Source organism: Urocitellus parryii, chromosome 6 (assembly GCF_045843805.1).
Source record: "Urocitellus parryii isolate mUroPar1 chromosome 6, mUroPar1.hap1, whole genome shotgun sequence".
Taxonomy (NCBI): Eukaryota; Metazoa; Chordata; class Mammalia; order Rodentia; family Sciuridae; genus Urocitellus; species Urocitellus parryii.
In genome coordinates this window covers 103,226,474-103,370,652 of record NC_135536.1, presented here as the reverse complement: position 1 = coordinate 103,370,652, position 144,179 = coordinate 103,226,474, and the positions used below count along the sequence as shown (strand labels likewise).

Here is a 144,179-nt window from a genome sequence, read left to right as displayed (position 1 = left end):
GAGAAGGAGCTGGGCTTGGAGGGTTGATCCCCTCCTGGAGTGTCTCTCAGGGATGAGTGTGGGGTGGGGCCTCTGGTCAGCTCTCAGGAGCCAAGCTCCCAGGGCAGGCAGCCTGCAGTTTGGAGCCACACCATTCAGAGGGGTGAGTAAGGACACTCGGAGGCAGGTTCGAACCACAATCTCCATTTCACCAAAATGCTAAAATTTAAACATCTCTATCTACAACACTGTGTCTGACGTCTCAATTGATTCTGAATTTGGTCTCCTAAGATCCCCAATTTCCAACTTGGGCTAGAAATCTTAAAGTGAGAGTGACTGACACTGTGGAGTCCAAAACATCACGTAGCAGCTGAGGCTTTGGGACACATCCGAGGCACTTGAGGACCTTTTGGTTTTCAGCTCACTAAATAAACCTGATTTAAAAATCTTTGACAATCTGGGGTAATGTGCATGTTCATAACCACAGAGGGCCAGTAAGGCTTCAGAAATGTATGACTATGGGGTCCTTTACAGTGGACCTTGAAGGGACCTGTCTAGGCATAATTTGAACCTACATCAATTCAGGCTACTATAGCCTCAACCTGAATGAAATGGTATTCCCACTAAATTACAGGGAATGTGTCTTAGAGCCCTAAGGACATTTCATGTCAAAGATATCGGGTAGACATGGGTTGGCAGAACAATTTTAATCTCCTTTTTACTCTATTTATCAGAGAGATTGGTGACTGTAACTTTATTCAAATTTAATTTATTTACTTATTGCTGATACTGAAGATTGAACCCAAGGGTGCTTAATCACTGAGCTAAATCCCCAGCCCTTTTAAATTTTTTTAAAAATATTTGTTCTTTTTAGTTATTTATGGTAGTAGAATGTATTTTGACATATCATACATTCATGGAGTATAATTTCCCTTTCTTGTGGTTGTACATGATGTGGAGTTACGCTGGTCATGTATTCATATATGAACAAAGGAAAGTCATGTTTGATTCATTCTACTATTTTTCCCATTCCCTTCTCCCCTCCATCCCCTCCACTCCCCATCCCCCACCCCCCTTCCAATTTGGTGAACTTCCTCTCCTCCCTCCATCATGCCTATTGTGAGTGAGCATCCACATATCAGAGAGAACACTTGGACTTTGGTTTTGGGGGGATTGGCTTATTTTACTTAGCATGAAAGTTTCCAGTTCCATCCATTTACCAGGAAAATGCCATAATTTCATTCTTCTTTATAGCTGAGTAATATTCTATTGTGTATATGAACCACATTTTCTTTATCCATTCATCTGTTGAAGGGCACCTAGGTTGGTTCCATAGCTTAGCTATTGTGAATAGAGCTGCTATGAACATTGGTGTGGCTGCGTCACTGTAGTATTATGATTTTAAGTCTTTGAGTATATGCTGAAGTATAACTGGGTCAAGTGGTGGTTCCAATCCAGGTTTTCTAAGGAATCTCCATACTGCTTTCCAGAGTGGTTGCACCAATTTGCAGTCTCACTACCAATATGAGTGTACCTTTTTCCCCACATCCTTGCCAACATATATTGTTACTTGTATTCTTGATAATTGCCATTCTGAGTGGAGTGAGAGGAAATCTCAGTGTAGTTTTATTTTGCATTTCTCTGTTTGTTAATGATGTTGAACATTTTTTTTCATATATTTGTTGACAATTCCTATTTATTCTTCTGTGAAGTGTCTGTTCAGTTCCTATGCCCATTTATTGACTAGGTGATTTTTTTTTTCTGGTGTTAAATTTTCTTAATTCTTTATATATCCTGGAGACTAATGCTCTGTCTGAGGTACAGGAAGCAAAGATTTTCTCCTATTCTGTAGACTCTCTCTTCATGTTCTTAATTGTTTCCTTTGCTGTGAAGAAGCTTTTTAGTTTGAATTCATCCCATTTATTAATTTTTTATTTTATTTTTTGCTTTAGAAGTTTTGTTGAGGAATTTGGTTCCTAAGTTGATGTGATGGAGATTTGGGCTTATTTTTTCTTCAGGTATAATGCCTATATTCTTGATCCATTTTGAGTTGAGTTGTGTGCAAGGTGAGAGATGGGGGTTTAATTTCATTTTATTACATATGGTTTTCCAAGCACCATTTGTTAAATAGGCTACCTTTCCTCCAATGTATGTTTATGGCGCCTTTGTCTAATATGAGATAACTGTATTTATGTGGGTTTGTCTGTGTGTCTTCTATTCTGTACTATTGGTTTTCATGTCTGTTCTGGTGTCAATATCCATGCTGTTTTTGTTACTATAGCTTTGTAGAATAATTGTGATGCCACTTGCTTCACTTTTCTTGCTGAAGATTGCTTTGGCTATTCTGGGCCTCTTATTTTTCTAAATGAATTTCATGACTGCTTTTTCTATTTCTATGAAGAACTTCATCAGAACCTTAATAGGAATTGCATTGGATCTGTATAGTGCTTTTGGTAGTATGGCCATTTTGACTGTATTAATTCTGCTTACCCAAGAACATGGGAGGGAGCTCTTTCCTTCTTCTAAGGTCTTCTTCAATTTCTTTCTTTAGTGTTCTGTGGTTTTCATTGCAGAGGTCTTTCACCTCTTTTGTTATATTTATCTCCAAGTATTTTCTTTTCTTTGAGGCTATTGTGAATGGGATAGTTTTCCTAATTAATCTTTAAATTGACTCATCACTGATATATAAGAATGCAATTGATTTATGGCTGTTAATTTTATAAACTTCTACTTTGCTAAATTTGTTTATGAGTTCAAGAAGTTTTCTGGTGGAATTTTGGGGGTCTTCTAAATACAGAATCATGTTGTCAGCAAATAAGGATAGTTTGAGTTCTTCTTTTGCTATTTGTATCACTTTAATTTCTTTCTTCTATCTAATTGCTCTGGCTAGAGTTTCCAGGACTGTGTTGAATAGAAGTGGCAAAAGGGGGCATCCCTATCTTGTTTCAGTTTTTAGAGGAAATGCTTTCAATTTTTCTCCATTTAGAATGATGTTGGCTTTTTATTTTGAGACAGGGTCTTGCTAATTTGTTTAGGGCTTCTCTGTATTGCTAAGGCTGGCTTAGAATTTGTGATCTTCCTGCCTCAGCCTCCTAAGCACCTGGGATTAGAGGCATGTGCCACTGTGCCTAGCTGGTGACTATAACTTTAAACTGTAAAGTTAACTAGGTCAGTTCCAGTTGGGGAACAGAGCACTAGTGTGTGAGTTGCATGCCAGGTTTAGTTAGGTAGAGTCAGATAAGCCTCTTTGTTTGCAAATTCACTTGGGTGAAGAGATGTGGCAGAATTACATAGTTCTTGGAACCATATCCTTTTTTAATAGGCTCAGATGGTCTCCAGTTAGTTCTGGTTTGTTCATTACATCATTTCTGACCATGGTTTGAGATATGAGTCCTAGGTCCTAGTTTCTTCCACAAAATGCTGTCTATTTTATTCCTGAACAAATCAAAACAAATAGAAGTCCTTGTTATAAAGATACTATGGTACCCTGCTTGGGTTGAGAAAGAAAAATATCTCCATGAAATCATTACAAATATGAAGGTTAAGATGAAAATAGAAAAGGCTTCAGAAGGAAATAGAAAATATTCTATGTCTAGAATACTGTCTTTGAGAGTCGAATTCATTGAGGGAAAAAAAAGGTATTATTTAAAAGAACTAGATATGGATCCAGGCTTTGTGGTGCTTGAAGCTGTACAATGTGAACATCTTCCTTAAGAAAAGGAATAAAAAATTTAAAATACAAAATTAATGACCCAAAGTTCTTAATTTTAATGGGGTTAAGTCTATCAATCTTTCCCTATATGGTGTTTTAGATATTGCTTAAGAAATCCTTCCCAACTCTGAGGTCAGGAAGATATTATTCTACATAATCTTCCTAGATATTTCTAATATTGCTTTTTATGTGCAGATTTTAATTGTCTAGTATTGTTTTTTATGTATGGTATTGGGTAGGAATTGAATTTTATCTTTTCCCCATATGGACAACCCCATTTGTTTTAAATCTGTTCTTTTCCTTGCTCTGCCACACTCTTCTGGCTGCTTCTGGGTTCTATATTCATCCTAGTGGTCTATTCCTTCATCCCCAAGCAAATACCATGCTAACTGGATTACTATGGCTGTGTAATAAATCTTGCTAAGTGCTAGAGCAAGTCCACCCATCTTGTTCATCTTCAAGAGTATCTGATTCTCCTGGGAACTTTGTATTTTAGAATCAGCTTGTCATATTCCACAAAAATATCGATTGAGATTTTGATTAGAATTGCATTGAATGCATTAATCATGGGAGACAAATTGGCATCTTTACAATACTGTCTTCCAGACCATGATCATAAATATCATTCCATTTATATATCTTCTTTAAAATCCTTCAGTAAAAACTTGTGTTTCCAAAGTGGTCCTGTACATTTCTTATTCAAATTATTCCTGGCTACTCTATGTTTTCAGATTATTAGGAATGATTATCACTTTAAACGTTTTTAATTTTCTTTTTGTCACTGATCATTTGAAATACAATTGGTTTTGGTACATTGATTTTGTATCCATCATTCCTACTAATTCTAATACTTTAATATTAATTCCTAAGTTCTTTTGGATTTCATGTGTCTAAACATATCATTTTTTGAGTTCTTTGTATATTCTGGTTATTAGGGCTCTATCTGAAGTGTGTGGAGTAAAGATTTGTTCCCAGGATGTAGGCTCCCTGTTTATCTCTCTTATTGTTTCTTTTGCTGAGAAAAAACTTTTTAGTTTGAGTAAGTCCCATTTGTTGATTCTATTTGTTAACTCTAGCGCTATGGGTGTCCTATTGAGGAATTTGGAGCCCGATCCCACCGCGTGTAGATCATAACCAACTTTTTCTTCTATCAGATGCCATGTCTCTGATTTAATATCAAGCTCCTTGATCCATTTTGAGTTAACTTTTGTGCACGGCGAGAGATAGGGATTCAGATTCATTTTGGTACAAATGGATTTCCAGTTTTCCCAGCACCATTTGTTGAAGATGCTATCCTTCCTCCATTGCATGCTTTTAGCCCCTTTATCAAAAATAAGATAGTTGTAGTTTTGTGGATTGGTTACTGTGTCCTCTATTCTGTACCATTGGTCCACCCGCCTGTTTTGGTACCAGTACCATGCTGTTTTTGTTACTATTGCTCTGTAGTATAGTTTGAAGTCTGGTATCGCTATACCACCTGATTCACACTTCCTGCTTAGTATTGTTTTTGCTATTCTGGGTCTTTTATTATTCCATATGAATTTCATGATTCTTTTATCGATTTCTACAAGATATGCTGTTGGGATTTTGATTGGCATTGCATTGAACTTATATAGGACTTTTGGTAATATCGCCATTTTGATGATGTTAGTTCTGCCTATCCATGAGCAGGGTATATTTTTCCATCTTCTAAGGTCTTCTTCTATGTCTTTCTTTAGGGTTCTGTAATTTTCATTGTATAAATCTTTCACCTCTTTTGTTAGGTTGATTCCCAAGTATTTTATTTTTTGGGGGGATATTGTGAATGGAGTAGTTGTCCTCAGAACTCAAAAAATTAGACAATAAGATAACAAATAACCCAATCAATAAATGGGCCAAGGACCTGAACAGACACTTCTCAGAGGAGGACATACAATCAATCAACAAGTACATGAAAAAATGCTCACCATCGCTAGTAGTCAGAGAAATGCAAATCAAAACTACCCTAAGATACCATCTCACTCCAGTAAGACTGGCAGCCATTAGGAAGTCAAACAACAATAAGTGCTGGAGAGGATGCGGGGAAAAGGGCACTCTTGTTCATTGCTGGTGGGACTGCAAATTGGTGCAGCCAATTTGGAAAGCAGTATGGAGATTTCTTGGAAAGCTGGGAATGGAACCACCATTCGACCCAGCTATTCCCCTTCTCGGTCTATTCCCTAAAGCCCTAACAAGAGCATGCTACAGGGACACTGCTACATCGATGTTCATAGCAGCTCAATTCACGATAGCAAGACTGTGGAACCAGCCTAGATGCCCTTCAATAGATGAATGGATAAAAAAAATGTGGCATTTATATACTATGGAGTATTACTCTGCATTAAAAAATGACAAAATCATAGAATTTGGAGGGAAATGGATGGCATTAGAGCAGATTATGCTAAGTGAAGCTAGTCAATCTTTAAAAAACAAATTCCAAATGACTCCTTTGATATAAGGAGAGTGAACAAGGACAGGGTAGGGACGAAGAGCTTGAGAAGAAGATTTACATTAAACAGGGATGAGAGGTGGGAGGGAAAGGGAGTGAGAAGGGAAAGTGCATGGAAATGGAAGGCGATCCTCAGGGTTATAAAAAATGTCATATAAGAGGAAAGGAGGGGTAAGACAAGATAATACAAATGGAAGAAATGATTTACAGTAGAAGGGGTAGAGAGAGAAAAGGGGAGGGGAGGGGAGGCGAGGGGAGGGGAGGGGGGTTAGTAGAGAATAGGACAGACAGCAGAATACATCAGACACTAGAAAGGCAATATGTCAATCAATGGAAGGGAAACTGATGTGATACAGCAATTTGTATACGGGGTAAAAGCGGGAGTTCATAATCCATGTGAATCAACCATGTAATATGATGTATTAAGAACTATGTAATGTTATGAACGACCAATAAAAAAAAAAAATAAAATAAAAAAAAAATAAAAAAAAAAAAAAATAAACATATCATTTATGAATAGTGACTTTCAAACCTTTATGCCTTCCCTCCCCCGTAGCTATACCTTTTTTTTTCCTATATTTTTTCTGTGTATCTTCTAGGTCCACAAGTACAAGTTAAATAGAAGTAGTGACAGAAGCCATTGTCTTCCTGCCCATGATCCTTTAACTATTTCACTATTAAGTATATATTAAGTATATATAAAAAAAAATAGATACCCTTTTTAAAACTAAAGAAGTTCCCATACATTCCTCATTTGCTAATTTTTCTCTTGATGAATGGATATTGACATTTATTAAATGTGTTTTGTGCATCTGCTGAGATGGTCTTATGATTTCTTCCTTTGTTAATAATGCTGTCTTTCATTACATGATTTTCTAATTTCCAATTAGTCCTGCATTCCTGGAAAAGTTCTACTTGGTTATGATACTTTGTATCTTCTGCTATATTAGGTTTGTTAACATTGGGTCCATGGTTTTTGCAAGTACACTCATTAGCGAAGTTGACCTATAGTTTTCCTCTTTTGTAATGTGGTTTTGGTATCAAGATTATGACAGGTTCAGAAAATGAGTTGGAGAGTTCCTTCTTTATCTATTTGGTGGAGTGTTTTGTGGAATTAGCCACAGGTCTGGAGTTTTCTTTGAGATTATTATTATTATTTTTTTTAGCCCTTATGGTTTGATCTGGAATATCCCCCGAAATTTCACATGATGAAGTTTTGTTCTCCACTGCAGCAATATTCAGAGATGGAGCCTTTGGGAAGTGATTGTATCAAGAAGGCTCTGACCTCATTGGCCTGTTAAACCATTGGTGGCTTTATAGCTAGATGGGCTACTGGGAGGTGATGGAAACTGTAGAAGGTGGGATCTAGTTGAAGGGACTTGGAGGCCTTGACCTTGGGAATTTTGTCTTGTCCATGGCCCCTTTCTCTCTGAAAGCATGAACCATAATAAATCTTTCTTCCTTTATGTTGTTTTTCTTGGGTATTTTTTCCACAGAGACAAAAAGCTGACTATCACAACTCTGATTTGGTTTCTTTAGTGTTACAGCAACATTCAGATTTCTATTCCTTGAGACAGTTTTGGTAAGGTACATTTTTTCCAGATAGTTTTTCAGTTTAACTTAATTTCCAAATGTTTTACAATAGAGTCATTTATAACACCCTATATTCTTTAAAGATGGCAATAGCTAAAGGGATGTAACTTTGTTCATTCCTGTTACTAGTTATTTTATCCTGCCTTTTTTTCCTTGATTAATCTCACCAGTATTTGTTAATTTTGTTAGTTTTTTTTAAAAAAACAACTTTTGATTTCTTGACTCTTTCTACTGTATGTTTATTTTCTATTTTATTAATTCCTGATTTTTTAATTTCTTTCCTTCTATGTTACTTCTATGTTTAATCTGGGAAGGTTCTTAAAATTTCTTAAGAAAGGTTCTCTCTAGATAGTCTTATAGTTTCTCCAACTCTTGAGAACTTTTCTAGATTGTCTCCTTATATTGTCTTCTTAGCAGGAGAATGGGACTTCTAACATGAAATCTCAGGGCTTCCAAAGTCACAACAACAGAAGTTTCTGGAATCTATTTAAATTTGGTCCCAGAACTGGCATAACATTACTTCCACATCATTTTATTGAATAAGCAGTCAAAGCTAGAGCAGATGCAAAAGGAAGAGAATAACTCTGCCTTTTAATGTTGTTTTTGATTTAGTACTTTATGATTAATACTTTTTGACTCCATTTAAATAGTGTTTCCCAACCCTAAAGTCAAATAATTCATTACCTTTGTAATGTATACATTTCTTCTACATGAATTTTCATGCCCCCATGCATTTTACCCCTTTTCTCTTGCATATATACCTATATACAGGAATTTCAGTGATACGGTATGAATTTCTTTAATGCTATTAATTAGGCTAGGTGTTGCAATGATTTATACCTGTTAGTAGAGCATCCAGTTACCATTGATCTACGCTGTTATGGACACTTGGTAGTGTCAATCTTCTTTCATATTAGCCATTCTGTGAGCATATAGTAGTTGATGATTGTAAATTTGCTTTGCATTTCCCTGATTGCTAATGGGGTTGATCCTCTTTTTATATTTTTATTAGCTATTTGGGTTTCCTGTTTTTTGAAATGTCTTTTCGAGTCTCTAATTCAAACTTGTTGGTTGGCCCAGTTTTTAAAATGTAATTGCATAAGTTCTTTATATATCTGGATATAAGCCCTTGCTAGTTGTTATATATATTTTCCTTCTATTTTTGGTTTAACAATGCATTTTCTCCATGGTGTGTCCTGATAAAAAGTTATTATTTTTTAAAAAATTATATGATGTTTATGTGTCAATTTCCCCTCAATTAAAAAAAAGTGAAAAATCACATCAATTACTAGAGTGACATTTTAAGCCAGTTGACAAGAACTTTAAAATATTGATGAAAACTTCTTTATGCCAATGTAGTATCATTTGCTGATCTGTACTTTATGATTAATACTTTTTGCTTCCATTTAAATAATGTTTCCCAACCCTAAAGTCATGAAAACATGAAAATATAATATATTTATCTTTTGAAAACTTTATTGATTTGCCTTATATATTCAAGTCTGAAAACCACCTGGAGTTAATTTAATGTGTAACATAAGATCTTTATTGTCCCATGTGGATATCCAATTGGACCCAGCACCACGTATTTTTCTTCCCTGCCTTGCAATATACAAAATATCCACACATGTATTATGTATGGATAGACTATTCTCTTTTATTAACCTATTTTTCTCTCTTTGCACTAAGACCACAATGTCTTCATTACCATGCTTTAAAATTAGTTAATAACTGATCAAATAAACAGTTAAACTTAATTACTTTATAGGTACAGTTTCAGCTTTATCCAAAAAATCTGACAATGATTTTTTAAGCAGTTTTTGTTATAGTTTAGTTTTATTGGTTTCTATTTTCCTTTTATGTTAGTTATCAGTTGTCTAGAGGTGTGTTTTAAATGTTGAAATGTAAGGTATGGTTTTCTAGTTATTTTATGTTAATCATAAAATCGATCACGCTATTGTAAAAAATTACCTTCATGATACATCTCATTTAAATTTGTTAAAGCTTAAATGTGTATTTTCCAAATAGCCTGTTTGATCTATCAATTTGAAAGATTGAGAGCTATGGGAGAATTATGTCAAAATCTTTTAAATTAATGGTGGCTTTGCCTATTTCTCTTTGTGGGTTTTGCCAATTTTTACTTTATATGAACATATATTGGCACTTTATTAGTGCATATAATTTTGGAAACATTTTCCTGGTAAAATGAATGGTTTGTTGGTTATGCTATTGTACTCTGCTCTTTTATTTTTATTTATTTATCTATTTATTTTTCGCCTTAAACAATTCTGGGAAAATTCTAGGCTATTATCTCTTCAAATATTGCCTCTTTCCAATTCTATTATGCTGGGGCTGGAGCTGAGGCTCAGTGAGTGGTAAGGCACTTGCCTAGCATGTGTGAGGCAGTGGGTTCAATTTTCAGCACCACAAATAAAGATCCAGTTCTATTATGCCCCTCTGAAGGGAAAATAAAACATTGGTTCATTTTTTAAACTCCATAATTCTTGACCTTTTTCATATATTCCCTCTTTTTGGCTTTTTGAATTGCATTCTGGACATTTTATTTGAATCTATATTTAAGTTCACTAATTCTCTCTTAAACTATATCTTATCTATTAACATGTTATTGAATTTTTACTTTCAATTATAATATTATTCTTTTCTAGAATTCTTTTTTGACTCTTTTTTCAAACCTATGTGGTTTTCTGTATATCTATGTATCAATGGATCATCTTATCCTTTGTACTTCATAAACACATTAAACACGTATGTTTTATGTTTTTTGATATTTTTAATATTTGAATGATTTCTGGTTTTAATTCTGCTGTGGATTTTTTTTCTTCTGGATCTTCCTCATGAGAATTTATTTTCTTGTGTTTTGTGATTTTTTTTAACCAGGGATTAACACATGGGAATTCTTGGAGTCCTAAAGTTGAGTTCCTTCAGAAAGGATTTGTGCTTGCATCTGCAGGTTGCTGGAAGTGTTACCTTTCCACGATTTCTTTATTTTTATTTCTCATAGATATTTCTATTTTTTGAAACAATCCCAAAATTACAGAAAAGTTGCAAGGATGTAAAAAGAAGTTTTATTCCTAAACCACTTGAGAACAAGTTGCCAAAATGATGCTTCATTTTCATTTTCTTTAGTATTGCCTTCACCCAGAACATTCTACACAATACAACCATGAAAACCAGGAAGTAACGTGGGTACATTGCTGCTATACTGTCCTCATATCCCATTCATATCTCACCAGTTTTCCCAATAGAATCTTTTATAACAAGTATGCCAGTCTAGAATTGTGAGGATTTATCTAGTTTTCCTTCCTGCCCTGTCAAGACAGATCAAGTCATGACATTTTAAACATTACAGGTCTATTATTTTCTATTTGTCTTTTATTTAATGTCTCCTCATGATGTAGTTTGGAGCCAACACAAAAAATGATGCAAGATTCTGAGGCTAAGGGTGGAAAGTGAGCCAACTCAGGTGCAGAGGCAAACACTAGTTCAAAAGACATGCTTTTATTCAGAAATAAGAACTATTCATGGGAATATTAGAAAAGCAAATGTTGAAGCTGAGTACAGGGAAGTTGAAGGAACTCTTGGCCTTTGACCTCACCTCTCATGGCTAAACTTCTTGACCTCCACTTCCTCCTCACCCACTCACTTCTGCTCCCTCCAGTTTACAGAAGAAAGTCCCTTTTTAAAGGTTACCAATGAACTTTTAATCATCAAATTCTGGAGCCCTTTCCTGGTATTCATCCTCATTGACCTTCCCCCAATAACTACATAATATTTTTCTTAGACATTTATTTGAGATGGATTTTACATATCCTAAAGTTCACCCAGGTAGAGTGTATAGTTTAGTACCTTTTAGTATATTCACAGGGGTGTGCATTCATCACCATCAGCAGTTTTAGAACAGCTCATTACCTCCCAAACAAACTCTGCTCCCCTTAGCAGTCACCCCTCAAATCTCTCATTTCCCATTCAGCTCATGTCAGCCATTAATCTGCTTTCTGTGCGTATGGATTGGTCTGTTTTGGTCATTTTACATAAATGGACCCATATAATATATGGTCTTTTTTATAAGTTTTTTTTAGTTGTAGATGAACACAATACCTTTGTTTTCTTTCTTTATTTTTATGTGGCACTGAGGATTAAATCCAGTGCCTCACATGTGCTCGACAAGCACTCTACCACTGAGCTACAACCCCAGCCCCAATATGTCTTTCATGACTGGTTTCTTTCACTTAGCATGTTTTCAAAGTCTGTACATGTGGCAGTCCTGCATCCTTTTCCATGACTGAGCAACATGCCTTTGTATGGAGGCAGGACATTTGCATCTCCCTTTATATAGTTATTTGAGTTATTTTTACTTTTTGGCTATTGTGAATCATGATGCTTCTCTTCATCTTAAAAGTTTCCCTTCTTTTGTCTTGCTTCAATGCTTATGTTATATTCTGAAAGAAAAAAAGAGAAGGAGGGAGAAAAGGATGAAAAGAAAGAGGAAAGGAAGGAAGGAAGCTGACCAGCCTGATACGCAGTAATCTCCATATTGATTCATTTTCCTGTCTCTTACCTCTTAATTATAAGCAAACCATATCCAGTGATTTAAAGCCTCTGGCTTTTCAGATATCTTTTTCTTTTTATCAGTTCCTGCACAAAACACCCTTCCTATTTTTGAAGGGCCAAAAATCCTACTAAATCTTTAAGTTTCATCTTAATTTCTATAAATACTTTCCCTATAAGCCTCGTAAAGTAAACGTTTAGTAAACTTCTTTGTATTTTGTGTTTGCTATTCCTATAACACCTGCTTTACATTATAACTATTTATGCATTCACTATCTTCCCTATCAACCTTAGTTCTTAAAGGCATGGGTTATGTCTTTCCCTTATATGTCTGCAGCACCTCTTACAGTCGACCTACACAAAACAGGGAATCAATAAATATTTAATAGTGAAACTGCTGGGGGGAATATTTCAAAAAAATAGCTGGATAATTAGGGGAAAGCTATTTGGGGATTCTGAATTGTCCAGAATCTAAAACTTCAGTTATCTTTAAGGCATGACCACAATGAAGATGATTATTATCTTCTGAATAATTCCTATTACACTCCATTTGAGGTAATGACTCATTGTTTTAGATATACTGTGACTCAACTAATTCTAAGGCAATGACTATTATGGGAAACAAATGGTAAGTGATTTTTTTAAAAAAATGTTGGTTTATGAGACTTAGGGACATCATAGTTTCCAAAATAGTACCTTTATTAAAAACAGGCATGCAAAGCAATAAGAAACTAGTACAGTCACATGCAATGAACAATGTAAGCTAAAGGAGTTTCATAGTAAACCTATTGATCAGGAGTATTGTCAAGGTCACGATGTGCCTGGGTTATGGTAGAGATTTCCAAGACTGATTTTAAAATACTTAAAATATACATCCCTATTCATCTTCAAAAGATCACAAACTCTAGCACCACCTATGAAGTATTCTTACCTGTAAAATTTGAACATTAATCTAACTAAGCATCTAATCCAACCACCAAGTTTATGGGAAATATAGAAGATAAAAGAACAAGTTAAGTAACACTACAAATACATAATCAGTTTTTATTTTTTTTAACACATCAATGGCATAAAGAAAAAAATAACGTCAAGGAAACTAGGGATTATTTTAAAGCCAAGAAAATTTAAGAGATATTACAATAAGTGCAATATGTGGACCTTGTTTAAGTTCTTATTCCAACAAATTGACTATAAAAAAGACAAACAAGAACATTTGCATATAAACTGGGTTATAGATGATATTAAGAGATCACCTCTTAACTCTGTTAGCTATAATAATGTTATGTGGTAATTCTAGGCGCATTCTGAAGCATTTACATATAGTATAACATAATATCTAGAATTTGTTTTAAAATACTACAGGGAAAAACATGGAGGTGAGAACAAAAAAGAGTTAAGCAAACTATTAACAAGTGTTAAAGCTGAGTAATGGGTACATTGGGATTCATTATAGTTCTCACCCTCCTTTTTGGGTATGTCTGAAATATTCCATGATAAAATTTCTCTTAAAAAGATTAATAATACAAAAGATTTAGATTTAAGCAAAATATGCCATGTAGTTAATATAAATAAGACCCTGTACTAAGTGTAAAACTTTTATAAGTAACAATTTTCATAATTCTCAGTATAATCCTGGGAAAGAGATATTTGTTTTCACATGTTAGATATGAGGAGGAGGAGGAGGTTTAGAGAGATAAGGAATTTATGTGCAACAGACTTAATGGCAATTATCTGTAATCCCAACTACTCAGGAGGCTGAGATAGGAAGATTCAAGTTCAAGGATAGCCTTGGCAACAAGGTAAGATACAGAACTTGTCTCAAAACAAAACAAAACAACCACCACAACAACAACAAAAAAAAAAAACACAAAAGAAAAAGAATTTATGTGTTTTGTGGACTCTCAGAATTGCAATTAGAATACAAATCCAGATTCCCATAAACCTAAGTCCAAAGTTCTTTCACAGCCTACATTACAGCTATTTTGTAATCTTATCAATAATTTTAATGGAGGCTGAGTTTGTGGCTCAGTGGTAGAGTGCTGACTTAACTCGTGTGAGACACTGGGTTCAATCCTCAGCACCATATAAAAATAAATAAATAAATAAATAAATAAATGTAAAATAATAATAATAATTTTAATGATCTTAGCCAGATTCATTTGACTCATAACTGTCTTATGACTAGGAGAAGATCAGAACAGAGAATATGAGTAAATCTAGGATTCATTTCTTTCTATAAGAGGATAAAAAAATCTTAGGGAAAAAATAAGAAATATTGAATATTATTGATCAAAAGAAACATTTACTTTAGGAGGCAGAAATGTTTTAAATAATAATAAAACGAGAATGTGTGAAGTCAGTGAATTTTGGGGAGACACAAAGGAAATCAAAAAGATCATCTTGATAATTGCCGATACTGAACTGAACAGACTGTACTACCCGTTGCCTCGATTACTTTAATGATGAGTCCGTGAGAAAAACAGCTTGCAAATGGGGTAAAATATTACTCCAAGCAACATGTTATCTGGTTATGCCCACCTTGAAGAAAGTCTAGGGAGGTATTTCAGAAGATTTATGTGTGAACAAAAATGAGGTCACAAGAAAGTGGATTCATCTGTGGATAGTTCTATGCCAGCAAACCTGAGAACAACTTGGGTTGTTCTGCAGTTCAATTAGATTTTCCACAGATGCAATCAAAATATAAACATTCTGAGTGTTTACAAATCTACCTAACCCCATCGGCTAAAACTAGGCAACCATTGCATGGGAAGAAATTCTAGCATTGATGTTCTTTCTCCTTATATATCACTTTTTGAACTAATTCAAGTTATCAACAATTATTTAAAAGTCTTTTGTGCTAGCTTTGATCATTAATAACGAATAACCAACAGTGGTTTCTCACCTTCATTGCTTACCCTGGTGTTTGCTGTTATCAAGGAAACTCAAGCCTTCCTGAGTCGAAAGAACAGGCAGAGGGCTGATTGATAGGATAATCACAGTGATTTCTTAAGAAGCCTGTGTTGTCACATAAACTTTCTTATACATTCCAGACCTAGAAGATACACAAGAGGTGACACAGGGCTCTCCTTATTCTGTGATTGCATTCTTAGCCATATCTTTCATTCTTTCTCTTCTTTCCTTTCTGGTCTTCTAATGACTGCCTAGAATAAGCCAATTACTTTCACTTACTTTCAAGTTAAGTGACTCTAGAACCCTTTAAAACCACAAAAGTTATTCTGACTTTCTTTGGCATCTTCCAACAGACCCACTTTCTGGGACTCCCTGGGCTCTATGTTGCATGTATATTTAACATCACCTGGTAGGTCAATGACCAGTTGCACAGGTGACCCACACTGGTGGCTTCACTTCTCATGAAACTTCCCTTAGAATTCAGCAATCCAGCTAAAAGCCTAAGAGGATTTACTGGCTACCATGTTTCAACCAAGTGTCTGAGAAAGTCTCCTGCTGCCTGGGACAATCTCTTTAAGTGAATGTGAGAATTCAAGGGATCATAGCTCCCACTCAGTAGACAGGTTGAGAAAAAATAATCAGTCATTATTAGACTGAATTGTATCCCTATTCCCCAAATTCGTATGTTGAAATCTTATCCCTCCTCCACCTCGAAATGTAACTGTATGTGGAAATAAGGCCTTTAAAGAGGTGGTTATTTTTAAAATTTATTTCTGTGGTACTGGAAATTGAACTCAGGGCCTCACGCAGGTTAGGCAAGCCTAGTATCATTGAACTATACCCCAAGCCAAAGTGATTAAGTTAAAATGAGGCCAGTAGGTGGGTCCTAATCCAGTCTAAATGGTATTTTTTTAAGGGGGGGAAGTAGGCACACTAAGAGACGGAGGGAATGTGTGTGCATGGGAAGAGGCAGCTAGATAGATGGTGGCCATCTGCAAGCCAACAAGAGAGGTCTCAGGAGAAAACAACCCCATCGGCAACAGAATTGTGGACTTCCAGTCTCCAGAATTATAAAAGAATAAACTTGCATTATTGAAGCTGTCCCTATTGTGGTATTTTGTCGTGAGCCTAAGCAAACTAATATAGATCATCACATATTTTGTCTAGTTAGTATGATTATTGAAGAGAGAGAGTCTTCAAAGTATAGACAATGGAAATCCTTAAATCTTGTTTTGAAAATTAGGCTGTGAAAGAAAAAAAATAACAGCTGTATTCATATCTATATCTATCTATCTATCTATATATATATATACACACACATAAATATGGGGTATTAAATTACCATACCACTTATAATTATTTACTGCCTTTAGGTTCCTGGAATTATGATGATGATGATGATGATGATGATGATAAAGCATTTAGTATATTCTAAGCAATATCCTAAGTACTTTATCAACATGAACTCATTTAATCCTAAATATAACTCCAGGCACTGTTATAATTCACATTTAAAAGGGGAATAAGCTAAGGCATAGGGAGGTTAAATAATTATTCAAGGTCACAGAACTAACAAGTAGCAGAGTTAGAGTGTGAGCACAATGATTGACTCCAGATTCTGGGTTGTTGAGCACCAGGCCAGCCTGCCAGTCCTCAAAGTCCAATAGAGTTGGAGTGATGGAGATGCTTGGACAAACATCCACAGAGGACTAGTGAAAGCTTTCACACAATCCAAGGCTTAGCAGCTAAGATCTGAACATTTGCTCTACCATTTGAATAGGATCTGGTACTTTGTCACTGTTTTAATGAAAACAAACTAGATGATTCTAATCGCAAGCGTTTTTTTTTTTTCCTGAAGTTAATGTATTGTAAAGATGTGGTCTTAGTCCACAACACTTTTCTGGCACATAGAGAAAAGAATTCTGAATTTGAAAGTCAAAATACCTAGGTTCGAGGGTCTGCTTGATCATTTACAGTCATTTAACCCTGAGCATGTCATTTAACTTAAAGTCAGAAAGTGCTTCTTAACTAAAATGGAGATTAAAAGACTACTCTGTGGGCCTGATGTGAATGAGTAAGATTATGAATATGAAAGAGCCTGGTAGAGAGAAATTTCTCAATAAATTCTGAAAAAATGAGTCAGAAATCCTACTAAGATGAACAAGAAAGTATCACAATACATTTAAGATTTTTTGCCAACTATTCTCAGTTTAATATTTGACAGGAAGAATGAAGCCTAAATGAGGTGGAAGTAAACTCTTAATTAATTATTTTGGCTTGAATCACTTTCCTAAATATCCCTCAGGCTTTTAAATTCAACCATATATACCAGACAGTTGGTAGCAATTAAAGAGTCTTGCTTTAAGTGGTGAATGCTATTATATAATTAACATTACTTTATACAACCAAATCTTTTGTGTTAATAAATACATTGTTACTTCTTTGGGATTTATAATATCTTCACTGTCAAAATAGAATGAAATAGTATGAGTCATATAAGTCTTATGATTTGATACTCATAATATTCATCTGTGTTTTCTTTTTTAAAAAAAGCCAGGATTTACCCTTTCAACAGTTGAGATCCTCTTTCTTTCACATATGTCCTCCTACATACCCTGCAAAACCCCAGAAGAAAGCTTCCCTTTAACATGGGATGCTGATGAGTTAGAGGCAATGGAAATTCAAGATCATGAGATTGTGACACCATGATCTTCATAGTTGGAGAAAAGAGAAGGAATAAGATACCAATTAGCAGTAGTGGGTCGCCAGCCACTAGACATCCCCTCATTCTGGGCATCATGAAAATAAGCCCTGCAAATCTGGGCTCTGGATTTATGTAAGGGACCAAAGGAAAAGATGGGGAGAGGAAATGGGAGAAAATGAGCTCAAGAATTTCACTATTCTTAAGCAATTCTCGCCTTTTGAGTACAAAAACATAAGTTCCAAAACAAAACCAAAGTTAAGAAAGTTTTTGACTCAACAAAATTTAAAACACTTTTCTGCACTACCATCCTGGAAAACTAGGCCATCAAAAATGACCTGGAAAACTCTAATAGTCATGGGTCCCAGCCTCTAAGCCACCTTTCCCCCACTATCTATTTCCATATGGCCACCAGAACTGCTGTTCAAATTTGCAATTCTTATTCCACTTCCCATACACCAACACCTTCACTGGCTCCCCAGTGTGTTCAAGATAAAGTGTAACTACTTGACATGAGTGTATCCCTAATCTATTGCTCTATAAAAAACTACCCCTAAGTTTAGTGACTCCAAACAACAAGCATCATTTATTATCATTCACAGTTACTTTGAGTAGACAGAAGATAGCAGGGATGGTGTGTGACTCTGAGGTGTCTGGAGCCCTACAAGAAGACCTCACCCCTAGATGGAGGAATGAAAGATCCTGAGGGATCAGATAACATGTTGATGAGGCTGTCTTTGGAAAATACACTCTGCCACATGACTTTCCTGGTCCTTTGCCTTCAACCTACCATCTTAACATCCTTTCTTTTGGCTCCTTTTTCCCTCAGTCGACACTCTTTCCACACTGATATCTGCTTTATATTGGTTTTGGTTTTTCCTTTGAACATCATGAATTTTTCTGTGTCTCTGTTCCCTGTATATGCAGCTTCTCATGAGATTGTCTTTCCTTTTCCCTCTCTTTCCTTCCTACTACCCTCCATCCTCACTGCCCAAGAGTTGCTGCTGTTGTGGACCCCATAGGACCAAAGGGAGTGGGAAGGAAGTCTCCCACTACCAAGGTTCCACATTGCCAAGAGCTTTTATTGGGCTTGATTGAATATCCTATTTCTAAATTTTCTCTGCTTTCTCTCTTTTTTACAAGGTTATACTATTAGCTTTCCAAAGTCACAGCTCTGGTCAGGTTATGCCATGTCAAGGAGCTTGGGTTTTGTCCTCTAAGCAGAGGGAGCCATTAAGGACAAGAGAAGCACAGTCATATTTGAGCTGTAGAAAGGCTACTCTATCCACAGTGCAATGGGTAGACTAGAGTTTTTCTAGACCAGAAATAGGAAGGACATAATTTTTAACAGTCCAGATATTCTCTTCTTCTCCATTAGTGACTCAGAGCATTCCCACTTTCCATATGCCATAGTAACTGATCCGGTATCATTTTATCCTTAACTGAAATTCATTTTCATTGGAATAAAACTTGGCAATGCTATATATGCTATTCAAGAGGTAAAGGGGATCTGGACCAAAGCAGTATCACTAGAAGCATAAGAAGGGCCTGGACAGCGTGGAGCAGGATAAGCATGAGATAGAAGATGCAGACCTTGGTGAGGAAAGGGTTAACACAGAGCCCAGTTTGTACCTTGCAGGGTGTTGTGGCCAGTGAAGTGAGAGCTAGTGCACTGCTAGCTCTTCCTACGTGGCACCTTTAGCCTCTCAGTCCTTTTCTTTTCATCACCTTGCCTCCTTCTCCTTTAGCTCTAGGAATTTCTCCCATGCCTAAGGATCCTTTGATTCCACGCATAGACCTTTTGGACCTTTTTCTGCTTTTGTCTAGATCTTTACAGTGTTGAATGGCAAAGACTTACACGTCACACTTCTCTAGGACTTGCTACCACCTGACCCATGTCATATGGTCGGGTGTGTGTGTAAGAAGAGTGGGTGGGGGAGAACTGATTTACTCTAGCTTCCCCTTCTGCTACCAATTTCTTAGCTTCTCAAGGCTGGCTATGTCCTGAGTTTGTCTTCACAGGTGTGTTACATTATAACCAAACCTTTCTTTCCAAAATGGGTCCCAGGCTTTCTGCCACCCAACTAGTCTTGCCTGTGTGCTCTGCTCTTTAGGTTATAGGTCCAGCTCCAATGCCATTCTTCTGATCCCCACATGGACAGAACCACTCTCTCTTTGTCTTCCACATTACTACACACCTATCAGGACCCAGTGCTAGCACTATGCTTCATGCTGGTTGGGACACAGAACTCTTCGACATGAGACAGTGATTTATATATGTTTATACGCCTCAGTTACTAACGGTGCTGTGGTTGTTTTTGTTAGATTATGAAGATGTCATGCAGTGATCATATCTCACTTATACCACAATGTCTTTAGCTCAGTTATGCCCAAGTACTTTATTCCATGGTTTTAAGAATACCGTGCAACATGGATAAAGATTATTTTCCTTTTGTAGCTAAAAATGCATAGGCTTTCAAAATATAAGCTATGACATATTCTTAAGGGGATACACTCACATTAGAACTGACATTTTCTATCAGGAGAAGTTAGGGACATTTTCAATGACTCAATTCAGTGAATGGGGGAATAGTTAGGAATATAATTTAGGTTTCTTAAATTCTTAAATAATAATTCTTAAATTATTATTCGATAATGAAAACAAGCAAAATATTGTTAAGAGAAAAAAAAACTCCAACAATGTTGACACAAATCATAAAGAGCCAATTAATGTATTACTTTAAATTCAAGCAATGTTTCTGGGTTCATTCTGCATTTTTTTTCAGTGAATTTTTAAAAATATGCAGGAGGGTTACTACAGGACAGTCAACAGAAACTTCACCTGGAATTGGAATATAAAGAATTCTATATTCCAGCAATTTTATGAACCCATGAAGGAAAACAACTCTATATATCTGGCCTACCCCTAACATTTATGATACCCAAGGGAAGAATACAAATGGAGATTCAAACACCATACACCTAAATATTTTATAATTTTAAACTAAACTTACAAATTGTTAAACATAATATTCTATTCTGCTTAGACACATAAACCTTTGTGATGACAAAATTTTTATATAGGTAAAGCTATACTTACTAAATTTAACTATAATAGTGTATGTCTAAGCATTCTGTTGATATGTCAGCAATGTTTGGGTAAGTTATGAAGTGAAAAAATACACAATGCATAAGTTATATATTCATTCCACAAATTGCAGTGTGGGCCTTAATTTCATCAAAATTACTTTGTTGAAGTATTTGAAAATTTTCACATAATTTGTACTATTCATAGTAATAATTTAAAGCTTCTTTAAAAGTGAATTTTATTTGAAGTGTATAAATTTGAATATTTTTTCATTTGAATGTGAATTAGATAAAAGCATAAATACTAAGTTATATGTCATAGATTTTTTTTTTTTGAATAGAAAGCAAATTTTATTTAAAGGATAGAACAGAGATAGACTTCTCCCAGGAGGAAAAAGGGGATCCAGAGCTGGTATCTAGGGGAGGAGGTAGGAGTGAATCTTGTCTTCTTATAGTTTCCAGGTTTCTTACTTCTCATGCCTATTCCTTCTATCCCACCCATGGTGGGGGGAGGCAGGAGGGAGCAATCCAGGGATACCTCTTCCCATTTTCCATTGTCTGCCCAGAAAAGCCCAGGAAATACTCATTAATAATTCCCTGCTGGGAGGAACAATCCCCTGGAGGCAGGTGACTTTGGACACAGGTGAGGGGACCAGACATATCTGAAGGTATTAACATTCTTTTCTCTTCAAATAAGCTTCCAATCCCCCCTAGAGGCAGGTGACTTTGGCCACCGACCAGGGGGAGGGGGACATGTCCTGAAGGTCTGACCATTCCATTCCCTTCAAATCAGCTTCCATCTTCCTGACCCAACCCTATCATCTATCTACACTAACTACTTGTCCTTTGTTCTTGCATCATCCCCCCCCCCACCTCTAATTTTAGGGAACCCTTACTGCTGTAAGGGAAAATGGATGATTACTGTTCTGGCTGCTTTGAGCTGAGAGGGACAAGCAATTGTGTTTCCCTTTTTAGGCATCATTTTGGTCAAGAGGTCCACTATAAAAGTCTAGTTTGGAAGCAACAGATTGTAAGTTCATTTGGGAGGCAGGTGATCTATGGGAGAAACAAGAAGATATGAGTACTGAAATAAGATTAACGCAACAATAAATGCTGTAGCATGTGAACATGCCAATGAGTATGATGACGATGGCAGTAACAATGTCTTCCACCAAGAGGTTACCAGAGAACCAGGAACTAAGAAGTTCTTCCCATGACAAGGCTGGGGAGGACATGGCCTCTATCTGGGAATGTAAATCTTTAAGGATGTTCTTACACTGCCAGAGTTATCAGGAATGTAAACACAGCATCTGGTTTTCATAAGAGTACAAGTGCTGCTTTGGGTTGCAGTGAGAACATCTACAGCCATCCAGTTATGTCAGATAGGCTTTCCTCATGAGTGTTACTTCTGTGTTAAGGAGAGAAATACTTTCCTCAACCTCGTGGAGGGCAGTTTGAGTATAATTGGTTAGGGTTTCCATGTGCCACTTTACATCTTCTAAGCCAATTTTTGGAATGAACAGTGAAGCTAGATGATCATACCAACAAAAAACTGATCACCCACACCTATGTCTGACATTGGGGAGATTTACTGGCTGCCTTATACTTGGTGTCCATCTTCCTTGCATCCAGGGGTACCCAACAGCACACCTTCCTATCCAGCCTGGGGGAAGCCAGGGCCATAAGTTAGTTCCACACATCCACTGGGTCCCATTGATGTTGCATCTAATTTCAGGTCTAGAGAACCAATTAGTCCCAAACCAATTATTGGCCTGTGAAATCACAATGTGTTGGCATGGTGACTCTGGGGTCCAACCTAATTCCTGAGTAGCACTAGGCCATTTGTCATAGGTGTGGTTATGTTGTTCCCAGCAGATTGGGGCTTTTTGGTTTAGATGCCCTATAGTAGGTGTAAGCCACATATATCTGTCCCAAAGCTAATAGTAACCATCCTTATACCTTTCACATATATTGGTGGTGATGTGAACACCGACAACACGTGAAAGGCGGTGATGTTGGAAAGCTAGAAGTGGATGGGCTTAAATGTGATTTAACAGTTGCAAAGTTGCAAAGTTACAAAGTTCTGAAGGTTGGTTTGTTCTAAAGTGGAAGTTTTTCCATGATCTGGTTGTGATGAAATTTCATTTATAGGTCAAAATTTAATATTGGCACAAGTAGCAGTTTATAAAGAGTGTCTCCCTTTTTTTGTTCTAACCTTAAGGATTGTAATTTTATCCAGTTTCTTCCTTGTAAGGGGATACCCCCCCGACCAAGGTAACCGAGAAGCACTGGAAAGGGATAGTCCACATAACCAAAAATTATCTTTCTGTAACCTAGTGGCATACTATTGAGCCCAATCTAGAAAAGAGTTAATTTCAGTGGACTTGTCTAAAATAATAAAGAAAGAGATGAAAAATAGTTTACACATCACCATTGTCTTTGCATGAGAGATATTTCAGGTCTTCTATTAGAGTGTAGGAGTATGGTTCCTCTGTTCCTTGGGAAGAAAAAGTTTCTCTTGAAGTTTGATTCAGGATGGCAGGATTTTACCTGAGAGTGGTGGATCCAATTCTCTGTCCAAGCACTCTACCAGCTCCATGAGACCTCCAAATATGATACCAGTAATGAGAATCAGGGCCAAGTTCCATTTCCTTATGTGAAGATTGAACACCCGAGAAATGCCATAGAAAGCAAGTTTTATTTAAAGGATTGAACAGAGATACACTTCTCCCAGCAGGAAGAAGAGGATCCAGAGCTGTTATCCCATATCTCATAGATGTTTTAAAAAGTGTTTTTCTTTCCAATATACTTAATTTTTTAATAAAAAATAATCTATAAATGAATTTATAGATGATAATCTATTAATAAATTATTATAGATTATAAAATAAAATAATATATAATAAAAATAAAATTAAGTTAATTTTTATTAAAAAGATTAAGAAAATAGAAATTAAAATTAATGACCAAGCTTTTAAATAAATGATTGAAATGACCTAACTATTCAATTTTTAAAACATGACATCTTATGAAATATCTTTATAAGAATAGAACTATTAGTAATTCTAGAGTTTTATGTCCATCTACTTACCCATTTAACAAATCAATATCAATGTAGGTTGTGTCTGGACTTATAAAGTTACAAATATAAAAGTATTAAATTGTTTAATAAAATATTCCTCAGCCATCATATAGGCTGTCAGGAACACCACATTTATGACTACTCAAAAATTGTCAATTGGAACACAAGAAGCAGCACAAAACTTGGACACTTTGTGCCTCTGAGAAATAACCTTTGTACTTTTGAGGCATCTATGGCATTCTTTCTGAGAGGATAGATGTGCAAGTTAATTCATTTGTCATTTCTCTCACTTCCATGGGTCCCCTACTCAAATGAGGAGGCTTCACACTCTTAATGATGATAGCTGCTTAACACTGATCTTTCCAGCATTCTCTACAAAAGATGCTGTCTTTCATTTTTAGAATATAAGGCAAGAGATGAGCAAGAGCATTTTATTGGGCCTGAATGATATGAGTTGTCGTGACATCGATTTAGGGTTTCAGTTGATGCAGTATCCGAAACAGCCTGAATGTCCTATCGCAAATGACATACAGGGTCCATATATTCCTCACAAAATTTGCTAGACACATCTTCTACTTGGATTATGTTTATGTATCCTTCTCCCAGTTCTGAACACATCAGGTGCTATTTTTTTTTCTCATTTTTTCAATTCCTGTGCTCCTAACTTCTACCAAGAGCAATATGGGAAATGTTTGCTCACATTGGAAGTTTCTGGATACCAAAGAAAGTAAACCATCAGTGAAACACATTTATATATTTATATATTTATAAAATCAATTATACTTTTCTTATGTTAATCAAACTGTGAATTTCTTAAACTCAGAGCAGAACTTTCAGTTTGCTTTTTCCCACCCCAGGAAATCTAGCCAGTGCTAGGCACATGAGAAGCCATCCTTACTAAACACATGAATATTTCAGTAATTCGTTTTTGGAATATTTGATGTATGTAAACTTCATACTCTAGCAAGGATATTGAGACTTCACACCTATATAATTCAAGGTAGATTTTAATAATCAAGTGTCAGCTTGAATGTAAGGAGTGTAGATTAAAAAATTTTAAAAAATTAAGAAGACTTATTTCTCAGTAGAATTGTACATGCAGGTCCTGAAATGCTCTTACTGTAATGCTACAAAATTGGTCCATTGCTTATCTCTTGCTTTGATGTAAAAGATATCTCATGCTTTAGAGATGATTTGTGATCATTTTCATCATAGTATTGCCACATCTAAAAGTAGTTTTCAAGTGAGATCTAGTCTTCACCTACCTTTTCTGGTGGCTTTTTCTTAACTATCAAAAATGATGATTTCTTCATAACCAGAAAAATACAAAGCCAGAAGTTTAACGATTGAAAATATTGTGTAATTCATTTTAGATCTCTAAATTACTAGATTCAAAAAAAAAAAAACTGACTACAGGAACATCCAATTTCCTAAGTAATGCCTGGATGTATGTTTAAAGCTATAAAATCAGACAAGTTTGAAACAATCCTAAAGGGTATTACAATAAGTTTAATATTTTGTTTACTATGTGATATTATTTTTTATCATTAATCCCCTAAGCATTTATTATGAAAAACTCAGGTTTGAAAAACTGGATAGCTTGGAACAACAATCTAGACCTTTATATTTTTATACCAAAAAAGTGTCTTCAAATATATTTCTTTTGCAATTCTGAGTTCTGAATCCCTCTGAAAAGGCAGTTATCTTTGGACAACATACTATTTTTCCTATTTTAGCAGGTCCATAAAACTCCTAATAGCTATGTAGTATGCAGAAATGTTAAAATGGAAAGTTCAAGCTATTTGTCATTTAAAGGATTATTTCCTTTTTTCATAGCAGAAAAGTTGTGTCCTCTCAATTGGCAGGCAGCTATTCCCCTAGTGCTGCCTTCATATTCATTAGTCCATAATGAACCCATTAATTGAATATGTAAGTTTGACTAATTAGATGTAAGACATTTCTTCAGATTTAAAGGGTAATAATAAAAAATTTAAACTGCAACACCAGATCAAGCATTTAAGAGTTGATAAATGTGAACTGGAAAGTGCACAATTCCAATACAAATTGGTTAATTGCCTGTGCTAATTTAGGTGAAATACATTAGCAGAAAGGTCAATCCATTTGAGGCTTGATGTGTTTTTCAAATACTAAATTAAAGATAGCAAAGCAAGAATACTACAAAGTAGGAAGGCATGAAATCCATGTTTCCAATAGAGAAGTTGCAAAGTGGAGTAAAACAATGCCACAGTGTTAACCTTCTGTGGATTAACTAGTGGTTCCCAAATCAGGCTGTGCCTTAGAGATACCAGGAGCCTTGTGAAAATTATCAACACTTTAGGTTCCTTCTAAAATTGGGTCCCTAATTCAAATCTCTGGAGGTAGGGCCTAACAATCATATTTTTTAAAGTTCCTCAATGATGATAATTGAACCCAGTGAAAGGGTTGAAAACCATTGAACTGTTCCATGACTGTCTGACCCCTGACAAAATACAAGTAAGGTAACAACATTCGTCTATAGCAGGTATGTGAGTATTTTAAAAAATGATTTAGTGTCACATGTACTGCTTTTTGCTTTTATACGGGGGAGAATAAGTTGCTCTTGGTTCCTTTATTTTCACATTAGATGTAGTCAATGAATATTTTTTTCAGTTGAACTTATTTTGATTGATAAAGGGGAGAAAAAAATCTAGATTTGTCAAGAGCAGTGAGGAAGTCACAGATACTCTGAGAGTGGGCCTACACGTGCCTAAAGCAAGACCTCCTCTAGACATGCTGGATGTCCAAATTGGATGCTTGTGTCCCAAGGCTGAATACTTTCCATTTATCCCCCTTACCTTTCACATAGGGAATAATGTGGTGAGAAGAAAAATATTACTTTTCCTCCTGTGTGGTCAAGTCATATGAAGTGTCCCTGATTATCCTTTCAGTGGCTCAACCTAACAAGTCAAAGAAAGAAACAGGAACTGCTCATTTATCCTCGTTTTCTAGTGGATCTGAATATGGGTTCCAGTTCTAAACATCACCAAAGACTTGAGGAAGAAGAGTACGGGAAAATCCTGTGGTAAATAACAACACTAAAAAGTTCTGTACAGAGTGAGGGATTTTAAAAGTAAAAAGAAAAATGTAAATTAAGGAATGTGAAAGGAAAGGTGGGAAAGCAAGCTTAAACCAAGCACTTACCTGGGGAAGAAATGAAATTATTCTGGAATCTTACTATTAGTAACTCTTACTTGCCTGCCATGATAAAAAGTAGTTGCTTTCATTCCTATACTCCAAGATATTCCTATCTTCTCTATGATACTGAATGCTCTGAGCATTACTTAAGTGGGGCTATAGGGGTCTAAGTATTATATATTCTATGGCAAATTTAACTGATAGAAATTCTTTTCCAAAAAATTAAAATGTCTTTTAATTAAAGTCCTTCTTCTGAAATAACTGCAGTCTAAAATTTGTTTATCTGAGATGGTTTCTTTAAAGTAATTAAAATTAAATCTCCTAAAGATTTCTTACCAGTACCACATAAAAATATACTGAATACAAGCGACTGTATTTGGCACTATTCACTTGTACATACACACCATTGGCTGCAGAGGGAGCTAATGTCTTTTCCTCAGACGCTTTAGAGAAAGGCTGCAGAGCTGGAATTTTAATTTTTTTCCTATCTGTTAAAGTGTCATTATTGATAAAATACTGAGCTCATCCCTGTACCCAGATTGAAACCTCTACAATACAGATGAAGTACAATCTGGCTTTAAAATAAAGGCAAATCTAGTTCCCACTTTTAAAATAGACTCTTGGGGCCCCCTAAAGTGAAGGATTTATTCTAAAAGGAAAGAATTATGTTATATATCAGAGTGTAGATTTCTGGAGCCATGACCAATTAGTAATCCGCTCCCTCTAACCAGAAATAGTCTTCTCCAAAAAAATATAATGACTAGGAACCACATTAAGAATTGAGGGTCTTAATAACCAGAGAATTTTTATGGTTAATAAATGCCACAATCTCAGCCTCTTTTCTTCTGGATGTAAGAAGGAAGAGAATAATTAAATGAGCATTTAGATCTCAAATAAAAATTTAATATTGACATCAAATATAAAAATAAGTGATTTTATTTTATAGAAGTTTGCATAATGGGTCCAAAATACTTCATTAAGCATTTCTGAATAAAAATATGTAAAGGTTTTTAATAAGGTTTTGTTAGTAAATTAAATACCATTTCTCTATAAATATACTTCGCATTAAGCTTTCCTGTTAGAGTTTTCAGGAAACATTTCAAATAAAGTGACCAGGCATATCCCATTTGAGATGAATGAGATCATTAGGAAACACTTATATCTGAAATAAGCACTGAGATCATTCTGCATACGACCCAAGGGCTCTAATTTTTTAAATATTTCAAACAATGTGCCTCTTTCAAATCATTAGACTTAGAGACATTTAAGGAACTGATTCAATTAACCCAGAAGAAGGAAATGCTATAATATGTGATTTATTTTTAAAGATAAATTAAAATGCAAGTGTATCTGGTTAGAAAGGTGGGCTGTCATCGTAGTTAGTAATGGAAGCAGGAAGGCCATTAAGCAAGCCACCTGAGGCTGAAAGAGTCCCTGAACATTGAAGCTTGATGTTCAAGGTGGACATGCAATTATTGTCAAAACACAAAGTGTGTCTTCTTTGAGAGGAATCTTTAGAAATCCTTGATTTCTAAAGCATAGTTCTTGGATTAACAAATACTTTACTTTCCTTAACTGCATCTAAAAATAAGTCTAGATTATTTTGATATCACACCTTAAAGTCAAACTTCATATAAAGCTGATGCCTTAAAATTACAACTTTGCATTCTATTATTTAGGTGAGGAAATATGAGGCAAGAATTTATTTTTCTCCTCTGCAACTCCAGGATATTGGTTCCACCAGGCCTAATAAATTGTTTTCACAAGGAAATAAATACAGTATGCTGTAGCTTAGGTTTCCTTGTTCATGGGGGTTTCAAACAAGATGTATCCTAAACAATAAATAATTACAGATGGAGGAGTGCAGGAGGAGAAACATTGTAAGGATGGGGAAAATGTTTCTTCATCAAACTGGGGGAAAGACTGATACTTAAAACCTTAGAATTGTGAAGGTAGTTCTGGCAAAAATTGTACCTTTAATTGTTGTCAGATCTATAGGGAAAGACAATAAAAGAAGATAATAAAGAAAGAGTATAAGGAAGGAAAAATGAAATGTGAGAAAAGAAGGCAGCTTTAAAAGTAATATAAGTCCTAAGAGCAGAAATCAAGCAGATGTAGACTAAAGAAGGATGATAGAATAAATACACTGCTCTCTTGTAAACTTTTTCCCCACCTGGAATTAAAGAGCTTGGATAAAAAAATGGTTGCAAGGGCCGGGATGTGGCTCAAGTGGTATCGCGCTGGCCTGGCATGCATGCAGCCTGGGTTCGATCCTCAGCACCACATACAAACAAAGATGCTGTGTCTGCTGAAAACTAAAAAAATAAATATTAAAATTCTCTCTCTCTTTAAAAAAAAAATGGTTGCAATCCTGCCTGAGCTGAATATGGCGGGGGGAGGTTTCCCCATCCCAGATGAATATTATATAAAGAAAAAAAAACCTTAGAAATCTTGAAATAGAAAAGTGCATGGTAAAAGATGGGGGATGGCAAAACGAAGTTTAAGATCAGAAAGATGATCTTAATCAGAATGTAGGGAAGTTTCCTCCTCTTATGGTAGAAGTAGTTAACAATGCTTTGTCTTTTGTTCAAATCACTCAACAAAATTCTTATTAAATAATCACAATGAACTCCACACTATTTTAGGAACTGAGGAAGGTGTAAAGGGAATAGAAGACAGTCCCTGTGTGGATCTCTTCACTGTCTAGTGGGAGAGTAAGTGTCACACAAAAGAAGTCATGAGGGAACCATTTAAACGAGCCTGCTGCTGTCTCTGAACTAGAACTTTGAAGTTATTTGTGAAGGGAAATCAAGAAGTACTTCCTTTCCTGCCAGAGTGAAGGAAATCTATTTGCTGTATGACTCTGTATAATTCCATCATTTTGGATCCTGTTCCTTCCTCTGTGAGAGAGTTTCTAGCCACAGTGTTAGAACAGGAGTTAGCAAACAAGAGGTGGATCAAGAGTAAGCAACTCTTGTCTTACTCTCTGAGAATATAAACCAATTTATTCTAGTTTGTGACTCTTTCCTGACCTTATTCATCTATTGAGTCAAACCATGAAAGTTTCCTTTTCCTCAGAAGCTCTTAATAGCCTATCAGTACCTCCAGCATTAAGGTCCTTACAATCTGAAGTTAACTGCCTTGCCAGCCTCATTTACCACATTTCCAACCACATTTGATGTCTCTCCAAAAATGTTTTCACATCTCTCAGCCTGTGCTCTTGCAGACTCTTCTGTTTACTGTGTCCTTCCCTTTCCTGGTGAGGACTCACTTCTCTTTTCAAGCCATGTTCAAAGGTCAACTTCCCCTGAGAGTAGATCTCTTCCTTGGTGGAGCCACAAGATCTTGCCATTGATGCACTCTGTAAATTTTCCTCACAGGTTCTCATGGTAGTAGGTCATCTACCTATCAGTAGTGAAGGCTGTGAGCTCACTGGGGCAAGGGCTCTTGCTCTAGTTTGTAATGCAGACTCAAGCACTGTACCTTGCATGGAAGTGCTCAAAACACTTCCATGTTTGTTCCCCAGGGATTATTCCACAGAGATCCTTGCTCTCCCTTGTCAGGAACTTCTCTCTCTCCCTAACAAACCCCAAGATCTTACTTTCTTATTCCTCAATGCTATCTCCAGTCTTCTAAGTCTTTAATAAAAATGTATCTCATGAACATATGCCATAATTAAGGCATAATTTTGGAGCAGAGAAATCCTCTGAATCAATACCCCTCAACTGCCTAAGTGAAGGTCTGCAGTAAATTAAGTCACTTTGGATTGAGACTTTGGATCCTGAGAGGCTGAAACTATGTCTACATGTTTATTACCAGAATTGAATATTTTGTCTACACCCACTATTGCTTAGCGTGAAAGAACCAAGCATTAGGCAGTTTTAGTTACTGGAAGTATCTAACACAAAGGTTTTCTGATAATACCCAAAGAAATTGGATTCTAATGTTCTGAAAATGGCATGTAAAATGTAAATCAAGGAGTTGCTTAGTAGTTCAGACACTCACAATAATATGCCCTTCCATTGAAAAAAAAATATGATTGAAAGTTTTTCACAGTAGGATTTTGCTTTACATTCAGGTCTACATTGGGCATGAGGAAGGGAAAGGATTCTATTAAAGGTCTTTCATGTGGGACCCAGATTCAGTCCAATGACCCCAAAGCCCAACTTGGAATGGCTCTCTATTTTTCTTTCTTTCCTTTCCTTTTCTTCTTCTTTCCCCGCCCCTGGAGGTACAGGGATTGAGCCCACAGGCACATCCCCAGTCCTATTTTGTATTTTATTTAGAGACAGGATTTCACTGAATTCCTTAGCGCCACGCATCTGCTGAGGCTGGCTTTCAATTCATGATCCTCCTGCCTCAGCCTCCTGAGCCTCTGGGATTATAGGCTTCCGCCACAGCAGCCGGCTCTCTTGAGTTCTTGATTTACACATATATGCTGACCCACAAACCAGAAGGAAGCTTGTTGGACTACAGAAAAAAATGAGGAGTTATGGAGATGGACGCTCAACCCCGAAGAGCAGTGCAGGGACAGATCCAAGGCATGAGAGGCCGAAGTTGTTATCGGGAGAACAAGGGACCCCCCCACACACCAGGTGTTTTGGGGGAGAGGAGAGGAAAGGGGTAGAGGAGGATATGGAGAGATAAAGTAGCCCATGGCACAACGCAACAACTCAAGAGCTGACCAGGACCCAAGCCCACTCCTCCAGCCACAGCCCAGGCGCCCGGACCGGTCCCTGCCGGCAGAGGGCAGCAATCAGGCGGGAGAAGCAGCGTGAGGAGGGCCACGAAGCGCCCACTGGCTCGAAAAGGTTCTCATTCCGAATGTGGGGCGCACCCATCACTACCCCTCCCTAGCCCTCTGCCCACCGCGCACTTCGGGCCACCCTGACAAGTGTAGGAGAGGGGGTCGCTGCCGAGAGTGCCGCTCCCCTTCCCCTGGGAGGAGGACCCAGGGCGTTCCCCCATCCCAACCGCTGGGGAGCTGGTGTTCGGCCGGCCCGGGAGGGAGTGGGAGGGATCTGGCCCTCGGGTGTCACCCTCCACTCCCTGGCTCTCTCGCTGACACCGCTTCCGGGGGCCACGACCCCCAGCCTGACTCGGGCCAAGGTACGGCTCCTTCGGACGCTGAGGGGACGGTAGGGAGACGGTCCAGTGACAGAGCCCCAAGCAAATTCGCAGTCTGGCCGTCGACGACGGCGGCCGTGTGGACGTGGAGCGAGCCCCGCCGACCCGGGCGAGGGCGCCCTGGATGGTGGGCGCGGGCCGCGCGGCCCGGGCTTTATGTAAATCGGGGCTGCGCCAGGGCTCCTAGGTAGGATGGCCCAGCCCCCCGCGCCTCGGCCCTCACGTCCAATAAGAAGAGTCCCAGCTTGACACCTGCCTATATACAGGCGAGCGCGCCCCCGGCCCGCGGACCGCGCGCACAGCCCGCACAGCCCACGCCGCGGGCGAGCGACACTTCGGCCCGCCACCATGACTTCCAGTAAGATCGAGATGCCCGGCGAGGTGAAGGCCGACCCCGCCGCGCTCATGGCGTCCCTGCACCTCCTGCCGTCGCCCACGCCCAACCTCGAAATCAAGTACACCAAGGTAAGCGCCCACGGCCCACGGAGGATTTCTAGAAACTTCCTTCCTCATCAGGCTCTCTAGGGGGCGAGGGCCGGGGTCTCTGGGGCCAGCTTGCCGTCCTGAGCTGCAGCGGACGCCCTGTCTATCTCCGCGGTGGTGGCTTTTGAAGTCCCGCCGTGTCTTGGGACGCGTCGGGGACTAGCCTAAAGGCAGCGCTCGCTGAAGGGTCTCCTTCAACGGCTCTGCCCCAGACCGCGGGGAAGGCGTCGGGAACCTCCCGGTTTCCGCAGAGGAGACCCAAGCTCCCGCCGGATCGCCGCGAAGTCAGGCCATCGCTCCGCGGTCCTCGCTCCCAGCCGCCCGGCAGGTCCTCGGAGCCCGGACCGAGCGGAGCGCTTTTCCAGTAGGAAATGGTCAGAACTCTGGCGCTCTGGCCGGTGTGTGACAAATTTCACGGGAACCTGGCTGATAAAAAGCACAGCGAGAGTCAGTGTCAGGATTTCATTTGAATTTTGTAGGCAGTGTGACTTTTTCCTGGGAAACTTGAAGAAGCTTTGTATTTGTGCAAGTTTTCGGGGTCACGTTTCTACTGAAAACTTTTTTTAAAACGAACTTTGACTTTTTTTTTTTTTTTTTGGTTTTGATTAACAGGAATTTTATTGTTGCCTTGCATTTTAAAAACACACACACGTGTATAAATGTGCCTCTGCTACCTAATGTAAGTTGACTTTACTTTCCACAAATTCGTCATAGAAAAAAAAAGAATCAGATTTATATATATATATATATATATATATATATATATATATATATATATATATATAGCGGAGAATTGTAAGGTTATAGCTTGGTGGGGTTCTGATAGATGTGATTTAGACCCACATTTCTTGGAGTTCACTTTACAGTTCTTATTTGATTTTCTATTACCGTCGCACATTTCTTGCAATTAACTTAAACCTATGTGTGTACTCACAATATCGCTAAAGTTGTATTCCATCATGCTTATTACAAGATCCACTACGTTTTGTAGAGAAGTTAAATTGTTTGATTCTTGGCTTAATGGCTGAAAAGAGAAATACCCCAAACCATCACAATATTGAAATTTTACATGGATTGAGTTTAGGATGCTATCTGGGATGATTCGTGTTTTGAATGTCGATTTAGATGGATTTAATGTACCTGCTAGCTCTTTTAGAGGGTGTGACAAATTTTTGAAGGCCATTTTAATGAGAGGTCGTTAATGGTTATAGCCCTTAGGCATTGTTTGCATAACAATAGTGCCAATGTGCGGCACCTTTTCGGTCTTAGGAACAAGCAGGGAAAGCATGCAGCATAAAAGTTTTGTTTTATGAGGGTCTCTAACCTCTCCAGCGGCTCTTCAGAGGACTTAAAATGCAAGACCTACACATTTGAGAAAGGACTCAACCCTCAGATTTGGGAGGGTAGTTTAGTCTTAACTTTTAAACAGAATAGCAGCCTCTGAAAGTGGTTTTAGGTCTGCAGTAGGTATCTTTTTCAGAATTTAATTTGGAAACTCTTCCAGTTCTCTTTTCTCTAACTACCCCCTCTCTTTTCTCTCTTGTTCTCCCCAGTAGGAAAGACAACTGATTTATAGCTAATTGGAGCCTTTAATGTGGAGTCTTTTAGTTGGGGGAAGACTTTTAGCCAGTATCCACTTTCCCACTTATTACAAAGAAAAACAATCAGAAATGAAATAATGGATTGTAACTTGATTCTTTAATTTGAGGGGAGGAGGCACCTTATTTTTGCCTTGACAAACAACCCTCATAAACATTGAGTAACACTAATCTAAAGGGGAGCTCTTTCCACAAAAACTTGTAAACTGAACATTCCCAGCAGCTTTCCTCCTCAGCTCTTTAGTGAGAATTCTAAATTTTCTAAGACAAGCAGTTTTATGTTTTATTTTTAACATGAAGAGCAGAGGTTGATCCTTAGGTAAGCCCAAGGTGATTGCCCCCCCACACACACTTAAAAAGAAAACAACGTTAATGAAGAGAGAGTTTCTTTTTAAAATCACTTAGGATCATAAATGAGGAAAATTATCTTTTTAGTTTCAAACAGAAGAATAAAGAAGGTAGAATGCATAGTTATGTCCTTTAGCAGTGATACAATATTCATTAGAAAATTTGAAACACGTAATGGGTTAAAATATGCTTTAGGGACTGTTGAAAGGCATATATAAAACAAACACAATATTCACATAAGTTAATAGTTCTCTAAGACAAGCAGATATATCATTAATTAATCATTTTTATCTTATTGAACGAATATAGTTTTACTGAAGGCTATTACAATATTATTTTTCTGTATGATTTTGCAATGTCATTTGAGGATCAACATAGAGATAATACTTAGATATAGTCAGATTATGAAAATTTCAAGTAGCATGTACTTAGAATATTTTGCACTTGTGATATTTCTGCTTTTTTAAAGCTATTTTCTTTCTTCTGAAAGAATTTGTACCTTTTGAAAAGTTTTTATTTTAAAGTTACTGCCTTTGCCTGTCACAGGTCCAGTAGAAATGCTATAGAATTAAAGTTCAGTCCTCAAGCATGCCCCAAAAGCTAAACTCCTAGCTCTGTGTTGACTTTCAGGCAATTATATTCTGTTTTAAAAATAAGCTTACTGCTCTGAAGTTCCAGTATCCGTACTAGATTAATTATCGATAGCAATGTCTCTTTTGGAAAATGCTTGTTTCTGTTTCCCTAATACAGCAAGCTAGACCCCACATTTTAAAAATGATTTCTTATTAATGAATGTCTTTTCATTAAAACTCCCAGCCAAGAAAAAGTGGTAACTGGCATGAAGTGTCAAGGGCAACAATTTGGAGCCACTTTCTTGCTTGTATCTCAAAAGACTGCTAAACAGCTAGCATAGGATTCTGATTGCTTTTAGCTAAGCTGTTATGAATTAAAGTTTTTCTGAGTTGTTTCTGTTTTATCAGTCTGGTTTTGTATGGCTGATCATATTATAGGAATACACAACGCTGTAGAATCAAAGCTCAGAGCTTTACAGACTGCCCCTGACTGCAGGGAGTACCTTTTCCAGATTCCCAGGTTTTTGAAATATTCCTCTACTTTTCCACTTGTATGTTGACTCCATCTTCTCTTCTTGGCTCTAGGAGAATCCTCCCTACTCCTGCCCCCACATATAAGTGTGCTTACTTTCTGTTGGTTGCGTTTTCAGTGAGAATTTATGCCCATAAATAACAGTGATAAAAAGAGTTACGTGTTCTTCCAGTGTCTGATGCTGTGGGCATCTAGAACAGAGGCAGGAAGGGGAATATTTTTGATTACTGACCTGCTACACTAGAAGAGAAAACATGCAATCAACTGGAAAAATCAGAACTAATATGTGTTGTGTGCCTACTATTTATTCAGTTAGTAATTTTTTATTAAACACATACTGTTTTCTGAGGTCAATCTCAATTCAATTCAAAGGGTATTTGAATGCGATGCTCCTAAAAATGATACTTTTAACTGTTCTAGTTGGATCATGGAAACATCTGACTTTCTAGGAGCTTAGGATCTTATGAGAAAGATTGAGGGCCAAATATTGGTTGCCAGTATGGCAGTAGTTCAGTTGATCAATGTAATAATAAAATAGTAATAATACTTATAATGTAACATTTTTATAGGAACTTGTAAGACTTAATGATTTATCTAGTACTTTCATTTAAATCTTATTTAATTCTTGTAAAACCTTTCAAGGGAAAGAAATAAATAGGAAAAAAGGTAAGAGAGATTTGCCCTTGACTTTTAAAAATTGATAAAGTATTCCTTATCATACACTTTGCTTTTCTTAAGTATGTGACACATTTTTTGAGAGTTTAAGTCTTTATTGTGTGTGTGTGTGTGTGTGTGTGTGTGTGTGTTGCTTCTAATGCAGTCCTGGAATATGAAGTTGGTCTGTTCTTCTTAAAGAGTCACCTTTTGTGACTTTTAAGCTCTTGACTTTAAATTACTAGTTTTTTTAAAAAAATTTCTATGAAGTGTTTTGGTTCTGGGAAAAATTCTTACCTATTTCAGGAATGATTTCTTTTAAATAGGTGTGTATCTAGTTCAATGTAAACCTTTACTTGAGATTGTTTGTTTTGATCATAAATTGTCAATCAAACTGCATGTTTATAGAGGATTTGGGCTTTTTAAAAAACACTTTTTTTGATAACTATATAGCTTTTTACTATATATTATCACCATTTAACCCAGGGAAGCTAAAACAACTTCATCATAGGACTTGGATTTAGATAACTTAATCTAAATATCTAAGTTAACCTTAGATAACTTAGGTCCTCCTGCCCTCATGCCTATTACTACATGGCTTTGTGTAACCACATGTAATTATGGTTTCTGGAGATTTTCTTTGTCCTTTATTTCTATAAAGAAAAAAGGGGAGAGAGGATGATAGCTTTTCTATTTCAGAGTAAAAGATTCTCCACTACCTGTTCTGTGAGGTTTGACTTTCTCATAGCCAGAATTAAGAAAAGTTGGACATGAAGAATCTCTCTGACCTCAGTGAAGGATAATGATCATGATCAAACCAGTAAGCATTTCAGAACTCACACACAATCCCCAATTGTGAGTTTCTTAATTTAATAATGAAATACAAATACTAATGTGTGTTTTGTCTTTTTAGTTATCTTACTGATAGTTTGCAAGGGCCAGAAAACCACAGACTGTTTGTCTGGTTTTGCCACATCTATTCAATTACATATCGACTATAGCTGCTTTGAGACTACAATGGCAGAGTCAAGTAGTTTCAGCAGAGACCATACAGCCCACATTTTAGAAAAAAAAAATTATGAGCCCTTGACTTGGAAAAGAAAGACTCCACAGACCTTTGATCAAATCCTGGTAAAAAATGTACTTGCCATTATGTGGACAGGTAACATTTATTCAACTTATGGTGCCAGGTATGGTTCTAGGCTCTGGGGTTGTGGTAGTCAAAAGTATGTATAGCATCTTAAGTTTCTTCACTGAGTTTCAATTTTTACATGTGTCAAAATTTAGATTAATAGCACCTACCTTATGAAGTTATTATCAGGACTAAATGAGAAAGTTGTGTGAAAGTAAGTGGCATACAGTGATAATCACCCAATGCTAGTTCTGTTGCATTTTATAAAGTGATGATTATATTTGGATTAGTATAATATTTGAGGTTCCAAATTGATGGAATTCCATTTTTAAGAGACCAGAAATGTGTGATTAATAAAGTTTTATAAAACAAGCCATTGTTTACTATTTTGATTACTCATAAGAGTTTAATATTCTGGGTAACCATGGAATCCTAATGTGTTTATAATACATTTTTACCAAGTGGGACACCCTGCATATTTCTTCATTAAGGTCTTGTTTTCACTAAAAAGTCATTAAACAAGACAAATGTTCATCCAGTATTTTAATAACAAATTAGATATCTGATGTACCAAAATTTAGCATTAATATATCTCAGTATGCCAAATTAACTGAACATAAACACCAGGTTGGAAATAGATACTTCCAGTATTTTAAGTAGTTTGAACAACAAAGATATTGCTAAGTTACTAGTACTTAAACCTGAGATGTGTAGCAACATATGAGGACATTTTCATATGGTGGATACCTTCTGGCAGTGGGAATGTGTCTTGGTTTATATAATTTAAAAGTGAAGAAACTTGTCAGGCTTGATGGTGCATGCCTGTAATCCCAGCAGCTTGTGAGGCTGAGACATGAGGATATCAAGTTCAAAGCCAGCCTCAGCAACTTAGTCAGGCCCTATGCAACTTAGTGAGACCCGTCTCTAAATAACATACAAAATAGGGCTGGGGATGTGGCTCAGTGATTATGTGTTCCTTGGTTCAATCCCTAGTACAAAAAAAAAAAAAAAAAAGGGCTGTGGGGAGAAGCTTTCCCTTGTTCTGACTCCCCAAGATAATGCATGGAATTTGGGGGACAGTCACCTTCCAGAAAGTAAAAGCACCAGGCAGAAACTATTTTAAAAATCGTCCTAGCATTTGCTTCCTTCCTTTATTTGCTGTGACAGGTCATTTCAAAGACATTCATTTCCTCTCAAGACACCAAATCGAATGTACATAAAGTTGATCGCCATAATGTCATCTTGGTTAATTTTTAATTGCCTTTCAGACATATTCTCGAGTTCTAGTCTATTTAACTTTTCAAATATATGACATTATCCAAATTGGAAATTTCCCATCTGTGGCATGTCTTTATTACTTGTTTGGCTTACTTAATATTGAGTTATGTTTAAACTATTTCCCTTCTAAATCTTAACTCTTATGACTTTATTTACAGCAAACCTCTGTTGCATCACTTAATTTGAAAACACTTCCAGGCTTTGAAAATTCCAATTGGAATAATAATTGGGTAATTTTAACACCCTGGCTTCTGCTAGGCTTTCAACACTTTCCTGGGGCTAAACTTAACAGGGGTTAATTGAGCTCTGTACAATGTGGTTAAAAATTATAATGTCTGGGAGTGAACATTCTGAATTTTATTCTAGAAGGAAGCCTTCCTTTAACTTCAGTTCAGCCCTGTTACCTGCAGAAGAAGGTACTGTTCTACTTTCTTTTCTCCTCACTGTCTGATTTTTGGAGAGCCAAAGTAGCAATTTCTTTATCCCTAGATCTCTGGAAAGATAAAACTTATTGTCCAGGTGAAACTGGGAATTGAGAGACAGAGAAACAGTTCTCTCATTTGTAAGAATTCAGTATATCATGGGTATGGAAATTCCTTCTAATCTTGATTATAAAAGATAGGGAAAATTTTAAAAATAATTAAAAATTACATTTTTATATTTTCTCATTCATCTTGCCTAAGCCTACTGATTTCAAGGCCAGTGGTTCAAGTTTTTTTCACTCCATGTCATTTCTAGGGATTTCCTAAAATTTAAACTTAGAAAGTGGTATAGGTTGTGTGGCTGTTCATATAAGTAGAATGGAACTACTTTCAGGCAAATGAATTGGCCAAATACTATGAAGTTAGCAAACCTGCTAATAGGCAAAAATAACCTGTTTCCTCTTCCTCCCAGCCTCACTACTATACCTATATCGAATCTATAGACTGGATATGATTATGGAAAGTTTAGTGTATGGAGGAAGAGAGGAAATAGGACAACTTTGGAAAGATGAAATATGAAGAATTATTTAAAGTATTATTTTCAATTAGACGATTATTTTCAATTAGGGCAATTTAAAATATTATTTTCATAGATGTGAAAATTGGTCTTCTTCCTTGGATTCAATGTGTGAAACTTACTCTTTGGTTAAATTCCCTAGAAGACCTGAAACCTGGGATTCTGTCTCATCTATATTTTAGAATCTGATATCCAGTGTACCATATAACTTGATTTTCTTAGAGAAGATTATCTAATTGTATTATCTCAGGGCCAATTTTATTTTTAGCAGCCACTGTTTTGCTTACCTAAATTTATTTGCTTATTAACATTCATTAAGACCTCGTAGAAAGCATTGGTACTCACTGTCTAGCACCAAAAGATACATAGAGACGGTTCCTTCTGGGAGGAGACTGAAGAGAATTCCCACTTGGGCATGAGGTGAAGATAGGTCCCCAAGAAACTGTTGTGAATGATTGAAGGTGCTAGATACTTGACATAAATCAGTTAAACTGGGAGGATTCAGAAGATAAGGAGACATTTCATACTTGGCATGTGAACAGTGCACTGTATTGTAACACATTTGTTAGGAAATGAATTATTTTTATGTAAATTTTTAAAATTTATATATGACAGCAGAATGCATTACAATTCTTACTACATATATAGAGCACAATTTCTTCATATCTCTGGATGTATACATAGTATATTCACACCAATTCATGCCTTCATAGATGTACTTTGGATAGTAATGATCATCACATTCCCCCATCATTTTAATCACACAGAAAAGTTTGGACAATGATACAACAAATGTATGTAACTATACCCAGATTTGTTAGTTCTTAACATTTTACACAACAGATGGGATTACCCCAGTGTAAGGTAAACTATCAGAAGTCAAAAATTCATTTAATCCAACCTACCCAACATCCTACCTTAAGCAACACAGTGCACTGTGGAGTATGGGTTGTTTACCATTATCACGGGGCTGACTGGAAACTGCTGCTGCTGCCCAGTATCACCTGTGAGTATCATACCACACATCGCCAACCTGGAAAAAGATAAAAATTTGAAGTGTAGTTTCTGTTTTTTTTTTTTTTTCTTAGACTGGGGATTGAACCCATAGGCGCTCTATCACTGAACCAGATCCCCAGCCCTGTTTTGTATTTTATTTAGAGACAGGGTATTGCTGAGTTGCTTAGGGCCTGACTAAGTTGCTGAGTCTGGATTTGAATTCGATATCCTCATGTCTCAGCCTCACAAACCCCTGGGATTACAGGCGTGCACCACCACACCTGGCTTGAAGTGTAGTTTCTACTGCATATTTATTGAAAAAGCATAGGTCAAACCAACATAAGTTGGGAACCATCTGCATTACTTTTAATTTTTTAAAAGAATTACAATGAAACCCTCCTACGAGCTCTTCCTATTCCTTCTTCCTTCTCACTATTCTTAGAGGCATTTATGTTTCTCATAGGTGTATGTATCTGTACATGTATAAGTATCCATAAATAATAAATGCTGTTGTTATTCACACTAAAATATACACTATGCTGTATATATCTTTCTGCAATGTGCTTTGTTTTGCTTAGCATCAAATTTCCAGGATTCATTCATGTAGTTGGATATACCCCCAACTATTTATTGCATTGTTGCATATTATTTTATTCCTTGACAGTTTCCCAATTTTTTTATTCATTCTATTATTGACATTTAAGATACTCAGTATTTTGCTGTTAGAATCATGTGTAAGAGCATTTACATTTAACATTTCCAAATGTGTCTCCTTACATGCCTGGTGAGAGAGCTTCTAGAATATATACTTATAAGTGATATTGCTGGCTCATAGAGGATGTGTATCTACAACTTAATTAGGACTTGCCAGATTTCTGTGCAAGATGATTATACTAGTTTCTATCCACCCTACCCGTCTACCACATTCCCCATTACTCTGTATCTCACTTATACTTGGAATTTCATAATTTTGCCAATTTGATGTGTTAAATGGTGTCTCTCTGCTGCTTTAATTTGCATTTCCTTGATTTCTTGTGAGAATGAGCATCTTTTCATGTTTACCAGTCATTTGGCTTTCCTCCTTTGTGAACTGGCTAGTTTATCCTTTGCTTATTTTTCTGTGTATATGTGCTTGCTGATTTGTAGTAATGTATTTGGAATTGTAATTCTTTGTTAGATATGTACTACACAAACATTTTCTTCCCTATTGTACTTTTTTCTCCTTCCTTCCTTCCTTCCTTCCTTCCTTCCTCCCAAGCCCCCGCCCCTTCTCTCTTTGGTGTAATTGTCATACAGTTTTATTTTTTTTCCTTTAATTTTTATTGTTGGTTGTTCAAAACATTACATAGTTCTTGACATATCATATTTCACACTTTGATTCAAGTGAGTTATGAACTCCCATTTTTACCCCGTATACAGATTGCAGCATCACATCGGTTACACATCCACTGTTTTACATATTGCTATACTAGTATCTGTTGTATTCTTCTGCCTTTCCTATCCTCTACTACTATCCCCCCTCCCCTCCCCTCCCATCTTCTCTCTCTACCCCATCTACTGTAATTCATTTCTCCCCCTTGTTTTTTCCCCCCTTTCCCCTCACTTCCTCTTGGCATTTATACACAATGGAGTACTACGCTGCATTAAAAAATGACAAAATCATAGAATTTGCAGGGAAATGGATGGCATTAGAACAGATTATGCTAAGTGAAGCTAGCCAATCCCTAAAAAACAAATGCCAAATATTTTCTTTGATATAAGGAGGGTAACTAAGAACAGAGTTGGGAGGAAGAGCATGAGAAGAAGATTAACATTAAACAGGGGTGAGAGGTGGGAGGGAAAAGGAAAGAGAAGGGAAATTGCATGGAAATGGAAGGAGACCCTCATGGTTATACAAAATGTCATACAGTTTTAAATTCGAATGAAGAGAAACTTTTCTTTGTTTACTGTTTAAGAAAATTCTAAGTTCTTACATTGTTCTGAAAGTTTTATTTCATTATTATTATTTAAAATTTGGCTTTTTGCATTTGTGTCTTAACTTTTCTGGAATTGGTATTTGCTTATATATATAAGGGTAGACAAATCTGAAGGACAAATGATTTAACGTAGAGGAAAGGCAAATGATATTAATGTGTAAGGAATTGTTTTAAATTGTATTCTGTGCTATCTTAGGGTAAGACTAAGAGGTCAAGAATGTGTGGTCTTCTTTCTCTAAGTCTGATCTTCTCCTTAATGGGAAAATATAAGAAATTAATTCTACTCTGATGTCCAATTTTAATACATGTTGGTTTCCCTATACTAAGGACACAAGTGCGTTTCATAAGCCTACCTATTAGGGGCCATTGTACAAATCTGTCATTATTATTATTATTAAATTCATATCAAGATTTTATTTCTCTACTTTTCTTATAACACTTAAAACTGTGTTTGAATGTTAACTACTGTTGCACTAAGACCCGCTGTCTCTTGCATGCATGCGTGCACACATGAGTGAACACACACACACACACACACACACACACACACACACACCCCACTGCCATTTATGGAAAGGCCAAGGTAAATAAATGAGTTCTTCAATATGTGTTGTTTGTTTATAGGAGAAAACATGTATAGATAACAATTTGAAAAATAATTGCTAATAGGAAAACCTTTTTCTTGAATAACTAATTCAATACTGTGATTTATCCTGTTAGTGTAAAGAATTTTAATTATTCCTCAGTACCAACTTGAAAATAACATTTTAGCACTTCACATTTTGTTAATACTTGAGCTTATGTTTTAAAGTTAAAGCTGGTGTTACACATTTACCTTTGTATTTGGGTTTTATAAGTGATTTGATTCATGTGTGTATGCCTTAGATTCTAAAGAAGCTGTTGTAGAAGCTGTTGCGTGTATGCCTTGACACTGAATTCAGCCCTTCTGTTTGTGTTCCTATATATGTAATACCTAACAAAATTGTCTGCATAACTTACTTTTGATAATGAACTTGAATTCTTTGAGAAACAGTATTATTTGTTTGCCCTTTTAAATGATACAATTTTTGCTTCTACATTATATTTTTCTTTCACTAGATAATAAACTTTAATGCATCTTGGCTTTTCTGAAGCATCTGGCTCAGTCTATAGTATAGATATTTCAGAAATGTTTGTTGAACCCTTCCTGTATTTAAAAAAAATTTTTTAGTTGTAGATGGACACAATATCTTCATTTTATTTATTTATTTTTTTTATGTGGTGCTGAGGATCGAACTCAGTGCCTCATGCATTTGAGGCAGGCGCTCAACTACTGAGCTACAACCCCAGCCCACTTCCTGTATTTTACTATTATAGATAGCTATAAATAGGTACAGCTTTTTAAAAATGTAGTATTGAAAGTGCTTTTCACATATGACTAGTACTTAATTCTTTGGCAACCCTATGATGTGAACATAGTATTATTTTTTTCTTTTGTAAGTAAGAAAATCAAGAATATTAAAATTAAATAAAATTTCCAGTCTCAGTAACAATAGTGGGTGGAAATTCCAGGACTCAGTTCTCTTCCATTTCTGCTTGTAACATCAAGAACAAACACAAGAACCACAAAAAGCCAATTAATCTGAACTATCAGTTCTACTGAGTGTTTTAATATGATGCACCAAACTCAGTTCTTTGACCACAAATCCCAAATTTAAATTTAGTTAATATTTGTCATAGCTCCCATTAGCAATAATTTGAACCATAAAAAATGGTGGAGGAAATGGATTGAGACAATTTGACATTTTAGATATGAATCACCTGGGTAAATGTAATTCTTTATACTTTGGTAAGAGGCTGTTTGTGGAGTGTCATTAGTTGAATACACAGGCCCCTTAATAACACGTTTGCTTGTTTTTCATTTGAAAAGTGGTTTTTACTTTTATTATGGTTATTAAGATTCATTTGGGAGGGAGAATGTTTGATTAACATTGAATGTTACTATATAGTTCATCTTTTGTCTAATCCCCCCATATGCCATCATTTTGGGTATTTGTCTCTAATCTATAACAGAGAGACACTTCTTGCAGGAAGACTTGGTTGGATATATTGCATTTTACTTGTTATGAACAATCATCTCTCACAATCATTTCAGATCTATTCACTACATATAGCCTCAGTAGGAATGCAGAATACAGAAATTCATATAGTATCCAAACTTTTAAAATAGAGTCAGTGATAAAGGGAGGAGGTAGCTGGGGTACAAGATTAAGGTTTCATTATAAATGACTCAAAATCCTAGACTCAAAATCCTACCCTCAAACTGCTGACAGGTTGTCTTTTTTAGTTAGATCTTACAGTCTTCAGATTTCTCTGTCTTCACTTTTAGAAAACACACTTCTCTTTCTCCTTTATTTCCCAAGCAGACTTGCCATTTCTTTTTACCTTTTTCATATCCCTTTTATTCTGAGCCACTTGTGTTTCTTTTTTGCTTCCATAAGTGTTTCTCTCAGAACAGGCCCTTGATGACTTTCATCCTCTGGATAGACTCATTTACCTGTTTTCATAAAATTGTTTGTTATGCCTGGGAATCTTTGTGGTCTTCTCCAGCTGTTGGCCTAACCAGTCCTTAGGGAGCCCAGAAGCAGTGAACCTGGAATAACCACATTTGACTTCTGTTAGCCCTCTTGAGAATTTAGTAATTACTTAATGGATTGAATTGGTGACATATACTATTCCAGATAACAGCCTGGGTTGCATTAAATTAACCTTCACAAATGGGTATTTATTGGTATACTCTTAAAAGACTACATGTGTTGGCTATAATTGCTCTTCCATATTTCTCCATGCAGATAAGTATTTGTACTGAGTGAAAAATTTCTCAGATTAAAGCTTGGGTGGTAGTTTAGTCACTTAGTGATGTGTGTCATTGTAGTCAGTACATTGAGCATAAATCCTGTCTTGTAAACAGCAGGGAGAAGACTGATGAGGTTTGCTCACATTCTGGTATCATTACCAGGATTTCCAACAGAGAAAAAGAAGGCTTAGAAAAGAAATGTACAAAATTTTTGGAACTCTTGATGATCTTAATTAAGGAGACTATTGCTCACTCTTTACATAGACATGGATAAATAAATATGGGTATATTAACTGCATTAAACAACAAAAATCAAACATTTTGCTTTTAATCAATACATAGTTTTATGGAGAGATAATGTGGATCTTTTTTTATGCTTCTGAGTGGCATGAAGGGGAAGACTTTTGAGATAGTGCAGCTATTAAAATGAGACCAAGCATACTTATTGCTTTCATGGAACTCCTTATCATTTCATCCAACTAAAATTTTACACCAACTTTAGTCTTACAATTTTTGATATTTCTGCTGTCATTTTTATTGTGACAAACACATGATTTGCAAATACCAAATCTATCATGAGAAATCTTTTAAATGTAATATTTTAGATTTATTTCAAATACTTATTTTTATTATTTCTATTAAATATTGTGTGTGTTTGAAAGTCACATTAAGGAGTAAAATTATAGCTAGTTTTCTTCCTGTACCTGAATTTGTATGAGAGCCAGTCTCGTAGCTGCTTTGACATGTGTGGTCCATACATCTTTTGTGTTTGAATGAAAGAGAATATGAATACATACTAGAAAATAATACTTTGATTCCATTTGTGTACTAATTAGATAAAATTCCAGAATTAGAAAGTGAATCCCAGGGTGAAATGTTTTGGAATAACTTGCTTCCTTTTATGAACCTACTTTAAAGAAAGTGTGCACACAGTATAGTATAGAAAACTCTCCTCCACTTTCACTCACTTGCTTTTCCTTTGGAAAAAAAAAAACCCCTTGGGGTGCATTGTAGAGTAGAATAAGACAGTAGAGTGGGCATTAGAAGACAAGTGTTCTGACCCCATCTCTGCTGCTCCTGTCTGCTCATTTAGCAGTTCCTTATATAATAAGTATTTATTGAATTAATGAATGAGAAAAATCACTTGATTGCTCAATTGATTGTGTCTTCTATATGAGGCCCTGGGGATATGAAAATGCTTTGTAATACTGAAAAGGCACTTAAGTTCCCTGGACAGAAGTTTTATTACTTACAAAATGAGATGATGGAATTAGATGCATATTTATTCATGCACCCTACTTATAAAAGGGATTGGATTAGAAAAGCTGTAAGATTTCTCTACCTCACCCCCACTCTTTAGAACTTTTAATTCTCTGGATTCCACGTCTGTTTTTATGAAGACAGTGTTGAACTTGTTTGAATATTTAGCTGCAGTCCTTCTGGGATCCAAAATTTGTACTCACAACAATTTTGTTAAAAATATTTTCTCAGGGATGTGCTGGTAATTAGCAAAGGGTGGTCTATGGAATTCTCTGTTAATGACTGTCCTTGTATACATGAATGGTTAGCAGTGTTGAAAAGATCCACAGGAAATCAAAATCAAAATGTTTCATGTTTTGCTAAACTTCTAGTACTAGAAATTAGAACAATGACTCCCAAAAGAATTCCTTCTTTAAGTGTTAGGAAAAACTGATTGTAATATTTGGTGATAGTGGTGGAAAGAAAAGGCTTGTTGACATTTCTCCTCCAAGCCATTGCAACAGCCTTTTTGCCAGGCTAAGCTCATGAAGACCACAGAGGCTTGGAAAATTCTGAGGCAAGGGAACTTGTCAGAAGCTTAAGGCTTTTCACTCAGGTCTAATAGAGACTTAGCACTTGGCAGGTCAGTGCCACTGCTATTTGTCTCTGACCTAAGAGATCTGGAGTTCTTCACATCAAAACCACATCTTGCTGAGCAGAGATCAAACGTAGGAAGGTAAGGATTCTGCCAGTGATTTATCATGCCAGGGAGAGTGATCAGGCCATATGGGGCCACTGCAAATGAAGTTGACATTCCGGCAGTTTCTCATATAGGCCTCTCATGTAGTTATGGCTAGTTTTTCTTGTAGAGGAATTCCGGGTCAAGTGGCAGCTTTCAGTGGTATTTCTTAGCAGGTCTTAGTTCCAGCATGAGGGGTATTTCAAAATGAAGTGCTAGAAAGTTTTCTGATGTTTTATTTAAATGGCAAATAGGAATTTCTTGACCAAATACTATATATTAATTTAAGCTTTTCATTTGCTGTCTCTTTTTTCCTTTCCTTAGAAGATTCATATTTTAAAAAAAAGGAAGAAGAAGAAAAGAAAAGCAAGAAAGAGATTAAGGTTTCTTGATGTCTACAAAAAAAATTAACAACTAATAGATCTGATTTTAAGATAATGAAATGGAGCCCATATGTACAATTAGGCCTTTTAGTTCATTTCCACATTTTATTAATTCAGGGGCTTTGTAAATGAATTACTGTAAAATAACAATCCAGTTCCTTTCTGCATTTTTGTAAAAGCCAAAAACAAAGAAAGAATTGAATCATTTACATACATACAGGTATAATTATGTTTGAAATTATTACTAAGACCTATGGCAAGGGCAAAAGTTTTTATTTCATCAAAATAAAAAATCCCTCTCTTTACTTCATTGTTCTATCAACAACTACATTAAATTAGTATGCTACCTAAAATTCAGCTTGCTTTTTGTTTACTGTCAAACAAATGTTTGGTCTCCTGTGGAGAAATCACTCATTTATGGTTCAAAGGCCACTTCATCATTAAGATACAAACTGGGGTGTTATGCTTCTCCTTGCATAAGATGTTAGTTTTGCACCACAAATGAGAGATGAAATTCACCTTTAAACATAGTAGTTCAAGACATTAACTTCTAATTCAAATGAAGATGGCAGTTACCCTTTTGGCTTTACTTTTTTTGATGAGAAAATTTTCCTTAAATGGAATGAGCTTTAGGTGGTTAGAAACAGGTCTTATCCTGTAAATCAAAATTCACTTGATTTCCCAAGGTATCACTTTTTGTGTTCATAAATTGGGAATTATTGTTCTGGTAAAGCACTTTGTAGAAAGTAAATTTAAGTGCAGTAATGAAAATAAATTTGTATTGTTTTTCACTTGGCCTTCTCGGAACATTTGTAACATCTATGGAAACCTGATTGGATTGCCAGATAAAACCCAGGGTGTTTATTTAAATTTGAATTTTAAATAAATAAGTAATTTTTTATTGTAAGCATACCTCATGAGCTGTCAGTGATTTCACACATACTTAGACTGAATTTTTAATCCTTGTTTTTTTGAAATTCATATTTTAACTAGCATCCTGTATTTTTATTTACTAAAACTGGCAACACTAAATCATTGAACATCAAGGTGGTGAACTTTATCTGTGGCTAGCAAATAAACATCATTTTTATGTAAAAATAATTGGCATTGAAATCCAAGGAAGACCCAAGGAAAGAATTCTTTAAAATCATTGCACTGGAATAATAACTAAGAGTGCAGCAGTAGAAAGACTGAAAGACTCCTTTTTTTTTTTTTTTTAACCCTACCAATACTATTGAATAAATAGGGCAACTAGGCCCATTATAAAGACAGCTTAATCTCCTAAATGAATTGCTCCAACCTTCTAATTCAAAATCATACAAACAAAAACATTGAGATAAACTGGGTGCTTTTTCAAATGGGGACCCCTGTGGCTTTGAAAATAAACACTTCAACCTCCTTCCACCCCAACACCCACACCACACCCACTAGCCTTTCTGATGTCCTCTATTTGCAAATGAACAGACTGAATTCTGAGAAAGACAGAAGACTAATTAAACAGAGGGAAGATAGGCTAAGGAACATTTGTTTTCAAGCAGAAGACAAAAAGAAATCATGTTACATTCTGCTTTCTCAAGACTGACAGGAGGGCATTAAAGCCCTTTCCCTGAGCTTTCTCCTCTCAAAGTACATTTCCCAGGCTACTGCTCAGACCCTCTTTGGGCTAGGCAGCCCTAACATGTTCAAACCAGCTTGTGTTAGCCAGTCTTCTTGACTTTGTTAGAACAGCGGTGGTCAGACATTCTGGGAGAACAGTTGATGTCTTAGATGACCTTCAGCTCCACCTTCTTTCTTTTGTTCTTTTGCCCAGTGTGTCTTATAGTTTGGCAAAGGGACCTTGGTAGCAATAGAGAATAATGAATGAATAAATAACCCCCTCCTCCCAGTACTGGCTATTGAACTCAGTGCCTCCTCTATGCTAGGTAAGTACTCCACTACTGAGCTATATCCCTAGCCCTGTGATGACTTTTTAAAGATTATACATTGCTTTAAACTGATTGTTTACATTCAGAATCAGAATCAATGAAAAGTCTGAGTATACACTATGCCATGCTTCTCAATTACCTAATACCTTATTTAATCCTTACAATCACTTGGTATTTTGCAACCACATCCTATTTTACAGATGACAAAATTAGGCCACAGAGTTTAAATGACACACCTCAGTCACACTAGTACTCTTTATACATGTAAGAAGTTGATCCATTAAAAAATTATATGAGAGGAATAGAGACAGAACTGAATCTTAGGATCCTTCATCAATTTTTGTGATTAATGAAGACCAAAAAGACCTCTATGAGATCCCATCCAGGTGTTGATAAAACATGGCATGTGACAAAGGGAGGCTTGGAAAATTGGACAGTTTAGATCTGTTGTAAGAATACCTTGTCATAACTCTTGGAATTATGAATCAAGTGGAACACTAGTTTTGCCTTAAATCTGGATCACAGGTCCCTGGAATTCTCCAGAGCCCTTTACTCTGCATGATCCAAGATAGTGCTGGGTATCTCAAGAAGCCTCAATCTGGGGAAGGGACCAGGCTCCCCTACCTCCCTCTCAGTTTTGAATCCAGCCTTGTTCCCCTAAGGCTGGCCAAACTGTCCTCTGGAGAACATGACTAATGACCTTTTGTCTCTGTATTCTCATTAGTGTCCTTTCACTTTCAGAAACAGAACTTGAGGTTAGAGGGATATGTAAGAAGCTCGGTGAATCTTTACTATCTAACTGCTAATATCCTTAGTTATTTCTCTTTACAACACGAACACAATTTGTTTTGTTATTGCATATTTGTGTAATGTTTTGGGCATACAGCACTTTTAAAATACCCAGCTCCTTATTCTGCTGCAGTCACCTTAGATTAATAATTTAAAGTTATTTTAAGATGTTGCCTCCAGTTTTTGTTTGTTTGTTTGATCTTGTGCTGAATACATGGGGAGTCCATCTTTTCTAGTGACAGCTTTTCCTGCCTTTTGATTTAGGACACAGCGTAAGTGGGATTCAGGAATATAATATTGGTTCCTTTATTTAAAACTGTTAATTGAGAATTTGAATTGAAAAATTAGTCCTTGGCAAAGCTGTCTTTGTAAAACCATGCTTTTTTTTTTTTTTTTTGCCAGTGAAAGATTGCATCTATTGAACAAAGGCCGCATCTCTATAATATCAAAACATTGACTTTAAAGTGAAAAATGCAATCAATCATCTAGGTGTTTTTCCTATACAATGCCATTTGGGTGTTTTTTCACTTTTTAGCCAGATGTTTTGGCGTGAAGCAAAGCACAGAGTGGAAGTCTATAGAACTGCTTCTGCTTTAACTATGTGGATATTTCAAGAGGAAGTTTGTTTCCCTTCCCCATAAATGATCGGAACATTTGCTTTATTATTTTACTTTATATAGGTAGACTCTTAACTAATATAAAATAAGGGGGAGATATTTTTCCTCAGGTAAAAATACCTTTATTGCCCTTGATTACAGGGCACTAATCTTGTAAAGGGAGATAACTACCATATGACAAGTCTTCAAACTATTATTTTATACATTGAATTAAAAATAATTGAACTTTTTCCTATAAATAGGAAATCAATCTGGCTATTGATTTACCACATGGTATTCACCTATGATGAACCAAAAGCCGTTTAGTGAGAAGCTGAGCATATTTAACTCTCCAAGGCACAATCTACTGCAGGGTTTAATACAAATCATTTGAAGCATTTACTATTAAAAAAACAAAACTTTTTATTACTGAAATAAAACATGGCAGCTTTATGTCAAAGATTCTTTGAGGATAGGAAATTATTTACGCCTAACTCCTATTAATGCCTGCTGCTTTGAGAATTTCCTCGGGTTTAGATTTCCCAATTAGAAAATTCATGGCATCCTCTTTCTGTACTGTGGTCACGGACACTTTGCTGTGGGATGAAGTGTGCTAAGCCTGATTTGTCCTCAATTAACTGCCTGTTGCAAAAGTGGCCAAGTGATACAGCTTGCATTTCTAAACATCTCTGCTCTCTATTTAACTAACCGCTGAGATGTATAAAGCAACCTTCAGTGTATCTGATCCTGTTGACAGTCAATCTAAATTCCTTTTTCTGCCCAACCTTTTTCCCTTGGGATTTAGTTTATTATATCTTTTTAGCATTTACTGCATATTACAAAATTACATAATATTCCTTACTATGTTAGGAAGAAGGAGAAACCAGTTGAAGTCAGAAGACCTTTCTGACTTAATTTAGAAAAGAGAGAAGCTTCTATGTTAGCCAGCTAAACCTTAGGCACATTTACATTCTATTTCACCAGTTGTACAACAGCTATATAAAGTAGATCAAATTTCTGGTGTGTGTTTGTTTGTTTTGTTTTTGCAAAGAAGGAAACAAAACTCAGAGAGTTTTAGTAGTTCCAACTTGCCCAGGATTTGTACTAGTGAAAGACTGACGGATTTAAATGGAGATCTTTGAGTCTTCTCCCTCAGCTCTAAGGTGTTACATAAGGATGATGAAGGAATACGTTCAAGGTTAATCATCTTTGTCCTTAGTGATAATTCCCATTTCTTTGCTTTGTTTTAGATAAAGACACAATCCTCATAACATTTAACTATCACATTTGAGCAAGTTAAGCAACTCTACACTTCTCTTGGCTGGGAAAAGACTTGCATATTACCCTGTTATCCTGATAGTCTCTTTTGAAAAATAAATTTATGTAGACCAGCCCAATTACCTTGAATTTGCTTAAAAAATACTTTCATGATCTTTCTTGGTTTAACTCAGTGACACAACCTTATTCTCCATTCACCAATCTGACCATTTCCCTTGGAGATTATGAGATACCTATTCCTTTGTGATTTGGGAAGGGACATTTCTGATTGGCAGAACGTCTCTGTTGTAGTGGAGCATTGTCCTTGTTAGAATTCTTAAAAGCATTCCATTGAGAAGATGTAATTTCTGAGATAGGAAAATACTATATATGACATTTCCTGCCATATACGGAATCTAGAATGCTATAAAATTTTCTATAAATTCTTACATGAATTATCTCTAATAAAGTGCCATTAATGACTTTTCATTTTGTTTCCCTTAGCTGAAAGAAGAAACTGTGAGCCAAATAGTTGTGTTCATGTTTTAAAGGCTTCAGCATTTGATGTCCTTCTCTTATTCAACCTTGGACACCCAGGTTCTACAGGGAAAGGAATATATGAAAAAACCCTCAGTTTGATGCAGCCAGTTTCTAAATCAGTTAAGGTTGGCCATTCCCTTATTGCTGTGTTCATCTAAAAAAAAAAAAACAGCCTTTCTGTGGGAAGTCATTAGGATAAATAAGGATTGTTTTTGAAGTGCCCCTCCCTGAACTCTCAGAGTCCTGTAGTTGTAAGAGCACAAAGTATTATTTAAGATGCTTAGAAAAAATAATTTCCTACTTGAAAATAATAGTTTAGCTGCAGTTATTCTCTGTCAGAGGTTTTTGCTTGTGCACCAAGAGACACTGCAGAACATGTCACAGGACTTCATCTCTAAGTAGTGTTGTGTTAGGAATATAAATCAACACTATTTTCCTAACATACTTTGCCCTCAAGAAAGAAAATGAAAAATTTATTCTACTTACCTGTGTTGATTTTACTGAAGAAAAAAGAGACACAGTCAAATTCCTTGTGCTACATAATTTCTAAGAGACCTTGTGAAGATGCAGTGAGGATTGCTCATATTCCTGGCCAACTCTCAAGCCTGCTGTCCAAGTAAACATCAGCAAAAATTAGATTTAGAAAGAGCATTGGAACGGGGATTTGAAAAGGAACAGGAGGCTCATGGAAACCTTAATTGCTGCAAAAAGTTAGGAAGAGAAATATGACAGAAGTGATGGGTCTATATGTGTGTCATGTGTGATCTGTCATTTTTCAAGACAGGGCATGGGAGTTCTAGTTACTATTCTGTCACTAAATGGGAGTGTGTGGCCTTGAGCAAGTGGTCAGACTTCCTTTGACAAGTTTGTGTGTATTCCATAGATTATTTCTAAGGCCCCTTTCAGCTTCATAACTCTCTCTCTTCCTAACTAAAATAGCCTCTATTACAGTTAAACCAAGAAAAATACTCATCCATTAATGTATTTTAACACAGTGCTTGATTGTTGTACTATGATCTTAGCATACTGAATAGTTTACAACAAGAAAATAAAACCACTTTTTTGAGTGGTATGGGGATAAGTTTCCAGTTCTCCTTGGTGATGATTTTGCATAGATTATTTGAACGTTTATTGTAAGACTCTTCCACCTCAATTTTGCTTTGTATTCACAGACATATTGTTATTCAAATGGATATGAAACAAACAGAGAAGGAGTAAGACAAATCTACAGCATCAAAAAAAAAAAAAAAAACTAAAAAACCTTCAGATAAACTTTCTTACTGAGCGCCCACTGGTGGCCACATACATCCCTTATTCAGGATCTCAGATGTACAGGAATTGACTTAATAGTAAATGGTATTTTCCTTTCAATGAATAGTAGAAAAGCATTAAAAGTTTAGCTGAAAAGTGTCATAATCAATTATCAATGTCTGCCAATTATCAATGTATCACAAATGCCGTAGATTAGCCTTCCTTCTAAGAGACTTTGTGAAGATGCAGTGAGGATTGCTCATATTCCTGGCCAAGTCTGGTAGTCTCATAGACAAAGAAACTGAAGACTGGGGAAGCTGAGTGACTTGCATTCAGCATGAAACCAGGACTAGAACACAAGCCACCCCACCTTCCTTCTACTATAAAAGAAAGTAACACTTCCAAAGTGATTAAATAACAAACTATTGAAATAACTTTACTCCATACTTGGTAGTTATAAGATGAGATAGAAATTTCAGTTTGACCATCCGGGTTGCAAATCACTCAAAAGAACTTCAATGCATGGTCTAGTGCCCCAGAGAAAAAGCAGGGCCTTGTGAACAATCTTCATTCCCAAAGACTTTAGCAGGGGTGTTGCATTCTTTTTCCGGAAATTAATTCTGTTGTTTTGGTGGTCACAATGTCTATCTAAAACTGTGTTCTGGGTGAAAACTGTCTTAACCTAAATTCAGACAAGAAAATATAGGAAGCATACAATGTATGTGAGATGTTACTCAGTGTAGATTGAAGGACAGCTTCTCTGGGATGTAAAATAAAATGGTTCTAGGATTTCAAGAACCTTGATTCCTGGAATTTAAAACACATGTTTTATCTATCTACTATCTATTTATTTATTTTTGTTGAAAGAAAGTACTTTCTTATGCAATACCAATACCTACAAAAATAAAAATGATACAATGACTTAGTATTTGTCCTTAAGGGGTAAACAGGTAATGGGGGATGTAGGTGAAGGATTATGGAACAATATGATAGGTAGGTAAGTGTCAGAGGATCAGCAGTTAGCACTGCCTGAAGAATTTGGGAAGTCTTACCAAGAGGTTGTATTTGAACTGAGTTTTGAAATATAAGTAATATTTTAATGTTTTGACAGATAAAGAAAGGAGGGAATAAATAACATTTTCAAATATACTGACTCATAAAAGTTCATGTTATATTTAGAAAATGATATAGCTTTAGTATAGAATTTAGGAGAGGATAGGGAGTTCTATGGTTAGATTGTTTATGTCTCCCCCAAATTCATATCTTAAAATCCTAATGCCCAGTTGATGGTATTAGAGGCGGGGACTTTGGGAGGTAATTAGCAAGACAGAGGCCTCGTGAATGGGATTGGTTCCCTTATAAAAAAGGCATAAGACAGCTAGTACATTCCTTTGAGCCATACATATGAGGACAGAGGGAGAAGGTACCTTTTACTGAACCAGAAAGTGGGCCCTCACCAGACACTGAATCTTCTGGTATCTTGACTTAAGACTTTCTAACCTCCAGAACTTTTCCTCAGTGAGAAAAAATTCTGTTGTTTATAAAAATTTATCAAATTTCTATTGTTTATAGAAATTTAAAAATTTCTATTATTGTTATTTTTTGTGTGATGTTTTGTTATAGCAGTTGAATGAACTAAGTCAAGGAGGAATTTACACCCACAGATTTTAAGTTATCAGGCTCCTCATTTTATGGCACACTATAAGCCACTGGTCTGTTTAAGAATTCTCTAGTTCTCCCCAGGCATCTCCTCCCCTTGAAATTTATATATGAACATATTCTTGATGGAAAATATAGTGTTATTTTGTCTCTTTGAATTTTTACATACATAAACAATGTTTTATAGATGTTATTCTGGCTTAGATACTTGGTGAGGAGTGTCAGAAGAGTAAGAAGAGAGTTTTTGGGGCCAGATTATACAGAAAGAAACACATTTAATCAATGTGTTTCAGAACAGTACAAATGGCCACATAGAGGTTATACAGTATGAAGGAAGTTACACTAGGGCATTACCCTATTATAAATTATCTAGAACTGAAGGTGAAATGCTAGAGTCTTGAAGTTTTGAATCCAAGATACACTGTATTCCTAGCAAGTTCTTTTAAGTCTCTGAAGCTCACCTTTCTCATCCACAAAACAGGGATCAGGAGAGTGTGTACTTGAATTGGTAGTTGTGAGGATTAAAAGATTCAATATGTGTGAAGTGTTCAAATGTTAACTTTTATTATTGTCTCTTAATTGATTTGGTTTTTAATTCTGACTTTCCAGTAAATGTCTGATTACTGATTGTATTTTTCTACTGCCTTTAGCCAAACAGAACATAGATTTTTAAGGTTCTAACTTTGCAGAAAAGAGGGGGAATCCAGAGATGCTCAGGGGGAATGGAAAGAGCTTTGATAACATCAGTTTTTTGCCCTGTGAATTATTTGCAACATGTAGTCTTGGACTTGGAACACAAATTCTAGTTTATTCCTCTAGAAAGGAAAATAATATCTATGTCACAGATTTGTTTTATGAATTAAATGAAATGGTGAAGGTTCTTAGTACATGGTAAGCACATACTGATGCTAGTTGTGTCTGAATTACCTACTGAATGTGTATTATGGTTTGGAAATGAGCTGTCTCCCCCACCCAAAGCTCCTGTGTTAATGCAAGACCGTTGAGTAGCTCCTATGCATCTATGCATATGCTCTAAGATAACGTATTTTATATTCTAATTTTATATAACTCCAGAGAGGCAATTGTGTGCCTCAGACAAAGCCAATACCAAAGCAACCACATCTACCAGACAGAAGCCAAATGAACATTTCTCCAGAGAAAGTATGTGGGTTCATCAAAGAAAGCACTAGCTTTCTGACCCCATGGTTGAAGAGACAGCATAGTTAATACCCATGTATCAACCATTGGGTTGGATTATGGAAATTGTAATCTAACCAGTTGTAATCTAATCAGTACATATTAGCTAGAATGGATTAATGGCAGGTAGAACATGGCTAGAGGAGGTGGGTCACTGAGAGTGTACCCTGGAAGGATTCATCTTCTCTCTGAGCCCCACCCCCCATCTGCTTTCTGGCTACCATAATCAGAGTAGTTTTTTTTCTGTGACACCCTTCTTTCATGCCCTTTTGCCATGATATTCTGCCTCACCTTGGGCCCAGAGCTGTGGTGTCAGCCAACAAGAACTAAATCTCTGAAACCATGAGCCAAAATAAACTTTTCTCCTTTGAGTTTTTTCTTTTTCTTTTCTTTTTTTATTTTTTTGAGAGGAGGTACTAGAGTTTTAATATAGAACGACTTTACCACTAGCTATATCTCCATCCTATTTTATTTTATTTTTATTTTAAGACAGGGTCTCACTAAGTTGCACCTCATTGAGGCTGACTTTGAACTTAGTCTCCTCCTACCTCAGCCTCTTGAATCACTGGATTACAGGCATGCACCACCATGCCTAAGTTGTTCTTGTCATGTATTTGGTCACAGTGATGAAAAGCTGACCAATATATTATGTGTTATCCATGTACTTTGAGCTAAAATAAACCCCTTTTCCTAAATTATCTGTCTGCGGGTGGTTTTTCTATGCAAGCAGTAACTGAACTATGTAGGTGTACCCTGTTAGCACAGCTGTTGAAGAACATGGGTATTAACTATGCTGTCTCTTCAACCATGGGGTCAGAAAGCTAGTGCTTTCTTTGATGAACCCACATACTTTCTCTGGAGAAATGTTCATTTGGCTTCTGTCTGGCAGATGTGGTTGCTTTGGTATTGGCTTTGTCTGAGGCACACAATTGCCTCTCTGGAGTTATGCAAAATTAGAATATAAAATATGTTATTTTGGAGCATATGCATAGATGCATAGGAGCTACTCAATAAATATTTTTGAGTATTGTTATACATCATATTATTGTGTTATGGTTAACAATGCTGAACACATATTTCAAGGGCAAAGACTGGTTCTTATTTATTCTTTATCCCCTATTGCCTAGCACAGTGTGTAACCTATACTAGGTTTATAATAAATGATTGTTCATAAAGGAAGAGTTAATGACTTCAAGGGAAATAGAGCAAAGATGCCAATTGCCTCCCCTTTTATACGTAACCCCTTGTGTTTTTGCCCTCTCCTTTCCCCTCTTTCTTTTCACCTTCTCCCTTCCTTCTAATAAGGTGTTTTGAGGCATTTAACTGACCTTAATTCACCTTTTTAGAAGATATATCTTTCATTTCTTCTCTTCACAAAAATGAAAAGTGGCATTTCTATTATAAAGAAATGGCCTAGGCAACTTCTGGAAAAACTCTAGTGGTTAATCAGTTACTTTTTATTTAAATACATATGCTTAATGCTGAGTTACATTGTAAAACTCCCAGGCTGATTTATGGTCTCAGTCTGCCTTAATTAACATCGATTCCAGGGGAATAGTAAATGGGAATGGCCTTCACAATTGAGGCTGAACAATGAACTCTCTGGGTGTTGTCCAATTTGTAACATGATTTACATGGAAGCAAGCCCTTCCTTTCCCGGGGTTATCCCTTTTTCATCTGGTGTTTAGGACGGGTTATATATAATCCATAGATAGGAACATTTGCTGTCAAATACTTTTGCTGATTTAGAGCTAGGCCACAAAATGGTCACTATTAATAAAGAAGGAGAAAAAAACCTAACCTGAGACTTTGCAGGGATTCCAGGTTCTTGCTATGTGTCATCGCTTGTCCAGTCTGTGGCGGTTTTACGAAGTGACCATAATGAAAGTCAGATTAAATGCACAGAATATATACATTTAATCAACAGCCATTGGAATCCGTGGTGCTGGAAGAGTTATAAGAGCCCTGTGAATGCAAATTTATTGCAAAAGAATCCAACGGGTGGGGGAATGAATGTCTGCTGAATGGTACTACCTGACACGGGACACCAAAAAACTTTCCAGAGTGAGTGATTTAAGTGTAAGGTTTGGCTTGTAAAGCTGCCAGCTGCTTGGTTTCAAAACTTGAAACATTTCCAAAACATTGGATGAGGCACTTTATATGTTCACTAGAGTAAATACTCTGGTTTTACTGCCAATTTAAATGTGCTCAGTTTACAGTAATGAGCTTGTATAGGCATTACCTTGTTTATAGAAAGTGGAACAGGAAGAAATGAACATTAACCATTACCAGTAGCAATTCCCATTGCCTTCTGCCACAACACTGATGGCAAGTTTAGTTTCTTCCAATTTGGGAATATGTCACAACTGACATTGGTGTGTACTTGGCTCCAATGCCATGTTGCTTCAACAGAGCAACAGATGCTGTAATTCACTGTGCCTCTGTCAAGGCTGCTCATTCAAGTTGACTGCTTCTTACTATTTTTCCTAAAACAGATGTCAGTACACAGATGTGGGAATTGAGGGACAGTAGAATAGGTAGGTCCCAGATTATACATGATTGGTTATGTTTTAGCTAAATCTGTTTTCTACAAGTGAATGAAGCACAGAGTCATTTATTTTCTCTTCACAGTTATTTATTTTTTAGTATAAATCTTTGTTTCTTGGGATGACTAGTACAGGAACCTCTTTGGCCCTCTTAACCACTGGGAGCATACACTAGAGATAGACAGATATGTTTAGGATGAAAGACATAATTTACTGGCTAAGAAAGAAAATACAAAAATTTAAGGAGACCCTAGTAAGCACAACTTCTAGAAGATAGTAAACACTCAGAAGATACTATTGACAGATATTAAAAACAAAAGAAAGGAGGGAGGGAAAGGAGTGTTAATAAGAAGAAATCCATATCTTTATTTATTTATTTACTTTTGCAGTACCAGGGATTGAACCCAGGGGTGTTCCCACTGAGTTACCTTCCCAGCTCATTTAATTTTTCAAATTTTGAGAGAGGGTCTCACTAAGTTGCTACAGCTGGCCTTGAATTCTCCATTCTTCTGTCTCAGACTCCCTAGTAACTGAGCTTATAGGCATGTGTACCTGCCCGGTGAAGCCCATGTCTCAGAACCTTTTCCCTTAGGTATATATACTTAGGAACATCAGGATACTACTTCCCAAGGAATACTGCACTCTCCTATAGTACAGTTCCCTCTCCATTGTGTAAGATAGTGGCAAAACACAGAAATTGATCAAAACCAAGAGCATGATCTTAGGTATCTGCAAATAAAGGATTCTGATAGCCCAAGGATGTGACTGTCAAGTTTTTTTTTTTTTTTTTCATGCACTGATTACCTTATTTTGTGGCTGGCTTTGCTTTACTGCTTTTCTAACAGTATTTCTATGGTGAAAAAAAAGAAGAAAAAGAAAATATAGCTAATTATTCAGCATTGTGTATTTCAAAATACCAAATGTCTCCATTTTTAGCTTTCATGAAAGGTGAAAATTTCTCTTTGCCCTGTCATGTTCTCTTTTCCCTCTGACCTCCCCCACCTCCATTATTCTTGGTTCCCTTCTCACTTTATTGTTTCTCAATATGAACTCTATTAGTCATTTTAAATCTTCTGTTCTAACAGAATTGTGTATTTTTATCAAAATTGTTGTTCTCTTTTTTAGTATTTTCCTTATCTTTTAAGTCTTTTCTTCCTGCTTTCTCCATAGTATTTTCACTCCTTTTTACCACTACTCTTCATGATGTTGACTGCTTTATGTTAAACTTTCTTTTTTTCCCCCTGTTTTCTAGTGTGTTCCCATTGTCTATGACTTTGCTTGACCATCTTTATGCGTTAGATTCTGATTATTTCTCTCTCTTAAGGATTTTCATGATTTCTGGGCCTTGCTTGCCTGAAGATTTTATGCTTACTTTCAGGACAGTGTTGTGGTAGAGGCTGGTGTTGAGAAGCCAGGGGCAGCTCAATCTTTTGAGCTTTTTGTAAGGTCAAGGGACTTGTAGAAGGGAAGAAGAGAAGCTCAACTTCGTTTCTTTCTTCTCTGTCACACTTTTTAAACAGGGTATCAGATGATCCTCAGAGAAGAGCCAAAGTCAAGGAAGAGAGGCTGATAGGGCAGCTGAAGCATTTTATTAAGGATAGAGTTTCTTTCTTCTACCCTTCCTGTTCCCTACCCCAGACTGGACTCCCTCATTGTTTGTTTCCCTGAAGTGTTCGTCTAACATATCAGCCACACCACGCCAATCCCTCCCTTCTCTGAAGTGATCTCCTGTGATGCTTATCTCTACCATCCATCTTGGCACTAAATCAGAGTATACAACATTATTTAACTTTCTTGAAAGTAATGTTATCTTTGAAACTTTATTATAAGTTCCAGAGTACACATCTTCTGTGGATTTTTCAGTAGTACCTACAAGCATTTCCATGCTTGGAATAGCCCTTTAATAAACATTTCATAGTTGTTGTTTTCTGTGGAGGTAAATTTCTACTCAGGGATATTCCTTTCTTTCTCAGTTCTAATTTATGCTATTTGTATTCTATCAACCTGCTTCACAGGGGAGTATGTGGAAAGTAAGTTTTTCAGGTCCCTTATTCTTACGAATTTGTTGCATTGTGACTAGAGTCTAAAACTCCTTTGGACTACCACTTCTGAACCTTTATATTTTAAAATGTTAATAGTTGCTGCCAAAGGTGCTGGACAAGATTCTTCATTTTGGAAGTAAACTAAACAATATAGTCTAAAGGTTCCCTCTGTCACAATGCTACTGTCTTGAATGAGTGTATATGAGTATGTATGTATGTATGTGTATGTGTGTTTATGTATTTAAACTTGGTTTTCCATTGATTTGCTGATAGTGTGCTGACTGTATATTGATCTTGTATTCTAAAACTTTGCTAAATTTACACATCCAGCATTTGGTTGATTTCTTAGGAATTTCTACATGGACAATCATGTCATCTTAAAGACAGTATTCTTTTATTTCTAACCTTTTTGCCTTTTATTTATTTTTCTTATCTATATTGATAATATTAAATATTAAAATATTAAATATAAATAATGAGGTCAGTTCTTTATATTATATATATATATATATATATATATATATATATATATTACTTTTATTGTGTTTGTTAATTAAGACAGTGAACTGAAAATGAATAGGGGGATGAAAGAAAATATGAAAGTTAGATCTTCTCTAAAGGGAAATGCCAATCACCAGTTGTAGGAATTGTAAATATCCATCCAGCATCAGCACAGTATACATTATTCTCAAGCTAACATAGAACATCACTAAGGTAGACCACATTCTGGGCTATGAGACACACATTAACAAATTTAAAACAGTAGAAATAACTCAAAATACACTCTCATACCACAATGGGATTAAATTAGATCAGAAAATAGCTGAAAAATACCACAACATTTGGAGATTAAATAACATACTTCTAAAGAATAAGTCTCAAGAGATATAAAAAATATTTTTAACAAAATAAAAATGAAATATCAAAATTCATGGAATTCAACTAACAAATCATTTAGAGAGAATTTTATAGCATTGAATGCATATATTAGAAGAGAAGAAATGTTCTAAGTTGCACTCTTAAGAAACTAGGAGAAAAGTACAAGAGAGCAAACAGAAGAAAATAATAATTATAGCAGGAATTATTTAATTGAAAACAGGAAAACAAGGAAAATCAATAAAACCATAGACTGGGTAAATTTGAAAAGAATCAATAAAATGGCTGAATATTTCAAAATACACTGTACTGTCATGTATGTCTAAAGACCACAAAGAAAAAATATGAATGGCAAATAAAATAAAATTGCTAAACATCTAGCCTGACCAACCAAAAGGGAAAGAGAAAACTACAAATTACTAACATCAGAAATGAAGAGAAGCCATCACTGCTACTGCCATGGACAGTAGAATAATAATAAAGGAATATTATGAACAACTCTATGCCATTTTTTATAATTTAGAAGACATGGGTAAATTCCTTTGAAGACACAGTTTACCAAAATCTAAACAAAGAGAAATAGATCATCTCAATAAATCTACATCTCTTCAAGAAATTCAATCAATAATTAATGACCTTCCAATAATGAAAGCATCACATAAAGATGGTTTCACTGGTAACTTCTACTAAGCATATAAATTTTCTACAGCATCTATCAGAAAATAGAACCAGAAGGAACACTAATTCATTTAATAAGACCATTATACCCTAATGCCAAAACCAGACAAAGACATTATAAGAAAGGAAAACTGCAAATTAATATCTCTCATGAACATAGATGTGGATATCTCCAGCTATAATCCCGGAGACTCCAGAAGCTGAAGCAGGGAGGATTGCAAGTTCGAGGTCAGTCTTTGCAACTTAGGGAGACCCTGTCTCAAAAACAAAAACAAAAACAAAAGGCTGGAGTTGTGGTTGGTGGCAAAGGGCCCCTGGGTTCAATCTCCAGTACCAGAAACAAATAAAAAAAGATGCAAAAATCTTGAACAAAATAGCAAATTGAATCTAACAGTGTATAAAAAGAATGATACAACATAAGTGAGTGAGATTTATTCCAGGTACACCAGACTGATTGGACATTCAAATTTCAATTAATGTATTTCATCAATATTGCTAACAATGGAAAAATCATGTGATCATATCTCTACATGCAAAAAAACCTCAGCATTTGACAAAATACAACACTTTTTTGTGATAAAACAAAATAAAACCTCTTAGCAAACTAGAAATTGTGGGTGATTTCTTCAACTTGATAAAGAATATCTACATAAAGATCACCTACATCTAACATCTTACTTAATAATGAGAACTAAATGCTTTCCCTTTAATATTACAACAAGATATCCCCTCTTGTCACTCCTATTTTCCCCTCTTGTCATTCCTTTTTAACATTATCATGGAAGTCCTCGTTAATGCAGTAAGTCAAGAAAAAGAAATAACAGGGTATACAGACTAGGAAGGAAAAAATAAAATCATCTTTGCCTATGACACAATTGTGTATGTAGAAATCCCTAGGGATTAGCAAAAAACAAACAAAAACAACTCCTTGGTACAATGAACCAAAATGCATTCTGCTGTCACTTATAACTAATTAGAACAAATAAAAAAAAAACTTCTAGGATAATAAAAGATTGTAGCAAAGTTTCAGAATACAAAGGTAATATACAAAAGTCATTTACTTTCCTATATAACAGAAATGAATGATTGGAATTTGAAATAAAAAACATAGTAGCTTTTACATTCTCCCAGAGAGAGCAAGAGCAAAATCGAGAGAGAGAGAGAGAGAGAGAGAGAGAGAGAGAGAGAGAGAGAGAGAGAGAAATAGGGATAAATCCATTAAAATATGTACAAGATATTAATGAGGAAATCCATAAAATTTAGATGAAGGAACTCAAAGGAGATCTAAATAAGTGGAGAGAGAATTCATGGAGGAAGATTCAATATTATTAAGGTGTAACTTCTTCTCAACTTGAGCTGTAGTTTAATGCAATCACTATAAAAATCCTGGTAAGTTGTATTTTGGATGTCAGCAAACTTACTCTAAGTTTTGTGTGGAAAGGCAAAACTCCCAGAATAACTAACACAATATTGATGGATGAGAACAAAGTTGGAGGACAGACATTATCCAACTTCAGAACTTACTAGAAAGCTACAGTAATCTAGACAGTGTGGTAGTGACAACAAAGCAAAATGAAACAAACAAACCAGTTGAATAGGGAGAAAACAGCCAAACAAATAGAGTTAACTGATCTTTGACTCACAAAGCAGCATTAACATTAATGGAGGCAATAATTTTGAACACACAGTACTGATACAACTAGACTTCCATAGACCAGTGAGTCAAAACACTGACCTTACACCTTTCACAAAAACATTAACTCAAATTAATCATAGACCTAAATGTAAAATGCAAAACTATAATATTTCTTAATGATAACATAGGAGAAGAATCTAGATGACCTTGTGATTGGCAACGTAGTTTTACAGTGCCAAAAGCCTGACCCAGGGAAAGAAACTGATAAGTTGGACTTCTTAAAATTAAGAATTTTTGATCTGTAGAAGATAATGTTAAGAGATTAAGACAAATTACAATTGTGAAAAAATATTTGCAAAAATACACCTGATGAAGGACTTTTATCTTAAGTATACTTCTGAGTTTTTAAAAACTCATCAGTAAGGAAGGAAACAACCCAATTAAACAATGGACAAAAAAGTATAAATAGACACCTCACCAAAGAAGTTATGCAGACAAAAAATAAGCATATGAAAAGATGGCATAAGAGAATTGCAAACTAAAGCAACAAAGATACTTCTAAATACCTATTAAAATGACTAAAATCCAAAGGGCTGACAACACCTAATACTGATGAGGATGTGGAGCAAAAGGAGCTCTCCTTTATTGCTGGCAAGAATGCAAAGAAAGTCTAACAGTCTCTTTGGAAGACAATTGGGCAGTTTTGTACAGAGTTAAGAATAGTATTAATGTATGATCCAGCAGTTACTCTCCCAGGCATTTACCCAAATAAGTTGAAAACTTATGTCCATACAAAAACTTGCAAATCAGTATTAAATAGCAGCTTTATTCATATTTACTCCAGACTGAAAGCAAACTAGATTAATCAAGGTTGTCCTTTAAAAGGTGAATAAACAAACTGTGTTACATCCAGATAATAGAATTTTATGCAGTATTTTAAAAATGAGCTATCAAGCCATAGGAAGTCATGGATGAAATTTAAGTGTATGGCTAAATGAAAGAAGCCAGTCTGAAGAGGCATTAATGGAGGCAATAATCTACTCCATGATTACAACTAATTGACACTCTGGAAAAGGCAAGACTGAGTGTTTGTCAGGAGTTTAGAAGGGTGGAGGGTTGAGTAGGTGGAGGACAGGATTTTTAAGGCAGCAAAGCGACTCTATATTATGCTGCAACACAAAGAGTGAAGCCTGGTATAACTGTACCACTCTGATGTAAGATATTAATCATAGAGAATAATGATGGAGAGAAAGAACGAGATACGTGGGAACTCTCTATACTATCTGTTCAGTTTCCTATAAATTTAAAACTGTTCTAAAAATTAAAGTGTATTAATTTTAAATGCCAAAAGAAATGGCTTGGCAGTTTTGAAAAGGAACAAGGCATAAGTTTTAGAAATAAGAATATAAACATTTTAGATCCAGGTGTGAGAATTAGCGAACTGGAAGAAATTATTTGACTGCAGCGCAGAGAGAAAAGGAAATAGAAAATATGAGTGGTAAAAAGACATTAAGCATTGACTTAAGTGTAATGATTGGAGTTCTTGAGGAAGAGAATAGAATTTTATTTAAAAAAATAAAGATTAAGAATATTCCAGAATTTAAACAAAAATTCATATATACTGTAAGCATAGTGAATAGATATCAAGATAAATAGAAACAGAATTATTAGACATACTGTGATGAAATTTAAGAATACCAAAGAAAAAGGCAAAACCTGAAAGGCAAAAGATAGAAAAGCAAATCACTAAGTCATCAACAAATAAATGATTAGAAGCTTCTGGCAGATTTATTATAAGCATCACTGCAAGATAGATAATATTGGAATCATAGCTATAAAGTGTTGTGAAAAAATTACTGACTACCTAAAACTATGTAACTTATCTGGAATATCTTTTGAGAATGAGGGTGCAATTAAATACATGGTCAGAAAAACAAGAATTGATACATTACCCCAAATTATCAAATGAGATTCTAAGGATTAATCTGAATAAAAATTTAAAAACCTTTTTTAAAATAAGAAGTCATTTTATATATAAAATAAAACTTTAGTACAAACAGATTTCTCAGAGAAGAGTGATTGGATTTAGCGTTCTGAGGCCATTGTGTTGTTTGGGATCAGAGTTAAGTTATTGATTACCTTTAGACTTCAGGTTGTTAAACATGTATGATAAAATACTATGGAAAAACACTTAAAGAATGTTAACAGTATACAACTTCCAAGGGAATAATTAAATTACAAAATAAACACCAACAACCTACCTTAACAAAAAGAAGCAAGAAAGGAGAAAATAGAAAGTAAAATGAGGCAGGGCACATAGCATCATTTCCAAAAATAACACATATCATAATCATAATAAATGCAAATGTGTTATACTCACTAGTTAACAGACATTTTTTTGTTATTAATAAAATACAATCTAAGGCTGCATTATTTACATCAAAATAGTAAAGACACAGTTGAGAGCAAAAGGATGGGGAATGATACATAAGGCTTAGGAAAAACTTAGATAGCTAAAGCTAATACAGGTTAATAGCTAATGCAGGTATTCCTTATTGCAGATTTCAGAGTTTTTGAGATTTTGAAATATTTTATAAACTTTACTAGTTGATTTTTCTAATCCAAAAATCTGAAATCTGAAATGCTCTAGAATCTGAAACTTTTTGAGCATTCATGTCAGCATTCAGTAAGTTTTAGATTTCCAAACATTTTAGACTTTGAATTTTCAGATTAAGAATGTTCAGTCTATATTAAACAAAATAGGCTGTAATAAAGAGGGTAATATTATATGGATAAATAGTTTACCAGAAAAATCTAATAGTTACAAACATATTCCTTAATAAAATTGCTTGACTTTTATAAAGATAAAACATTGGAGCTAAGGTTTATGCTGACAAATCCACCAAATCAAAATGAGAAATTCCAATATAGCTTTCAATTATCATAGAACAAAACAGATAAAATATTTAAAAATCAAGATGACTGAACAGTATATTTTACAAGATTGATAAAAATAGGTACCTGTGAAAACTGCTCCTAATAATTAGTACATTTGGGCAAGAAAAAGGAAATATTGAAGAATAAATAAATGAAGAATCCAGTCTAGTGGGTACCTCAAGTAACAGTGTAGATCAAGCTGGAAGAAAGTATCAGGAGGAATACACAAGTAACTACAGTTATGCTACTAACTTGAATGGTGTGCTCATGGGGTTTTAATATGATGAATCTTAACATTTATGTTACATACATCCTTTTGTATATATTAAATACAACATAATTTAAGAAATATTTGTTACCCAAATGTAGTCTTTATTCTTCAGTGTTTCAGATTTTATCTTGGCCCAGGAGGTATTGAATTTCTAATCTTATCAGGAAAGATGTTAGACAGTGATTCATGTCCTCTCCCAGCAGACATTCCATTGCAGTTAACATTAAGTGCCTACCACATCCATTATGTCTTTTAATACCGACAACAACCCATAAAATGTCAATGGACAGTTCTTCACAACCATGGAAAGAAAGTTAGGTTTATGGGCTAATTTGTTCTATCCTCTCAGAAATCTAGAGTAGACAGGTTCCTTCTTTCATGAGCCATGTGTTTCTTTTGCTCTGAATTATAGCATTACAAAATCATACAATATTATAAGTGAATACTTATATATTTTACAAATGAAGAAACTGACCAACAGTCCGACCTAGGGTCACAAGTCTTATGTACTTTCAAAGAGCTCTAGAGTAGAAAAGTCCATGTTTTTCCTTATGCCTTTTCTGAAGTTCGACAAGCTGAAAAGCAGATTTTTCATTTTTCATACTGATTTTACTAAGCCTTTAAGTTGAAATAATAGGTAAATTTTTAAATGAATGATTTGATAGCATTGGGCCATATTTTAAGGTAGATCTTGAACTGTTTATTTCATTTTACACAAATCCGTGTAAAAGAATTTTTGTACAGAAAAAAAGTATTGATCCTCATTTTTTCATTTAACAAATTTGTTTGGGGCCTTTATTGTGTGAAAGACATAAAAAGATGACACTAGTTTTTATAAATTCTTATTTTTACTTTCATTTTTGAAATAATTTAAGATTCACAAAAAATTTGCAAAAAATAGAACAAAGAAATCTCAAATACCTTTCACCCCAGTACCCTTATATAACTATAGTATGACATAAAAATCAGGAAGTAACATTGGTACAATATTATTCTCTAACCTAAAGACCTTATTCAAATTTTACCAATTGTCTCAATAATATCTTTTATTTTTTTCTGGTCCAGGAGCTAATACAAGGCTACATGGTTTATGTCTCACAAACATCCTTTAATTTGGAACAGTTTTAAAAGGTTATCTTTCATGACCTTGGCACTTTTAGAATATGGGCCAGTTATTTTGTAGGATATACTTCAATTTGGATTTGACTGATGTTTCCTCTTGATTAAAATGAGTTATGCCTTTTGTGTAAGAATACCACAGAAGTGATGGATGTCTTTCTTGGTGTATCATATCAGGAGCACATGATGTCAATTTTTCTTATTATTAATGATGTCAACTTTGATCACTTGATTAAGGTGATGTCAGCCAAATTTTTCTAATGTAAAGTTACTATGTTTTTTCATTTGTGATTAGTGAATATCTTGAGGGAAATTATTTAAGATATTACATGAACATCCAGTTTTTCATTATACTTTTTCCCACTAATTTTGCCATCCACTGATGATTTTTGCCTATAGCAATTATTATTGTGGTGTTTGACAAACGGTGAACATCAAAGTCCATTATTCTTTCGTATCTGTTAAGTGGAGTTTTGCTATGAAGAGCTATTTCTTATCCCTATTTGTTTCGTTATACATTTAAAAATTATATCATTATGAACTCAGACACCTTGTTATTCTATGGGTAAGCATCCATTGCTATAATTATTTATTTTGGTTTAAATTATCTTAGTATTAGCCATTGAGGAACCTCTTCATATTGATTCCTGTTTCCTTTTATTATGTCCCCATACACTTTTGGTCATTAACTCAATTTCCTGGATCATAGTGTTCCAGGCCTAATTTTGTACTTTTCCCTGCTAACTTCCTTGAAATAAACCTTTCTCCATGGAGGCCTGGTCAGAGAAAAATGACAGAACTAAAAATTTTTTAAATTGCCCAGAGAAGTTGAAAATGTTCAAGTGGACATATTTATTATCTATACTAACAATGTTGTCAGCACAGTTTTTTTTTTAGTATGATGTGGTTGGATCTACCAAAAATAATAACAGTGAAGAAATCTTAACATTTTGCATACTAGGAAAATTAACCATTATATCCTGAGATACACAGAACTCTATTTAATGAAATAGTAAAGAATGTAAGACCTGGGAAGACTGAAACTATCTTAATTATCTTTGCCTTTCCTTTGTCTAGAAATACCTGAGTATCTATTGAGTAAATGAAGGTGTCATATTAAGCATGTTTATAATCTGTATAAACTATAAAATGTTACACAATGACAAGGCTATTGTATTTGTGCTCAATATGTTTGTATTAAGTACTATGCAAATTTAAGTTATTTTATTTCCCTTTATCTTAAAAAACCTTTAGAAAAAGAAAACTTTAGTGCCTCCTTCCACATTGGCTCATTGTTGTATCAAATTGAGGGGAAAATGTGAAAAGAAAACCTTGGGATGTTTTCTAATTTGGTATTTAGAAGTGTAGATTTATGCTTATTAAGCCTCATTTGTGATTAGTAAAATCAAAAAGAAAATTGGCAGTCAATAATAATTCAAATTGTCATTTTGTTTGTCCTAAATTAGTTGGCTGACTGGTTCATAAGTTTAGAAATTTTCATTTTGGTGGTATAACTTTTATTAAGTAAAATGTCTTTAGATGTTGTGTTTTCATAGTCCAAAAATATTAGTTTAGATTTCTCTCAGAATCAATAAAAATCTTCAAAAATTTCTTTGCCCAACTTTTCCCTTGTACTTTAATGCATTTGTTAAATTTTTATGAGAAATTGGCTCAAGTAAATTCCTAAATCATTAACCTCTTCACCATTGAATATTTATGAATGTGAATCTCCATTTCATAAATAAGAAAATCACTCTTCTTGAGAAATCTGAGAAAGACCTATTTGAAAGTTTTCCTTTGCTAACCCATGTAGCCTACACTTGAAGAGAAAGAAATCCCACTTGGGTTTATATGTGTAATTTGTTTAACTCACTAGTTAGTTTGGCCAGAGTCACTGCTCACTTCAAGATCCAAGCATTAGGTGCATTCTTATTACAGCACCATTCAGGTTTCCTTAAAAGTCACTGCCTTCTGACAGAGAAACTGGGATCTAAGGCACGATGACTGTTGCTTTGATCTACAGAGCTTGGACTATCAATGACTATTTTCTTAACCTCTTAATGTGTGGTTTATGTGTACATGGGACTCTTGCCTTCCTTAAGCTTATTTGTCTCTCATTAGTGGACATGTTCTCTAAAGGTAAGAAATGTATTTAGTCTTTGGATGACATTGAAGCAAAAATATCATAGAAGAAATTTCTGAATTAGGGGTGGGGCTAGATTGGATACTGTTTAGGGTGTCTTGTAGCACTTCAAATTCCACACTTCTACTATACACCAACAAGAATATAGAACTAGTATTATTGCCATGGTATTTCCATACTTCTTGGTCATTACCTGATTTCTGATCACCCATGTCACAAATCCCATTCTGTGTCTCCTCTTTTAGATCTTTATTAACAATGAGTGGCAGAACTCAGAGAGTGGAAGAGTGTTTCCTGTCTATAATCCAGCCACAGGAGAACAAATATGTGAAGTTCAAGAAGCAGATAAGGTATGTCTTTCTTAAAAAAAGATTCCCTATGCAGTAGCCACTGTCAAAAGACAGAGTAGTAAGCATATCCTGTCCAGATGCCATCAGGAATCACTTTTTCCATGAACGATGATGGTTTATCTTTTATTTGCAATGTTTTTCTCTTCAGCTGTGCCCCTTCCTCTCTAACAGGCAGATATAGACAAAGCAGTGCAGGCAGCCCGCCTGGCATTCTCTCTTGGTTCTGTGTGGAGAAGGATGGATGCTTCAGAAAGAGGACGTCTGTTGGACAAGCTTGCAGACTTGGTGGAACGGGACAGGGCATTTCTTGCAGTAAGTAACCTAAGAAAACAGGAAGTCTTTACCCCATATTTACCATCCCACTGGAATTTGTGTTCCTTAGTTTTTCTGAAATTATGCTGTAAAGCAGACATCGGGGGAAACCCAGGGAGTGCTTAGACATATTCAAGTTTGGGGATCAGGTGGGGAGGTGGAGGATCAGCTGAGTGTCTCTTCTCACTCCATTTTCAAGAAAAACAGCATTCTATGACTAGTAAGGATCTTCCTTTTCCACATATCCCAATCCCTGATAAACAAAGCAAAAAGCATAAAGCAGTAGGAGAGTCACCAGGCTGTTTGCAGAAGACCAATACCAAATGATTCTTTGGAAAATCAGAACTAGTTTTTACCCGTTTAGCAGTAACCCCCCTTGACTAGAGAATCCTTCAAAAGCAGAGGACCTCTCATACTTTCTGCTCCATTTTCCATTCCATTTTTCTAGAGCCAAGAGAAAGGAAAGACAGTAGGGCACAGCAGCTTTTGTTCACTAGAATAATCACTTTCCTCACATAAGAAGCTGCTTTTTCCCTGGTGGGTTTTGTTGCTGCTATTTTCTTAAAAATAAAAGTTAACTTAGAAAACGCAAACCTTTTGGAATCTGGAAACACTAAGGAATGTGTACACAAAATGCCAGGGATCTCCCCCTGAATGGCCCACAGTTGATCAATTAATATTTAGGGACTCCTTGTCCAGGGCCTTCAAGCCATAGTACCATATCCTTCCCTTGGCTTGGGAAAACAGATTGCTGTTGGGACTTGGGTCTTGTGAGGGAAGCTTTAATACCCTTCCTATGTGTCCCTCCTACAATGGCCCTTTCCTTTACTCTCAGGGATCTCTTCAGAGTATCGAAACAAAAATTATTCCTTTTTGGAGATGGTTTTGGACTATGGCTATGTAACATTTATTTGTCTATTAAAATATTCAACATTGTTTATTCATTTTATGAGAAAGATGATCCATGGTGAAGAAGCTGTTTCCTGGATATTCACAAGATACTGAGCATGTTAAATGCTCTGAAAAGGCCCACTAAGTACTTCTGAAATTTGAGTCTCAACACACATTTTCTGGCTAACTTACCAATGCTGTGTAAAACTGAGTTCTTTGGAACCCTCGGAAAATACTGATGTATATATTTGTCTTTTCACTGGATTTTGAGTTCCTTAAGAATCAAAATTATAATTTATTTCTTTGTATTCCTTGCAGAGTTCCTGGTGTATAAATGGTAAATGAGGGTACATAAATGGCCAATAAATGTTTGTCTGAATTGCATATATGTAATATTTACAACACTGGATTGACAGCATGTGCTAAAGATGATATAGTTTATTTCTACAGTTACTTTTTCATATTCTGAAACTCCCTTTTCCTGCCACTTCTCTCACTGAGACCAGATCTCTTTTCCCACCACACTTAAATGAGATTTCTGCTTATAAATCCTCCCAAGCTGTGGGAGAAGTAATTTTTGTGAGAGATAGCCTCTGAAGCAAAAGGGAGCTCCTAACGGGAGAAATAGAAGTTAACACTGCATCTGAAGTAAACACAATTGAGGGTAACATAGGGCTGGCAATTCTTAGATGACTCTCGAGTCAGCAGCTCACAGGGACCATTTAGGTGGCTCACATTCTGATTATTGACTCTGCCTCACTCTAAACTGTGTAGATCGTGACTCTGTGTTAACTAGATGGAGAATGTAATACACACTATAAGAACATATAAATGTTCTAAAAGTGCTGGGAAATAATTTGGTTCTCTTTAATAAAGGTGAGCTGGAACATAGTGATAAATAAAATGATATTTTTAAATTAGTTTCATCTTGTACACATAGTAAATAGATAAATTGCACTAAATAGTATTTTCATTTTATTGAATGAAGAGTATTTCACTTTTAGTTTTGTCAGTAATCAGATAATTTTATACCAGTATGTGTTATAAAATGTCCTTATGGAGAAAAGCATGAAATTGTAAATGTATATTTTTGTTTACTTCATTTTTTAAACTTATAATACCTTTAGTATATCTCAACTCAAAATAACTTTATTCCATTGTGTTAATTTGTTGTTGTTTTTGTTACGGACTTAATCAGTTTAAGAATATGTTATTAAAATAATAATGTTTATAATGTAAAGCTGTTTAATATTGCTATTTTTATTAAATGGACCAGAGACTTTACTCTTAATAGATAATAGTTGTTAACACAAATGTTTACAAAAAAACCAGCCTTTAAGTTGTTAAAGTCTGAGTTTCCCTAGAGGAGATCTTGTTTATTTGGTGGTAATAAATAAACTTGCTGTGCTCTGTGAATATTCCATTTCTCAGCAGGGGTCTTGGCAACTGTGGAGAACGTTTTATATTCTCATCAATTGCATGAAAACCCCATGACCCCATTTCTCTTTATGGACTCAGATTACTACTGTAGACTCCAAAAAATCCCCATTCAACTCTGATCATTAATATAACAGAAGCTAGTTAAATAAGCAGAACATTTCATTATCATCATAGATATTTGCATTTATGTATTTGAATAGGGGTTACTGAAAACACAAAGATATAAGAACATACATACATGTACTCTTTGTGGTGTTTACTAGAAATTCAACCAACAAGACTTGTAATACTAGAAATTTCTGTATTAGAAAGCCCAGAGTTGAACAGGTATACATTGACATTTATATTCATTAGCATCCTTTCTCTTTTATTTCCTTTTGTTCCAGAAACAGTTTAGTATGTTGTTGGAAAGTTCTAGGGACTTAATTTCTCTTCATTTGTTTTCCTACAGACTATGGAATCTCTAAATGGTGGCAAACCATTCCTGCAAGCTTTTTATGTGGATTTGCAGGGTGTCATCAAAACCCTTCGGTATTATGCAGGCTGGGCAGATAAAATTCACGGAATGACCATTCCTGTAGGTATGTGAAAATCTGAGTATGTTGAAAATGAAAATGTGAGGCTCCAACAAAAACAACTTTCATCATCAGACACAAACAGCAGCCACATATAATACAGATATGAGTCACTTCTAGTAGCTAGAACTAAGCAGAGAGCCAAATAATTCTGTCAATAATTTTGACAGTGTCCCTCTTTCTTTATATGGATAGTTTACACATAAGTGTAGGGAAAATCCACAACAATTGTAAGAGCAAACCACAATCATCAGCATCCTTAGTTTACATAGGAGGAAACAGAAGCTTAAAGATGTTCAACAGCTTTCCTACTTCATGAGCAAATGAATTTTACAGCTGAAATTTTGACATTAGAGCCCTAGCTCTTACTTCACCAGAGAATTCATTTTCACTACTGGATGGAAGAAGAAAAAGGGTGTACTGAAAGAGATATGAGGACTCACCAGTGCTTTGTGAGTCTAACTGAACTAAAGCAGGAGGGTCATCACATGGGAAGGTTAAGTTAGAGGACCTCATAATTATTCACATGCTTATTTTGATATTTGTTCAGTGGGTCCATAATTTAGCATGAGCTTGATTTTGTCTTTTGGTCACTTTTTCCCCAGTGAAATCTGGTATATAGGAAGGCTATTAACTTTAACCATGATGCCTTTATTGCCTTACATATGTTTCTCTGCAAAACATAATAATTTTATATTTGGAATTATAACAGAGTAATAAAGTACTTTATTTGCATGGCACTTGAAAGTATAAAGTATTCTTTTACATATAGGACCTAATGACTCTGTGATCCTTTGAAACAGGCTGGATTTAGAAAGATATTATGCCCATTTTACAGGTGAGAAAATGAGACAGTAAGGGTTTAGTTTTTTAAACAAGTTTACCTGACCAATAAGCAGCAAGTCTGAAATTCAAACCCAAGTCTCTTTCTGCCTAATCTATTGTAAGCCTAATGGAGATTAATTTAGTAGGGTAGGAGGGTGAAGAGATGATTTGTAAGGTCTTTAAACCTTTGCCAACTTTTAGATTAACATAGTTTTTTCTCATTTTCATTCTGTCATTCATTTTAGTTTGTTTTATGAAGTTGCCATGGACACTGAAATAGCAGATATTGAACTACTGTTCTTAGGGGAAATACAGGAGTAGGTTCTAGTCAGAACATTTTGTCAATCATTCAGAATATGACCTTATTTTATGTGTTTCTGTTGAAAGGCCCTTTATTTAATATATATTATTGATTTATGAATTTTGAATTCAAGGCCAACCAGCCAGCAGCTCTGTAACCCAAGCCTGAATGAAGCTGTTCTAATACATGTATTTTCTCCTTAAGATACATTACAGCCTTCTTGCACTTAGGAAAGAAGAAGAAGTAAAAAATATGAGAAGTTGGCACAAAATAGATCACAAAAAGACACCATTTTCATAGTATGAGAGCTAAAGCAATAATACAGTGTCACTTCGTTAACTTCAACTGAGAGTGTGCCTTTGGCCTTGCATTTTTTTGTTTGTTTTGCATGTACATACCTGTAAACAACTGAAAGTGCTGCAAGTGCTGATTTGTGGGTTGTAGATGAATTTTAACAAGTAAGCAAGTTCTCAAATATGGAATCCCCACACACACAAAAAAATGGTAATCAACTGTATCTAGAGCCTAGTTTTCTCAAGATAGCCCTTCTGAATTTCAGATATTCTGGAACATTAAATAAAGGTTGTGGATCTCCCTGCCTGTCAGATGCACGAAAGAGGCTTTCATAAAGTGTCAGTGATGATAACACATTTTTTTTCACCCATAAAAATAACCTGAAAAAATTTTTTAAAAAATTAAATCTAAGACTACTTTACTTTGCTACATGGATACATTGACTCACACTCCACAGTTCATCCATCTCAGCACCTCTGATACTAAAGGAGTCAAACAGTGGCAAGAATTGTTATTGTCTATTTCACTCCTTATTTAGGGAGGCTGGAGTCTTGTACCATGTAATAGGAAGATTGTTTCTTTTACCTCCTCTACTACCCATCAACTTCAGCCTCTCATTAATTCACTAATTTGTTCATATATTCCTTTATTCAACAAAATTTTGAGCACCTGCTGTGTTTCAAGTCCTGTGCAAGGCAGTGAAGGTGCAAAGATGAGTAAGATGTTCATAGAATAGTAAGGAAAATAAACAAGCAGACAAGCAATTATAGTTCAGTGTGGCCTATTCAGATATAGAAGCACAAAGTTCAAAGAGACTCCATAGGGGAGATATATCACCTATTATTAAGGCTTCCTGGAGAAGTTGCTGTATACAAGATGATACCTGGAGGGCAAGTTAAAAAGAAGCTGGAAGTAGAAGCATCAGGCAGCAGTAATGGCCTGTGCAAAGCATGAAAGGAGGAGAGTACTGTGTGCTGGTGGGTCTAAAAGTATAGTCAGATATAGAAGACGTAAGGTTCTGGACCTGAGTCAACTGGGCTACAGGTTTTATTCTGTAGACAATGGTCAGACACTGAATTATTTAAATAGGTAAGTGCTTGGATCAGAATTACATTTTAGAAAGAACACTTTGACTGCAAGTGGGTAATCTTGTAGAGAATAGGTATCTGCTTGCTTTGTCCCCCTGAAGGGTAGCCTGCTACTAGAATATCTGGCAAGAGGAGAAAAGGATTATCACTTCTGAGCCATTAACCAGACAGCTGTTTCCTTATTTGAACTGGAAGCTTCTCCCACCACTCTCTGTTTTACCCCACCCACAGCTCACAATTAAGAAGCTATTGCAGAATTATGCAATATCAGTTTGATTCACAAGAGTCTTGATGTTGTTCCCTTTATAATGTGATCTATTGTTTCCTACAATAGTACCCAACAGAGCCATTCTCTCTGTCCATAAAGCTATGCTTTACTAAGACCTTCTACTATGACAACTCCTAATTATAATGAGAAATAATAATCATTGCTATGATTTATTAAGCACTTTTTTGTGCTCATTTATTATATCTAATCTTGTAGCAGCCTTGATGAAGACTTATTATTTTTCCCATTTTGATTATTTTCAACCCATATCATAATCTTGTGCTCTTCTGTTCACAATCTCCTTGTGATGGAGGAAGAATCAAAGCTTGTTTTCAGTTTACTGAGGGAGAAATAAAAGTTAATGGACTTATATTATCTTAGATTTTTCTGAGTAATGAGTGCCATTAATTTTATTGATTTTATGGTATGTAAGAAAATGTAACCCATACTTTAAGCTGAATTCTGACATTAAAATGGCCTTATGATATATTTGCACATATAAAAGGTTAAAATCTACCATGTCAAATATAATAGTCTTTTTCCAGTTTTACCTGATAGAATGGGCTAAGAATGGGCTAAAATTTCACACAGATAGTGACTTAGATTCTTGGTCTGATTTAGTCCTGTTAACAATGAATGCATCTGTTGAACTCTTGTTCAGTTAGACTGAGAGTGAGGGACTGTCTTCTCTGCCCACCGAAGAAGAACCAAATTGGTGAATTGGTGATGACAGGAAATCATGAAATCAGCTTCAGTTTCTTTGAAAGACTAAGGCTGTGAAGGGCTTCAGGGATTCCTAAAGCCACTCTTCTCATTTTATAGACAGAGAAGCCAAGTCCAGAGAAGTAAACTGACTTTTTTCCTAAGACCATATTGGTGGAGCTAAGATACCTTCATGACAGGCTCAGGAACCTAACTTCTTCGACTCTTCCAGCAAACAGCTGAGAACAGTGTTTAGTACCACTTTATGCTAATGTAAATTTTCACTGTCTGTATAGGCATAAGTTTGTCACTGTAGCTGTAAAATGTTCAGAAAGATCTGTGCCACCTTAACATGCATAGAAGTATGCTAAGGTAAATGTTGGGATAATTTTGTGTAATTGGTCTAATTTTTTAATACTTGAATCACCAAAAGGCTTACTAGCTCCTCAAAAGGTAATTCTGTATGAAGTTTAGAGATGGGAATATTACCTTCCATTTACTAAATTATGTTACAGATTTTTGTGCTATTGAATAAACTCATTTTTATTGTTACTAGTTATATGTAATTTACTACAATTCTGAAATGCTTTTACTATTATGATTGGGAACTAATGTATTAGTTCATGACTAATACATTTCTCCTCAATTTCTGGAACATTCTGTATTTTTCTAACTTTATGGACTATACAGACTGATTAATCATTCGTACTCTTCTGTAGTTTATATATAGAATGTACCATTGATAGATATTATGAGAATAAAATTGTGTTGAAATTATTTTTCAAGCAGCTACAAAATCTGCCTTAAGGAGTAATGTTTGCCTTAAAGGAATTATCCAAATAATTAAACTGTTCTGTTTAACTAAATATTACTCACTCCTGTGTAATTTAATCAAGTCCCGTCAAAAAACATAAGATCGGTGTCTTAATATTTCATAAATACAGAATTATTATTATATTACCCATCTTTAGGGTCAGAGACTTTTCTTAATAGAATTATACCATTATAAGCTTGGTGCACATATGCTCAGTAGAAGTTAATCCACGCAGTTCAATCAAATTTGTAATATAATGAAGCATTTAATTTTAAGATTTTTATGTTCTTCATTAACTATAAACTAATCTTTGATTATTGAAACACCCAGAAGTTGTCTTTGCTGGCTATGTCTTAATATAAATGCTTAAGACCTGGCAAGAACAATTTTAGAGGAGGAAAAATTTGTTTGGGCATCAGAGTTTTAGAGGTTTAGTCCATAGATGGCCCACTCCATTGCTCTGTGCCTGACAGGTGGAAGAGTGTGGTGGAGGAAAGCAGCTGGAAACATGGCACCAGGAAGCAGAGGGAAACCTCCGCTCAACAGAGCAAAACATACACCGCAAAGGAATACTGTGAGCAGCCCACTTCCTCTAGTCAAACCCTGCCTGCTCACAGTTACCACCCAGTTAATCCATGCAAGTGAATTTTTTAGGTTCAGGCTCTCATAACCCAGTCAGTTCACCTCTGAAATTTCTTGCATTGTCCCACACATGAATTTTTTGAGGCCACCTCATATATAAACCATAATGATCTATGGTGGTGGGGAGAATTGACCCTGTGTCCCCTTTGAACTGACTCAGCCTAGATAGAAGGAAGAAAGGCTGTCAGTCCTGGACCCACTCAGTCATCCAAGGGGAAGTGGCTCTGTAGTGTTGTTCCCTTTATAACTTAATATACCAGAGTCTGTGTGAGTTCCTTATGTTCATATTCTAAAAGAATCATCTCACCCTTCTTTACAAAAGAGTGTCACTGGTTTCTTTTGTTTTATATCCCATTTGTATTTATTTTTTCTATTATACTCTAAGTCTCTGGTTATCCACACAACTTTCCTCATAAATGAGTCATTAATATGTTTTGCAGATAAAGAACTTTGAAGTCCAAAGACCCTGATCCAAGTTTAGGAGCCACAACTTAACCAGTTATATTACTTTGAATTTAACTTCCCTGTCATATCTTCACCACATAAAAAATATTTATAATGATAGATGCATTATTTTTTCATAGTTATTTTTGAGTATGAAATGAAATAAAGTTGTGAATGTATTTTATAAGGTTCTATACAAATATGTAGCCTTGTTCTTATTTGAACATTTTGAAAGTATTAAAAACAGTGTTTATATTCTCCTATACTTTAAACTCCTTTCAGATAGAGTAATAGAGTTATCAGAGAGGCCAAAAGTACGTGAATGAAAATGAGCTCAGATAACTCTGAAGCCACTGCAGGTCATTGTGACACCTATGGACTGCCCTTTCCCTCTCGATTCCTCTGAGTCTCCTACATGGAGTGTGGTCTGTAGTTGGCAGCACTGGCATCACTTGGTTACATGGAGTGAAGCAGACTCTCATATCTCACCCCAATGCTGTTGATTCAGAATCATATGTAACAAGATCAACACAGGTGCTTTGTGTGCATGTTTAAGTTTCAAAGGCATTATGAAGCTTACCATATAGCATTAGTATCATGCCAGGCAATTCTATACAGTAAATTAGTCAAGGTTTTTAGTTTTCATTATTGGGATTTAAGAATATATGAATATTAGAAAAAATATTGCTATCCCTTAAAAACTGTTATTTCATAGTTTTTCATAGGTGAGGCTAACAAGTAGTCATGTACATATTTTTTAAAGTTGTATTGATTTAATAGAAATTATTAAGCAAGTGGTAGAGCAGTTAATACTTGGATGTGGCAAAATTGTCAAGGTGGCTTTTGAGGAACTGGCCTAGCCACAGGTAACCCTGATCTCAAGGTTCAGTGGAATTCACAGCAAGGTCATGGTAGCTATGAATGACTTCTGTATGCCACAGCCCCTGCTGGGACTATCCTGAAAGCATAGTTTGCAAGTTTGGCAGGAACTACAAGTAGGATGAGAGGTGTCATCTTTCGTTGTCCAGATGAGGATACAGACTGAATTCAGAAGTTCTAGAGCCCTTCCTTTATTCTTTCTACTCAGTACTCTTTAGGGAAGAGTTCAAGCATCTTTAGCCTATTTTTCCTCAGAAAACCCTTTCCAGAGATTCATAAGTTGAAAGAAGGTAATAAATAACCTGTACTGTTGTAAAAAATGGAATCTTTTCAGAGGATCCATGAGTTCTCTGCATACAGAGCAGATATAGTTAATTAGATTTTAAAAATATTACTCAGACTTCTTATTATCATCCTATGGATAGTTTCCACATATTGGCTACTTTTTGTTGAAATGGTGACACATTTTTAAAAAATTCTCTACAGTTGCTGAACCTGCCAACTTCCTCATTTCTTCAATTTAAAGTAATATCCATAAAACAAAGTCAAAAGATGAGCAGAAAAGCTTTGCCCTAATATGAGAGAGAACTAATTTCCTTAATATCAGTAGAGCTCTTAAAATGACTAAAAAGATGAAAACCTCGATAGAAAAATGGCAAATGAAGATTAAGCTGAAGGAACAATTGAAAATGGCCAGTAAACATGAAAGGTGCTCACACTCATACATCATTATACACAAATAAAAACAATTTGTCATTTCCCCAGGTACCAGATTGTCTGACATCAAAGTGTTTTAAAAAGTCTGGTGTTAAAAAGTAGAAAGTATAGCATGTTATTAAAATTGCAAATTGTTTTAACTTTTTTGAAGGGGAATTTGGCAAATATTTATGAAAATATATAAAATGCACGTACACTTTGATTTTAAAAGTTTCACAGATACACAAAGATATATAAAACAATAGGCTTTGCAGCATTATATAACAGCTTGAACTCTCTCTGTCCCTCAGGAGAATTCTTAGTAATATTATTATTTATTCAGACAATAAAATAGCATTTAGCTATTAAAAAGATGTGTTAGCTTTATAGGAAAAATAAAATATAAAATACGGTGAATAACATAATCCCATTAGTATTTTAGAAAAAGGAAGAGAGAAGTGACAAAAGGATAAGATACACACTTGTAAGTGAAAAAGGCTCTTTGAAAAGATGCACCAGTAACAACAGTTAATCTGGGAAAGGATAGAGATCAAAGGTCCAGAAGAAAAGAGGGGTGGGGAGAAACACTTTAATGTAAATACTTAAAATGCATAATTTTGAATTTAGTTAAAACAAGTCTGTGTGATAAATATTAGTGATTAAAATGTATTGTGAGACAATGATAAACAGTCTCCTTCACGATTTTTCTTGTCCCCCAATCCACACACTCCGGTCCCCACCTGCATCTGCATTCCTAACAGTTGTGTCTTGAATATTAGCTGAGTGTCTTCACTTTCCCTGAGGGACTGTTTTGAGAGAGAGAACAACTCTAATGAAGTGACCAAAGGGCTGGCAGTAGGGGAAAAACAAAGACTTTACCCAGTTCTGGTAAGGAAAGCCATGTGCTAAAAATGACCCATTCTTTGGTTAGTTTAAGAAGGCTTTTAATATTACTTAGATAAAATCCATGACATTTCCTTAAAGAATAATTTGGTTTGGTCTTTCTGGCTAATTATCCAAATTGTTTATTGCTTCTGTAAGGAAAACAAGATTATTAAATTTCTCTCAAGCTTTTAACCCGTATGGTTCATTTTCACATCTAGTTCAAGGATGGAAGCTTTAAGTTATTGATGGAGTTCTTCTTTGCATATATCTTACTTTATTCCTTACTTTGTCCCATTGCCCAACATTTTAAATATGCCCAATAGTATTTTCTTTAATATTTTTAATACTTAGAAATTACTTAAACATTTGTGTTATTCTAGTTTTTCAAATAAGGTTCCTATGTCTTATTTTAATACTTACTATAAAATTTAGTTTTTAATAATTGACAACTTTCCCAGCCCCATCCAAGACTTCTAGTTTCATAAGTTTGTCCTTCATTTACCTTAGAGGTCCTCTCATCAACTCTGTGTGTCTGGGAGCCTTAGCCATAGGTAACCCAGGCCAAGTGATCGCTCTTCTGCCAGCTTTTGTGTATGGTCAAGTTGGAAATTTATCCAGTTTCATTTTATTTATTTATTTTTACTACCACCAATGTTTTCCCTGTGCATTATTTTTCCTAACCTAAATTTGCTGGGAGTGACCATGGTCATGCTTATTTCTTTCAGATGGAGACTATTTTACCTTTACAAGACATGAACCCATTGGAGTGTGTGGACAGATCATCCCAGTGAGTGTATCTCCTCGCACCTTGTATTTATTTTCATTTGACCCAGTTCTTTTAAAGACACATAAAACATGGTCCTCAGCGATGTGTGTTTTCCATTACTGGGAAGAAGAAACTGAGCTCATGTTGTTGACATATCTTCAACAGCCTCCCTGCAAATGCTTATTTGAACAGGTTAATAGAGTTTCAGCTCTGTTACCAGGAGTTGAGTTCTCAAGTCATAGAATTCTCATGATTAAAATAAGCAAAGCAAAGCACAGTGTATTAATAACTTGCCCTTGGTTGTGGATGTCCATTCTGCTTATGGAAAAGTAATGCTTTGTTATATTTGCTTGTTTATTTTTTAGAACTGTGACTCCCCATGTTTCCAGGCATAGTATTTATATAGTTTTTTAATCCCATTCTTTCCCACTGTCTCTTTTCACAAGAATCTAGATAGGAGACGCTACAGAAGACACAGCAGTACAGTTAACGTCATGATTATAATTGAAACCATGCCGGGCTGTTGTCTGTCTTGTAAAGGGATATAGATGTAGTGCTTAGTGTTTGGATTGGAACATTAAACACTGTCCTTTGCTCTCTCTCTCTTTCTCATACACACCCTTGGCACAATAAAAAACATCAGTGAATCTTTTAACAATACTAGCTAATAGTTCTGGCCAAGATTTCAAGGGAAGAATCAATTAAACTCTTACAAGATAGACAAGTTTTCTCTTCTCCAAATTTAAGACATAATAAAATAATCTTGATTTTGGGAGTCAGAGATTTGGGAGAGTGATTGCTATTTGTTCAAATGACCAATAAGTTTTGGGTAACTATGAGATTTATTAGAGATTGAGAAGGGAAAATGAGAAGTTTGGTGGAAGTTCTTTGACTCCTACCCCAGGGGACTCCTGCTTAGATAGCTCAGGGGTGGTTCTGTCACCTTCACTGCAGGATTCAAACCTGCTCCCCTTGCCCTTCCCCAGGCTCTCAGAGCTACAGCTTCTCTGACAGGACAAGAGTTGTTTGTCAGCCAGCTCCAGCTCAATTACTGCTCTCCAAGATTTATATACTGTAGATGGAATTAAAACATCACGGAGGACTCCCAAGTTTATAAACAACTAAGGGGAAAAGAAATTGGGTGTTTGGTGAAGGCAAGACACTTGTATATTTTTGCAGGCTTGCCAGAGCCAGTGAGAATTCTTCAAGGATGGCAGCTGAGAGGCTTCAGGCAGAAACACAGTGTGGTCAGACGCTGCAGCCAGGGGACTCGGAATTCTGCTTTCTTTCTTAATGAAATTATCAATGACACCTGATAGTAATGAATCTCATGCCTGAACTTATGTTGAAACAAACTAGATGTCCTATTAAAATCAGTTTCAACCATTTTAGGCCCCAAATTCATATACTCCCATGAATATATTTTTTATCATTGGATTATTTTGCTGTGGAAAGGAGATAGATGAAAATTTTTGCATACTCATCAGGAGATATACTTTATTTTTTTGTAGTCATATGTGTTTTATGATAATGGGTTTAAGAAAAACTGCTATCTTGAAGTACCATTGACTTAAAAATTTAATTTATCGCTAGAATTTTTTTTTTTTCGGTGCAGGGGGGCAGGTAGTACCAGAGATTGAACCCAGAGACACTTAACCACTGAGCCACATCCCCAGCCCATTTTTATTTTTTATTTTGAGACAGGATCTCACTAAGTAGCCTAAGGCCTTGCTAAATTGCTGAGGCTGGTTTTGAACTTGGAATTCTCCTGCCTCAGCCTCCCAAGCTGTTGGGATTACAGGTGTGCACCACCCTATCTGGCTAGAAATTTTCTTTTTTAGTGCTTCTATATTGAATAGATTTCACATTAATGTGCAAATTCTGCTGTAAAAATCCTATATTCAAGAGAAAGTCTCAAACACAAGAACTTATTGGAAACAAAGCTATTGCTGTTGTTGTTGTTATTGTGCTGGGTATCAAACCCAGGGCCTCATGCATGCTAAGCATATATTCTACCATTGATAGCATTCCCTACCGCAAGGCCTAATTTTAAGAACATATGAAACAACAGCAGTAAAAAAAACAAAAACTTCCTTTCAATCATGAGGTTTCTTTTGGTGGGTAGTTGAGTAAAGTAATTTGTTGTATAGAGAGAAAAAAAGAGATTTTCAAGGTCATTGCTATTCTATTCTTAATGAAGTCTTTTAAAATCCAAACATCTATGCTTTGTGGAGACAAGATTTATGATGAGGACTAGTTTAAGAAAAATCCAAGAAGTCACAGCTTAGAAACGAAGTGGTAGAGAAATATTTTTCCATTTATCAACCTTGAGTTTTCCCTTTCAGTGGAACTTCCCCCTGCTAATGTTTGCCTGGAAAATTGCCCCAGCTCTGTGCTGTGGCAATACAGTAGTGATTAAGCCAGCAGAGCAAACGCCTCTCAGCGCACTCTACATGGGAGCACTCATCAAAGAGGTAGGGGAAGCTGACTTCAGGAGTGGTTCTGACTCCCTTTACAGAGTCTGTAGAGCATGCTCCATCTAATGTGGTTGTGTGGACCTTCACAAAACACATTTCCTCCACTTCTGTTTTCTTAGGCCGGCTTTCCACCTGGAGTCATCAATATTGTGCCAGGATATGGGCCAACAGCTGGGGCAGCAATAGCTTCTCACATTGGCATAGACAAGATTGCATTCACAGGCTCTACTGAGGTAGGTCCCTGAGAACCATGGACTGAGGAACATGACACTGAAGATGGTACCTGTAAGCTGGATACCCACCGGGCACTCAGTACCCAAGCCCTTTAGAAGTAATATTGATCTCAGAGATAGAACATGGGTGACTATGAAAGCAAAGATTGACATTTTTAACTATTGGATGCACAATTCTCTGAGCTTTTTTGTGTACTGTCTGTGTAAAAATTGTCCCAGAAGTTGTGGTTCTGGACACTTTTTTGATTCAAGAACATATGGCAGAAGCAAGTTAAGAAGCTGAAAAGCTAAACTAGTCTCTAGTAAAGATGAGAATTGAGACATAGCATTTCCTTCTCTTGATTTCCTGTAGTTGCAACTGGCAAATAACTATGCCCTAAGAGCTGTAAGGGATGATATAGAGCAGTGGTCAGCAAACTTTTCCAGTGAAGGTCTGATAGTAAGTGCTGTACACTTTTCAGGCAATGTGGTCTCTGTTGCAGCCACTCAGTTATGCATTACTAGCACCAAGCAGTCATGGATAATACATTAACAAATGAGTGTGACTGTGTGCCAGGAAAACTTTACGGGAACTGAAGTTTAAATTTCATATAATTTTTACAAATCAAAAAATACTTATAGTTTTTTTTACAAACATTTAAAAATGTGAAAACTGTTCTTACTTTATAGCTCACACCAAAAGAGGTAGCAGATCAAGTTTATAAATCCCTTATGTTAGAATCACATGTGTAATTAGGGAGATGTATAAATTGTTACTCCAGTATGTCTTTGATTCAGGTAACAAATGCCCAAAGAGAGACTCTGATTCATTGTCTCAAGTTGAACTTCACAGATACTGCTATCATCATTGCAAAGGATGTCTACAAGTCCAGAACAGTGTTCCCCAAAAGAAAGAGAACAAGGGAAGCATTTGTCACTTAAGTCTAGTAACCTAAAAAATTATAAGAAACAAGTGAAACTAATATTCACAACATATTTAATTTAATCCAGTATTTCCAAAATATTATTTCAACAAATAATCGGTATGAAAATTATTAACACAATATTTTGCATTCTATTTTTCTTATGAAGTTTTTGAAATCTGGTATGTGTTTTACATTGCAACACACCTCAATTCAGACTAGCCACATTTCCATGGCCACATATGGCTAGTGGCTAGCATGTTGGAGAGTACAGGTCTAGAAAGTTGATAATATCAGTTAATAGAGAATTGATATGTGGTTTAATTGACTCTTGTTAAATTCATGAAAAATTTCATAAAAGATGAATTAATTGACCTAAATGTTAATTTACATTTAGAGATTATTTAGTTTTATGTTTGTCAAGAGTAAATCTTGCTTGTTTCTCCAAAATTTTTGTTATACTTGTTTTGTTACACTTTTTCAGTTTAATGAAATATGTAAACCAAAATGAGAGTATGAAAGGGAATTATTGTTTCTGATGAACTGAGTCTAATGCTTTGAAAAATATTTATTAAGGAGAGATGACAAAAACAAACTGCAACCAATTAGAAGTAGGCAAGAAAGACAATAATAAAAGATTAGGGGAAAATATAAATCTGGATAAGAGTGTGAGCCTGATGGCTTGGCAAATGTTTTTATCTCCCTACTCCACTTAAAGAAACTGAAACCAGAAATCTTCAAAGTATTTTAAGGATGTGGTTTAATCAGAAAGGACAAGAGGAACTGTAATTAAAATCTGTCTCTTTTTTTAATGTTTATACTTGCCAATTTTATTGGTAAATTTATTGTTTTAATTTGCATTTAAAATTAATAATGAACTGGGGCCTTCTTTACTATCTTTATTGGCTAATTGTATTCTTAAATTAAATTATTTATTTATTATAATTTGTTATACATAATGGTAGAATACAGTTCATTTCATATTACACATGTAGAACACAATTTTTAAGTCACCGATTGTACACAAAGTATTTTCACACCATTTGTGTCTTCATGCATGTCCTTAGGGTAATAATGTCTATCTCATTCCCCATCATTTCCTAGGTTTTATATTGAAAGACTGGAGAATTAGATATACATATTTTTAAAATGTACATGACATACTTAAGGTATCTTTCCTTGCTTTAATCTTTTTTTCTGTTAATTGAACAGTGGTCATGATAGAGTCAGGTAAGACACTTTGGTGTAATTTTTAATAAAACTTTATAATAAAAATAAGAGTGTGATATACAGATACCATGTTGTACCAGTACCAAAAGATATTCTTTCTTTTTAATAGCTACATGGCATACTCTTACATCAATATTATTTAGTATTTAATCCTCTGTTAATGTGCACACCAACAACTTTTTTTTTTCACTTTTGTTCTTATTATACAAACTATTGAATAAAAGCCTTTGGAGATACAAAAGAGATTGTGTGTGTGTGTGTGTGTGTGTGTGTGTGTGTGTGTGTGTGAGAGAGAGAGAGAGAGAGAGAGAGAGAGAGAGAGAGAGAGAGAGATAGTACATTGGATGTTTCTGGAAATGTAATTGCAAAATAAAAGGATATTTCTATTTTAATTTGCTTACCAAGAAGGCATTAAAGTTTTGGTTTCATTTATAGGATCTCTTTATATGTCAAGTATGTTAATCTTAAGTTTGTTGTATAATTTGTAAATATTATTAACAGTTTGCTCTTGGATTTTAACATTTTAAAGAGTTATTTGCCATGTACAGTTTTAAATTTGTGTATAGTTATGTCTTATTCTTTTCCATAACAGCCTCTGAGTTTTCTGTCCCTTTGGAGAAACCCCTTCAAGTTTATACACATTGGTTCTTCCCATTTTCTTTCAGTATTTTTATGGTTTTGTTTTGTTTAAATCTTTTTTCTTGCTGGAATTTATTTTCCTGTATAATGACAGGTAGGGGCCTAATTTAGTTTTGTAACAACAACAACAAAAAAACTAGTGTTCAATTATTTAAGTATAATTTATTAAAGAATGTATCATTCTGCAACTCATTTTAATACAATATAACATTATATGATAAATTTACATGTCTACATGTTTCTGTTTTATGATTCATAGTTTTATTTATCTATTGTTCCAATTACTAAGTCTCAGAAGTTGTGATATGATAGACAAGATACCCCCTTATTACGCCTTTTTTTTTTTTTTTTTTTGGTTTTTCAAAACCTTTTGACCATTCTTTCCCTTTTAATCTTTCAGATGAAATTTCAAATTGATTTTATAAGCATCTTACCTTTCTCCCCAGAACTCTCATTGGAATTTTGATTGGTATTATATGTTCATATTAAATTGAGGAAAGGACAATCTTTACCATATTGACTTCCTACGTAGGAATCTCTTTAGTTATTTGTCATTAAATAGGTCTTAGGCTTTTATTGATAATTTCTAAGCACTTAATATTTTATTCCAAGATATTTAAATCTAAAAACTGAGCATCTTAAAAAAATGTTACAACACCATGTAGTAGAAAGTTAGATGGAATAGATAGATGGAATCTCATCTTTCAGGCCTTACAAGAAGTTGTATGACAAGTCAGTAAAAATGTAAGTACTTGTGGTCAGATCTCTTGGGTTCAGATCTGTTTTGTCACTGTAGATTTTTTAACATTTTAAAGAAATTTACTGAAGTATAAGTTACATACATTAAAACACACCATTTAAATACCAAATATATATATCCATGTAACCACCACAGATTACTCAGGCCTTTTTCCAGCTAACACTCTTGGCTCCAGGCAATCATTAATCCTTTTTATTAATTTTACTATTCCAGAACTTCATATAAATATAACAATATGATATGTACTCTCTTTTTTTTTATTGGTCGTTCATAACATTACATAGTTCTTATTACATCATATTACACGGTTTAATTCAAGTGGATTATGAACTCCCGCTTTTACCCCGTATACAAATTGCTGTATCACATCAGTTTCCCTTCCATTGATTGACATATTGCCTTTCTAGTGTCTGATGTATTCTGCTGTCTGTCCTATTGTCTACTATCCCCCCTCCCCTCCCCTCCCCTCCCCTCCCCTCCCCTTTTCTCTCTCTACCCCTTCTACTGTAAATCATGTCTTCCATTTGTATTCTCTTGACTTACCCCTCCTTACCTCTTATATGACATTTTGTATAACCCTGAGGATGATATGTACTCTCTTATGTCCTCTGTTGTAGTTGTTATTCAACATTTAATGTATTATTGATAAGGTTGTGTTTAAATCTCCCATCTTGTTTTGGGTTTTCATCGGTCCATCTAGGTCTTCCCCCCTCACCTTTTTCTACCCTCTTTTGAATTAATTGACTAATTTAGTTTTCTGATTCACATTATTAGCTATACCTGTTTTATAAGTGATTGCTTTAGTGTTTACAATATGCTTCTTAATCACAGTCTGTCATTAATTGTATTGTTTCTTCTATATGATATAATAATCACATAACAGTATTCTTTCATTCATCATATCCTTTGTTCTGTTTTTGTCCCTAATTTATTTTCACGTTATGTGACTCTGAATACATTTTTACTGTTACTGTTTTAAAAATTTAATTATCTTTAACAACTTTTTTAAAATGAGAGAACAAAATTATTTTGCAGGTATCAATATATTAGCCATTCCGACCCTCTTTTGTTTTGGGGTAGGCCCTCCTTCCCTTCTTGTAACATTATTATTATTATTATTATTATTATTATTTTGGTTAGAATTGTTTATATTTTTCTTATTTATTTATTTATCTAAAAACGCCTCTAATGTTTCTTGTAGGGCAGGTATACTAGTGAAGAGTTCCCTTAGTTTTTGTTTGTCTGACAATGTCTCAATTTGTCTTTTGTTCTTTAATAACTTTTTTTCTGGATATGGAATTCTATTTGGACAGTTTTGCTTCACTTTACTTTCAAGACACTGAAGATGTCATTCTGTTTTTTTCTGACTTGCCGTGTTCTGATGAGTCTCCACAGTCGTCTTGTGTGATGTTTCCTTTTCCTCCAACTGCATGTAAGAATATCTCGTTTTAATGGTTGTCAGCAATTTGATTGTGATGTGTTTCTATGTATTTGTTCTTTCCTAAATTGTTTGGGGTTCATTAACATTTTTGGTCCTTCAAGTTTATAGTTTTCATCAAATTCAGAAACATTTAGACTTTTATTTCTTCAGATGTATTTTTTCCTTCTACTGCCCTCTACTTATTACCTATGTATTACATCACTTGACATTATCCTATCAGTCACTGAGGCTCTTTTCGTTGATTCTCATCTTTTCTCCTCTTTGTGCTTCAGTCTAGATAGCTTGTCATCATAAAGCTCATTTATCTTCTGTAATGCTTGATGTGCTTCAGATGTTGCATTTTTAAGCTCTGGAAACTGTGAGTTCATATATGTATATATAGCTTAGCTTTCCTTCCTCACTGTATCCTTGTTTTCCTTTAAATTTGTGAACATATTTCTAATGCCTCTTTTAAAGTCCTTCTCTGTTAATATTATTATCTCTCTCATCTCTGCATCTATTTCTGTTGACTGATAGTTTTCCAGGGTATACTTCTTTTCACTTCTGTTAGTTTTGGCAGGATACTGGACATTGTGAAACATGTAGATTTTGTTGTCTTTCTTTAAAGAGTGGGCTCCCTGCCCTCGCCCCCCCACACACACACAGTTAAGTTACTTAAGATCCAGCTTACCTCTTCCAAGACTTATTTTCAAGCTTTGTTATGACTGGTTTATTTTTATTAGTAAATTGAGATCCTTCTAGTGTTTATATTGAATATCTCCAGCATTCAACAAGGTCTTTCTACTCTGTCATCTCTGAACTTAATGTCTCCTATCCCTCAATGAGTACTCTCAGTTATTAAGCAAATTACCTGACATTTTTCTTTGCTCAGTCTCATGGAGCTTCTCCCTCTGCACTACCAGCTTAGCATTCAGCCAAAGACACAGATGGACCCCCATGCAGACTTGTGGGCTTCACTTCCTCTGGTACTCATCTGGTCACATTTTAGTCACTTCAGTCTCTGTGGGCTTAAGTCTCTAATAATCAACTGAGTGAGACCATCATGTTCTGCTTTGGTCCCCTTACCAGAAATTCACTTACTGCTTTCAGTTTCCCGAACTCATACTGTGTTCTCACTGTGATCTAGAATTTTTTTTTGTTCGTTTTTTGTTTTTGTTCTTGTTTTTAGCAAAAATGACTTTCCTTATTTGTTTCCCTTGGCTCTAGAATGACAGTCCCATATTGCCTTTGGCTTTCTTTCTCTAGGTTTCATGTAGATCAGATCACCCTATGCTCATAATCTCACATTAGATATATTATAGTCAGTGGGATTACACCTTTGTTTACTTCAGTTGATATAACTAGAGTCTTAAGAGTACAATTTTAGGGACATTTGGATACAGAAAAGCCCTTGATTTATCTAGTACAAAATATTTAAGAAGTGCTCTAATTTCATAAATAACTTCTTTTAATCTTTGAGCTGATTTGCATTATCAGTTTAGTGTTGATTTTATAAGTTTTAGAAGATAGCAGTTTCTAGTCATACATGCAATTTTGGATGAGGACGTTTCCTCTGGGGTCTGTCCTTTTGGCATTCTCCTCAGTACCTAAAATAGTATCTGATGCACAATAAAATGCATTTTAGATATTTGTTAGCTACACGAGGGAGAAAAGATTGAATCAGGATATAAAAGTTTGTACAGAAATATTCATAGCAGCATTAATCCTGATTGCTGAAGGTAGAAACAGCCCAAATGTCTATCCAATGATGAGTTGACAAACAAGATGTAATATGCCCATACAATGGAATATTATTCAGTCGAAAGGAATAAAGTATAAATACATGCTAAAACCTGAAGAAACCTTGAAAACATTATTGTAAGTGAAAAAAGGTGGTAACAAAAGGCTACATATTTTATGATTCTATTTATCTGAAATATCTAGAATAGCAAATGTATAGACAGAAAATAGATTAGTGGTTGTCAGGATCAGAGAGGAAGGGAGAATGAGAGTGATTGCTAATGGATATGAAGTTTCTTTGGGAGATGTAAAATATCCTATAATCAACACAACTGAATTGTACACAACAAAATGGCAGGTTTTATGGCATATGAGTTGCACCTCAGTAAAGTTGTTAAAAATGAATGATTCTGTTTAAGCTTTTAAATTTGGGGTATCAGTAGCCAACATTGGTGGAACACTTACTTTGTGCTGGGTACTTGCTAAGTGCTTTGTACACAGCATCTCACCATGTCTCCACATCAACCCTAGGAGGTACACAGATGAGCAGAGTGTGGCAGGGAAGGGCTAAATACCTACTCCTGGTCACATGCTAGTAAACGACAGGGCCAAGAGTCATATTCAGAGCCTGTACACATCACAGTGCTATGCTGCCTCCCTAGCTAAGGGGCTGGCTGCATACTATCTCACATGTAGGAGACAGTATCCATGAAAATCAAGAATGACCTATCAAAGGGTATAATTGGAAAAGATGGTTTCTCAATGGAACATGTTTTGTTGAAAGAATAGTCAGAAGTGTTTAATTCTGCAAGGATATAGACACTATTCTCAGTCCCCCCTTCCCCTAAAATTAACTTTTAAAATTGCATCTTTTTAAAACTATCATTTGATCCATTAGATGATTTTTATCTGACAATCTCTGGTACAAGACTTAAAGATTTGAAACTAAGTTATCTCAAGCCAATTCCACAAACATTTATTGAGCACCAATCTTCCAGGCACTATACTAGACCTTGGAGAAATACACATGGTTTTCAAATGTGTGTGCACATCTAGGAGAAATGTCATCAGTTTGAGATGTTTACATTTGAATGAAAAGTTACTTTATTCAAAGATAACTATTTCAAGGAGAAAATAATTTTACATCTTAAATTCCAGTTTTTAACATTCACAGCTATGAAGAATTTATGACAATTTCTTTCCTCTTATTATTGATATCTTTGGATAAAATGAAATTATAGTGGAATGAGAACCAAAGTATAAATAGAACTTGGAGGAAAGGTATTCTGGTTGTGGGGACCCTTGTGAGTAATCTTTTGCTTGATATTGGCTGATAATCAACAAATACTTGTATCATTCAATTCTTAAAATTATTATTAACACACATTTTTTGGCTGAAATGTAGGATGAAAGATTAGGTTTCAGTGTTCTCTCTTAAGAACAAAGAATTACTTTTTAATATTATTCCAGTAGTTCTACTTTTAATGGGCATTTAAACTCCAGAGATGCTGTTTTTATACTAATTCAGTGTGTTTATCCTTTAAAGTCTCTTTCATAGGATGCAAAATGCTGTATAGAGGTGGACGATGGGGAAACCCCACCCCTAAAAGTCATACCGGAGGGGACAAGTTGAGGAGTCAGTTGTGTAACTGATTTCCTATAGTCCTCCACACTTGGTGGTAGGACCAGCCAACACTCAACCCCACATGCTCAGTCACTGATATGTGACTTCAGCAGTTAATATTTCAGAAACACAAAAGTTCATGAAAAAAATTAGAAAAAAATATCATGTTTTCCCCTATAGCTATTTCCCATAACCACATTTCTGTTTCTGAGGTTATATTACTCTCAATCACATTCAGGCAAGTTAATTTCCATCTCCAAAGCTATGCCAGTGGCTTATCATAAGCAAAGATAATTTTTGAGGTGAACAGTTAATGATCAGTGTGATCAACCTAATGATCACCAAATAACACCTCACAAAATTAGTTTTGTAAATTTAGAAGTTTAATGTAGTTCAGCTGGAGTTCATTTCTCTCCATCCTTTACTTAGAATCTCTTAAAGGAAAACAAAGTACTCATCAGTCCTTTGCTAAAATGAAACTTGGAAAAACACTATCACAACACTGTACTTTGCCTTTCTCTCAAAAAGGTAGAGGAAAACACACTTTTCCAACAAGAAATTCCAAACCCAGTTTTTAACTTACCCTAAGAGCAATTAAAATTATGTCAGAGTGATATCAGAAAATGAGACTTAATTTAAATATCTATTATGGTTGTATGGATTTGTTCACAGTACATGTTGTTAATCTTTACAGGCCTCAGATTTCCTGTCTGTAGATTAAGAATTATATATACTAAATGGATTGTGAGGGTGGAATGAACTAATATATTTAAAGTGTTTAACACGGAGTCTGGTTCTCAGTAAGGTGTCAGTAAATATTAGTTGTCATTGTTTTGTATTTATTTTTAAGTGAAGTTAATAGAACAACTTATGTTTGGGGAAGTGTGGTATAATAGGAGAGGTTCTAGATTCAAACAACTGTGGATCAGATCCCAGATTTCCTATTGTATGATTTTTGGCAAATTATTTAGTCTCTTCTTTCATTTTTTCATCCGCTAAGAGTTAAGAATAACTCCCTACAGACTTATTTGTGGATTAAGATAATTGTATTTGAAAGTTCCAATCATGTTGCTTAGCACATTGTAAGATTTCAGTAAATATTAGTTGAATCTGAACTTTCCATTTGCAAATAATATATCTGTCGAAAACTAATTCCTGCTCTCTTCTGACAGCTTTTACTCTTTATTTGTTTTGTGGCTTTTGTAAGTACTTTACAAATATTTTTGAGTTCTAGTAAGTGTGTGTGTGTGTATGTGTGTGTGTGTGTGTGTGTGTGTGTTTGCTCTTCTATTTCATTTTTTGGAAGATTGCCTCAGTGCTTGCTTAGATAAATTGCTTTTGAATTATTTTTCTTTTTAGGTGAAATAGTGTACTATTTAGAATGCAATGCTGGAAGAGAGTTTTTTTTATTTCACTGTGTTTTCTATTTTTTAATCTTACATGACAGTAGACTGTATTTTGACATATCATATATACATGGATTATAACTTCCCATTCTTGTGGTTGTACATGATATGAAGTTACAATGGTTGAATATTGGAAGAGAGTTTTGATACCTATTAAGGAACTCACTTAAGATTATTTGCAATGGTCTAAAGTGGGGGTCATTACTTCAACCTGAATTGACTACATTCAAATTCTGTCATAAGATAAAATTTCATTGCTGAAAAAATGTAATGTAGTAATCATTTTTCAGTAGTTGTTCAAGGTGGTGGTGGTAGTGGAGGCTGTGTACCCTTTAAAAATACAGGTTTATGCACACCATCCACAAGCCTATAAGTAAGAGATTTTGGAAATGGGTCTAAGAAGTCTCACTTTAATCAGTTTTTCTAGTGATTTGTAAATCTGTTGATGTTCAAGAATTTTTGGTTTACACATAAATCAATTAATTGGGTCATACTTCACAACATGTTCCCAGGCTATTTTAAGAAAAAAACTTACAGTTCTAAGTTTGTTAGTCTATGCTAAAATATAACATTTGTGAAAACTGAAAAGTATTACTTGCATTATCTTGTAAGTTTATAGTTTTATTCCAGCTATTCTCTCTCTCTGAGCATCTTAAGAAAAAATATCACTGTCTGTTTAGCAAAGTAAAAACATGGTCCAAAGCATTCCCTGTACTCATGAGTTAACAAAGAAACAGACAAAAAAATGTCCAAAATGAATTCCTAAGCAATTATTGTATTAAGAACTTGCAAACATATGAAAGTTCATAACACTCAAAACAATATAGGGTTGACAATATGGTAAAATGGCTGATGAGTACAGGGGAATAATTGGCATGTGAACAGAGTCCCCCTTCAATTATATTTCTCAGAAAGTAACTGTGATGTATACAGCACAACTGTAAACTAGTAAGACTTATTTTCACAAGCTGCACCTCAAAAATGAGTAACATAACCTTTCCTGTGCCACTTCTCAGTCTGTAGTAAATTTCATTTTCCTTCATTCCTCCTCCTCATATACAGGAGTAGCCTTTGAGCCCAGAAAGGTACTAATGAGCTTTCTCGGAGATGACTTTGACAGTCTTAAAACTAAGATTGATCTTTCAGATAGAAAGCATTTTGGTTCACTATTGTATGTCAGGCATCGGCATATGAAGATGCCCTTCCATCACCCCATATTTTACAAATGGATGAACTGGACTTATCCTAGCATTAAGAGCATAAAGTCAATATTTGGTAAAAAATCACCTGAGATCTTCATGAACTTCTCCCTCCTGTTTTCTCTGTTTCTTCTGTGCTCTAGGCCTTTGCCCCAGAGGATTTTGCAGGTTCAGCACAGCTCTAATACCATCTCATTGCATCATTATGCCCCTAGGACCACTAGTTCCCTCTGCATAGGATGTTCAACGGAGCCCTGATAATCACCAATGAATTCCTAAGCAATTTGACTCTTCGGGCTCAACTGGATAGATCTTCTTCTTAAGCAATTTTTGTTGATTTTGCCCTTATCTGCTTAAAGCAATATTCCTTAGGAAAGTTTCAGGGTTCATTTTAGTCATATCTATAGGTTTCTGAACATGGAAATTAATCACTATTTTCCACCCCAACTATTTTCCCTTTTCATAAAACCAACAGTTTTTTTCCTAACTCATCTATTTTCATCTAACACATTTATTTAAATTTTTATTTAACAATATGAAAGTAATCAATTAAGTTAATCAACACAGTATTCATTTTGGAAATTTCCCTAAAATAGCTCACTTGTAATTATTAATCTCTCTTTTGAGCCCTAGACTTCTAACCACAAAGTGGAAATGTCTACCTAGATGTCATTATTATCATATAATAATGTATTGTCATTATTTTTCCTTTTCGGGTTCTAATTGTATTAGATGTCATCAATGTATTCCTAATGTATTTTTTACTTTAAAACCATTAAACTGTATTTTAAATAGTCACATAGACTTAAAGATCTAAATCTTTATTAGATCTTTATTAACAGCTTTATTAAGATATAATTTATGCACAGTAAATTTCACATATTTAAAATGTACAACTTGATAGTCTAGACATATGTAGCCATCCACCTGAGAAACCACCAGCACAGTTGAGATAGTGGCTATGTTCACTGCCCTCAAAAGTTCCTTAATGCCCCTCTGCAATCTCTCTCTTGCATCTCTCCCTTCATCCACCCCCCACCATATTCCCAGATACCAATCTGCTTTCTGGTTAGGTTACTTGCATTTTCTAGAATTTTATATGAATGGAGACATGGTATAAACTTTGCTATCTGGCTATTTTTTACTCAGCAGAATTATTCTGAGATCCATCCATGCTGTGTATATCAGTGTTTTATTCTTTTTTATTGCTGAATAGTAGTTAACCTTTTGGATAAATCACAATTTGTTTATCTATTCAGCAGTTTGGAGCTGCTACAAAGAAAAGCCTCTACAAACGTTTGTGTACAAATTTTCATCTGGATATATACATCCTAAGAGTGGAATGCCTAAGAATGTAATGGCAGATTAAGAAATGTAAAGTATTTTCCAAGTAAATTTCCTACCAGCAATGTAAAATATTTTCAACTCCTCTGCATCCTCATCAACATTCAGTATGGACAGTCTTTTTAAATTTTAGTTATTTGAATTAGGTGTATGATGTTCTCTTGATGTGGTTTTAATTTCCAGTTCTCTACTATTGAGCATCTTTTACTTTGTGCATTTGCCACTGAATGTCTTCTTAATGTTTAATGTTTGCCAATTTGTGTGGGGGAGAGCATCGTTTGTCTTCTTATTGTTGAATTTTGAAAGATCTTTGTATATTCTGGTTACAAGAACTTTATATGTTGCAAATATTTCTTCCCAGTTTGTGACTTGTCTTTTCATTTCTTAACAATATTTTCTAAGAGCAGATCTTCTTGATTTTGATAATATTTAGTTCATTAGTATTTTATTTTATGAATCAGGTTTTTGACGTTATAAGAGAGCTTTAAGCTTAAGAGCACAAAGATTTTCTCCTCTGATTCATTCTAGGAATTTCAGAGTTTTTGTTTTACATTTAGGCATACAATCTGCTTTGAGTTAATTTTTGTATATGTTATGAGGTAGAGATTGAAGTTCTCCCTTTTTTTAAAACATAGAATACTTGTTAAGCACCATTTATTTTCTATTCTTCTTTGTGCATGTGTGTTTATGCACTCGAACATACTCAGAATCAAACTCAGGGACATCACACATGCTCAGCAAGCACTTAACTACTGAGCTAAAAACCCAAGCTGCTCACACTTATTTCTCGAAAAGCCTGTCCTGTCTCCACTGAATTGCCTTTGCATCTTTCTCAAGCATGAGTTCTCCAAATTTGTGTGAGTCTTTTTCTAGACTCTGTGTTCTGTTTCACTAGGCTACGTGTCTGTCCATTCAACATTACCATATTGTTTTGATTACTGTAGCTTTATAATAACAGGAAATTTTTATCTCTACAGGAAGAACATTAACAGCTAAATATGTAAAATATGTACTTTTCAAAACTGGAAATATGCAATGAGGAAGTGGGGGGGGGAGGAAAAGGGAGGAAGAAAAACAGAGAGAAGAGGAAATTGGGAAAAGAACGGTGCAGAAGGTGGCCCTGTGAAGTGTTTTGTCATTAGAAACACAATGGCGAGGTAGCCTAATTACAGTGTACACAGAACAAGTTTTAGCTGAAGTTTTCCACTGGAGTCTACATTTGATATTTCTCTAGAGATGCTTACATTCATTTGAAGGGAAACCAATTCTGTGGTTTTTGAGGTATCTCCTAGTTTCTTCTTTGGAATGACATCATTGGCAGATGCTAAAGGACCCGATGGAGAATCATTTGTCTAGAATATGAAAACCAACTTGTAATTATCTGTTAATAGTGGCACATGGACAGTTTTCACAGACAAATCAAGTGGTCACATAATCCTGGAGCCCCTTTTTAGTTTGTAGTTATTTATTTCTTCATCTATGTATTCTTTTCTAATTCTGTAGGCTACTTAGGATATTATATACATTCTTCCATACTGAACATGTCACTTAAACATGGATTTAAGTGTGGCTTCTGTTATGATTACCCTAGGGAATTAGGACCTTTCGTTACACAAAATGTCTGGAATAGTCAGCAACAAGAAGCTTATTTGAGGTGGCTGATTTCCATTTTATTTTAGCAAAAGGCATTTAAAAGGCAAACAAAGTTACACAGATTAAAGGTAGGATTAATTTCTTCTTTTGCAGCTAAATACATAAGCAATAAATGTAAATATTTAATAAGAGAATATGAAAGGGCTCTTATAAACAGAATCAATAAACACTTCAGTAAAGTGCAAGAAAACAGTTTGCATTTTGCTTGATATAGTGTTTTCTTTATTCAGTTAGATTAACAAACCATGATTTCATCATTAGTCAACAAGATAGTAGAGAGACCATCAAAGCAAACTACAGGAGAGTCCAGATTGATTCGTGCCAAACAAATGTTTGTAGCTAACAGCTGTATTATCACTGATTCTAATTTACGCAGCTGGTGTTCTCCTTTCATTTCCTAAGTGAGATGAATGTCATATTGCATGATACAAACTCATCTCTGCTGCTTAAGTAATGAATTGGGTCAGCTCTCCCCTGTTTGGTCTCACCCCTCTTTGTAGGTGGAGGAAGTTCCCTGCTACAGTGTAACCTAGTTTTTATAAAAGAGCTAATAGACCTTTTTCTAAAGTTGTGTGTAAATCTGCTAGGGAATCATCTAGCATTTTAATAAAAAGTCCAAGTTTGATGTAACAGAACTTTTGGATGTTCAGGTTTTAAATTATTAGCTTTCTTCCCCTTTTTAAAATACTAATGAAAATATGAGTATAGAAAAATAAGAAAAAGCATGCTAATGTCTCTGTCTGCTAGCTGAGATTCTGTGGTTTACTCTTTATGCTAAATCAAGGATTCTGCAATACGTTTCTTCTCTTGTCCAAACTCAGCCTGAGTATGAACAGGTTCTAAGATGCCCACCTGCTTTAGCTTGCCTAATTGGTTGGACATTAGTATCTTTGACTCGAGTACTCCATACTTCTTCCTGTCAAAGCAGAGCAAGAAATCAGAATATTTATTTTCAAATTAATCTGAAATAGTCTTATACAACAAAAAGTTGACTAAGTGTACAGTACAGTTGATCTAGAATAAGTTAGTCATAGATAGTGTGCTAAATTGTCAGAATCCCACTCATAGAAGAGGGGATCTAATCTCAGAAGATCTAGAGAAGAGAAGTGACCACAGAGAGAAGTTGTGGTGGAGGTAAAAGAGCCAGAGGCTCCATATGGGCATTCTAGGGTCCAGTCCTGGCCCTGCTACTCCATGGGTGCCTGTCCCCAACTCATTTCTTGACTTCTCTGCATCTTGTGTTTTTCCAAATATAAAATGCAGTAATAATTCTTGCCTCCCAGCATTGTTTTAAACATTAAATAAAATAATGTTTTTGAAAACAAGTAGCATGGAATATGTGCCCATTCACCAATCATATTAAATATTTGGAGAATGCACCCAATGATAAAAGGTGAAAAAGAAAAGTGTGAGAGAAATGCCCTTAAAGATTTTATTGACCCCTTGGTTTGGAATACTAGCAGCACATTTGAATTGGGAACTTTTGAAAAATAACTATGACTGTATGTTCCACTCCTAAGATGATCAGAGTCTCTGGAGGTAAATCCCAGACAGAAAAGAGCATAAGTGCCCTGGGAATTCCAGTGTGCAGCCAGTGTTCTAACGCATGGCTCCATCTCTTGTATCTCTCACCTCTCTGTCCCTATTTCCAGAGACCTCGAGAGTTACCATCATGCTCTCTCTGGCTCATTGACTCAACAAATGTTATTTAAGATCTTTGTATTCATACATATAGGAAAAAAATGATCCAGACAGAGTCTCCCCTGATGCATTCAATCTAGTGAGAAAGATAGCTCACTCACAAATACAGGGCAAGAGTTATGTACAAAGCACTGTGGGTTTGAGAAGGAGGAACTAACCTCTGTGGGAGAATGGAGAGAATAGTTAGCTTCTCAGAGGAGGTACAGAGTTAGGTCTGTACAGAGTTAGGTCTGGAAGAATTAGTTTATCAAACAACCCAGGAAAGGAAAGGCTTTTTAGGCAGAGGAAGCAACTTATTCAAAGACACAGAAGTGTGTTCCAGGAAAGGCAAGTGGCTTTGTGTGGCTGGAGTGACGGGTGTGTGGTGACGGGAATGATAGGAAAGAAGGCTAGAACCATAGCTACTGGTGGTTATACTGATTTTCATGATCCACATTTCACAGATAAAGTTTTAAAATTGCTGTTATCACTTAAAGGATGCCTTGGCCCTATTACTTGCTAGTGAAAATCTGAACAGATGAATTTGGCTTATTTGGGGGTATTTCACAAAGACAAGAAATGCCCAATTCACATATTTTTGGCTTTTGTTTTCATCATGGTTGAAACCAGGAAGCATAACAATGAAATTTTAGAAAGAAGAAGAGGGAAGAAGCAGAGAGTCAGTCTGTTTGAGGTTTTTAAGAAATGAAAATATATGCAGAAAACAGGCATCTTTAACCAGTTTACTGATGTCTCTATAGACATTTGGTTTACAAACCATAAAAAGATATCATATCTTGGAGGAGGAACCCACCCTAATTTGGGTAATTTATTAATAAAAAGAAAAATTTTCTCTAACTTTAGAAACTTTGTTCAGGGAGCAACTGTCTTGAATAAAGAAGGCATGAAGAGCCTTTTGTACTTTATTTATTTTTCCAATTTAACAAATTATTTTCCCTGTTAAGAGCCAGATTTCATTCCCCTGCACTGCTGCATCGCCATGAACAGGATTCCTGTACATTGTGGCTCTTCCGGGATGCCCCTGATATCAATCTTGAAGCCTATTCACATGAAGGTGGGAGTCTGAGTTTGGTCTGTGCCAGTATTCCTGCTGAGAATTAGCCCAGTTTCATTATGTGCGTGGGAGCCCCCAGTTCACTACCCTTGCCTGTCTGGGGTACCCAGATTAAGCTGAGAGGCTCTGCAGGGAGTGCAGAGTCAAGAAACCACATGATAGGAACACTATCACTTACTCTTTCATAATGAGCTCTGTGCAGGGAAACTAAAAACAGACTAGGTTCTCTACCATTCCCAGCAGCTGTGGTATCTTGTGAAAAGCTACTTCTGCTCCTTAAGGCAAGAAAAACACAGAATAATTGCAGACGGACTCTGAGAGTGAGCAAGGGTCCCAGGAGTCCTATTCATCTTCTTTAATTCCTCCAATTAACCGGAGTAAAAGGGACAAATTCGCTGCTTTGCCTGTGCTTCTATTTTGCAGATAAAGAAGCTGAGACCCAGAGGAGATGAAGTGACTTTCCTAAATTGAAGTTTCCTTAGGAGCCAAGCCAGAATTTGTAGCATAGGTCTTCTGACCCCTATGGGCCAAAATGTAGTCCATAAACCTACATATGGTTATAATCAGGCAGGTTGTCATAGATAGAATGGAAGGAATAATAGTACATTGTGAAACCTTTTCTGATAGGAAAAAAGATGAGGAATTCAAAACTGAGTGTCTATGCCTTTATCTTAAAAATCTATATTCATGTTATATACAGGATTTGGTTTCTCAAACTGACTGCCCATCTGTTTTATCTTGCAAATTGTCTGTTTTATCTGAATAGGCATCAGTTTCATGAAGCTTGTCCCTATCAACTTGATCAATTTAAGTCTCCTTCATGTCACCATGCGCTCCTATATTCTGGTCAGGTGGGAATGGTCTAAATATGAGTAGTGTAGCACAAATCCCAAACAATCACACTTAAACTTTTGCATATAAGTGTTGGTCAATGCTTTTGACAAATATCTTGCCCCTAGCTTATATAAAAAAAAAGTGCCTTATTGTTGAAAGCACTAAAGTTAAAAGTGATTATTTTGACTGATCTTTCATCTTTTACAATCTGAATAAGGAAAATAAGACATAATGATAATTCCTGATTTTTAATATCAAGTTGCAAAATAAAGCAAAAAATGCCAAAAAAAAAATAAGTGTTGGTCAATCCCAGACCTTATTTTATGTCTATAATATATTTTTCTTAGATTTTGTAATCCCATAGATTTTGACTTTGGAAACCTTTGAATGGGATTTGTATAAATAACGTTTTAGTCTGTTAGAACCAGTTCTCACGGAACTCTTTGTTTTTAAATGTGTTACCTTTGGTAAGAATCACCTCTTTTGTGTTGAATCTATTTACTTTGTACCCTTCATGGTAATAATAATGAGAAATGCTTCCTGTTTGGGGTCATTTACCCTCCTTCCACTCTCAGGGAGAATTCATGAAAAGTAATATATTTTCTAAAGAAGGTTTTGACCTGAAAACTGAGAATCATGGGAAGGGATGTAATGCCTGACCTTGTAATTAATGAAGCTTGTTGCATCCTAGCTCATTTCTATAGATCAGGATCAGAATGGTCTGACTCCAGGTAACAGCAAAGTGTTACAGAACTATAATTTAATCAGTTCAGATCTAATGTTAAGTGAGACCCAGATAAATCTTTCAAAGTGGACTGCAAAGCCAGCTACATTTGTTGAGCACCTGCCAGGGTTACCTGGGAGCCCTTGTAGCTGTGAGTTCTTTGTTGGTAAGGAACTAAGCCCAACATTGCAACTGGCACATAGTAGAACCACGAATATATGTTTACTGGAGAAAATTGGGGTTAATGTTTAATGAAGGAAATTCTGAAAACTGGAGTTTTCAGAAATGTTCTATCCTGAGGCCACTTCAGATGGAAGTGGTTCTCCAGTGGCCTAACATTTCCAGTTCTTTCTTGAGGCTGAGCTGCAAATTGACCTTTGTCCAGAGATGAAGAGGAAAGACACTATTCATCTAAGATTTGCCTTGCAGTGTTTAGCATAAATTTGGTTTCTAAGGAAAGACTGGCAAAGCATTGCCACAGGAAAAATTATTCTTAGGTTTTCTTCTCTAATGACCATGAACTGAATGAGATCTTCAAGTAGTTACTGTAGTCATGAAAATAATCACTGGGCGACATTCCTGGTGGCAAAATATATTAACCTGGCGAATGGCCTCATGAATTTCTTGGAGTAGGGCTAAGAGAAAAGTATGCCGGGGTGTGGGGGGGGGGCGCAGCACTCTTCACCTACCCCACACATTTATGCAGCATCTCACTATGTGTAAACCCATGGTTTCTGCCTGCTCTTGCTTGTTTCTTAAATGTAAATTTGAAGACATAGTATAAGTTTTATAACTTGACTATTTGTGAATGGCACTTGTGTCTCTAAGAGGCTGTATATCTGTTTCCTTTCAAATCACTCTTGAGTGTAAGGGGAAGATGTCAGTGATACGTGGCAAAAATTAGGTGCACAGTAGACAAAGAAATGGAGGCAGAAAGAGGATGGAAGAAAGGGAAGGAGAGGGAGTGACCCCAGGCTCAAACCCTAGAGTCAGTCTACAGAGTCCAACCAGTTTTGCTGTTGGCCAGATGAGTTATCTGATAATGTTCATTTACTTTTAACTCAATGATCATCTCTAAAATGAGATAATACCTACTTCATAGGGGTTTTGAGAGGCATAAATGAATTTCGAACTTAAGGAACTGTCGTAGACTGACTCTTGTAGTGAACAGTATGCTCATGAATTCCAGTCACTTGTCTTCTAAGAAAACACTTAACCTGCTTTCCTTCTAGGACTTTAAAATGTGTCCACATCAGTTAATGTGGAGCAGAAAGAAACTCCTGAAATTCCTCACAGGAGCAGGCAGTCACAGATGGTAGCATTTTTCAGGTGCTCCCCTTGGCTGCTGGCATGAGTTGAGGGGTTGCTGATTCTCAAGTTGTCCTTAGGTATGAGTTTCCCCCTTTACTAAGTGTCTCAAGCTCTAGTAATAATTTCCACTTACCACTGTTTTCTTATGAGAGCAGAGGGCCACCATATTCTTTTTTTCTTTGTGTATACACATTTTCTTAAGAGAATGTGTTTGAAAACAGTGCATTGACTGAGCCCATCTCCTATGGAGTTTGCCTGGAGACAGAAGAGATCCAAGAGAAGGGGAAATTTAGCTGGTGGGACAGAGTGCCCATTAATCTTTAAGATCTGTTAGCATTTCCTAACATCTCAGTAAGTAACTCTGCAAAACAAGAAACTAATTCCACTTCCTTTAGAGACATCATTCTCCTCTCCTTTTCCATAGTTAGGATCTCTCAGAATGAGGTTATATTTTCTAGAAAACTTTTACAGTGAGGCAGAATTACAGTGAGAACACAAAAGCATTTAACCCATCTAATGAGTAACAGTGAAGACTGGTGTGGGTGTGGAGAAAGGAGGCCAGAGAGTAACCTGGTGTTTTCTTGAAGCAGTTAATATGCATGTATGGTTTTGGAGATCTGGAGACCTACTTTGGAAGTCTAGTAGTATCTGTCCTTACAGACACCTTGATATCTTTCCACATAACTTGGGAGAAGAGAGTCCCCTAGCTTCTCACACTTGTGCATGATTAGCATGTATGTACACTTACTGTGTGCCAGGCTGGGATCTAAAGGCCATCTTTGTTAAATCACTGAATCCTCAGAACATCTCTAAATCTGATGTACACACTGTTGTTTTTGTAAATTTTTATTGATTCTTTTTAGTTATACATGACAGAAGAATTCATTTTTATATAATTATTCAAGCACGGAATATACCTTGTTCTAATTAGGACCCCATTCTTGTGGATGTACACAGTGGTGGTGGGATTCACTGTGATATAATCATATAAGTACATAGGAAAATTATTTCAGGTTCATTCTACAGTCTTTCCTTTTCCTACCCATCTTTCCTTTCCTTCATTCCACTTTGTCTAATCTATTGAATATCTATCCTTCCTCTCTCTTCCCTTATTGTGGGTTAGCTTCCACATACAGCAAAAACATTGTACATTTGGCTTTTTGGGGACTGGCTTATTTCACTTAGCACAGTAGTCTCCATATCCACCTATTTACTTGCAAGTGCCATAATTTCATTCTCTTTTATGACTGAGTAATACTCCATTGTGTATATATACCACATTTTCTTTATCCATTCATCTGTTGAAGGGCATCTAGGAATGTTCCATGGCTTAGCTGATGTGAATTGAGCTGCCATAAACATTGATGTGACTATGTCAGTGTAGTATGCTGATTTTAAATCCTTTGGATATATACCAAGGAGTGGGATAGTTCAGTTAAATGATGGTTTCATTCCTATTTTTTGAGGAATCTCCATACTGCTTTCCAGAGTGAATTTACCAGTTTGCAGTCCCACTAGCAGTGTATGAGTAGTCCCCATTTACAGAGAAGGAAACCAAGGCTTAAAAAAGTTAAATAATTTCCCAAGGCCAAACAGTTGGTAAGTGGTGAGCCAATAACAATCCCAGGCATTCAGGCTCTAGGGTCTTTTGACCTTACATTATATAACCCTCCACTGCCTGAAGACATATTAGCCCTCCTGAATCTCAGCAAGAGGCTGAGTGAGCCAAACATGAATGTGGCATTTCTCTTCTCCAAGCTTTTTAAATATTTAATTTTCAGTAGATCTCCAGGCACAAGTAGCATTTTTTTTATCTCAATAAGACCAAATTGTCTGTATGGGTGGCTCCGCATTTTCCATAAAGTACCTCGGTTGTCCAGTAGAGTAGCACCCTGTTATAGGGTGGTTCTCCCAGAGTAGTTACTGAGGTGGAGTTTGGGATGCAGGATATTTACTAGGGATCTCTGGTGAAGAGGAATGGACACAAGGGAAGTTGAATTGTAGTGCAGGTCTGAGATAACCTTGACCAGCCATCTGGAACATGGTGGAACACATGAGTTCCCTCAGAGGGGTCATATGATGGGCTAAATGGGCAAGGCCTGCCACTATTAGTGAGTGGATGTGAGCCACTCCGGGGTGGCATCCCCTTAAACAGGGAGCTCTGTTCAGCTGAGGCAGACCCTAATGGAGTTAGCAGCTGCTGGCTGACTCCTGACAGCACTGCCTGCCACTGCATTCTTCTTTGAGCAGGGCTATGGGTGGTACATCCTTATTTCCAATTTGAAACTTTATATTTCATCATAAATGTGAGTCAATGGCAAATGCATTCTCCAAACTCAGCCTCTTGTTTACTTGGATTCTAGTTAAATAGGCATCTACAGTATTGCACAAGTAGAGACAGATTCTCTCCCACTATATGGAAACCCTTTACCATAGCCCTAAGTAGAGGCAAAGGTGTAATATCAATAGTGTCTTTGGACCATGGGATAAAGCATACCTGGCATTTTTAGAGATGCACACACAATTTTATCTTCATTATGTCTTTCAAGTGGAGCCAGTTGGCTTTTTTTCTGGCAGCCAGAGTCTCAAGCTAAAGGCCACAATGCAGTGATGGAAATCTCTAGTCTCATTTTGCATGCCATTTATCTTTAGAGAAATCTTTTAGTGATTAAGATTCCAGGTTTAACTCCCTTTGCCTTGTGTCTTCCATCATGAAACTGAAGCATGGACATTCAACTGTATCTAAACTGCCTTGCATATCTTATCCACCCAAATTGTCTTTCAGTGGATTCTTTTGCCTTTTAGCATTGGCTACTGCCACATTTTTTTTTTGTTGCCCAGAGCTGGCTTTGGCCAGAGCTGACTGGAATGTGGTGGAACATGCCTCAAGAGCAAGGTGTGCAAAAATCCCTCTGTGTTTCTTTTATTTCAGGTTGGAAAGCTTATTCAAGAAGCAGCTGGAAGAAGTAATTTGAAGAGAGTAACTCTGGAACTTGGAGGGAAAAGTCCCAATATTATCTTTGCAGATGCCGATTGTAAGTCAACCACAGATCTCACACATGTTCCAGCACATCACCCTTTGGGGCTCTTTTGTATTTCCACTCTTGCTATGACACACACACAAAAAGATCTTTGAAGCTAAGGGTAATCAAGATATCCTGGGGAGAAAAATAGCTTAATATTGGGGAAGAGTTCTTATCAACTGAGTGCTGAGCAGAGTTCATTTTCTTAGCTGTTTTGATTCTGTGACATTATAGAATAGAGTAGAAGAGTTGAGGGCCTGATTAGCAGAATATGGTGGAAGAAGCAATATTTTGAGTCTCTAAACACCCAAAGTACAGGTCTCTCTGTCTAGATTCAAGTATTCTGAAACTTCTCAACTGAGCCTGATGGCTGGAAGGTGATTAAAAATAAATCCTAGGGCTGGGACTGTAGCTCAGTGGTAGCATACTCGCTTAGTTTGTGTGAGGCCCTGAGTTTGATCCCCAGCACCTCAAAAAGAAATTCTTCACTGCCTCTACCAGTGTTTTCCATGCCTTCTCTGGTCAGTTATCCCAGTACCTTTCTGCTGCTCCCAGGATTTTCAGCTAGTGGTGACAGCACACTCAGGTGAATTCAGTGAATAGACTTTGTTTGGAGGAATTTATAGAGGCTTCAAGCAGTAACCTAGGAAGCCTGTATTTCTAGGAAGAAGGCCATCTAGTCCATTCTGTACAGGTGTGGTCTCTCTATTTTGAAAAGCTCTCCAGGGAATAAAAGTGCATAATTTCATTCAGTCATTTTTTTTCTTCTTCACATCCTCAAGACAGAACAGCTTCCCAATTCTACCACTGAAAAGATCAGAAAATGAAGCAGATTGTTTGAAGTGTAGCCCCAGCTTGAAATTTGTGGAGTTCAGCTTTAGTCACTATTTATCAAGATCAGAATTATTATACCTATTCCTTTTGGGACTGTAGGCATTCCACTGTCATGCCATCAGTTGTTTTCAGTCAGTCATTTAGCAACTTGCAAACACTATATTTATCAACACTATTTTGACATCTTAAGTCATTTCATTGGAGATGGAATGAAAGAACTACATGCTATTCTACAATTCAGGGTCGACATAGATGAAACTTAGTGTCTTTGGAAGATCCATTGGTGTTACAGATTAATCATCAAAATGCTAATTAGATATACAAGACCTTGTAGATTATGGGTTGTGAATTGGCATTCCACAAGCCAAATGCAAAATATACAAATATACAGAATATACAAATTTCCATGCTTAGAAAACAAAAACTGAATATTAAAATATTGATTTCTTGGGTTTTTTTGGCTTATATTCATACATAGCAACATCCAGCCACACTGGCTTCCTTTAGTCTTTTCATTACAGTGCTTGACCACCTGGCAGATTCACACCTTTACATTATCTGCCTAACCTCTTTGCATAGTGGGATCAAGACTGTTGTTATAAATGATGTGGTCCAGTCTTTGTTTTAACAAGAAAGAGACTCAGAGAAGTGAATTTGCCCAAATTCACAGAGCAAGTAATGTCAGGGTCTAGTGAGAACTAGAACTAAGTTGGCTTCTCAGTCCTGAGCTATCACTGTTACGCTCCATGGTGATCAGGATGTTATACCTGAGACCTTGGAGAGGAGAAGGAGTTATCTCCATGAACAGGCCCCTCTGTAGGCAAAGTGGTGTTGAAAACACAGCTGTTTTTCTTGCAGTGGACTATGCTGTGGAGCAGGCTCACCAGGGTGTATTCTTCAATCAAGGCCAGTGCTGTACTGCAGGATCTCGCATCTTTGTGGAGGAGTCCATCTATGAAGAATTTGTGAGAAGAAGTGTGGAGCGGGCCAAGAGGCGCATAGTGGGGAGTCCCTTTGACCCCACCACTGAGCAGGGTCCTCAGGTAGAGAAATCATAAACGTTTCCTTGTTTACTTAATCTCTGGCTAGCACCACAACAGTGGACAGGGTGGGACCCACCAAGGCAACATCTTCATCTTCCTGCTGCTTTTTTACTCTTCCACCTTGTCTTCATGGCTGGAAGTATAGCCATTGAGAGATTATTTATTATGCTTCTCCTTCCCTTCGTAAATTTTATCTCTGAAAAACTATGAGATTAGTGTTGTCTTAAGGATGTTTTGAACTATGGGGTTGATTTGGAGTCTCTCAGCTTTAAAGAAATTCCTAAGCATGACAAGGTGAATCTTGACCCTAGAACTGAGTCGCAGTCCTCCTAACTGCTATGCTTCATGACTTCCTACAGATGCCATACTCAGGGAGGGTGGCTCTCCTTCCCAGAGCCATTTATCCTTTACCAGATGCCAAGGATTCTCTCCATCACCCTGTGCTAGTCTGCAGAGATCACTTGAAGCTTGCAAATGTGTAGGAATGAAGGACTGGCTTACTTTCCTCCTGACTGTTCGGTTATCTCTTACTCTGATTGCATCACACATTGTGGTAGAGTGGGGAAGGCCATGAATGTCCCTCCTGAACAGGCTAACTATAACCATCATGATCTATTTGGAAATGGAACTGTGATTTTAATCTGTATACAGGGTCTGAGAATTCATAGAAGGGTATCTGAACCAGTTCTCATCTGGGCCACCAGACCATGAATTTTCCTGGTTAAGGACAATGTCATCTCAATTTGGTGACCACTGGAGAAAGTTGATGTTATAGCTGAGCAGTTCAAACTCAGATGAATATAGGTTTTTATATTATTTACCATAATAACTGAATGATAACTATCAATGTTGGTGGGGGGTAAAACTGACCATTTTTCTGGACTAAGAAGTTTGCTCAAACTCTTTAATTTTAATCCTCTCCTCTAAAGGCACAATAGGAATTTCTTTAAAAATAAACCCCAGTAAAATTTGGTATGTGACAATATCAAAAGAGGCTGTGTATTAACTTATCTATTTATTTGGTGTTTTTTTGTCATTTTAGTATCAATTCAACTTGCTTAATCATTCATTTGGTGATAGAAGTTGATCTTTCCTTAATAATAATGAGTAATAATTATCCAGTGTCTCTGTTGTTTTGAACCATTTACTAAATCTTCACCTGGTATTTCAGATTAGGCCAAATCATCAGGGCAGTGCCTTATTGGAATCCTCCATATATTGGATTGAACCATACCAACTCTGTAGTTTGTCAAAAGTTGGTAAATAATACCAGTTTCATATGATTTGATTAGATATGATGACATTTTGAAAACAAAAATCATAAATGAGAGGCTCTTAAAAACATGCTTGTTTCCATTTTCATGGATGGCTTTACTGAGTCATGAGGTGATTTCTCCTGTAGATTGATAAGAAACAATACAACAAGATCCTGGAACTCATCCAGAGTGGTGTGGCTGAGGGCGCCAAGCTGGAATGTGGAGGCAAAGGACTGGGCCGAAAGGGGTTTTTTATTGAGCCAACGGTGTTTTCTAACGTCACTGATGACATGCGGATTGCCAAGGAGGAGGTATAGTGTACTTACAAAAGCCACATCTCTTTCTTGGGATGGTTTCTAGGGCATTCCTGGTAGATAGTTTTAGAATTTTAGTCCTTTGTATTTTATACTCAGACATTTCACAATGGCAATAAACATGGCTATGAAAATCCCACTTTCAAGGAAAAAGTTAAACCAAAAGGCAGGCAAGCAACATGGAGGCCAGGTGATGTGCTATGTGAGTGTAACTGTTATCAGCCAGAAAAATAATTATAATAGCCTGTCTCTCACCTCAGTAATACACTGGAAGAAGTTCAGTTCCCCTGAGAATGAGGGACTAGGCTGTTAACTAGCAAAGAAAACTTCCAAGTATCCTCATGTCTATGAGGTGAGAGACCTGGTCCAGGTCAGCTAGTAGTGCAGAGCAGTAGTTCTCAGTTCTGGAGGAGTGTTCTCCAGACACTGTTTGGGGATCAGGGAGAATGTCACTTTCTCTTCTGCATCTAAAGAACACACCCCAAGAACATAAGAGTGGAATTGAGTGATGCAAGGAGGTTGGGAGAGGGGATATGAAAGTCTGAGGTTAGAATCTTATTCTGGGGAAGTTTGGGATAGTGTACACTTTCATGGGGCTAAACTAAAGTCATTTTAAAAATAGAAGCAGAGTAAAGTTGCTTTAAAATGGGGAAAACAGGTAAATGAAAGGCAGCCTCATTGAGTCAAACTATTTTGTTATAGATCTTTGGCCCTGTGCAGGAAATTCTGAGGTTTAAAACTATGGATGAAGTTATTGAAAGAGCCAATAACTCAGACTTTGGACTTGTAGCTGCTGTCTTCACTAATGACATCAACAAGGCCCTCACAGTGTCTTCTGCAATGCAAGCTGGGACTGTTTGGTAAGATCAGAAGCAATCTCATTGTACTGGCTCTAACAAAATTCCACTGGTGGTATAGAGGCCTATGTTACTTCATTTTTCTATGATGAGTAACCTGAGACAGGCTAACTTTATTTTTAAAAAAGTTCTTTAGCTCAGTTCTTGAGGCTGAAAGTTAAAATGGCATGGAAGGGACACTTGATTATATCACTTCATGGCAGAGGAAGCTCATGTGGGAGAAAGAGATTACATTGCCAGACAGGAAACAAGAGAGAAAAATTCAGGTGTTTGGCCCTATCTTAGAACAACCTAAGGGCTATACACTTGTAAGAGCTCTCGGGGAGCACAGAACTACTACCTTAAACCCCTCTGAGGTAGCTCAACAGTGACCCAAGGACTTCCCACTAGGCTGCACCTCTTTAAGGTTCCACACTGTCTTCCAGAATGGCCACCCTGGGGACCAGGCTTTCGACACTTGAACCCTTAGGGGAAACTACTTTCAGGTTAGAGCAGGGCCTTATGCTACCAGGAGCCTTGGTAAAACAGATATCCTCTGGAAGGATGGAGAATATCAAGGACATCCGAACTTTAGCTTGAGAATGGATACACTTCTTACTGGCAAGATAAGAAAATCAAAGTAAATTTTAAACTATAAATAAAGTTTTTGTCTGGAGAATAGAAACAAAAAATAAAACTTCTGAAAGAAATGTCATGCTAATAGTATTATTTCTCTGCAGGTAAAATTCATACTAACAGTACTATGTTTTCTTCTTTCAGGATCAATTGTTACAATGCCTTAAATGCCCAGAGCCCTTTTGGAGGGTTCAAAATGTCTGGAAATGGGAGAGAAATGTAAGTGTCACAGTTGCTAATGCCTGCAGAGATGCAGGGGTTTTGAATGTTGGCCTAGAACAGCACTCAAAACATAGCTGAATTTTCTGACACTCCTCTGTTCACTAAATTAACACTTTGTTGAGCACAAACTACTATAATCTAAGTATTACATGCATGGTACAAGAGTGAGTAAGACACAACTCCCTTATGCTAAGTGGGGACAAAGAAAAATTAATGTACCAATAATTCTATTTAATAAGGGCTATTATAGAAGTATGTCAGACATCTTGTAAATATGGAGCAAAAATCAGTCTTGTCTAGTAGAGTCAGAGAAGACATCCAGAGGAAACAACATTTCAACTTTTAGGAGTAGGCTTTCACCAACTGGCAGCCCAAGGGCCAAATCTGGCCCAGAAAAATGTATGTTTTGCTTTCATGGTGTTTTAAAATCTTCAACTAACACTCCAACATGAGAAGGCTTCACATGAAATGTAGATTTCTTTCTTGTTTCAGTTCCCTCACAAAAGAATCACCAGAGCTGTGAGCTCTGCGGCTTGCCATGTTCCCACCATTCCTCTTGCTTCCTGGGGTGAATGTTGGCCACCATACCTGTTGCCCCTACCCAGTCCCCTCACTTATATCACCTGCTCAGTCCTGATAGGTTCTTTGAGATTGGGATTGCAGGGTTAGGGCATAGGATCAACAGGGGGGACCTACTGAAGGTACAAGTGGAAAGGTTGGTTTAAATCACATCTCAAAGGAAATTCCATGGTAATCAGAAGCTACCAGAGATTTTAGAGCCAAGATACCTGGAGTATAGAGGGTGTGGTGTCTTGGCAGACACTAGAGAAGAAGACCAGTTCGAAGGATTTTACTGTAACAATAATAGGTATCTTAGTTCATTCAAGCGGCTAAAACTAAATGCCTTAGACTATATAATTTATAAGCATTAGAAATGTATTGCTCAAGGTTCTAGAGGCAAAGTGTGGCTGAATGGGCAAGGGAGCTCATTCAGAACCGCTCTACTCCTATTCTTGATGGATCCCTCATGATTTAATCACTTCCAAAAGGTTCCAACGTATGAACTCTCGGGTGACAGATGGACATTCACCAAAGCAGATGTTATTAATTAAATGCCTGCTGTTTATCTGGCTCGATGCTGACTTCTTTTCTAACATTGTCTCATCCAACTTTCACATTGTTTCTGTGGGATAAATACATCACATATATTACGGAGGAGCTAAGGGGAAGAGTAGTTAAGTAGCTTGACCAAGTCACATAGTAAATGGCATATCTGATATTCCAGCCTAGGTCTCAGTGACTCTGAATGCCCTTAACTCCTGTGGATCCAGCCAAGGAAGCATGAGGGCCAGACACAGGGACTCTTTAGGGATAGGATAAGAGCCTGACAATCCTTCTGAGATGCTAATGCCCTGAAAAATAGCACTGTAGCAGAAGTAAACTAGACTCCAGGGGGATTTCAGTACAGAAGCATTTAGATATGATCTTTATTATAGATATTTGAGTTGCCTTTCTAGGAGAGGAACACTTGAGTTGATGGAGAGAGAGGAATATATTTTCAAGGTTGGAAGGTAGTTAGCCATAGTGGTGCACCCCAGTAACTGGAGAGGCTGAGGCAGGAGGATGGGAAGTTTGAGACCAGTCTGAGCAACTTAGCAAGACTCTCATCAACTTAGCAAGATCATGTCTCAAAATAAAAATGACTGGAATGTAGCTTAGTGGTAAAGCACCCCTGGTTCTGTCCTCAGTACCGAGAGAGAGAGAGAGAGAGAGAGAGAGAAGGAAAAACAAAAAACAGTAAAGCAAGGTTAGCAGTGGAGGAAGAGTAAAAGACCTTATGAAAAGTAAGTGTGGCACTTCAGGATTATGTACCAAACCCTTTAGACTAGAACAGAGGTTTACATGCTTCAGATACTTGAGCTTATACTTCTAGCAACTAATGATTACACCTATAAATAGAGATACCTTTGAGGCCAAGAGCAGTTCAAGAATCATACTGTTCAGATGTGAATCCTGGCTCTACTGCTTACCACCTGTGCAACCTTGCACAAATTACTCAATCTCCTCAACTTCCAGTGTCCTCATCTATAAGGATTAGACTCGCTGCTTTGAGGTTTGTCATGAGGGTTAAGTGTTGGCATTAAGTACGCTGGACACCAGCAGTGTCTGGCAAGCCTTTAGAAGGCGTCAGCTGCTGCCATTAGTGCTCAAGCAGGTGAGAGGTAGGTGCTCCTTCTTTTTCTTTACTAACCTGTTGCTTTGGAAGTGCTGCAAAAGTTTTCCTGAATCCCGGGAAATGCCACCTGTCTCTCGTAGGGCCAGGGGGAACTTTCCTCCTTGGATTCTTTGCTTCTGGCTTTAGTGTTCCCACACTGACTTTCCAGCCAGAACCATTAATGATCTAGATCCTGTTCACACTGGTACTCCTTCAGCTTGTATACTCTAGGTATCTCCTCTTCACTCTCATGTGGCCTTAACTTTCCACTTTTATGCTTCAAAATGTATTCTGCTTGTTATTTCATTTCCTGCCTCTGTAGCTGTCTTCATCCAGTCTCTGTAATGTTGGGGCCGTCACTGGCTCTGGGAATGCTGCTTGCACTGACTGTTTTGTTACAGATCATTAACAGGGTGAATCACTGGCATAAAATATACTTGTAAAAAATGGTTGCTGGCTGATGGAGCCTTCCAGGGTAACTCTTGTCCTTCATCATGAGCAAGCCTCCTGCTAGAATCCAGGCTTGTGACATTATCCTAGTCCAGCATATTCCCATCGGAAATGTCCCCTTGCTAAAAGATTGTTTGGCTGTGTCAGAACATGTAACAGTAGCCCAAGAAGTAGAAGAGCAGCTTCTCTCTACTTGTCTTTTAGGTATGGGAGTGATGTGTCCTTCCCACAGCAGTGAGAAAAAATAAGAAAAGATGCTGTTTGATGAGACCCATTTCATCTTATATAAATGGCCTAGCTCTTTGTCTCTACTTACCCCCAAATGCATTCTCTCTTTTTTAAATGATCTAGAGTGGTAGGAAATACTTCAATTAAAAGAACCTGCACGTTTACATCTCATTTGATATATCCCCAGAAATTCCACTGAGCCTTCCATCTGGAAAAATTGCGTTGTTCATGACCTGTAGACTCCATACCCATCCCCAAACCCATCCCCAAGAGGAGCCGGGAAGGGAAGTGACACGGCTAGAAACAAGCTTCAGGGAGGGTTGGGGAGCACAGAGTTCTCCCACAGAGAGCTGTGGGGAGGGCTGCCCTCTGCAGGTTGTCTGATGGGCTGGCCTTTTCTTCCCTGGGGTCAGAGACTTGAGCCATGTGTCTCTTCGTTCTGCCTGCCCAACTAATTTTGTCTGTTTCTCCCTTCCCATCCTTTTCTTTCCTTTCTCATTTAAGCTCCCCCTGAAAGATGGTAAAACATAAGCTATAAAGTATGTGTCACAAACTGAAAGAAAGCTATGAACCTTAGCATTTTAGTAACTATAAACACAGGCTTTGAAAATGAAAAGCATGGTAGGGAAACTTGATCAAGTTGTGCGCACACGTGTGTGTGTGTGTGTGTGTGTGTGTGTGTGTGTGTGTGTACATGCACACCAGAAGTCACCTGCAATCTGGTGAGGTTGTTAAGCATCCTTATCTGGAAGCCAGTCTCAGAGATTCTGATTCAGTAGGTCTGGGCTGGGGCCTGGGATATGCATTTTTAACAAGTTTCTGGAATGATTCTGATGCAGGTAGTCTGGGACCTCATTTTGAAAAATGCTGCTGCAAGCCAGATAAAAGTGCAGGAATATATATATATATCCCAAGTAAATTCTTACTTGTATTATGGGTGAATTTGAGTGATTCCTAAAATGGCTTGCTGGGAGCCACCAAAATCTGACATTTTTTTCTCACCACTGGGTATGCCACATTTGGTTATCTTACGGACTGTAACCTAGTCTGTTGAGAAGCAGGCAAGTGGGCTTCTAGATGTTTGTGTGCCCTGTGCTCTACAGCTGTTAAAGTGACCTCACAGAGATTGAGGCTTTTTAGCAGTGAGATGCCTGTCTTGTGCAGCTGTGAGGATCTTCCTTTTGAGCTATGGAACTGTTTGTGCCAGGGAATTTAAGTGCAGCAAAGAGATTCTAGAGATGGTGAAACAATGGAAGAATCCAAACTTCAGGACTTTGTGAGTGCTTCCCAAAGTGTGGGTCAAATGACCACCTGGGTTCCCCTCCAGACCTACTGGAAACAGAATTTTTGGTGCCCAGAAGGTCAAGAACTACAGTTTCAACAAGCTTCTCAGGTGCTGCTTATACATTCTGACTTTCAGGAAGATGCCTGGGCACCAAGAGAATGGGGTGGCTTGATTGGGTCCTTCCGCCAGTTAATGGCAGAGGCATTAGTATTTCTGTCCACTGACTCCAGCTGCAGGGAGGGTTCTTTGCTCTATGAGGCCTCCATTGTCTGCTCTATGATGGCTCCCTTGGTGCCCTGAGCACCTGGGAAGTCCTTCTTTTGACAACAGATCTATTGTTCTTGGAGTGGGTTGAAATCCATCCCTGCCCAGGAACCAGGAAAAAACACTCCCAGACTAGCAGGGTTTCCACTGCTTCATGCACCCAAACACTGTGGGATCCAACATTCATGTGCAAAAGCAACTGTGAGTTTCTGACTTCATAGACTTCCTTACATTTGTCACAACCTAGTTAGAGATCTAAGTGGGAGGAAAGAGTGGTTCAGGGTCTGCCGCAAGTGCGTGCACGCACAAGCCAGGAAATGAGAAGGGAGTAACCTCACTTCAAACAGGAGACACATGATGTCCTTGATGAAGAGACAATTCAGAATTGCCTAAGGGCAGGGAAAACTACAGAGAGAGCCAAAGCTGAGCTGGTAATATAGAGACCCAAGGCCTGCATGGAGTTAATGAGTGAACCTTGTAATGAGTAGGGCAGTCCCAGTTTGCTCGCCTCATTCCTCTAAATGGAATGACCCTGTAGGCGAGGCTAGAGAACAGGATGCTTACCAGGCTCTCCTGGACTGCTCTCTGATGTCCCAGGGTGGGGGCCTTGTAAACTGAGGTGCCCTCAGGGTTCAGAGGAGTCAGCAGCAGTGATTGGACCCTGTATAAGGCTATCAGATCCCTGAAAGGAACCAGGAGGAACTATTTACTGCCAATCTCGCTTGTAAAACCCAGTTGCAATAACTGACCATTTTGAAAGAGAGCTTTTCTTAATCCTTTCATACTCAAACACGTCTGAGTGTTCTTTTATTTTCTCCTGGTGGAGACCATATGTCCAGAAGACAGAACTGGGAAAAAGGGCGATAGGATGAGACCTCCCCACTTACTTTCTCCCTTTCACAGACATTGAGTGCCTTCTCCCTGCCAGGCATTGTAGGCTGACCATGATGTATGGTGGGGGCAGAAAGCAAGTTAGTGAGCTCTTGCTCAGGGGGACACAGAGGTGCTCCCAAAGCTCTTCCAGTGTGGTGACATCATGGTGGAGATAGGGCAAAGCGCTCTGGGGAACAGAAGAGGAGGGGAGTGCCTTTTCCTGGGCTGTCAGGAGAAACCTCACTAAGGAGGACTTCAAAAAGAAGAGAGGAAAAAAACTTCCTATATTTTAAAGAAAAGTTTAAAACATCGATTTTATAATAAAATTCTTAAAAGGCAACTTTTAAGTGAAAATGAGGGGAAACAGCAAGGTGGAAGAAAAGGGGCATTACAGTAAGCAGGCTTCACCATATGCCTGCCCTCTGGTTTCTGGCAAGTGTCCAGAGGCCTGGGAATGGCTGTGTCCCCTGTCTCCACTTAGAGAGTGACCATACTCATATCTTCTCCTTACTCCCAATCACCTGCAAGTTCTTCAGAGGCTGGGACTAGTTATTTAGTTTTGCTTGTCCTGAGCCCAGCACAGGGCTACCTATAGTAATATCTCAATAAATGAAAAATGATTGGCAATCTTTGATTCTGACCCAGATCCCACAGAGGAAGAGGGCAAAAAAAAATCTTAAAGAGGAAGCTTACTAATGGTTCCCAATGTCTTTTTTAATTGGTTATTTTTATTCCCTGAATCCTTCCTCAGATTCCGTGAGGCTACGGACAGTACTTACTGATTTTTTTTTAAGATATTGCAAATGATTTCTGCATTTCCATGGTGGGCTCTTAGGTCTTCATCCCTGTTTATTGAATCTAAGGAATAATGAAAAGGAATTTAGAATAGCAGAGAGGATCCTCCTCTGAGAATCTCAGCCTTTTCTTTCAGTTGCCATGACTAGCTCTCTAGGCACAGCATCCAAACATCCAGGGGTATGCAGAGGCAGGAGCAGGGCTTTAGGGAAAAATAGCACACCACCCACATCCTGAGGAACCAGTGTGCCTGAGGGAGGAACAGGACCAAGGCATTGGAAGACTAGGGACTTGGTTCTGCCACTGCCCCTGGTGCTCAGCCAGGAAGGAGCATGCCCTCTGGCAACAGCTAACCCTGGGTCTGGCTCTCTGAGTAGCTGGAGTCATTGCGTTTCTGTGTAGTATTATGGAGGCAAATTATCTTTTGAGAAATGATGATTGCATGTGAGATGAGGGCTCTCTCTGCTCCTCAGAGGAAGGCCTGGAAGTCCCATCCATTAGGAATTTTTATTTAAAATCTCTAGGTGTTCACAAGTGACAAACTGAATCTTTTCTAGAACTACCATCACCACCCTGCCATGACTGCCTGGGTTCTGGCATCTGATTTTGCTTATTTCTGTTTTTCAGGGGAGAATTTGGCTTGCGCGAGTACTCAGAAGTTAAGACTGTGACCGTAAAGATCCCCCAGAAGAACTCCTAAGAAGGCTAAGAAGAAAGGCGATGGCCGGCCTACACCACTCTCCCTCTGCTTTCTCTGTAGGGCCCAGCTGTCAGGAATAGAATCGAGCCAAGGTCCTTCTTTAAAGGTTGAGATGATGACATGTAGCAGGCAGGTCACTGCACCACTGAAACAAAGCAGCTGGGCAGATTTCTAGGCATTCTGCAAGGGATCACCTTAATGATACCAAGCATGGGGGAAGGCAAGCATGGGGGAAGTCGGGGCAGAGGTAAGGGGACAAGCTGTGGGACACATCCAATAGAATAGGGAAGCTGCTTACTGTCGCAAAGAACATGATGCTGTCACAAAGAACTTCCCTCTCCAGAGAGATGGCCTTTGTGCCAGCTTCATTTTCTTCCTTCCAGTTCTCCCTGCTCTTCCACCCCTCCCTCTCCTCCAAGGAGATCTCAGCTGAGCTCATTTGGGGCAGATGTTTGGGCCGGGAACAATTTTCCAAGGTTTTGCAGCCAAATTACCATTTCATGTCATCCATTTCTTCAAAGCAAAACACGAAATGGTTTTAGTTAAGAGTCAGACCAGCCTGGAAAGGCCAGGAGCTGGTGCACTTCAGACACTCTCATGGTCAGAACTTGGGATCTTCCTGACCCAATTTGTTTTTTTATGCCCATAAATAACACATGTGAAATAAGATCAGGACAGTGCAGATGAGAGGTCATTGTGTGTAGCTCATGGCTTCTGAGCTTGCTGTAGATTGTGTGTGTGTGTGTGTGTGTGTGTGTGTAATTCTTTTATTGGTTGATCTGGAATAAGGAGTGTTTTTTTTGTTTGTGTGTTTGTTTTTGGTGAGTAATATCTTTTCCAAAGCTTATCTTAAAACCAACCCAAAAAACAATTCAAGTAGGCTTGGGAAGTTGCTCAGGTTGGATTCCTTGCAGAAATAATTTGATTTCCAAGACTAGCTGAGAATTCTTATCACGTGAACTATTTCTGTAATCACAACCCATAGCCTCTTCTGCACCCCAGATCCCAGTGCACCAGCACCTGTACCTCCTGTTGCTGCAGGTGTCTCTCAGGCCTGTCATGCCCAAATTACATGCCCTAATTCCATTGGCAGCAACCTTGGAAAACCTGGCCAAGCCTGAGGGTGTTCTCTATTTGTAGAATGCCAGCATGCCACAGTGTCCACGCTCTGCCAGAGCTCCTCTCACACCCAGTGGCTCATCCACACACCATTCTTGCCTCTCAATAAGTGAGCTTCAGCCTACAGAGGGGGAGGCATGAAGCAGGCCAGCCCCCTTCTCCTAGCTTGGCTCCTCTGCTTTCCCGTAATCCCCCAGTTTGGTGTGTTAACTTCCTCTCCTTCTCCTTCCAGCTTCCACCTCCAAGCCAGTCTCTAACCTAGATGAAGATCATTTATTTAAAAGTACCAAACATAACCTAGAGTATATGGAGTATGGGCAACGTATATATAGCCTTCTATACTGAGCGTGTTTTTCTGCTTTCTACCTGCACCAGTTTTCTATTTATAACCCTCGTGTATTCATGATGTTTTAAAGAAATCTCTCCTTGCTGTTATTTACAAACGGAAGTGCGTTCAGCTGCCTGATGCCTTGACAGTTGCCGGCTTTCTGAGTTCTTCCATTGAATGCCCTGCTCTTCTCCTGTAGCGCGTCCAAGTGAACATACATTAACCAACTAGTTACCTTTGAACTGCAATATAGAATGTGAAATGAAGATTTATTTCTTTTAATTTACTTAAAAAGAAACCTCTGTGCTGGCAATAAAGCATTTATATTGTGTACTCCTTGGGATGATCTGGCCGTGTTGTAAGTCTGTGTCGCACTGGGTACCTTTGAGTCCTTCCCTTGGCTGCTGGGGTTTTTAGCTGTGTTCTCTCTAAGGTCACTAAGCATAACTCTGGGAGGGTATTTTTGTAAACAAAAACTTGTTTTCTGACCCTTTAAAATCCATTTGTGCTTATAGTTTTGTGTGGCAAGGAAATGACTGATTAAATGATAGTTTTCATTCAGACACCTCCATGGAAGCTGAAATGTGGAGGAGTTTTTAAGCCCTAATGTGGGCTACACAAGCAGAGTTCACATTGTTGATGGCACTTGACAGTAGCTTTATTTGTATTTACTAAAGTGAAATGGAGTCCAAGGCTGACAACCTGATGAGATAGTTTAGCATCTGTAAAAAGAAAGCTGTCTTCTATATACTCCAAATGGACCCATATTTTCTACCCTTTGGACCTCCACATTCCCCACTTCCAACCCGTAGACTCTCCATCTAAATTCTGGTGAGACAAACTTGTGAGACAAAAACTAAATTGACGATTGAGCCCCAGAGTAAATCCAACTTTGAGAGAGAGAGAGGCCTTGCCCTGGACTGGAAGTCATTGCTCTGTCTGAGGATATCTGGTCCTTTAAAGGAACTAATGAAGCATGGGAAAATGCAGCCTTGGAGCACCGGGTCAGACTCAGATATAAGATGGGGGTTCCCTGTGACTCTACCTTATTATCAGTACATTGACCCATCAGGCAGAAAATGAGGAAGAGATGGGCCTGAAGTGATAAAATAGACCAGTTCTTTGGAACAGTGCCATTACAGCATGTGCACAGCAGGAATTTGAATAAGGTAAATGAAAGAAAGCATTCTTGGCAAAGGAGCAACCTTTTAGATTGGGGTGGGGCTGAGCTTGGCATACTCCCTTGATAATGAGGAGATGCAGTGCAGTGCGTGCCAGCAGTTGGTCTGCAGGAGGTGCTCCATGGAGCTGTAGTAGGAAATCAGGAGTCAGGGTGGGCTCGAACTGGAGAGGAATGGCAGCAGTGGTCAGAGCACACTGGACTGGAGCCAAGGGGGTGGGAGGAGAGAGACTGATGGAGGTCACTTTGACATTACACTTGTTTAGCCCATAGGGATGGAGAGGAAACAACAGATCAATGGACAAGTCACGAGCACTTGACTGAATGTGAAAGAAGGAAAAAATAAATGAATTTTCAAACTCAGGAGAGTTGGGAAACAGCAGTGCCACTGCCCGAGAAGCTGAAAGATGGGACAAAGTTTTAAGGAGAGATCTGGACTTCAGGCTTTGGACATGCAACTTGTGGGGTGACAAAGAGACAACTAGAGCAGGTGATTGAGAGAGGATTAGAACTTTGTTCAGGTGACTTGACTATGGCATGACTCCATGAAGGGATGACTCCAGAAGTCCAGATACAGAGTCAGCAAGGGGAATTTATAAAAAGATAAGACCAGGGCCAGGAAGCAAGAGCCCAGCGAAAGAAGTGGAGGCTGTGGTCAGAGAAATATGTGCAAGGAAAGCCACACCAACTCCCTCCCTCCCTCTCCCTTCTCTCCCTCCACAAATAGCTGTTACACCAGGCACTGGCACAGGTTCCAGGGACACAAAGCAAGCCAGACATGGCTACTCCCCTCGTAAATCTCACAACATGAAGTATCTCACAACCAATAGTGGCTGGCTTCACTATCTCACTGTAGCTCCTTCACAGATGTTTAACTTACAGAGGATAATGTAGTCCTTTCCCTGGTCTGCTCAGTGGATAATCCAGAGTGACAGTTTTGCCCATGGTGCCAGCTATCAGTGTGGCAGAGTGAAAAGCACAGTACACCAAAGGATCAGAAGGGGGATTGGAAGTCCTCACTGGAGTTCCCTATCTACCATTTATAAGGATGGTCTTTGGGCAAGTCACATCACCTCCGTGAATCTCCACCTCCTACCCTCTTAGGATCACAATGGCCATTTTGTTCTGCCTGCTTCACAGAGCTGTGTGCAGATAAAGCCACACCACGGATGACACCGTTCTTTCCTTGGCCTGAGACATCAGCTATACACACACAACTCTAAGCTAACTATAAAAAATAAAAGCCAAATGCTCTCTCTTGCTTTGCTGGCCAGTATGTAAGACATCAGAATTCTTCACCTTTCTCCCAGTTTTGAGGCCATCAAAGAGACCCTGACACTCTTAGGTGGTTTTCTCTGAGAAACCCTGGAGAAGGGCTCCTTCACTTGGAGGCCAGATTTCCTGAATATCTCACCAGCAAGGGTCTGGTGTGTATACAAGTCTGACTTTCCCCCAGGTTTGGCCCTGTTTGTTTCATGCATTGTTCAGACATTCTGTAGGGTGATTGTAAGATGTGCAGGCTCCAGCAGGCTGTACCACCCCGAATGTCTTCTATAACCACTGCTCACCAGTGGAGACCAGCAGGGAGAAAGAGCAGGGGGATATCCCCTCTGGAGCCCCATGAGGCCCTCTTCCTAGCTGTGTCACCTATCTGATTGTCACTTGTTTATTGGCCAGATTGAAAGGAAGATCAACCTGCCTTTTAGCCTTTGGTGTGAAACTGCTTGGATAAGATTTCTGAAACTGCCTGGATAAGGTTTCCTTTGGCTATTTATCTATGCAGCCAGGAGGAGGTTTTCAGGCTGAGCCTCGCTCCTGCAGGAGCAGAAGCACTGTGTGGCCTCAGGATCTTTGGGCCTGGCTGTTTGGTCTGTTTCTCAAAAGCAGTACCTTGTCCTCCTCATGAAATGGATGTTATTTGTCTAGTGGGCTTGAGATGCCTAACTTCTTTATGATATTGTTTCCTCAGTCTGTCTTCAGCAGTGTGCATCTAGTTTCATATTTTACATTCTGGGCATCATAAACATTATACCAACTCAAGTACACCTGAGCTGGGAAGAAGAGGAACCCTCTGTCCCTACCCCACCTGCAACTGATTGCAGGGATTTGGGGTCCCTGTGAAGACCTCTGTCTGATTCTGGAAAGATATCAGACAAATACTGTGCTTCCCCCAGTTCCTCCTGGTTGGTATCTCTGACAGCTCTCAGCTCTCCCCCCGGGGATAGCTGAGAAGCAAGGAACAAGAACCCATAGTGCTTAGCTTGACAGAGTTTAGAAAACCCAAAGGGAATGGTCTGTTTGCTGAATAGCCCAAGTCCCAGTCTCCATGTCCCAAGTTAAGTTCACGCATGAACAATGAAGATTTGTGTAAAATGGAATAAAATCCAGATGCCATTTGATAATACATTTCCCTCATGCTCCCTGGTAGCCCTGAGGAGGTGTGATGCTCACAAACATTCACAGCCTGAAGCATGGTCCGATCCCAGACTCAAAACTGCTATTTGAGAAGACTTGATGTGTCTGTCCAGGGGCTTATCAGACAAAGGCTGGGGAGCAGGTGTGTGTAAAGGAGTCATCCACATGTCACGTGGGTTAGTTTTTTAGTTCAGGTCTGAAATGTCTAATTTGAGAAAGGGGAGATTGTCAGTAAGGTAAAGAGCTTCTTGGCTGGGCACAGTGCTACAGGCCTGTAATCCTAGCACTGGGGTGCTGAGGTGGGAGGATCACTTGAGCTGAGGGGTTTGAGGAAACATAGTGATACCCTGTCTCAAAAACCAAAAGGCTCCTCAATAGGCAAAGAAATCCCAAAGTGTTCCACCACTCTCTGTGTGTTCTTGAAAAATTAGCCATTCAAACCCTCAGTTTCCCTACTTATAAAAGGGGCAGTAAAATTATGCAGCTGTCAAGAGGTGGAACAAGACCAAGCCTGTAAAGTGCTTGGCCCCCATTCTCAGCTCAAACAAATGATAGCAATGAATAAATCCAAATAAGCAAGTCAGTATTCACTAGAGCTGAGGTTCCAGGACATAAATCTCAGGTTTCCTGGAGGTGGTCCTTGTGTAGAAACCAGGCAGGAGCACCCCTGCATTAAGGAAGACAGAATGTGAGACTGCAGCCAGTCTCTTGGCAACTGTTGGGAAGTTGGAAGGTGAATGACCATTTAAAAATCATATGTCACTGTCCAGTCAGTTCTGCCCCATTGCTGAGTCACTGAGATCCAGAGGCTTCTTAACACACAAGATGTTGCTGCAGCTTCTGTTCTATTTAAAAGAACAGGTAGCGGGAAGGGACCAGAGTTCAACTGGTGAAGTGGGTAAATGTTGATTTAGAGGAGGGTTTTGCCACCTTGTGCTGAATTAAGTGTTAGCTGAGATGATTATTATTAGATTATTGTTGTTATGGTCCCCAAACTTGAGAAGCATCCTGGTTTCTTTCTGGGGTGGAAATGCCTTGTCCAGATCTGATATTCACATTGAACCATGGCAATCCTCAGGAAGGTGATGGTGGCTCCCTTGAAAGAGGAATGTTATGGAAAACATCTCTCCTCCCCATAGCCACAAAGTGTGACTGTGAGAAGAGCCGGGGCAGGTTTGCCAGGAGTTGAAAATGGGACCTTCTTCCAAGCAGCGTTTGAGGTAACGTCAGCAGAGAGCAAAACAAAATGCCCAGGACAATTCTGGGCATTTGCTTATTTGTTTCATTCTCACAAGAAACTGTTATTCTTGCAAATAAGAAACAAGGCTTGCCCTCAGAATTAATTGATAACCTTGAAAAACCCAGGAAAAAAATGAACTGGAAATCCACTCAATCCTAAGGACTCAGCTTGGGACATGATGACCCAGGATTCTGATTTGGCTTTTTCCCCTTCTTTTTCCTCTCAAAGATAACAAATAAATTAGTGCCAAAGCCACATATATATGGGAAACACTTGTCTTTTTTTTTTTTCCACTTGCCCTCAGCGATATCAAGGGCTTTGTAATAAATAAGCCTGTCAGGAATTCTTTTCAGGAAACTAAACCACAGTTTCAGTCTTGTCTATTCAACACATTGTTCAGAAATGTTTTGGTAACCTTTAAAATCCAACTCCAGTAGATGTTCCCATACCCTCCAATTAAATTCTTTCCAATTTTGAAGGTCATTAAAAAGACTTTGGGAGATGTGCTTATTTACATGGGTTTGAGTCACGCATAACTGTCCTCAGCTGGGGGGGCAGGAAGGTGCAGCAATGTGAGGAGAAAATATTCCACAGAGCTACCAAGCTGTGCTGGGAAGAAAGGAGAATCTGTGTGTGTGGGGGGGCAGGGGTGGGGAGTTGGAGGGGGAGAGTTGGAAGGGGTGGTCCACCTGCTATTGGAAGGGTCAGGGAATGACCAGGTCCACAGCAATGAGGATCCCCTCAATGGAAGATTGTGTGAAACCCTGAACTTGAGGAATTTGTCCTCAATGACCCAACCTGCCAAATACAGTCTTCCTACTCCTGTCAATACATGCATGTGACAGGAACACCAGCAGATATGTATACACCCAAGTTCATAGCAGGACTATTCACAACAGCCAAAGACAGAAGCAGCCTAAGTGCCCATCCATGGATGAATGAATGAATGGATGAGCAATATGTGCTATGTGTATGTATATTTTTTCTATATATATATGGAAATATACATAATATATATATATTATATTTCCTTTCATTTTCCTTTTCTTTGGAAGAAATCTGAAACTACTCTTCTTCTGATCAAAACTGAACTTACACTGAATGGTCTCTTTTACCACTCACCTAATCCTGAAGTGACTAGAGTCATGTTCCTGGTGCTCAAAGCTATATGGATATTATAATTATATACATGAATATATAATATTAATATAATAAGATAATATTAATGCAAATCATCTACATATTATTCAGCCTTTTTGAGGAAGAAAATTCTGACATATGCTAAAGCATGAATGAACCTGAAAACACAATGTGAAGTGAAATATGCCAATTATAAAAAGATAAATAGGGGCCTGGGGATATAGCTCAGTTGGTAGAGTGCTCATTTTGCATGCACAAGGCCCTGGGTTCAATGCCTAGCACCACAAAAAAAAAAAAAAGATACATGGATAAATGCTGATTCTACTTATGTGAGAGTCATCAAATTCCTAAAGACAGAAAGTAGAATGGTTATTTTCAGGGGTGAGTGGGAAGAGGAATGAGGGGTAGTGTTCATGGGGTATGGAGTTGCATACAGGGAAGATGAGAAAGCTGTGGAGATGAATAGTGGTGAAGGTTATACAATAATGTGAACCTACTAAATGCCACAGCACTATGCACTTAAAGTGATTAAGATGATAAATTTTATGTTCTGTTTATATTATCACATTTTTAAAAATCTGCTCATGAAAAGATTTGATAGCTTCATACACACTCAGGGGTATATGGCTGATAAGAATTAAAAGTATTGCTCCCTCAGGAACACCTGCATGTTAGCAGGAGAGAAGTCTTAAATCAAGACTCCTCTCCAGTTGGTGCAGTGGAACCTGCAAAGAATGAAAAACAGAACCTCTTCTCCACCACTCCTTTCTCCAACTGATATCTTACTTTCCTCCCTTAGCAGGAGCAGTAATCACTAGAGGTCAGGTATATCTGTGTTAAAGTGCAGCTTGGCTGCTTGGTCCTCTGCAATTCTAATAGGCTATTTTCTCATCTTTATTTCTGCTTGGTTGCTATTACTCTTTCTTCAAAACAAAATTGAAATTTTGAATTTTTCTTCAATCAAAATTGAAATTGCCCTGAATTGTACCCTTTGCTGTCCTGAAATGTTTTAAATCATCCCCTCAGCACTCAGAGCCAAAAAAAAATTCCAGTGATACCAGGAACTGTTTTCCAAAAGCACAATGATATCATCCAGTGACCAAGTTTAAAACATAGATCTAAACAAAAAAGAACAATATAGGAAGGGATCAGATAATAGGATTTTAAGAAACAAAGAGGACCTTTGAATCTCTTCAATCTAATGCTCCCATTTCTCAGATGTAGGAAACGTTTCAATGAGAAAGAGAGAGTGGGTGGGCTGGGGAATGATTTCAACAGGGTAAACCTTCGAACCCAGGCTTAGGGACTTCAGTCCAGTGCTTTTATTCCTCAGCCTTCCAGGATAGAATTTTGGGAAAGCGGGTATCCTGTTGACTATCACTTCACAGAAGGAAAGCACAGTAGTTTATTGCAGATGTTTCCAGATAGATACCTTCGTGAGGTGACTCATTAACACATTAGTGGCCACTTCAATATAGTATCACTTTGTACCAGGTTGGGCTGAAGAAAGGAGAGGTTTTGATGTTCAAAGGGCCTGGGACAAGAAAAGTCTTCCTCATACAGAGAAGAGAAAAAGATGTGGGAGCTGCGGTGAGCTGAGGGTGATGGTGCTCGTGTTATTGAAATCTGGGCATTTGGAAACCTGGATTCTACTTGTTCTGTTTTTAAGCACCTGTGTGATTTGGCCCAGTCTGAACCCCACTTGGAGCTCAGTTTTCTTACCAACAGAACAGGGGTCCTGAGTGGGGAGGCAAGAGTTGTCCTTAAGGGCAGTGGTTCTTGAACCTGGAATCAGAACTACCTTTAGAGAACTGGTTAAAAATAACTGCCTCATTTCTTCTCTAGATATTCTGATTCAATCAGACTGGGGTAGGCCCCTTAAATCTCTACTTTCTCTTCATCTTACATTAAATGTGAATTATTTTAGTTATGATTGAAGAGTTAACTACACGCATTAAACCCAGAATTCAAAAGGAAGAAAAAAATCAATGTGCATTGGAAGATTTCCTTCCAATGCCTTTTGCCATCCCTCGGTCCTCTTTCCAGAGCAAACCTGATATCGTTTCTTGGTATCTTTCCAAAGCATCCTCTATTGTTGTAACAAATAGCCCGAGGGCTAATACTACAGCTGGTCTCAAGACAGGCCTGGGGCCTGATCCAGTGTCTCCTGATCTTACAGATGAGGGCAATGCAGCTTGGTGTGTTTGGGAAACAACAGCAGATGTTGCAGGGGGTGCTCTTGGTTCTGTGCTGATGAGCCCCAAGGGCCAGCCAGCCTTGCTTGTTGTCTGCCAAAGGCCAGCGCTCTTCTGGGCTTGAAGGGCCACAGCTATTTGCACTCTGAGGCTGTCTCTTTCCTCAGGGAAAAGCTGCCTTTGCCTTCGCCTTCTGGTGTTAGGAAGGGCTTCTCCCAAGTTCAGATCCTGCTGGCAAGGTTTTCAGGGTTGCTGGATGAGCGACTGTGTGGTCCTCCATGTGCTGCCTCCAAAGGAAACCGATCAAGGTAGAAAGCACCTCTCCCTAGTCCCCTGTGGGAGAGGCTGCCATGTGCCTCTTTCCTTCCTTCTGTCCTTCCTGAGAAATTTGAATGCAAAGATTATTTCCCAAAGTTGGCTGATTTCATATAAGAAAAACCCACCCCAGAAAAAGGACTGGAAGTTCTAGAGAATAAAAGCCCTTCACTCTTGATATTTGAGTCAGTAATGACCTTAGCAATCCTCTGTTAATGGCCCCAGCACCACTGTGTTTCCACATACTCCTGCTCTTAGCTAATAAATAACACAATGAAGCTTCACCAGGGGTCTGGTTTTGGACAAATTATCTTTTCAGCACTTGGATCAGTTTACTTCATAGCTTGGTTGTTTCCTGTGTCTCAGCATCCAACTGGCTTGCCTCAGAGCTGGACGTGAGTGTGGGCTTTGTGTGCAAGTGTAGGAAGAATTCCTTCGCGTTGCTGAAACTCCAGTATTCTTCACTCCCCCTGGGGACAGCTGATGTGATGGGAGGGAGCCTTGACTAGGACCAGCACCTGGGTTCTGGTCCCAGCTGTGTGCTGACTCCCCATCCCTGGGCAAGCAGTTGAAGACTCAGAGCCGGCTTCCTCTTCTGGAGATGCAGCCCTCTTGCTCACCACGGTTTTTCATGTTACATTGCTGCATTTAACTCTCACCAGGAGTGTCCCTGGGTGAGAGCTATGAATGAGTAACCCCATTTTATGGATAACAAACAAGATTTGAGAGGATGTCAGAAGTGGCTGTGCAAGAGCTGAAATCCAGTATTCCTTTGGATAGAGCATCAGTAAAAGTGTTGGAACCCCAAAACTTCAGCCTCTGCCAGACCACTCCCCATTTAGTCTCCTCCTACAACCTAGCTTTACTCATTTAGCATCCATCCTTCTCTCCACCCACTGCCAACTACTTTCGCCCCCAGAACCCATGCCCATTTCCCATGACTTTCTTTCTTCCGCTCCACCTGCACCCCAGCCCTACTGGCTGAGGCCCTCTCTCACTGCCACATCTTCTTTGTCCCCAGCTCCAGGCTATTCCCACAACCTTTGGGCCCAACCAGCTTCCCTGGTACCTTCAGTCCAGCAGGCTTGGTGGAGGGTTCCCCCATGCACAGTGTGTGAAGGAGCCAGGCAGCCCCAGCTGCCTCCATGCTTTCAGCAAGAACCAGTTGCCCATGCTCGAAGTTGGGCATACTGGGCATCGGGACATGAAGTATTGGTCCTCAGGAACTCCTGGCTTAACCTGGTAGACAGAGAAATAAGCAAATCGTTACAATATTATATGAAAAGTGCTGTATCAGGAAGAAGAAATCCTGCAGTGGGGAGGCAAAGGAAGAAAGTGATAAATTGTGATAAGGAAACAGGAACTGGGGGGAGTCTGAAGGGAAGTTTTATAGAGAAGGTGACAATTGAGTTATGTAATACATACTTGCTTCCAAAAAGGATTTTAGAAGGAGGAATGGAGGTCAGAGACCAGAGAGTGAAAACATTATGATTTACTAGAAAGCCTATATGCATCAGGCATTTTTATTTGTCCAGTGGCTTGTAGCTAGAAGATTCAAGGGCATGTCCAAAGTCAAGAATTCATGCTGACTCCCTCTAGGACAGTAACTTAAAGGAAAAAGAAAGTAAAAAGTTACAAAAAACAAAGTACACAGTAGCAACTTCAAGGGAGAAATAACTATCCATCTGCCAAAAGTAGATTCATAAGTGTGCATCAGAAAAGCAGTGAGATGCTGGTAGCACCCTGAAGACTGACTCTGAAAGTGAGAGGAAGGTGACCAGGAATCTCTCATGGCAGCAATGGAACTGATGATTGTCATGCTCCCCTCTGAAATTCTGAATGGAGTTTGCAAAGAGGTGGATGGGGCATGACCTGGAAGAGGGGCTCTTGAGAATAAACTCAATGCCAAACTCTAGAAAACTTCTTTGCTCCATGAACATGATATCCTGATTTCCATCAAGGCTTCTCTAGTGGACCAGAGTGGCCAGCACACTGAAAGCTGCTCTGCTAGATTCCAAGAGGAACAGTGAATGGTGACCAAGAGGGAACCCAGTACAGGGCAGAGTAGGCAACAGGATCTAGGGATCTAGGTAAACAGCACTTAGCCCATGGGCCAGGTTGGGCACAGTTGTGGAGCAGTGGTGGAAAGACATTCCCAAAGACACGAAAGAACACAGATCCTCTCATGGACACCAGTACCAGACAAGTAGGACTCTGCCTGCCAGGGACAGACCCCCTGTCTCACTGATTCCTAGCACCTCCTTGGCTCAGCACTGCAGCAGGCTTAGTACAGCACTGTGAACAGGTCTGGTGCCTGCCAGCAGGCGCTTACAGTTTAACTTATATTTCCTAGGCCTGCTGCCCATGGTCACGCCAAATGACATTAATGGAAACTAGATGCGAATTTACTGGTTGGATTAAAGAGCTTATTTTTATAGTCTATTATAAAATGACTGAAATTTAAAAAAATAATAATAATCCCTGCATTTATCCAAGTGGAGCCATTAGACTAGAAAGGGGTCAAGAATGGTGGGAGAGCACTTGCCTCGAACATGTGAGGTGCTGGATTCGATTCTTATAAAAATAAATAAATAAAAATAAAGGTATTGTGTCCATCTACAACTACAAATAAATAAATAAATAAATAGATTAGATAGATAGATAAATATCGAATCTGCACTCAGGCAGACAGGCTTCAAACTCAGACTGAAATTTGAGGAAAGTTCTTATCTTTTGCATGTTGCGTTTCTCTTCTATAAAGCCAGAGAAGGGAATAATGCACACTGTACAGTGCCACAGGAATGGTCAAGAATGTGAACTAAGGCCCAAAATTTACTAAGCATTCAGTAAAAGATATTTTTAAAGTCTACACAAAACAGACTAGGAAAAAATATTTGCAAAATGTGCATCAGACAAGTTAGCAGTATCTAGAAAAAAGAGCTCCTAGCAATCAATAAGAAAAAGGCAAACAATAGAAAACTGAACAAAGACTACAAAGAGAGAGTTCACAGAAGAATGAACATGCAAGGTCATTTGGTCTTGTGAGAAGATTTTCATCCTTACCAGTAAGCACAGTGGAGATTCATAATGATGAGATACCCTTGATACTTATTAAATGCACTTTCATGCAGCTCAACCATAGAATGAACTACATTTACTCCTTTCCCTGTGCCAAGAAGAGATAGAATTATATGTCTTAAGTGAAGCTTCTTGCAAAAAAAACATAGAAAACAAGATACAAAATAGGCTAAAAATGCTCCCAAATATACTGTATATTGCCGCAGTCTGGCTGGGCACAATTCAGGAGCCACTTGTCAAAAGAAACTAACTTTATTTTTAGAACCACACAGGCCAAACAAAACAGCTCCTCAGGAAAAACCCTCAGAGCCCAACTGCCACCAACAGCTTCCCACAAGCCTCTCCCTCAACCACAAGCCTCACCACCTCCCACAATCCTCCTGCTCTTGAGGCCGATTGGCTGGGTCACGTGGGTGGAGCCAAAAAAGTCCCCCAATGAGCATCTCCGTGGTCTGAAAGGGCAGGGAAACAGCCCAATGAACATCACCGCAGAGGAGCCAATCAGCTAGATGTTGCTGGGGCCGCTGTGAGCCAATCATCAGCTGGCAGTCTGAAAGGGCGGGGAAACAGCTCAATAAGCATCTCCAATGAGCATCACCACAGAGGAGCCAATCAGCTAGATGTTGCTGGGGCCACTGTGAGCCAATCATCAGCTGGCAGCTGGAAGTTTGTTGGGGCCCCTTCGGCTGTGGCTCTCAACAGTATATGATTAGAATATATAGCATTACCATCCATGTGTAGAAAAAGACTTGGAAAGATTCACACCAGATGCATATCATTGGTTACCACTGGGGAATAATTTGGCATGGGCAAGAGAGGGTCAAAAGGCACTTTAGCTTTATCAGGAAAGTTTCAGTGTCTTATAAGAACATGTCTGTAGACTAGTTTAAATAGGTAAGTTAAATAAACAAAAATGTAAAGTATATATAATAATTTTCTCAGCATGGGGTGTAGTTCAAAGTTCTGGATCTAAAGTCAGACTGCCTGGGTGCATTCTTCTGCTCTTCCACTCACTCTGTGAGCATAGTCCAGCCACCCAGCCTCCTGTTGTCTTAGTTTCCCTATCCTTTACAGGAACATAATAGTAGTAGCCAAGGGGAGTTGGTGTGAGGATAGAAGAGCCAAAACACTTTAACAGCTTAGGGCTCAAAGTGTGGAAGGTCCTATTGTTGTGGCTTGTGTAGCTATCACCCTCCTTCCTTCTACAGGTCAGAAAAAATCACCTCATTCTGGAGTTGGAAAGGTCCACATTGAGACCACTGTCATCCAGCTGATAAGGAAACTGAGGTCAGAGTTCAATGGCTTGCCCAAAGGACACAGTTCACCAACTTTGGATCCCAAGCCCAGATTCTGATTCTGACATCTTAGTACTTTAATGACTCAAAGTCAAGTTCTCCAAGGCATAAAAATACCCAGACTGTGCTTCATTTCTGTAAAATGTTAACATCTCTTTCTTTGCACACATCTCAGCAGACTGCTGTTGGAGAACAGCAGCTCCAACAAAAGCCTTACTCATGGCATGAATATTTTGCTTTGGGGCAGAAAGAAAATCAGTCCTGGGTATGGTGATTCTCTTGCTTCCAGTTGATGCTCCAAAGACATAAATCAATAACAACTGACATTTGTGTTTGAAAGCACTTTCACATAGTATCTCATTGGTCCCCAAGATCCAGTGAGGCAGGCAGGTCTCACTCGTTATCTCCAAGTCACAGAAGAAGAAATTGACACTCAGAGTTTGAGTTTGCCTAAGAGTTTTGAAGCAGTTTTAAATTAAATGGCAACTTTAAAATTAATGTTTAAAAATAAGCCATTTAAAAAGTTTATTGTTTGTTGTTTTTGCAGAATTGGAATAAGGGCAGATCCAAATATATTTTATGAGAACATATATTTCAAATATATGAATATGAAAGAATAAGAATAGCTTTCATACATTTTGTATTATTGACAGTTTGTATGCATCACCATGTTTCAAAAAATCTATCTTATAAAAATTTTTCCACTTTTATACTAGTTTTATACAATTTGGGGTGGCAGATAAATAGAACTTGATAAATGAAACTAAACTACCTTTTAAGAAACATCTTCAAAACTTAACCAAACATCTCACGAACTATCTGAGGGGCCCCCCACTTCATGGGGTGTCCATATGTAGATATGTTCAGAAGTAGCTGGAGATGACAGAAATATTAAAGAAAAATATTCCTCTCCATGGGAGTCAGTACTGATTCCCTCAAGAAAGAGGCCTTTGGGAACAAAAAATTCTCTGCTGTCAAGTGCTGAGCATGCATCGGCATGGATGTGTTGGTTTACCACACTGGGTCCACTCAGACCACCATCCAGCTGCGAGCTGGTGTGAATAGTCAAGAATTAACTCTCTCTCACCCACAAAGTCCAATCAAGAGAGACTTCTTAGAGTGGCACAGGTGTGCCCAAGGAGGCTTAACTGATGGGATGTAAAGGAGAAGAGGGAGGGGCTCTGAAGACATGGAAGCATCTCAGACTGGAAACAAAGGTTCTGCCTGGAGCTTGCCTCTAAGAAGGTCTCAGCCTGGAAGAAAGTCCTGTGGGCCAAGGAAGCCCTCTCCAGAGGCCAGAGGACTCCCCAGCCTCACAGAATATTTTAATGAACTTCTACCTTGGGGTTCACCAGGTGGTGACTTGCAAAATGCAAACAGTGCAACAAAGAAATGCAAATGGCAGCCTGTTTGGCCAATGCGGCCCACCCTGGGAGAGGCTGCTCAGGGCCTGCTTTGAAGGTGATAGATGAAGCCAGGCCTCTAGCTCAGCCAGCTCTCAGACTCCCAACCACCTCCCAGAGGACTTAGGGTGACTAAATTTTCACAACTGCACCTGAGTATTTTTGTTATTCTTCTACAGATCTATCATCTTTTAAAGACAGCTGGGAGAGTGTCAGTAGCATGTCTCCCTTCTTGAGTATCGGAGGGCTTGTCCCAGTGATTGAGCACACTCATTACTACTCAGGTTTTACTTTCAACATCTCTCTGTTAACTTCAGAGCACTTTGTTGATGAGACCAGTGGGTGTCAGGGAATATGTCTATATATCAAAAGACTAAAACAAAAATTTCACTATAAGAAATAACCCAGAAACACTTATAATAGTAACCAGTGAGTGCTATCAACAGGAAAAAATACTTTAGAAACTTGTTCATAAAATGAATTCTTTGGGGGGTTGATGGAGACCCCAATACCACAATAATGTTTGCCCATCAGCATACCCAACACAAGATAAATTACTAAGAAAGAAATATGATGAAAATGGTCTAGAGGAAAGACTTATGTAGGCAGCTAGGAAAGGAATCTGAATTCCTTCAGGAAAAAGGAATACAGTTAGCAGAATGCCAATCAATCCAGCAGTGAAAGCTACAACTTCACCAGAAGAGAAACTGAGATGGCAGGATCTCCTGTACAGGGTATACTATGCTCCATGTGCCTGACAGGGGGTAGAAAGGAGCGAGACCGAGGGAATCCTGCAGCTGCACACCTTGGCTTGAGGTGAGGGTTTATGACTCCTCTGAACACACAGGATTGGAGGTTGGACTCGATAATGGTCTTTTTTCCTTGAAGAACCAATGATTCTAGGATTTGTCTCTATGTAATTCCAGGTACAGTCAATGTCTGGATCGAGGGTAGAACTGCAGATTTGTTGAAGTTTTGAAATGATCTTCACCCCTAGTGCAAATCTCTTAACATAGTATTCCTTCTCTCGATGGCAACGGTTTTATCTTATGGCACGTAGTTCATCATTTTGCCTTTGGAGCAATTCATTTTATAACAAGAAATCAAAGAACAGCAAGAAAGCAAAAATATACATCTCTATCTCTACATATTCTACCTTACAACTAAAAGAAAGATGAAAGTGAAGATTCGGGTACTTTTTCTAAACATAAATTATTTCCGTTACCTAGATGGAAATCATACATTCAGTTTGAGTGATTAAAAATGTTCTATAAATTAAGGTGAAATAATTTAAATATTTAAAATATCTTAAAATCTCTCTCTATATATATATATATCCAAAGGCAAAGAAAGAAGCCCCAAATGTTTATGATTCATGTTAAAGGAAAAAATTTGCTCTCCAACAGTTACCTGCTGCAGGAGACACAAGCCATCTCCCAGTCCCTTGATATGTTCCTGCTTGGTCCACCACTTGAAGTAAAGGTCAAATCAGCTAGGGTACTCGAACCTGCGTGTCCCTGTGACTTCATCCCTCAGTCAAGTCTTTGACCTATAGCTTGGAGAATAGGTTGAAGTGTCTAGTTTCTGTTTACCTTGTGGAAAAGGACTTTCCATTGAGGCACAGATCCAAGGCCGAACCAGATAAAGAAGAAAGTCTAGCCTGAAAGACTCAGTTCTGCCAGGAGTGGTGGCGCACGTCTGTAATCCCAGCGGCTCCGGAGACTGAGACAGGAGAATCACAAGTTCAAAGCCAGCACTCAGTGAGCCCCTTTCTTAAATAAAATATAAAAAAGGGCTGGAGATGTGGCTCAGTGGTCGAGTGCCCCTGAGTTTAGTCCCTGGTACCAAAAATATATATACTTTTTTGACTCAATCCTTTCCACCTGGGTCTAAGAAAATCTTTGGGATTCTTGGGAGCAGAGCCTGTTGGGGTGTGGTTTCACTTAGCCCATTCCACTTCTCTTGCACAATAGAATGACTCCAGAGTAATCTGAGACAAATCACTTACATATGAAAAGGCTGTTGACTGCCCACAAATGCCAAACTTCAGCTCTAAGTGGCCAATACATTTTCATTTAGCTTGTGGCTCTTGCCACAGAATACCAGCAAACAGGGAATTGCCACCTGCATTTTGGGTCCCCAGATGCAGCTGCTGTGTACAGAATCACAAAAGAGCTGCCCTAAGTCTCATCAGCAAAGTGAGGGAGAGGATGTGGTTGGACCTCAAACCCATCTGTGCATCACAGTCCCTGGAAGGTTTGCAGGAGCACAGGTCTTCAGGCTCCTGCCAAATTCATCAAATCAGAGGATCTATCTGGGCCGGGTTCTTGTGAGATTCATATGTCATCTGCCATATACTGATCCCTAATGTAGTCCTTGGAAACCACTGACCAGGTAATTGTTCCCAGTATAGTAACTTCTCAGAAAATAAATTGGTTTCACCTAGATTTCTTGTTAAACCCACGAAATATTTCTTAGGAGAGGCTTTCTGTGGAAGTTATTCATATTGTAGTAACTCTTAACCACACACTATTCAATCCCTATTTGGCATTAGGCTAGCAAAATTAAATCTTTTCCTATTTTTAGGTTAATATATATGCTAGTTGATAGGGAAAAATCAGAAGAGAATATATAAATCAATGAAGATTAGTCAACTGGAACAATTAAAATGTCTATGACATTTTGGTTTTAGGGCTTGTATATCTAATACAGTGTGTCTCCAAAATAGCTGTGGTTATCCCACTAAACTGGAGTAGGTTTTCATGAAAAAAAAAGTAACAATAAAATAATAAGAGAAACAAACGTGTCTGTGCCTGCTGAGTTTACATTGTTTCTTCTTGATGGAAAGGATAGTTCTAAATCTTGCTTTTTTGGATAACATGGTGTAGTCAACAACATTCCAGTCTTTTTTCTTAGACCAATGAGAACAGTGGAATTAGGGAGGTGTGGAGGTCCACTCCTCTGGATTAATTTGTTGGCAGAGATCTTGTTCAAACCTCGTGCTGAACCAAAAACCTTTCCAAGGTTTTTAAGGTTCAATAAAAGTGGTCATTTGAATAAAAACTTCAACTAAAAAAAAAAAGTGTTTTTGGTTTGTTTTAAGCTATTTCATACCACCCAGTTGCCTGACTCAGAATAAGAAGTAGCTGTACAACACATGAGGCAGAAAATGCAAACTTTGCAGTTGTTGAAAACAAAAATTTATAGAACCCAGCCAGTGAGTTGAGAACAGAAAAGAGGAAGAGCCATGTTGCACGAGAGCCCAATTCCAAACACAGAGATTCATTCATCCTTTGAGATAACCTCTACATAGAATTCATTCATCCTTTGAGATAACCTCTATCAAGTGTCTTCTATGCACCAGACACTAGGAGTAGGAATTTATAGATGACTAACAAGCATCTAAGAAACTCTGAAGGAGAATGACAGTGACAATGACAGTGACAATTCAAACATGATTCATATTAAAGGAAATGATTTGCTGCCCAGTTGTCACCTGCTGCAGTGGACACAAGACATTTTCCAATCAGTTGGTATGTTCCTACTTGGTCTACTGTTGAACTAACAGGCCGGCCAGTGTTAGGTGTTCTAAGGTAAGTGCACCTGTGTGTCCCTGTGACTTCATCCAGCATCCATCATCCAGCATCCATTTCATGTGTGGCTTGGAGAACAGGTCAAGGTGTATAGCTTCTGCTGCTGACCTGGTGGAAAAGGGCCTTCCACTGAGGCATAGGGCCAGGCCCAAGCCAGGTAAAGAGAAATTTCCAGTTTAAAATACTTGGTCCTTCTCAAGTATTTTATATAGGAGGACAGATGCAAACTGGACTTTGCAAGATACACAGGATTTTACCAGGTACTATGGTGCCTGAAATCCCAAGTGTTTAAATGGACTGATACTTCTGAAATCATGAGCCAACATAAATTTTTCCCCTTCAAGTTAATGTATCTCAGGCCTCTTGTCTCCATGACGGAAAGCTGACCAACACACTACATAAAGCAGGGAAGGACATTCTCTCCACCTCCCAAATATTGAAAGCTCAGAGTTAAGAGAGGAAATGTCTTGCATTGGCAATGGCCAGCTTTTCACTGTGATTGCAATAGAGGATTGTGAGATGTGGTTCACCTAAGGTTCAGGTCTCATCAGAGTCCAGGTCATGAAGTGTACTTACATACTCAGGAATTAGACGCTGTCCTTCAAGGAATAGGATAATCTTTGAAGAATAGGAGTTCTCCTGGCAGGATGGACTGAGACAGATTGGAGGGATCCATGACAAAGACATCTTTGGCAACACCCAAATGAGTGGGGATGGGAAACTGAATCAAGACAGTGCAGAGGGGAAGAACAGCCAGATGTTAGAGCTATTTGGGAGATGCATGTAACAGAGTTTGATTGGATAAAGATGTCCCAACAGACACAAGGAGAGGAAGAAATAATAAAAATGGCTGATATAGGTGTTAATACTGTGATATCTCATTTTTCCTCCTTTCTCCTTTCCATCAAGTGCTCATGTTTTCTTAGATCCCTTTCCTATTCTCTTGTCCCTACATTTTTTTTTTACACTTCATCCATTGAGTGAAATATTGCCATCAGTGTCCAGATAGGCCCCCACCACATTTAACTATCCTATAGGTAGCAAGAACTCAGGCCACAGACAGAAACTTGGAGTTGTGGCTTGCTAATATACAACACTTGTCATTCAGAAAAGAAACAACCAAACAGTTGTGCATGGCTTCATAATGCCCAGTTTTCACAGCTGTGTTTCACTTGAGTCTTATCACCATCTATCTGTAGGAAAGACAAATTTCATAGATACCATTTTAGAGAAGAAGAAACTGAGACTGGGTCCATAGCCCACTCACGGAAGCAGCTTCACAAGACTGCAACCTTAGACTGATTTCCAACCTGCTGCCTCTGGGACTGTAGGCCTGTAAACCAGGCTCTCCGAGTGCCAATATCCACCTCTGAAAATGAGAGAATAAAAGTGCCTGCCTCTGGGGACCTTTATACCAGCTAAAGCTAAATAATGTACACAAAGTGCTTGGCATAGGCCTGGTGCAGTCTCGAATGTTAGCTGTTGCTTTGACAGCTCTTCTTGCTCCAAATGCCTGGTTCACTGTACTGTGTCACAGTGTCCTCCACTTCTGGAGAAGATTTTTCAGAAGGTTGGATTCACCTTCCAGACCACTTGATAAATTTCTGCTTGCTGATAAAAGAAATGTGCCAAAACAAAACAGAAGTATCTCCCTGGGCCTGGCATATCATTCAGTGATCACAAATCATGCTCAACAGTTTCTTAAAACACAAAGTAAACTGTGTCAACAGAGAAATGTTAGTATTTAAAGGTGCTCTCCCAATCCCAACGGAGCCTCCTGTACTTAACTGGAGGAAGTATAAATTCCATAGAATGAAACTTTGACAAGTCTATGTATCTTACCAGGGCAACAGGTAAGCAGGCTGGGCAGGGTTTGGGGCTTGCACTGTTTGGCAGTTAGGTAGAAACTACAGACAAAGCCCCTAGGTGTTTCTGAGATCCCAGCAATACCTGAGACCCTCATTGCTGATGATCCAAGGGACAAAACAATATGTTCTCTAGGTAGCCACTGGGTGGATGGAACTCCTTCTTAGCAAATACAGTTCCCACATCAGGGTCTACTTCCACCACTGTGACTGTTCTACACACTTCCTTACAGCACTAATGATCCATAAAATACAACGTGAAGATGGCAGGTGGGAGTGGGGAGAGGACAGGAGCATTGGTACATCATTTGGGGGCAAGATAGGAAAAGGTACTTAGGGAAAACAATTCAAGAAAAAGGAAGAAGACTTCCATTCTGCCTGGCTGGATGGAATAAATGCTTGAGCAGCATTCTGTCCAGCTGGGGAAAGGCCAAGACTAATTTAACCTTTGGTCAAATGGTTGGGAGTTAGCTAGTTTCCTTTTTCCTCTTACATCACTCCCAGAGATTCAGACAAAGATAACATGGTCCCGATTACATGACATTATGGGCTCTGAAAATACACCAGGGAGGATAGTGTTGAAACCCCTCAGAGACAAATTAATCCTAGCAAAGCAACAGCTGTAAGATTGATACAAACAGGAGAAACAAAGCATATTGGTTGCAGGCTTGTTTAAAAGTTGATTTAAATCCAAGCAATTTAAAAAGGGTTAAAAGCACTAATTCAGTAGTGTTTAAAGTTTCTGTTACTTTAAGATGGTGCTTCATGAAAAATACTCACCAATCCTCTAGGTGCTGTGGTTTGCTGTTTGACATACTTTGGGATTTAATTCCTAAATCCTGGTTTTTATCTTTATTGTTTAAAATGGAGATAAATGCCACGGCACAAGAGAGTTTACCTCTGCTGAATCAGAGCTCCAACATCAGGCCTCTGTTGCGGAAGCCAAGGTCTGGAAGTCACCTCTACCCTGGGCTGCCTGCCTGAACTTGGCAGGCAGGAATTGGGCACCTGCCCCTCCTCCCTGGGCTGATTCTGTCCAGAACGGACACTTGAGCATTTCCTGAAAGCACAGCCTGTAGCCCCTGGAGGACAATTTGCAGAACTTGTATGCACCATTTACACTCAAAAATCAAAATATTTCCTCTCCCCGGGACACAGCAGCCCTCTCCACACCCGCCCGCTTTGCAATTGGGCATTACTTCGAGACCCAATATGAACTCTAGAATAGAAATCTCACAGCTGGAGCAGAGCTTAACCGAAGGAACACACTCTCAAGACAATAGGAAACCAATGGTGATGGTTACCAGCAAGGTCTCCATACTCAAGACTGCTGAAATCCAAACCCCTCAGTCCTCTGCTGCACGTGTGGCCTTGGGCAAGACCTCTCTATGCCTCAGTGCCCTCATTTGGGAAGCGAAGATAAGAATAGTGCCTACATCACAGGGTGGTTAGGAAGATGAATGACATTGTCTGGGAAATGCTCAGCACAGACCCAGTGAATAGCAAGAACAAAATAATAAAGTTGTTGTCATCATCAGGAACATGGTGGTTTGGGAAGTCTTGGCAAACTTACTCCAGAAACTGGGTAGTAACTCATGTTCCAAAGTCCTCTTCAGGACTAGGCTAATTTCTAATCATTTTAATCATAAAAGCAAAGAGTACCAGGACAGCAGCCATGTAATCAGTGAAAAGATTCCAAAGCCAAGTTTGGCAAGCAAGAAGTAGAGACCCCTGTCTTTCTCCTGGAAACAGGGAAAAATCCCTCCACTAAGATTGGGTGTGGGAGTTCATTTCTGGGGAAGAGGGAACAATCACATCAAAAAGCAGGAGGCAGGTGGCCCCTTGAAGAGGGTGTTGAAGCTGTCAACTGTGGCTCTCACCCATCCATCTACTCATCCACTCACTCAGCAGATCTCCCTCCCCGCTGTGCCTGGGAGGCTCTGTGCTAAGTTCTATTCATACAGAACAGACTGATAGAACTCAGGCCTA

At 37.5% G+C, this 144,179-nt stretch overlaps 1 protein-coding gene across 1 annotated transcript; it reads left to right on the top strand.

Moving 5' to 3' along the window:
- Nucleotides 1-32,739: 32,739 nt before the first annotated feature.
- Nucleotides 32,740-122,762, top strand: Aldh1a2 (aldehyde dehydrogenase 1 family member A2). Its single transcript, XM_026384810.2, has 13 exons — nt 32,740-32,865; nt 71,873-71,977; nt 72,149-72,289; nt 75,072-75,201; nt 83,759-83,820; nt 86,145-86,273; nt 86,396-86,509; nt 108,983-109,085; nt 110,766-110,950; nt 112,353-112,517; nt 113,223-113,380; nt 114,137-114,211; nt 120,952-122,762. Exons 1-13 carry the CDS (start codon nt 32,749-32,751, stop codon nt 121,022-121,024), a joined length of 1,557 nt encoding a protein of 518 aa, XP_026240595.2. The 5' UTR covers nt 32,740-32,748; the 3' UTR covers nt 121,025-122,762.
- Nucleotides 122,763-144,179: the final 21,417 nt, after the last annotated feature.

Bases quoted from the DNA above. Each gene is read 5' to 3' on its own strand.
- Aldh1a2 (XM_026384810.2), top strand. From the start codon at position 32,749: ATGACTTCCAGTAAGATCGAGATGCCCGGCGAGGTGAAGGCCGACCCC. The intron at 32,866-71,872 runs GTAAGCGCCCAC...CTCCTCTTTTAG, and splicing joins TCGAAATCAAGTACACCAAG to ATCTTTATTAACAATGAGTG. The intron at 110,951-112,352 runs GTAGAGAAATCA...TTTCTCCTGTAG, and splicing joins CCACTGAGCAGGGTCCTCAG to ATTGATAAGAAACAATACAA.